At 41.1% G+C, this 144,179-nt stretch overlaps 4 protein-coding genes across 7 annotated transcripts; all 4 read right to left on the bottom strand.

Annotated features, from left to right (window-relative positions):
- On the bottom strand, positions 40,664–55,146 carry ASB9 (ankyrin repeat and SOCS box containing 9). 3 transcript variants are annotated; one of them, XR_002442644.1, is made up of 9 exons: positions 54,780–55,146; positions 49,570–49,649; positions 48,317–48,424; positions 47,896–48,046; positions 47,198–47,332; positions 45,684–45,875; positions 42,811–42,975; positions 40,934–40,999; positions 40,664–40,802 (listed from the first exon to the last, which is right to left on the bottom strand). XR_002442644.1 is itself a non-coding variant. In XM_021409882.1 (8 exons), the coding sequence occupies exons 1-7, from the start codon at positions 54,871–54,873 to the stop codon at positions 42,851–42,853; spliced, it is 885 nt and encodes a 294-aa protein (XP_021265557.1). In that variant the 5' UTR covers positions 54,874–55,146; the 3' UTR covers positions 40,826–40,999; positions 42,811–42,850. The 3 variants fall into 3 exon arrangements, 2 of the variants coding, with proteins under 2 accessions (XP_021265557.1, XP_021265548.1); XM_021409882.1 differs by lacking the exon at positions 40,664–40,802 and having other exon boundaries at positions 40,826–40,999; XM_021409873.1 differs by lacking the exons at positions 40,664–40,802; positions 40,934–40,999 and having other exon boundaries at positions 41,358–42,975.
- On the bottom strand, positions 68,839–83,966 carry ASB11 (ankyrin repeat and SOCS box containing 11). The gene is made up of 7 exons (XM_021409858.1): positions 80,314–83,966; positions 77,140–77,219; positions 74,370–74,477; positions 72,655–72,805; positions 72,312–72,446; positions 71,077–71,268; positions 68,839–69,225 (listed from the first exon to the last, which is right to left on the bottom strand). Exons 1-7 carry the CDS (start codon positions 80,489–80,491, stop codon positions 69,101–69,103), a joined length of 969 nt encoding a protein of 322 aa, XP_021265533.1. The 5' UTR covers positions 80,492–83,966; the 3' UTR covers positions 68,839–69,100.
- Positions 84,332–94,929, bottom strand: PIGA (phosphatidylinositol glycan anchor biosynthesis class A). Of its 2 annotated transcripts, XM_021409850.1 has the most exons (6): positions 94,826–94,929; positions 93,967–94,610; positions 93,142–93,274; positions 91,312–91,444; positions 89,028–89,234; positions 84,332–87,539 (listed from the first exon to the last, which is right to left on the bottom strand). In XM_021409850.1, exons 2-6 carry the CDS (start codon positions 94,604–94,606, stop codon positions 87,219–87,221), a joined length of 1,434 nt encoding a protein of 477 aa, XP_021265525.1. In that variant the 5' UTR covers positions 94,607–94,610; positions 94,826–94,929; the 3' UTR covers positions 84,332–87,218. The 2 variants fall into 2 exon arrangements, with proteins under 2 accessions (XP_021265525.1, XP_021265523.1); XM_021409848.1 differs by lacking the exon at positions 94,826–94,929 and having other exon boundaries at positions 93,967–94,725.
- VEGFD (vascular endothelial growth factor D) lies at positions 105,433–138,651 on the bottom strand. The gene is made up of 7 exons (XM_021409836.1): positions 138,005–138,651; positions 119,243–119,453; positions 113,296–113,486; positions 110,990–111,138; positions 109,944–110,041; positions 107,449–107,644; positions 105,433–106,100 (listed from the first exon to the last, which is right to left on the bottom strand). Exons 1-7 carry the CDS (start codon positions 138,092–138,094, stop codon positions 105,974–105,976), a joined length of 1,062 nt encoding a protein of 353 aa, XP_021265511.1. The 5' UTR covers positions 138,095–138,651; the 3' UTR covers positions 105,433–105,973.

Here is a 144,179-nt window from a genome sequence, read left to right as displayed (position 1 = left end):
GATACATGCTTGGTAAACTGAACAAGTAGGCAATATAAAATGTTTTCCAGATTTCTAGTCACATAAGCTGAGACTGTAAACCATTTCCTCAAATGCCTATCCTTGATCTTTGTTGTAAGAAAAGAAGACACTGAGCTCTTCAGGCAAAGGACTCTGCAGGTCTGTGTGCAGGGGTGCAGTAACCTCTTGCAGCTCATGCAGCCTGAAGCTTCAGAACAAGGAGAAAATCACAGCAGGACCTGAGCATGGGAAGTACTGGGAGTGTTCACTGTATTGTGCTAATAATGTAATTTATTAAATTCCTCACAGAAAGTACACGGAAGAGACAAAAGAGTATCCTCTTATCGGTTGTTCACATCTCATTCTAATTAGTAGCTGCTGCTGTTTCCCCTTATGTTGTACTTGATCTTGGTGGATTGATTTATTTGTTAGTGCTTGCACCTACTTTCTTTTGTCTTCCACTTTCTCACTGAAAGGTTCAGTTCATATGGAAACTTTTGACTTAGAGCTGGTGTTTGAAGTAGAATTAAAACAATTCATGCTTCTTCACAGATTGCATTAAGGAAAAATTCCTCTACAAGGACAAGTGGAGAGAGCTGCAGCTGTTGAGCCTGGAGAAGAGAAGGCTCCCAGAAGACCTGATAGTGGCCTTTCAGTAATGGGGGGCTGTAAGAAGGAAGGGCACAGGCTCTTTATCAGGGTCTGCTGTGATAGGAAAAGGGGAAATGTTTTCAAACTAAAAGAGGGAAAATTTAGGCTGGACATAAGGAAGAAGTTTTTTACAGTGAGGTTGATGACGTGCTGGAACAACTTGTCTAGAGAGGTTGTGGAAGCTCCATCCCTAGAGACACTCAAGGTCAGGTCGGACAGGGCTCTGAGCACCTGATCTAGCTGTAGGTGTCCCTGTTCACTGCAGGGAAGTTGGACGAGATAGCTCTTAAAGGTCCCTCCCAACTCAAACCATTCAAAGATTCTATAAAATTGCCACAAACAGGAGTGAAAAAAAACGTATATAGATACTCACTGGCTCTTTAGTTGTACTGTAAAAGAAAATATATAAATCTATATATATCTTTGTACATCTCATAGTCTGAGGCAAGGAAAAAGCTTTGCCTTTTTCTGCCTACATCTCCAAAAATTCTTGCTGAAGAAGAAACTGCATGATGGATGAACAGAAAAAAACTAAACAAAGGGATGTGTGTGTGTGCGTATTTATATGTGCTTAGTCTTACACTCTTGGTGCTTGGTCAGTGACCCTGTAAAATTGAACTTGCCCATTTGTGTAGATACAGCAGGAGCACTGCATGTGCCCTGCTCATGTGATACCACAATGCTCTGCAAGGATTTTTATCTCAGCCAGTCTTCTGCCATGCGCTGCTCCTGCTGTCACCTCATCCATACTAGAAGAAAGGGATTGAAGAGAGTCTTGGCTTCTGTTTTCTCTCTGAAAAGTTTGGCAGGAGTTTAGTTCCTCAAGCTCAAACACTGCAGAAAGGACACAGCCTGACTGCACACACAAGAGAAGCAAGAATATTAGACTATGTAAGTACTATGCACACAGATGAAGGAATACTTTTAGTTGACCCTGATGGGCTTGCTGATGGCAGCTACCCCAAGATGCTCTAAACATTCAGCTTTAAAATGCGTATTTTGACACTCAGATTCACTACCTTTTTTGGAGGCTTAGAAGTGAGTATTGATTTTGCCAGTGCAGGTGTAGGAAAGGACCAGCCAACCTGGAGACATGACACATCATTGGGCCTAATCATAATATGCAGAAATGAGGCTTATGGGGCTATCCAATACTCAAGCAGCTGAGAGTGAAGGGAAAACTTGGAACCAGTCCTGGAAGAGCTGTGAAAACAGTCAGGGCTGCAGGCTGAGTCCAAGCCTGTGCCCAATGTAGTAAACCACAGATTTGTTTGGAAAAGGACACCTGAAGATGGAATTTGTTATTGAAGCTGAGCTAGAAGGAATCAGTGAAATGATGGGACCCAGAACCTATCTGCAAAGCCACATAGTGTGGAAAAAACAGTTCTCTGAGAGGACCACCCTTGGCTGAGTGTGCTGAGCTGCCGAAACCCTGAAGTAAAGGTAGAAAGTGTCTTCCTTCTGCATTACTAATAGATGATAGGGTTGGAGAAGAAGCCTCTGTGACATTCTGCCCTAGGTCCCAAAATGCCAAAGAAGCGCTCAACCTGCACATTTCCATATGTCTCTAGTACACCATGAAACTCAACATTGCAGAGACTCCCTGTACACATGTTGAATTGAATTCATACTCTGCAAGAGAGCCAGATACCTGCTGTTTTTGAGAGGGGGCACAAGGTGCAATAAGACCTGAAAGTCTTTTCAAATTTAAATCCTGCTTTGCTGTAAACGTAAGGGGCAGCATGGTGTTTTGTTGTTTAGGGCGCTATCATGTAATTCACTGCTACATACATTTGGTTCTGCCCCATTGTGTTCTACCTGTGGGCTGCCATTGGTGGTGACATGGGTGGGAGCTGCTGGAAGCTCCATTCACCGCAGATCTCATGTTATGAATGCTTCCACTGTGGCCATAGTAACCTCTTTAAAATCAAGCATTAAATGATCTGATAACAAGTATTTCACTGTTTGTAAAATACACTAATGGCAGTGGGACTACCACTGACTGCACTGAAAAATTCTGAATATCCTCATAGCTGGAGATGAGGTCATCTTCTTGGAGAAAGCAACGGAAAATGCTTCAAGAATAATGAACATGTCATTGCTGCCTTAAAAGATGTTTCTCAGGTAATAGGTTTTAGAAGTGGAAATGCCAAATACCTCTCTGCCACAACAGCTGAAACACAAAGAGAATCAATGCTGATTGCTGCAGGTTTAAAGACTCAGTAATTAAATATAGCCTCAGAACATAGCTTTTTTAGAAGTGAATAAGAGCTCTCTTGAATCTCAATGTTTTGACTTACCCCAAATAATCGGCCATATTTGCATACGTTTCAGTGAGGTGGGTACAACACATCAATCTTCAGAGATAATTTTTCAGAAAACAAAATAAAAAATGAAAAAAGCCTAATCATCCTCTAGGCTGGTTAAACTAAACCCATACAATGAGACACAAGCATCTTCACTGCCCTTCCCTGTCCAGACAGAGCACAGGACAAATATGTTCCATTTGCTTGCTGTACAGTTAGCAGAAAACCATCAATTTTATTAGCAGTGGTTTATAAGTTGTTTAAGCTAAAGACCGTGTGTCAGAGAGGCAGCTGAAAGATCTTGGATGAAAGCTAAGTAAATGCCAAGCCTGCTCAACAGATGTGAAATTGCTCCATTGCTTTCAAATTATTTTATCTGCAGATAGTTCTAATATTTTTGAAATGTAGTTATTTGCAAAGAAGTGGTATTTTGTGTCATAGAGCAGAGCCTGGAGTTTAACTGTAAAAGATGGAAACAGCTCAACAAAGCTCTTTCCTTCTCGCTTTTACACTTTTTATTGAGAATGAAAAAGTCCAGAATCTCCTAGAAATATTATTGGTCATGCAGAAAACAGCTTTTCCTTTGTTTCTTTCTACTGACTTGTCCCCTAATTGTGACACAAGAGAGAGGAAGATAAAAGTTTTGGAAAGCACTTTATTCCTGCAGTAGCCTGCAGATGTGCTATATTTCGGGAGCTTGCACCCCATTGCTGCCTCCTAACAACTGACTGCCCAGCAGCTGAGCTGTGATAAGGCACAGTGGTGGAAGAGGCAAGATGATGGCTTGTGGTGTAGAAAGCACACGCTGCCCCAGATGGTGCTTAAGGAGAGCTATAAAAGTCCCTCTGAATAGTTGCAATTTTGCTTTTACTGAATACATATGGGTGCCTGGCTCTTTTTTTCTGAAGAAAAAAAACCAAAAACACATTCAGTGAAAATGGGATAAGCAATTGCATTTTTTCCAGCAGTCATGGTGTGTTAAAATTAAGCCCAGGAGCCATTACTTTAGATCTGCTGAGGGATGGTTCTCATTAAAATAGGCTATTCATAAAATGCGTTATTATATGACAATATAGTATATTATATATGGCAGGTAAGTTATCCCATTCCTAGTCAATACTCCATTCCATAGTTCATCAATCAGTTTATCACAACAAATGTTTACAGCACTGTCAGCAGAGGTCTCCATTATCAAGCCATGGGGACTTTGCTTCTTCTTCAGACTGCTTGAGCTCTTGTAGTGCAAGAGTGGTTCAGTTGTCCTCTCTGGGTAGTGTTGCTTACCAACTGTTTTCTGAGGTATGCTTAAGCCTCTGGGAGTGTTAGTTGACTGCTGGCTGATCATGATCCAGCCGTGTGCCCACGTGGCCAAGGTCAGTGGCATCCTGGCTTGTATCAGAAATAGGGCAGCCAGCAGGAGCAGGGAGGTTATCATCCCTCTGTACTCAGGTCTGGTGAGGCTGCACCTCAAGTGCTGTGTTCAGTTTTGGGCCCCTCATTACAAGAAATACATTGAGGCCCTGGAGCGTGTCCAGAGAAGGGCAGCTAAACTGATGAGGTGTCTGGAGCACAAGTCTTATGGGGAGCAGCTGAGGGAACTGGGATTGTTCAGTCTGGTGAAGAGGAGGCTCAGAGGAGAGCTTATTGCTCTCTACAGCTGCCTGAAAGGAGGTTGTGATGAGGAAGGGGTCGGCCTCTTCTCAAAGGTAACAGCAATAGGACGAGAGGTAATGTCTTTAAATTGCAACAAGGGAGGTTCAAGCTGGCTATTAGGAAAAAAAATATTCTCAGAAAGAGTGGTGAGGCAGTGGCACAGGCTGCCCAGGGAGGTGGTGGAGTCACCGTCCCTGGAGGTGTTCAAGAATTGTGTAGATGTGGCACTGAGGAACATGGTTAGTTGGTATGGTGTGATGGGTTGGTGGTTGGACTAGATGATCTTACAGTTCTTTTCCAACCTTAATGATGCTATGATTCTATGAGAAAGTTATGTTTGATCTGAAACATCCTGAATGTTTGGAGTGTCCAGCTGTTGGTGACCTGAGCCCGGGCAGCTAGACTCTGAGGAGCGGGGATATTTTCAGTTTTCAAGCATATATTGTCTGTCTGCAGCATTGCAGCAGAAAGAGTCATAAAGACTGCTTGTATCAACGTGGCAGCTGGCAAAAAGTAGGAAGAGCTTTCCCACAGCATTCCATTTGTTTTGTTAGCTGCTTATTTATTTGTGCTTTTTCTTCCCCACTGTTGTTTTGATTTGCTTTTCTGTGAAAAAGCAAAAATTACCAAACCAGGTGAGAAGGGGTAGGTAGGGAGTGGGTGGACTAGGGTAAAACACGTGTGAATTGGTAATAGGTAATTTTTTTCTGTTTTCAACCATGATTCTTATATTGCTTGGATGTTTTCTATTTCTAGCTTTCATTATGTATTAGTCAGATGATCCTATATTTTGATGTATTGTTTACAAATAGATGTTATCTGTGAACTATATGTTGTATTTGTTGTACAATGTGTAAGCATCTAATGTAGCTGAAGCCATTTGGGCTTAGAGAGGAAATTTTTTAGAGCCATCTTTCACATATATACTTCAGAGGCTTTTAGAAAGTAACCTTCAAATGTAAGGTCGCTTACACTTTAAGATTTTACTCTCTAAGCAGTGATATAAAGTCTGAGATAAATGCAGCGGTGAGTTTGGGGGATTATTACAAATGTAGGCCTCTAAAATTGTTTGGGTAATGGATGAGCAGTTTCAGGAAGACCTTCCATAGGCAGACCTTGATTTGCAAAAGAATTGGTTGCAGTGATTTTGAAAAGAAGCTTGAAAAGGACTCGGTGATTGTATGGAAATAGACTTCATCTAGCTGTAATGCATGAAATATTCAAGAAGTGCAGGTAGGAATTTTTATTAGTGTGTCTTCATTCCTGGCTTCTTGCTTCTGTGAAAGGGCCCAGCTGTGTGAGCTGGTGGGGAAAGAATATGTTAATCTTGCCAGCTTTCATAATTAGGAGAACCATGGCTGACATAGCATCAGGTAAACACTTGGAAAGAGGGGATTTCAAAGAAAGGACGTGTCGTTTCAAGGGATTATTAATTATTCCTAAACTAGGGCTCAAATAATCAACAGTATTTTGATCAGTTTCTGTTTAGATGTCTAAATGTCTTTGAAGGTATTAAACTTCTGTAATTCCAAGATCACAGCATCGAGTTGTTCAGCTGAAAATGGTAGTGCCTTGCCAGGGAACTGAATGAGATGCTGAGGAATGCTAACAATCATAGAATCATAGAATCATAGAATCATAGAATTAGCTAGGTTGGAAAAGACCTACAAGATCACCTAGTCCAACCATCCACCTACCACCAATAACCCCACTAAACCATGTCTCTCAACGCTATATCTAAACGTTTCTTAAACACCTCCAGGGACGGTGACTCAACCACCTCCCTGGGCAGCCCATTCCAGCACCTGACCACTCTTTCAGAAAAGTAGTGTTTCCTAATGTCCAGCCTAAATCTCCCCCGGCGCAACTTGAAGCCATTCCCCCTCATCCTGTCACTAGTTACAAGAGAGAAGCGGCCGACACCCAGCTCACTACAACCTCCCTTCAGGTAGTTATAGAGAGCGATAAGGTCTCCCCTGAGCCTCCTGTTCTCCAGACCGAACAATCCCAGCTCCCTCAGCCGCTCCTCATAAGGCCTGTGCTCCAGACCCCTCACCAGCTTCGTCGCCCTCCTCTGAACACGCTCCAGGGCCTCAATGTCTTTCTTGCAGTGAGGGGCCCAAAACTGGACACAGTACTCGAGGTGGGGCCTCACCAGGGCTGAGTAGAGAGGGAGAATGACTTCCCTACTCCTACTGGCAAAACTATTTCTGATACAAGCCAGGATGCCATTGGCCTTCTTGGCCACCTGGGCACACTGCTGGCTCATGCTCAGTCGAGCATCGACCAATACTCCCAGGTCCATTTCCTCCACACAACCTTCCAGCCACTCTGCCCCAAGCCTGTAGCATTGCCTGGGGTTGTTGCGGCCAAAGTGCAGGACCCAGCACTTGGTCTTGTTGAACCTCATCCCATTGGCTTCAGCCCAGAGATCCAGCCTGTCCAGATCTCTCTGTAGGGCCTCTCTACCCCCAGGCAGATCGACACTTCCTGCCAGCTTGGTGTCGTCTGCAAACTTACTGAGGGTGCTCTTAATGCCCTCATCCAGGTCATCAATAAAGATACTGAAGAGGACAGGCCCCAGCACAAACCCCTGGGGAACACCACTTGTGACCAGTCACCAGCTGGATTTAACTCCATTCACCACCACTCTCTGGTGCTACAATGCTAACAGCCATTTCTTTTAATAGAAAGCTCTTACCATGAGAGTTAAATCAATGAAGGTGAGGAACCATATCTTTATGCTAGTTGTGTAGTTTCATTTGTTTGAGTGTTGCCTTCTTCAAATAAACCTCCAAACATGAAAAACCTTAGAAGCACCTTTGTGGTGGATCAGTGTTATTCTACAAGCATAACTGGATAGCAGCAGAGGTCCAGCTCTGTTCCAGAAAGGGAGTGGGCCATGTCTTACGTCTCGGTATTAAGGCTGGAGAAAGACTGCAGAGGGATATGAAGATGCTCACCTGTCCTTCAGAGAAAGGGAACACCTTTCACCTCCTCTTGCCTTTTACTGGCCAAAACCTACAATGCTTCTCTGCACGATCTCCAGACACTTCATGTCTTCCTACCTGGAAGCAATTTGGGCAAAGTGTGAATTTCAGACTTGGTTTGAATCCCTTTCATTTTTATTTTAAATCTTTGCTCCCCACAATGGCCACATATTATTTCTGAAACAGCAGCAAAGTAGAAAATCCAAGTGAGCTTTAATATCATTTTTCTATTAATATCTAACTTTTCTATTTTCTGACAGACATGAACAATCATACATAATCTCAGATTTGCAAGCATAATTGATGTAGGGATATGAGCAAACTATTCCAAAACTTGCCTTGTTATTTTAAAGACACTGAGTTAATTAGAGAGATATTCTAGTTAGTGGTGGTTCATGAAAAGATCCTTTATGCAACCGAAATGTTAATTTTAGTAGAAATTAACTAAGGGACTCAAATTTGTAATAACACATGTTTAATAGGTTGGTGTTTTTTTTGTTTGTTTGTTTTTAAGTTAGATGCTTTTTTAAGCAGAAATAATACCAAAGCTGCAATGATTTCTGCTAAACTTTTAAGGGTTTTACCACAGAAAGTTAGATTCCATGATGCCATTACTACTGCCATCATATTGCCATTCCCAAGATGCATTTGCTCTTGCTCAAATTAAACAGCTACCTTTTAAAGGGCATTTTTATTTATTTATTTTTTTTGCAGCCTGTGATTATCAAGGCAAGGTGCTCCATAAGAAATACTGGGGAGTAAATCAGGAACAGAGATGAGCAAGTCAGTGGCCACAGAGGCAAGGAACTGTTAATTGAATTTTTCGCAAGGCTTATGTGGTTTATGGATACAGAGAGAGAAGGTGAGAAGGCTGGGTCTGCACAGCCTTAAGAATTGAATGCTCAGGGGAGATCTTGCAGCATCCTGATGGGAAAGCATGAGAAAGACTGGGTCAGACTCTCCTTAGAGGTGGACAATAATGGGATGAGAGATGATGCTATAGCCCCTGCCTGTCTCTGTCAGTGTTTAAATATATGATTCCTAAATGTGAAGTCAACAAGGCTGACAACCATGTCAGCCCAATGGCAAATCCTGCAAAATAACAGCAAAAGGCAATGAACTTTTCTTTATTAAGACTCACAAATTCAGGAGCAATTATACCGTTTTGGTCCCTGTGGCTTTGGAAAAAGATAGGCAAAGCCTAAGAAAGCACTCTTTTAATGCAGTATCAAATGTGATGTCTGCTACAGTGGGGTTCAATTGTACTTCAAGCATATTCCTAGTGGCTTACATCTCTGCTGCTGAATAAGAAAAATCAAACCACAAAAGCCATGGATTCGGCATCTGTCTTTAAGGATTGCCTTATTTTCAGCTTTCTTCTGAAATACACATTAAAACATGAGTTTATTAACAGAAAAAAAAAGAAAGAAAAAAAATCAAATAGTTTGTCAGTGTTATATCACTCAGCTTTTTTGATGTATATTACCACCATCCTCTGTTACAGGATGGAGCATCAGCAGACATTGCATATTACTGTGTTAAGAATAGGTAGGGGCAAAGAGTAGGTCCAGCTTCTATCTTTTATGGATGTTTTTAATAGTTTCAGAGCCTAAAGAGAGAATACTTTAACTAACAATTTTATATCACTTAACAGGATACAAGGCTGAAGGACAGGAAATTGCCCCAAAGGAAAGACTTGTATCCCGATGGAATATTTCCCCTTCCATTGGAAAAACTGATCTAATGAAGTAACAGATACAGAATGAACCCAGGATCTGCAATTGGCAAAGGAGAATTTATGTTCGTTTCCAAATTGAAACAAATTGGATTTTGTTTGTTTTGTTGTTTTGTTTTTGTTTCCTTTTCTTTTCTTTTACTCCTGTTTCCTTCTGTAATGCTTGCCTTCCACTCTTGCTTACCTGGGAAGACTTTCTCAGACAAGCTGAACAAGATGTCTTAGGGGATCATGGTGAGGGGAGGACACATCCCTGGATGATGAACTCAGATGGGGCTTCCCTGGTAGTTCTGAAAGCTCTCAATACTTCAGCACACGCTGTTGCTTGAGTTCAGGGGGAAAATTCCTGGCAGGGCAGTGTAAGAGGCCCACCCCCATCTTCCCTCCTGAGTCTTAGCACTAGCCTGCCCCCGCCAGTGAGATGAGAACAGCAAAAGCTAGGCTTTCGTTGCAGATTTGCAGTGCTCAGCCCCCAAACAGAAGGGCATATGACTGCAGGTGTCTGTGTGTTGCTGTTGCTGGCTCTGCCCTGGGGCCGCTACAAGTGTTTGCGTGGTCCTTGGGTTGTGCTGGTGAGGATGCTCAAGGCTAGCACAGCCCTGGTATTGCTCTTTCTTTTCTGTCTTATTCATTGCCGAAAGTGCTTTTCCCCAGGTCCCCAAATGCCGTGTTTACCTGTGGGCAAGAGTTTGGCTCGTGCACTCTCTGAGTGCCTTATCTTCTGCTGTGACAGCCCTACCTGGATGCACTCCCTGTAATGGCCCGATAACACAACCAACATGGGGATTAGTTGGTTAAATCCCACTAAGCCCTGGGTAATGGTGCACAGGGGAATCAGACAACGTAAACTTCTACTTAACCGTTATCGCTCTCTGTGTGCCTTATGTGGCAGCCCAAGGATTACATTTTGCTTTTATCTGCGAGAATATTTTTGCAAGAGCCAACCTTGGGCATTGAACTGAAACTAGCAACTGAGGAAATTATTTGCCAATAGAGAAAAAAGCTATTTCTACACCACTTGTTAGCAAAGGAATTGATTCAGCCAGACTGGAAAAAGTTTTCACACGCTGGCATCAGAAGGTAAAGCTTCAGCCTCCTCTAGTATTTTTCCACTAAGACTTCTGAACTCAGAGAATTCCATTTGCTGATCATTTTACCAGAAAATTATCACTTCTGAAGGAAAGTTATTTACTCTGAGTGCTGTATTAGCAGCAGCAGTAGGTACCAGGTGTGCACAAGAGCTATGACAGAGTGCCATCTCCTGGGCCCTGCTCTGCCCAGGGACATCTCTGCGCATTTTGGTATGCACGCAAGCACACAGAGCAGCTGTGCTAAAGCTATTGTGCAATTAGTGGATAATGCTGATTCCAGGAGTGGAAACGGGAAAATTTGTTAATGCCACCATTTAGTAGCATGTTAGCTGGGCAGATAAGCTCTAAGACTGTTTAATTTAGAAAATACGAAACAGGGTGTTAATACTGCATAAGCTTGAAGAATTGCATCAGCTATAATGTTCATACAGCTGCTACACAGGGGAGCTATGTTGAACTGCAGGTGTGAGGGGTGGTGTTCACATAATCCAGCAACCCACAAACTGTGTGAAATGCCCTCAGCACCAACACAGAGAAGCCAAATGACTTCAGCTTCCTCTGGGGCTTTTGGTTTGAGATTTTTTTGGAACAATACTCCTTTCACTGCTACTAGTTGATGACTCCAGCTAGTGGATCTTCTGTCCTGTGCATTTGCCCACATGGCTGTACTGGTGTCAGACAGCTGAAACTGTGACCCCAGCCTGGAAAGAAAAAGAACTGAAATATATTTATTGAGTCACAGTTCTAGTTTGTGAGGTACCCAATATCCAGGAGAGCTAAGCTATATTTTACCTTGACTCTAGCTCATCCACTTTAGCTTGATGGGAGTGAGCTGCTTCCTGCCCCAGTCATTCCTAAATGATAGCGAGCTTCCCCTCATTGGAATTAGTTAAGTCATTATGACAAACTACCATTACCTGCCTAAACAGCATCAGTTGTCCAGTTAAGCACAGTTACCTTTGTTTTATGACTCAAAATCCATTTCCATCACAGTTGGAACAGCTGTTTTTTTTTATTATTTCCTTGGATTAGATTCAATTTTCTCTTTCCTCTTCTTTATCTGCCTTTACAACTGAAAAAGTATGCAGGGGATTTCAGTTTTGCTTTCTTCTGTCTTTGAATTTTCCAAGAGGTACCCTTTACAAATGATAAAAGACCTTTATTTATTTGTCTTTGCTTTCTCTTTTCTTCTGCCTCTGTTTGTTCCCTTTCTCATACTTTTCCTATCCTTTAAGATGAACGAAGTAGAAAATAATCTGATAGAGTTGTGTATGTGATAGGTTTGATAGCATGTTTCTTCCATGTTTCTAAAGTTATTCTTTCTCTCAATTAGAGCTCATTTCTACGCTTATCATTCGGTTCATGTACTCAGTGCTGAAGATTCTTTAAATTTGGAACTCGCTTCACTGTATCAGGCTGCCCAGGGCCCCATCCAACCTGGCCTTGAGCGCCTCCAGGGATGGGGCATCCATGACTTCTCTGGGCAACCTGTTCCAGTGCCTCACCATCCTCTTTGTAAAGAATTTTTTGCTAACATCTAATCTAAATTTCCCCTTTTTTAGTTTAAAGCCATCCTGCTTGTCCTATCACTATTAAATCGTGTAAAAAGTTGCTCCTCTTCCTGCTCGTAAGCTCCCTTTAAGTACTGGAAGGCCTTCTCTTCTCCAAGCTAAACAAGCTGACAAATGACTGGATGAAATAATACAGGGAATTATCTAATCCTGATGAAGCACATCAGAGATAAGTTCCTATGAAGACTTGATGTATGGTGTTTTATAATGTACCATCTCTCTCTTAATTTATCTCTAAAATACATTCCTCTGTAGAGATGTTAGTCATCTTCATTAATGACTTTTTAGAGGTTAGTAACAAATACATTAAGATTGCTGTGAAATTGAAAAGTTTTGCGTTTAGACAGTAGAAGAACAAGATTTTACAAGAAGTCCTGTGAATGAGTAGGCAATCTAGAAGCACTGAGGTTTCCAGAAGCCATCAACCTTCCAGTTTCCTTGCCACATACCTCCTTGAGGTCTTCAGCTTTTTTCCTCTATGACCAAGTTTGTTTCAAAAGTAAACACTTTCTCAGAATTAATTTCTATACTCTTCTAATGTCACATTCCTAAAAAGAGAATGTTTTCCACTTCAGAACAAAGTGTCAACAAAAGGTCTGCCTTTTAACTATCTCCAGCTAGAGATGTCAAGCAGCCTAACCACATTCACATGCTAGCAGTGCCTGACAGAATGTTTTGTTATTGTCATATCATGATACTGTTGATGTAAGTGGGAACAAAGGGTTAGTTCTCATTAATTTTTCATTAAGGTAGTTACTTTTTATTGTATCCTTGTGCTCTGTCCCCACAGAGTTGTCCTATTCATTCCTTTCTGTGATTCATTCTCACTCTCTACGAAGACCAATATGTTGGCAGTATTAGCTACTTTGTCTAAAACAAAGTTGTTTCCTTTGAACACAAAATTAATTTTATTTTTTTTATAGTGGGCACATGGAACACTTAGGAAAGTTGATTCAAATTAATAGTGATTATAAAATTAAGCTGAAATTTAAGTTGGCTGAGTGTAATCAGCCAGTCTCATACTGGGGTGATGCCCTCATTCCCCACTATGGAAATGAAGCAATTACTGTGAAGAAGCAAATCTTCAGAGCTTGAGGACTGCAGAGCTAAACTTCATTAAACACCAGTTGAGACTCTTTCTTAAAATAAAGAGGGTACATCTCTCTCTGCTCGAAGTAATGCCACACAGAGTGCTTCAGCTGGGCTCATAAATCAGAAGCTATATTGCTACACTCCTACAGCTTTTTGTCTGTGCTAAGGGATGCTGTTTCTCAGTGAAGCTACCTTTGGGGCAGAACACCATATGATATGATTACACATCCTCCAGCACTCAAGTTAGCTTGGATACCCTGTGTTGCCTACGGTGCTGGCAGACCTAAAGTAGAATTAATTTAGTTTAGTAAAATACATTTTGAAAGTGACTTAACTAAGTCCATTGTGACCACTTTCATCATGAAAGAATAATATTTGCATAGAGATTTACTGAAACTAAACTGAATTTCCTTGAACTTCTGAAAAAAAGTCTTAGGTGAGATCTGCTAAAGAATAATACATCTCCTTTTCTTCTGAATGAAGAAAATGGAAAAATATGATGTAAAATGTACAGCCTCTACCTGTCTGTCTGCTTCTAACTCCCAAGTCCCTCCACAGCCAGAGAAACAAATTGAGAGACTTTCTAAGATGAAAACAAGTCTGGTGCAATGAAGGAGCAAAATGTTCAGGGCTCTCAGGTTTAGCAGTTCATGCCTTTGACAAGAATGTTACTTCTGCTGTTCAGCTTGCACATTATATATATTGCTTTCTTTTGCATCTGGGAACAAAGGACGCAGTAGACATTGATGACTGAGGAAGGCAGAAGGTGGGAATTTATAGACATGACCAAGAGAGCAGCTGCTGATCCCCACAGAGTGCTGGATGTGTTCCTTCTAGTCCTCCTCCTCCATTTAAGTAACTATCCCAGGCACCAAGCTTCGTATAGGGATTTGAAACAAATGCAAATGGCTGTGTTGTGGGGAAGAAGGAAGGAAAGGCTCTTGGAGCTCAAACTGCCACCTGGAAGACTGGAGCCATTTTACAAACCCTCACAATTACACAGCAAGTGCTTAAGGAAGAAACGNGGGGGAGAGGGGGAGAACTACTGAAGCACCTAGGCAAGAATTTCAGACTTGCACAAAAGCAGTTCCGTAAACAATATTTTTTCTCTATAGTTTGCCTTTCAGTTTTGGCAAATGAATCCTCACTTTTTCTTTACTGTTAAGACTTCCTGTGTTGAGGGGAGAGCAAGAGAAGAGGCAAGAGGGATCAGCATGAGACTAATAAAGGTGGAACTCATTGTGTGAGCAGTGAATAAAAATAAAGATGCTCTCCTGGTAGGAGCTAGAGGCCACTTCCTGCCTGTCTACAAAGGACTGGGGTGGAGGGTTAGTGATGCTGAGTATTGACCTGTGGGGAAAAAAGTCCCCTCCAGATATCGCAAACTTACATTTCTCCTGCAAGGAGCAGATAACAGGAAAAATGCAGTGCTCCAGTAACCCCTGAAATGATACCACTTATAATCCCTTTTGCCCTTTTACTGTCACCAATGGAACAAGTTGTTTGGAATTTTGGTGATAAAAATGTTCCAACTAGATTGAGTTCTCCATAAAAGTTCACAATACGATTTACAACTAACTTCAGCTGCAAAGTGAAAACACACCTCTCTTTTGTCTTGCATCCTTTTTTCCTCTTCCTCTCTCTGCCTCTCTGGACATACTGGTGGGATATCTAGAGGGAATTTGTATACCCTCGAGCTCAACCGCATCCATTGGCTGATCAGGACCAGGCCAGAAATTCAAATCGTACAAAAATAACTGGTGATTTATGGAGGAGTGATGTGAAACTCAGTAAAGATGCAGAATCAGGTGATGTAATTAGTATGAACATTGAATGAAGAAAGGAGATTAAAGGCTTAATATACTGAAAGATGAAGCTAGGACATGGAAATATGAATGATTTTTTTTTTCTTTTTCGGTTTCTACACTGTTCGATGTACATGAAAAAGAGGAAGCTGGATTGCTTTCATTAAAGGATTTGCCTCCAAAAAGGAGTTACATTTCAAACAGGAAGTGTGCAGTATGCAAACTTGGTGAAGGGTTTTGCTGGAATGTTTTCTCATCAGGGAACATTTGGATTTTGCTAATAAGTTAACGTTTGAATTAAAAAGCTACATCAAAGTAAACTTTCACTGAGAAACTAGTTGGGATCCAGCTTTAAGAGAAGAGATTCCCTCTGATCAGTTTCCTGATCAGAGAGAAGACCTATGTTATAATACCTGGTAGTGTTTTGTGCTCTGCCATCCTCCGGCACCTTAAGGGAGAGCCCCTTCCTCTAACTCTCTTTTGGGTAGAATTCCTCTGTTGTTTGTTGTTGGTTTTCTTTTTTTCTCTGAACAGTTACCTCATTGCCTAAGGCACAGATGTAAAGAATCTCACAAACTCTAGATTGAAATTGAATCACAAGCAATTGTGTCTTCTTTTTTTTTAATTGTAATAGCTGCAATAACTTAATATAGCCTAAGAGCTAATTGAAACACTTGCTCCCGATTTGGATCATGCTAGCTGAAGAATTAGAAACCTGTTCCATGAAGATTCAAGGGTTTCTATCCCTCTTTTCAAATCGGAGGGTTTGCTCCTCTCATTTTAATGCAGCAAGGCTAGCTCTTGGCTATTTCAAGGCTACTGCACATTCCTCTCCTCTCTTTTTAAAACCTGACCATAATCTGTGTACTTACTGAATAGCACCATCAAGAGTGATATGTAGGGCATGGCAGTCTCTTCCTATATAGACAAGCCTTATTCACCCATCACTGAATTCCATCTCCTGAATCATTCAGCCAAAGGTTGCAATATAAATGAGCTCCCTCATCCATGAAAAACTCTGCCTGTACATATTGTGTTGTGCTATGCACCATAATCATATCTCCCACTGACAACCAGTGTTTTCATAACCTGATAAAACATTTTGCATTTGTTCTGACAGTGTGCCCTGGCCATAACAAAGTGTTGCCAGCCTTGCCAGCTCCCGTGACCAGACAAAACAAGTATTAGATCAGGACTCTGGGAACACTCCTTGTGCTTCCTACACCAGAGGGGATGAAGTTAGTGATCCAGATTGGAAATGGAAGCTGGAATAACCTGTCAAATGCTTATCCTCCAGCAGAAAGATCTCTCCCATCTAATTAGATGAACAAGTTGCTGCTTTCTGAATGTGATTCTAGAAAGATGATCTCTCAGGTAAGTGCAAAATTTCTCTTTGCTGGTTTCTGCTGAAGAAAAAAACGTGTACAGAGAAGCTGTGGATGCCCCATCCCTGGAGGTGCTCAAGGCCATGTTGTTTGGGCCCTGGGCAGCCTGATACAGTGGGTGGCATCCAGCCCATCACAGGGGGAGAGAACTATATAGTCTTTAATGTCCCTTCTAACCTAAGCCATTCTATGATTCTGTGATATATATACAAAATTCTGTACTCTGCCCTTTTACTGACTCCCCAGCCTCTTCTTCTCCCTGATGACTATGGAGAAACATCTCATAGATAAATATATATAAGCTTGCGTTCTCTGTGCCAGACTCTATAGCCAGTGAGCAGTACGTTGCTGAGATAAGGAAGCTTAGACTGAAGTCTTTATGGTGAACCCCATAATTCATAGCTTTTGATTCATTCTCTGCAAGCTCACAGGAATCAGATGTAACCTTTCTCCCTCAGTAGACCAAGTGATAGTATTTAACATCAGATAATGAAAGAAATCACATATAAGAACTATTATTCAATAGCAGTATGAGTAAATTAACTGTTTTCTTTTACCTACGAAATGAAAGCATCAACCTAGCTTCACTACACTGAAGATGGTTAGAAGGTAACTATATTATTAAGAAGTAATACATCAATTCAAACACATTATTTATGAGCAATAGATTACAAGGAATATTCTGAATGCCAAATAGTCAGCAAGAATGATTTTTACCTTTTCAGATGAAGGGAAAATATGTTGATCGTATCTCACTGTCTTATAAAAATGTTGTCTGAAAAAATGGGAGAACCAAAACCAAATTTCTGAAACCTTGAACCTATTTTCATGCAGAGGTTCTCATCTACAGATACCAGTACCCATCTTGAAAGTTATTCTCTGAAGTTGTGTAGGTCACTCCAAAATTAATGCCTCCTATTTATTTCCATGGAAACTGCAACAGATACAAAGAGCACAATAACACTATTTTGTAGAGCATATTCTCAGCTACAAAACACTGTTTTTCAACATAGTCGCCACCATTAGCCAATTTGTGCAGATGAGCTGATGGAGGCACTCTTCATTTCATGGTGTGACAGCCATGCATGGCTTATATTTCGCATCACTGTCACCACTGCTGAAACACATCACCCATCGCCTCACTGTGCTCACATCCACTCTTTGGTATCCATAAATGTTCAGCAAGTGTTGATGAATGTCACTGAGTTCTGTCTTTTCCTCATGGAAAAATTCAATGACAAACCTTGGTTTCATCCACACTTCCATGTCAGATGCCATTTTGTCAGACTGCGCCTCCACTGCCATCTGTCACACGGCAGCAACATGTCATGTGATATTGGTGGGAAGGTTCAAGCTTTACATCCATATCACCAACATCCTCCTCTGATTGTGTGGACCATCATCATAAAATAGGAGGCATTAATTTCAGAGCAGCACATGTAAATAAGAGGCATAATATTTCTGTCCTAACAGATATTTTCTTCCTTTGCATTTCTTCAAAATGTGTATCTTTGATTTTGTATATTTACATTTGTCCCTTTAGAATAACTTTCTATACTTTAGATGCATCACTACTGTTTTCAAAACATTTTCTGTGTATCATTGTAGAATTCCCCAAATCATACCATTGTTGTGTTATTTCTCATTACCCTTCGAATTGCAAGACTAGATTGCAAAATTATTTTGACATGAAGGCTAGTCTTTGTGGCGCGTGCCAATTCCTCAATTAGCATTTGGAGGTCAGCACAGAACTAGTGATTCCAAAAATCTGAAAATTATACAGGTGACAAAATGATTTGTTTTCTAGTACCAGCTGTAATTACTAGTAATTTAATCTCCTGATTTTCACTACATACATAAAAGTCTTCTAATCCAAGCAAGATATCAATAATATGGCTTGAGTGCAGACCTCAGGAGAAGGAGTTGGGGGTGATGGTTGATGAAAGGCTCAACATGAGCCAGCAATGTGCACTAGAAGCCCAGAAGGCCAACCATATCCTGGGTTGCATCAAGAGAAGCATGACCGGCAGGTCGAGGGAGGTGATTCTGTCCCTCTGCTTCACTCCCATGAGACTCCACCTGGAGTACTACGTCTAGTTCTTGGGCACCCGACGCAAGAAGGACATGGAGCTATTGGAGCAGGGCCAGAGGAGGGCCACAAAGATGATTAGAGGGCTGGAGCACCTCCCCTACAAGGACAGGCTGAAAGAGCTGGGGCTCTTCAGCCTTGCGAAGAGAAAACTCCAGGGGAATCTTATAGCAGCCTTCCAGTACCTGAAGGAGGCCTACAGAAAAGTTGGGGAGATACTTTTTATAAAGGCACATAGTGACAGAATGAGGAGAAATGGCTTTAAACTAGAAGAGAGTAGATTTAGGCTAGATATTAGGAAGAAATTCTTTACTGTGAGGGGGGTGAGACATTGAAACAGGTTGCCCAGTGAGGTTGTGGATGCACCCTGGAGGTGTTCAAGGCCAGGCTGGATGGGGCTTTGAGCAACCTGTTATAGAGGGAGATGTCCCTGCCTATAGCAGGGTGTTGAAACTAGATGATCTTAAAGGTCCCTTCCAACCCAAACCATTCTATAATTCTATGAATATGGAAAATGAATTTGTAATTCCACCATGGAGTCATGAGTCAGAAAGACATGTCATGTGTGTTCTTCCAGGTGAGGTTGCTCTGGTTACACATTTTATTACTTTCCAATGAACCTGAACCACTATTTGGAACAATTATTATGTCATTACTCAAGATTTATTTCATACCTGAAGTGGGAACACAACTAATAAGTTTAAAAAATTCCTTTCTAAGACTATACTTCCTACTTTAACACATGAGCGTGATCACTAGAACTGTTCAGAGCTGAATGAATAGAAACACATATGAGAAGAGTGAAGAAAAATCAGAACAGAAAGGCATAAACTAATTTTAAAAAATTCCATTAGGAAAGCAATCCAGGAAAAGCCAGAGGCTTTAGTTGGCATTGATGAGAGGAAATAAGTATATTGAAAACAAGACAGATTATATAGTGGAAGGCAGACAGGAAGCTTGAGGGTTAGGAAACTCATTTATTCAATAACAAGTGTGCAATGATTATAAAATATGAGCATGATTATTTTTCAAACAAACTACATTATCAGCAGTACATAACTTTACGTGAATCCCAGGTCATTAAAATATCACACCACTTCAATTCACAAAAGCTCAAATATTTCCCAATTTTCACTAGTGCTCTTGTAAGTCAACATTCATGACAGCTGCAAAATAGGCTTTAGCTAAGATGAGAAGAGTATGTCACTGATGCACACACGCGCATGTACTCATGAACTCAGGTACACACTTATCACTATGGCAAGCATTTACAGCAGCCCTGGCTTTTAATTATGAATGAAGAACACTTGAGAGATTGGGTCACAATCTGCCTGTCACATCAATTTCTTAACCTGATTGTCAACAAACCAGATATTAGCCAGAAGTACTAAGGAGGCAAAACCTGACTCCTCACGCTATCTGTGCTGAATTTTCAATGGGATACAAAATAAGAACAATATAAAAACTGTTTTCAGCTGCCTCCCAGGATGAAATTACAATTTAGAAAAATAATCAAGAGTTGGCTCTCATAAACTCAGCAGTGACTTGGTACCCCTTAAAAATGATCAGCACAGGATGGACTTTTCTTCTTCTGGTCAACCTGCTACCACTGGTAGTCATTGTCACAACACATTCATTAGCTAGAAAGTATGAAAGCTAGAGGGGAACATGAAGAAACCATTTATCAGCAGAGTCATGTACATTCCTCCAAATCAGAAAGAGTAAGTTTGTTTATATGATGGCCACTCCAAAAGTAATGACTCCTATTTTATTCTGTTGGCCCACAATGTCAGAGGCAGATGTTGGTGACATGGCAGTAGAGGTTGAACCTTCCCACCATTATTCCATTACTTTCTGTTGCCATACAACAGATGGCAGCAGAGGGGCAAACTGACAAAATGGCGTCTGAAATGGAAGTGTGGATGAAGTAAAGGGGTGCCATTGAACTCCTCCACGTGGAAAAAATTTCACAGAATCATAGAATTATAGAATGGCCTGGGTTGAATAGGACCTCAAAGATCATCGAGTTTCAACCCCCCTGCTGAGTGCAGCGTCACCAACCACTAGACCAGGCTGCCCAGAAGTTGTAGTGAAGTAAGTAACATGCAGTTTAATCAAATACTTACCCGCTTACTTTTCTGGAGTAAGTAGGCCTAGTGATAAGTATCATGTTGAAATTAAGAATAAGGGTTTTTAAACGATTTAAATGGCTTTATGATCATTTGTTCCTGGGGAAGGAAGTATCTATTTCCAGAAAACTGCGGACATTTTCATTATGCGCATGCTTCACCACACTGCAGTGGTCAAGAAGTGGGAACGTCATGTCAGGTCATGGGAGACAAATCTCTCTTTGCTCTTCAGTGGCACCAGGTTTTGAGTGGACATCTTACAAATCTGGTTACACCTACACACTGACACAAGCATTGTGTTACAATGTATGGGAAAGGCTGCAATTTCAAGGAAAACTTGTTCAAACCTTCCACTATGACTTATGGAAACCAGGGGAAATGTCACTTTTTGCTAAGAATTTCACAAGGAAATGATGAAAAGGAGAGTTGAAGCTATCAGAAGAAAGGACTCAGTTTTGTTTTTAAATGGTTTGTCTTTTAAAAGTTGTTACAGATTCACTGTAGCAAAAACATTAACTTTAAACTTGAACCGCTTTGAAATATTTATCACAAAATGTTTATTCAGTGGCGATATATTTTTCATTTTTGCTGACCTAGGCAAAGACATTTGCATATGCACTAAAGTTTGTTTGAGTCCAGAGCTTCACGGTGTCTCCCATTGATCTCCCACATAAAATAACTTCAGGTGCATGGGAGGTAGAACTAGAGTCATTTACAGCCAGTTTTTTTCAGTCATGAATTTAGCTGTTTCCAGGAGAACTCTTATTAATTCTGGAGGTGTTTTAGCTTTTGTGAAACTTAGAAAGCCTTTCTTAAAAGTCCTTTTAACTGAAGTAAGATCATAATGTAATTAATGGCATTTTGAGGCAGTTATTTGAAAGTGATGGTGTTAAAAGATCTGCAAGCAATTATTACATCTGAAGGAGTATCACACTGTAAATCAGAATGAGATGAGTATTATAGTAAAATCATTTAAATAACAGATTCAGTGACTGGTATTTTCTTCCGTCTTAATCTAGAAGCCTATAAAAACTGTATGCTCTTCAGTATGTAATGAGTTTTTACTGCATCATAACACTTTCTAATCAATAGAGGCTGCATGATTTATCTATTTGATATGCCTTGCATTGTTTAAATATAGAGTAGTCTCTTAAAATAACCTGAAACAATGTAAACTACCTATCTACTTTTATTATATTTAGGAATTTTATTTCTTTGTGTTGCCCTCCCCATCCCTCACTCCCTTGCATTCAAAATCTAGAAGAAATTGTTTACTGGAGCTTGTTGAAGGGTGGGCTTTGAAAGATATTTTGTTACGTTTATTTTATGCTCTTAAAAAATAGCAGTCTTACTTGCACAGGAATTTTTGTATTAAAATTCATTTCTACAGATGATTTGTGTACAAAGCTCCATGTGTCTACGCTATATGATATCCTATGCATCTATAGTGGGCAATGAATATACCACAATCACCTGGCAATAACATCTATATTTAAAAATGCAGGGGACTTCCCCTCAGATGTGGTCCCAGGAAAATTCTTAAAGTGCAGTAGAGGCCAAGACACACTGCAGACAAGATTAGCTTTCAAGGAAATGAAGGCAGAGGATGGTGCTTAGTTCTTCTTAGATCTACAAACCATACTGAGAATGATTAATGGGAAACCATGCTGACCTTCTATATATATTCCCTTCTGATCTTCATTTCACTGGAGAATTTCTCCAAATGACTTGGGAATAGAGACACAAAAGGCTTTTAGAACTTAAATCTTAGTCTAAAAGTCTGAAGTTGTGATCCTTGAAACCCTGTATCAACTGATGCTTAGAGCCTGGAAGCACTTACACATGTTTAGTGCATTGTCCAGATGAGTACAAGTTAGACTCAAGTGTTCCAGGTAGAAATAATGTTTCCAAGCCTTCAATATACACATCCCCCCTCACCTGGCCTACAACTACATCCTCTTATCACTCCTGTTCTAGATATTATCCGTGCTGGTAGAAAGGCCCAGTCTTCCAGATACCCATATCCTTGTCACACAGGATGGTCATGCACAATGCAGTCATGATCAAACAGTGACCACAGACGGCAGAGCCTACATGCAGACCCTGTGTTCATCTGCCCCAGCCTAGTCCTTCCTCTCCAAAAACAGTGTTCTCCCACTGTTGGTATGGCTCTACCACAGTGCTCTACCACAGACTGAGGTATGGCTGCTCAATCTGAAAATGAAACAATTTCAATGAGTGTGTGTCTCCTCACATTCAAAGCAGGTCTCACTTTGTAAAATAGCCTATAGCTTTGTGATAAGGACACTCTGGTAGGAAAAAAAAAAAAAAAAGAAAGAAAGGAAAGGAAAAAGAAAAAGGAGAAAAAAGCACACCTCTGAATTCCTTTAGTCTTGTTGCCTTGAGAAAAAAAAAAAAAAAAAAGTCTTGATGGTCCCAAGTGAGCTCTTATGGCAAATCTTGGCTAAGCATGTATTTGGGGAGAGGAATGGAGGAGTGGGTTCATTGTGCCAACTGGGGGCTTGTTGCCAAGGCACCTACACCCACACTGCGGTAGGGCTTAAGACCTGTTTCTGTTCTCTTTACTTCCAAGTGGCGATATTAAACATCTAATTGTTTGAGAAGCTAGTTCCTGAATATCCCTTTCTGAGACCCTTCATTATCTGCTCTGTTTTGTACAGAAGTAGAACCCATTCTGGCATCTAAAAATTCAGATACCAGGACATGCTGCCCCATAGCATCCTCATTTTCTCATTATTTTCTTTTCTGGCACTTTCACTTGGAAAGGGAACTGAGATGGAGACATAAGCTGCATTCACCCATGACCTTGGTGGCAATGTGAATGTTATCTAATAAAACATAATCTCTAATGAACACAGACTTACAAAGCATTAGCCTACTGCAATTGTTTAAATGGATGAGGAAGATTGAGGAATGCACATTTTTGAATTTCAGCAAAGTTAGGGAAACAAACAAACAACAAACAGAAAGGTTATCTTTTATGGTGGTTCAAAAAAAAAAAAAAGATAGAGACCAAATTCACTTAATCATTAAGTTGACAACATAAAAATAGAAACCTTCTTTCAAATTCAGTACACATTTCTATGTGCTTCTGAATATCTTGTATGGCTTTGTGTGCTCATAGCCACAGGAACCATTGAGGCAGAATACAAAACAGATGGTATGGGAGGACAGAGAAGGGAGATGGCACTATGTGGTGGCATCTGCTGAATTATCCACAGGTAAATTACCTGCTGTCTGCCCAGAGATCTCTGATCCTTTTGAACAAAAAGCCCAGGAGTAACTACTCATAATAAACATAGAGCAGCTCTTACCATGAGAAAACCTTTGCTAAAACACTCCAGAGCATCTGCCAGGTGCTGACAGCACACATGCAAACACCAAGGACAACTCCCTGAACTGGAAATTGGGTCTTCATGTGTCCCCCCTCAGGACAGCGTGTGCAATGAGAGCAAGGCACTTGCCTTACATGATGTGGCATGGCTGGTGTCACAAGGCACTCATTGCCCTGGAGACTGGAAAGCCATGTTTTGCTCTGTGAGCAGCAATTGCTCCACATTGTCTGTTACCATATAATGCTCTTCGGTGGTGGGAAAGAGGAGAGCATCACAGAGTCAACCAAAATAAAATGGAAGAGGCTCAAACAGCTCCAAGTGCAGCACCTTCTGCCAAGATTTTCCAACTGATACGCAGCTGAATTAATTCACACATGGATTCATCCTCTTAATAAAGCAAACAGCTCTTCGTGCTCTTTCACTGGGGGTTACTGAAGGGCAGATTGTCATTGATAATGAAGACAGGGTAATGAGGCGAGTGAGAGGCTCGCAGTGATTCGGATTGAAAATCCCGTCCCCAGATCAAAAGAAAAGAGTTTTTTTTTCTAGTCTGACTGCAAGTCAGCCCTTGATGTATCTGAAATACAGACATCCCTGCTGGGAGCTGTGCTGCAGAGAGGACCGAATTTGGCCTCCAGTGCAAACATTTTAGTGCTGACACAAGAAGCTGCCCACAGATAGCCTGGTCTAGACATGTCACATCTGGAGCTCCCACACTGCTGTGAGGCACTAAGGCCTTACAAGACTGTTTGGGGCAATCCCAGATATGAGTATAGACTGGGAGAAGAACTCCTTGAAAGCAGCCCTGAGAAGAAGGGGGTCCTGATGAATGAAAACCTGGGCACGAGCCAGCAGTGTGCTGTTGCAGCCCAGGCCAACTATGTTCTGGGGTGCATCAGAAGATGGGTGCCCAGCAAGGAGCATGAGGGGATTGTCCCCCTCTACTCTGCCCTTGTGAAGCTCCACGTGTAGTACTGCATCCAGGTCTGGGGCCCTCAGTACAACATGATGTGGAGCCGTTGGAGCAGGTGCCTTAGTGATGCTCACCTGTAAAGGCAAGGCTGGGCAGAGCAGCAAAAACTTAGAGCTGCAATTCACAAAATGGTTTTAGTATAGTTGTCCTGAGAAGGTCTTGGAGCTGAGGCTGCAGTTTGGTGTGGCAACCCTGAGGTCAGAGGTTGTTTCCCTTCCTAGCACATGCTGCTGATTGCCCCTTACCCCCATCATTTCCAGCATCTTAAATAAGTGTTTTGCATCAGTTACTGAAAAAAGTAATTGGTAGTTTCTGAAAAAGGGTGGGTTGCCTAAGGAAAACATTATTCTGGAAGCAGAAACTAGGCAAATTCAACTTGAAACTGACATGCAATTAATCATCAGTGAGGCATTGTAGCAACTCAGCTAGAGATGTGGCAAATTCCCTGATGTCTGAGACCTTTTTCCTTCCAGGGATTTTTGAGCAAATGTTTGATATTATTTATAAAGGCAAATTACCATAGAATTTCATTTATTAACTTAAAAACAATTCGTTTTTTGAAAACAGTGCATGACATGCCTCCTAAAATTCTCTTTTCAAATCAGAGGAGCATGTTAGTAAGGGGATATTTTTCCACCAGTGCTGAGTACGATGTGTATGCAGTCAATGAGTTCAAAATTGCAACCATGTGTGTGTTTAAAGAATCTTAGGCACTTGTGCACTCTTGCTTCACTTTTTATCCCATGCTAAATGTGGTTTCCAGCCTTTATTGATTTGCTGACCTCCAAATACTTTTGAGTAAGCCTCTATCTTGTGTACCTCTGCTTTCTGAGAAATTGTTTGATGTTTTTTAATTGCCATTTCTGTATGCTATGGAAATAGACCTGGTAATGTATTTATGGATCTGAGAGTCCTAAAAACACTGCACTGAATGGCTTTTTCCTGATCCCATGGCTGTTCTGAGTTCATGCACTTTTATCCTTTTGCCACCATCTTTAGTCTTCAGCACACATCCACCTACCTACTACAAATTTCATCCAAATCCTGTTTGTTTCTCTGAAGTCCCAAAGCATTACTCACATCACATAGAATGGTTTGCACAGAGAGAAAAAATAAGGTGTTCAGACTAATCAAAAGAAACAAAGACCAGTTCATTTTACCCAAGGTGGAGGAGAAATGCATCCTGTCAGCTCTGCTTGTCACATTCCATACACCTCACTCCCTAACTCTCTGAAAGCCCTAGTGGATGCTTAATTGTTACCTTGTCCGACGCAAACAAAAATACACTCACTAATGACTTTTCAGGTTTAGTGTAAACGCTGCCAGGAGCACCAGGCTGTCCCACTGTCCTCTGCCTTATGACTGATTATTTATATCTGTGCGAGTAGCTGGTATTCAGGATGGCTAAGATGCGGTAAGAGCATAAAGCAATTAAAACAAATGTATCGTGTCTCTCTCCTAGGTTTGTCCACATAGCCAATATTTAATGAAGCTTAGTGTTATCTGACAGCGCTTCAACTTTCTGCTAATTAACTTGCAGCACTTTGAATAAACCCTTTGAACATTGCAGTGCTGTCTGTGAATGCAGTGCTTTGCATGCCACTTCAGAAGACATTGACCTTCTCGGTGTGGCTGTGAGGCCAGTTCTTTAGTTACTTTCTCCATTAATTGCTCTTTCCCTTGGGAGTAGCATCGATACTTTTCCCTAACAGCAATTTGATCATACTTTTATGAGAAGACATAGCAGTATAATTTATATTTTCCAGAATTAAGAATATTAACGTGTGGTTCCTTGTTTTCACCAGCTATGAGTCACATTCTACCATACAAAGAATGGCCCAAATAATGTGGAATATCTTCAAAACCAAGGAGTCTCTGAGAGCCTCTATTTTCCCAAATATGTGCTCCTCTCCCTCCAACTAGAGCTGAATGACAAAGCTTTGGATGATTCTTTGTGAGAGACATGACCGAAAAACATTAGTTCCTTCTGTCAAGGGCAAGCTCACTAATTATTGACCAAAATGCCAAATGTCATATTTTTAAATCCTGCTTCAGCTCATACAGCTTTAACACTGTGTCCATGTGACAATGGGCAAATACGAAGCAAGTTCTGATCTCCTTCCACCTTTCACTCCTCTTTTTCTGTTGTGGATAGCTGATACAGCCAAAGAGATAAAGCTGAAGGATTTGCATCCACTGAGATGGGAGAGTGATCCCAGGTCAACTTCATCCTCAAAGATGGCTGTAAGAGCATGTTGTGCCAGACAAAATGGAAGAGCATTTATCCCTGCTTCAGTGTATTCTATATGCAAAAAGGCTCCCCCTTAATGGAAGGATCATTTAGATGAAACTACACCCAAAAAGTGTCCTCTGCAGAGAAATCATTTTTCTTCTCCTTTTCAGTACACTTTTCTTTTTGAACTTTGAATATGGAATAGAGAGAATAAAAGCAAACATGGTGAGGAGATGCAATGTTATGATTTTCACCAGCTGAAGACTGCTGATTCTTAGCAATTAATTATTTTTGAAGTAAAAAATGATTATCTTTGTGTACATAACCGAGAAAATGTAGGTGCCCAAGAAGCTACATACTCTCCCAGTATGTGCTACTTGCTGTAGTGACAAGATGAGGCTGACTGTAAAAAGGCTGTTTGATTCATTACTTGTTAACTATCAGTTATCATCTATGACTGTCTTCAGTAAAGCTTAAAAAATAGCCTCAAAGCAAGCAATAATGTAGCATTAGAGGAACCGTGGTGATAGTTCCTGCATAGTTGCCTGAAATCACATTGACAACACAATTACCGTTTTAACAATATTCTAGCGTTTTATCAGTCCACGACCCATTAATGTTCAGGATAGCCCTGTAGCTTGTTACTCATGCACTGTAAAAACCCTTCACAAACCTTTGCATGTTCTTACAGCAGTTCTTCCTGTCTCTTTTTAGGACATTAGTTAATAACCCAAGCTTGTACAGCTTTGCCTAAGGTATGCTTCAGAGCAATCCATCCTACCCGGTAAACTCAATTTGGCGCTGGAAGACTCAAATTCAGTTCTTGATGATATAGCTTATAGCTGCTCTTTGTAAGACTTCTCACAGCCTTCTGTACTGTTAATATGTTTCTTATCAGCTCTTCAGAGTATGCCCTTCCAGAAAAAACAGTACTTTATTTGTCATTCAGTATCTATAATGGCTATTAGTATTCCCATTCAATATATTGTCAAGCTTCAGATGTTTCTTTTTCTCCTAGAAATTATTTTCCCACACAGTAGCCTCCTTTCTCTTTGCCCGACTTCATTTCTTTTTGTGAGTGGACATTGTCTCACAACTTTTCTGGAATCCATTTTGCTGGAGGTTATACTTTCTGCTCCGACTTCACAGATGAAGTTTCACATACAGAGTGAGAGGGCCAAGAAGCACATCTGGGACTTCCTGAAAAGAGAAACAGATTTGATAAGAAAGAAGGTTTCCTAATACTGAAGTCTATAGACTCAGAGATAGTCTCTGAAGAACAAGAAAAAAGCTCTGATAAATGATGCATTAAAAAAAAAAATTAGGAATAGATCTTGCTCAGTTTTTTTCTGATGAAAGTTAAAATGTGAACCACTTGAAGACAGGATTTTTCACAGAAGTGCAGCAGCTATATTTTATAGGTTGGAGTTCCTATTCAAACAAGGGTGGAGAAAATGTACTGTCAAAAAGAGAAATTTGGAGTCAAGAAGCAGCAGCCAGATAGGAAAACAGAAGGAGGTGGTATAACATCTTATAGACACCTTTAGCAAGAGCCTTTACAGCATTTTCAAACCCCATATATCCTCTGCTCTTTCAGGGAAAAACACTGGTGTGATAAAACCTTTGAGAGAAGAACACAAAATATAAGCTCCCCTACAGAGCCATTAAATATACCTGCATACATACTCCAAATATGATTAACAAAATAGAGAAGGAGAAACATGTTGAGGTGGTTGCCCTGTGGGAAACCCTAAAACAAGAACTGAGGAAAACATGGGTATCTTGTCATCAGCGCTAAACGTCCAGTTCTTTGGAATTTTGAGCAAAAAGAAAATGAGCACTGGGAAGAATATGTTGTTAAGAAAGAACTTGAGCTTAAAGGTCTTAGTGAATAAGCTCTGATCAACTGAGAAATGTATAATGGTCTGGTTTTCCCGAAAGTGGAAAATCCAGAAGAAAAAAAACCCAGCATATGCAGGCAGTCCAGAGGGGCCTATACCACAAGACACTTATAGGCCTCACAGTGTTTAGATTATTTCTTGACAGCTTGCTAAACAATCCTTTGGGGACTGCTATTAGTACGTGTCAAGTTTTGGAGATAAATTCCATCCTGCCTTTGCCTTAGTAGGCATTACCCACTGTACACCTCACAAGAAAGAAACAGAAAAGAAACCTTGTCCTCTTTTGGAACAACACCTATGCATGACACTTGCCTAATAAAACAGATCACATCTTCAGAGCTTCTTGTACTAGCAGAGGAACTTGTGTGTCTCATAATCTGTCCATAATCTCTGTCCCAAGATCATTACCATCCAAGATCATCTAGTCCAATCATCCATGTACCACCAATAATTGCCCACTAAACCATGTCCCTTAGTACAACATCTAAACATTTCTTGAACATCGCCAGGGACAGTGACTCAACTACCAGTGCCTGACCACTACTTCGGAGAAGAAACTTTTCCTAGTATCAAACCTGAACCTCCCCTTCAACTAGTTTTCAGTCTATTTCATTCCCTTTTATCTTATGCCCATACTATGTCCATACTTCAACAGCTTGATATAAGGTTGTTAAAGGAGTGTCAAAAGCCTTGGTAATGTTGAGATAAACAGCATATACGTCTCTCTTTTCAACCATTAAGCCAGTAATCTTTTTATAAAGGTCTGTCAGGTTGGTCAAGCAAGATTTGCCATTCATAAATCCAGCTGACTACTCTCAATCATCTTCTTGTCCTTCTAGACGCTGCTAGCATCTAGAAAATAGAAACTAAATGTAAGGCTTTCATTAACTTCAATTTCAGTTTTGAATGATGAGGAACTTATTTTCAGTTGTTTTTCTTAAGTGTTCATGTCCGTGGCGTGCTGGCCATTAGAGCAAGGAGCAGAAAGCACCATTCCTTTTGTCCACACTGTTAGTTTCTAAGTTTGGTACAACAGAGACCCACCTTGTTTAAATGAGGACAAGACTTCTGAGGCTGGGGAGTGGGAATGACTGCAAAAAGAGATCAGGTGGTATAAGATAAATCAGAGATGATGCTTGGACTCAAATTAGGACTGGAACTGGGAGCATGAAGGGATCAGAGGGGACTTAAAAAAAAAACTAGGGAGAGAAAGATTAAGTTTGTACAATGATAGAGGCTGAAAACGGGAAATCTGGGTAGACAGGAGGGAAATTATGGAGAGAGAAGAGACAGGGATGAGTTTGGTGATACGGTCAAAGAAAGGAGGGCTCTGGAAGCACACTAGACCACCAGGGAGAAGCCCCTGAGATACTTCAACAATGAAAACGTGGCACAGCCCAAAACACTGAAGTCTGCTGGGATTACTATTTGGCATTTTGAAACTGGTTTGCATTTCTCTGGTCATTGCTAACTGCAGAGGGAAAAGAGAAGCAGAGAGAGAAGAAAAGGAGCAAGAAAGAGAAGAGATGTGACAGAATCATAATCACAGAATCACCAAGGTTGGAAAAGACCTCTAAAATCATCCAGTCCAACTGTCCAGCTATCACCAGTATTTCCCACTAAACCATGTCCCTTAGTACAACATCTAAACATTCCTTGAAAGTCTCCAGGGCCAGTGACTCCACCACCTCCCTGTGCAGCCTGTTCCAGTGCCTCATCACTCTCAGATAAGAAGCATTTCATAACATCCAAACAGAATCTCCTCTGGCACAACTTGAGGCCATTCCCTCTAATCCTATTGCTAGTTACGTGGGAGAAGAGGCCGACCCCCACCTCACCACAACTTTTCAGGCAATTGTAGAGAGCAATAAGGACTCCTCTGAGCCTCCTCTTCTCCAGACTGAACAATCCCAGTTCCCTCAGCCATTCCTCATAAGACTTGTGCTCCAGACCCCTCACCATCTTCATTGCCCTTCTCTGAACATGCTCCAGGGCCTCAATGTCTTTCTCATAGCGAGGGCACCAAAAGCAAATGCAGTATCCTAGGTGTGGCCTCATCAGGGCTGAGTACAGAGAGATGATCGCTTCCTGGCTCCTGCTGGCAGTACCATTTCTGATATAACCCAGGATGCCATTGGCCTTCTTGGAGGACACATAGAAGTAGCAGTGGGGAAGGATGAGAAAGAGGAAGCAGTACTGATGCTTACATGTTGAGACCTCAATGGCCATGGTAGGAGAACAGCTCCAGCAGGATGAGGAGCAGAGCTCAGCATCTTCCAGCATCAGAAGCAGCAGCTACATCTCTAGCATTCACTGTTTGTCCCTCTGTTTCTCTGAAGCGCATTGGAACTGCTAGTCCTGTTAGACTTATTTCTCACAGGAGATGGAGGGAAAGCTAAGGTTCTTGTGCAGAATGTGGTATTCTGTCCTGGAGATGTAGCTTTTTCTTTGCCTTTATAGACTAGTCCATATATAGAACCAGGCAGGATACATGAACGCGGTATTTAAACAGAAGAAGCCAAGCTGCATAGTTTCTCTGAATCTATCTTGATTACCAATAACTTTACCACAGCTGCAACTTAAATCAACAACAGCTGTGCATTAAGTATTTACAATGTTTAATACTAAACAGCTGAGGAAAAAGTAGTGCTAGAAATCTCAAATGGGCATCTAGAATTTGGGGGTTGGGTTGTTTTAACTGGAATCCCATTGTGACTCCACTCCTTACTTGCACAACAGGGACACCTTTCTGAGGAACTGCAACAATACATTAACTAATGCTTGTGAGGAAAGTGGTCACAGCAGTGATCAGCCCTCGGGAAGAGTGTTGGAGGTAATGAATAACTTGCATCAGGACATGGCTCAAGGAGCCTGCAATGAATGAGGATGGGAGCAAGCACAAAGAGAAAGAACCATGTTACAGCACCTTTCTCTGCAGTGAGGACAGTTTCTTGGTGAAGAACAGCTATAAAATTCTTGAAGACTACAGCAAGATTCACCGGTCTGGGGTCAGAGGAGCAGTGTTACTTCTAGCACTACTCAGCTTTTCAGGGACTCATTCTGAAGCCTTAGTTCTACTGATTATAATGACTTCATACAGGTGAGTAAAAGTGCATTAGGAGAAGCTGATGATTTTAGAGCCAGCCACATAGAGGCCAGGAGTTGCTCAGACATAGAAAAAGCTTTTGTGTTGTGTTTTTTGCTTTTTTTTTTTTCCTAAAGCAGAGGTCTTACGATAGGTGTTTTCCAAGAGCTGCAGCTATTTTCTCAAGTGGGGAAGAGAAAAATGGTGAACAAAGCATTTTGGAGGCTTTTTTGCTTTATAAATATTAATGCACTTACAGATAGGAAAAGGAGAGAAACTCTAGGACTACTGTATAATACAAGTATATCATAAAGAGAACTTTCCAGAAATCCAGACTCAAAATCACCTCCCATACTGATAAGCTGCTAGAAAAGCAGCCTTCTCCAAAAAGATAGGTTTGAGAGCTAGCACAGGCCAGGAGGGACCAGTTCAAATTCCTCAGAGGAGCAGGCTGCTTTCTAGCCACTGTTAGACAGCATAGAACCCACCTCAGAGAGGTCAGCGTGTATTCTCTAGAAGGGTGAGTAGAAACTCCAGCTGGGGTCCCTGCACTGTTAGACCCTTGTGTTATGGACTGTTGTCTTGTGGAGCCTCAGGTGCCTGAAAAGGAGAGAGTTTATATGAAGGATTGACATTATTTCCCATTAAAGATGTAGTTCACCACATACAAAGAAGAGCAGCCTCTAATCAGTCTCCTTTTATTGAATTTCTGTGGATTACTCCCAGCAACGCGACTGTGCGACAAAGCCATGTGGTATCAGCTCTGCAGGACCACGTTTCACAGAGTTCTTAGTGACCCTAAACAACTAACGCTAGTGGGAACAGACACACTTTGCAGTTGGGGCCTCAGCACCTAATGATTCAAACATCAAAGTCAGTGTCCTGAACTGCAATTGGAAATAAGGTGAAGCCAAACCTGTCCCAAAAGTAATGCCTTTGTGTTCTCCCAATGTCTAATTTTTTTTCTGAACAACCAGAGAACTGTATTTTGGAGCAGCTGTTGCCTGAGAACTCTCCAAACACAGCGGGCTGTGCTATGCAGTTCATTAATCCAATCACCTTGAAGTTAGTGATATGTTAGTTAAATACATGCATTTTGGAGAAACAGTTAAAGCTTTTGTGCAGAGCACAAATGACTAGCCAAGCCTCCAGTGGCTTCCTTTATAAACACAGAGGATGGGTGGGAGGATGCATCGTGTCACGATCATTGTCCTGTTGACATTTTTCCTTCTCAAGAAAGCTATGGAAAATGTTTTTAGTTTGTTTTGTTTTTATTTTCTTTTTAATTTCTCCACCAACATTTTTGTCAAGTTTTCCCCATCTTTTCTCTGGGGGAAGCATAGCATCCAGTACTTCTATGCTGCAACTCTTCTTCATGAAACAAACCAGCCAAATTTCTTGGATTCCGTTAGCAATTTGGCCCTCTTTTCTTGACCACCTATAGTATAAATACGACTGTAAAAACTCTGGACTCTTCATGTATGTAAGGGCTCTTTATATTAAGGCCTTTTAACAACACCCTAAGATTCTCAGCTGTACAGAGAAAAACATCTGTAATCCAGCTGAACTGGTACTTTTCAGCTCTAGATACACATGAACCATCATTCTGCCTCTGTGGTGGGTGAAATTCAGACAGACCTTGCCTCTGCTTTGGTCCCTCCTTCCTCTTCATGGGCAAGACGTCCAGTCACGGTGCTCTGAAGAAAGCAAAAGGACTTTAGTCTGTTGGTAATAGGTAGAGGAGGAATCAGAATGGTTCAAGTAAAATTTGAATGCCCTGGCATCTAAGCAGCTTTGAGGATCTGAATGTCGAGGGAAGTTGTGTGACTATGTTGTTTGGAATGTAATAATTACCAAAACTACACAAGTCTATTTTCTATTTTTAATCTTGATTGGATTTGGATGCAAATGTGGCTTTGAGCCAATATAATATTCTAATCAGTTCTCTTTTAATCTGCCTTTTGGACTCTCGGAAATACTTTCCAAATCCCTCAGAAGTGTTCACATTCATGCCTCATACTTGTAGCACTTTAAAAATACTAATGTTAATGGTCACCTTTCATGAGTCTAAGGGAAAAGAAATGTCTCTTAAGTAACTTACAAAATGATGCAAGCAAAGTTTTCCCTCAAAAGAATATTTCTTTGGAGATTCAAGAGCTGATATTCTACTGAACTTTTTTTGCCCGTGGGCAATCATAATAGCTCTCAAAAAAGGTTTGAGCTATAAAGCAGAAAGCTGGGGGAAATTAGGTTTATTTTGCTGTTAATGAAAAGAGGTAAAATCCTACAGTAACTTAACTGGTTTTCATTTTTAAATGATTGAAAGAGATTAATAAAACTTAAGATACTGAATGATCTTGCTTTTGCTGTGAGCATGAAAGGGCACTGCATACTAACAGTACATTTCTGGGATAACCATAAGACAGAATTTAATGAAATTTCTTCAGAGAAATGCAGCAATAAATACATGTAATGAGCCAGCAAAAGGAGCCAGGAGGCAAGGTGCACCCATAGATATGAGTCAATGAGTGCATTCATGAAAGGAAAAATGGGATCTTAGAGAGAAAATTGTTTACAGTCATCAGAAAAGAGAACAGAAATCATTTTCAAAAAATTAGACCAAGGGATCTTTTTCTCCCTATCTGTATTAGAATATCTGCACTTCTATAGGGGCCAAAAATGGTAGCTAAAACACTGTGCCCTTACTTTCAGATGAAGGAGCTGCGAAAGCTGATGTATGTTATGAAATGAGGATGTTCACCTGCATGTACTGCATTATCAACCAGCACACAATGATCAGTGCTGCTTAGGGGACAGCAGCTTCAGAATGGCTGTAACTGCAGCTTAATGTTAAAATATGCATCACTTCAGATGAAGCCCGTACTGAATGAACCAGAAACTCCTCTGTGCTTACATTTGTGTGGTGCACAGTTTCCACCCAGATGGTTACAACTCTCCTCCTCTCATGGGCTCAGGTTGCAAGGGTGATTTCTAATAAAGCAAACTCAGAGGCATGAGGTGATAAAGAGCAGAGCGGGGCTCCTGCCTCTTTTCCCTTTTGGCTTTTGTGGAGACAAAATGAACTGGTGACAGAGCCGTACCTCCTATATGCTCTAGCCAGCTGCAGTCTGTAGAAACACACCGTGTTGGCGGCGCCTTTCCTGCCCCCTGCATCTTTTTCTCACCAATATTTGCAATATTCTTGGCAGCTCCTGTATGTGATTCAGGAAAATGAGGGAGCTATTTAACTGCCTCGATTTGCACAAGGCAAATTAATGTCTTAGGCAGTCACTTGTATGTCCTGCTAAACTGCCTTGTCTGGAAGGATGAGTGAAGATCTGCCATGGTAACTCACATCGTACATTTAAAAAGCTCAGCCTACATGTAGTCAGTATGTGAAGGCATTTATTTCTAAGATGTGAATCTAATCTAGATCCTCATCTGCAATGTACACACCTCCTGGGCAGTAAACTGTGGAAAACAGTGCAAATTAAGCTCTGTAGAGAGAGCATGGGAAGAAGACATTCCCCTGAAATCAGCCACTGCATGGCATGGAGCATGGATGAGTCCTGCCTGTGACAACAAATGGCCTTGGACTGCGTGTGTTTTAGGAGCAGACTCCGAGGAGCACTCTTGCAGAAAATAAACGAGAAGAAAGACTCTTGCCTAGAGCTGCTGTCTAGGAAGCTTTAGCAGGCAGGCTATGAAATTAGGAAGCTGGCAACTGGAATTATTTCCTTGGAGCAGAGAAGAGGCTCTGAAGGATATTGTACTTTTATAAGTACTCATTCTGAACCCTGAGACAGATTTGAGTGTCTAATTGCTTAATTACATGTAATTTCAGTAGGAAAGGATGCTCCATTTTAGACTTCTCTGGCTCTTACATTTTTCTGCCAATGGATTTTGGTGGAAAAATATCTTTAGCAAACCGCTACATTAAAAATGCAATAATTGAGTGGACCTTTCAAGGACTGGGAGTGCTGCAGGCTGCTTCGAATTGCCAGATCTTTGACCATGCCAGACCATCCGCCTGCATTTTTTTCCAGAGCTGCCTGTTTTTTCCCTCACATCATCTGTGAATATTAGAAGCACTAGTCTTCACCATACAGTAAATATGAAGCAGAGTTAATTTATCAGCTCAGGAGTTGTATGCATGATGCTGAATCTCACTTCAATCGGTGTAGAAGAGCTGGGAAATGATAGGAAAGTTAGAAGGTAGATAGGTAGGTAGGTAGGTAGATTAGATAGATAGATAGATAGATAGATAGATAGATAGATAGATTAAAAAAATGCCGTGTGCCAGCATTGCCACCTACTGGCTCAAGCTGAGCAGCTGGCAGCAGCCAGCAAAGGCCATCAGTTCATGTCTCAGCTGCAGAGAAATATCTGAGAAACAGTACAGGGCATGCAAGGAAAGCAACCAGCAGACAGCGCTGGCCATTTCTGGGGAGAGTGTTGGGAGGATACTTTATTTACTGTTATGATCACAGTATTTTTGTCACACAGCTTCTGGGTGGCTAAAGAGGTTGAGAGTCTTTGGCCTGTGGGAAGAAGGAGGACATCTGAGCAGGATGACAGAGAACAATCAAGGGAGTACCAAAGAGAGAACACTGAACAATTTTTTCCTTGTACAGTACAGGAGTTAGTGGCTATCAGATAAAATTAGCTGGAAACTCCTGCAGAACAAATGGGAGGAATTAGGTGTACATAGAACATGTGGCAGAGCTACAGCTCTCTTTTAAAAAGTCCAGCAGATACTGAAAATTTACATGGCTACCAAGGTGTCTGGGCAAAAGCCCTCCCTTGTCACCCCCAGAGCCATCAGACTCTGAGTCACAAAGGCCCTGCTCTGAACACCTCTGCTCTTACATATAAATGCACTATCAGTGAGAAACTATCAGTGAACTCAAGCCAGTCTTGCTGGATAAGCTGGGGGAGAGAGATGTTTGGATTAACAAAAAATGAGAAGGATCTATTTCACCTGAGTGAGCAAAGACAGATATTGAATGCATTATTTCCTGTGAGGGAATTTGAATTTGCCTCTATCACCACTAAAAACATTATGTATCAATATCCAGGAATAGCCGTGTCCCAATATTTTCCCCAGAATATGTCCCAAGAGTAGTCCAACTGGAATATAATATTTTGCACATTTTGCACTGTTTCTGCAGGAAAAAAAATAGTGATTATCTTAACTTGGATTGAACAGTTTGGGGTTGTTTTAATTTACTTTCTAGTTTCAGAATTAGTAAAATTAATTGTAGCTTAGAAGAGAGAAAATTTGTTTTCTCATCTTTGCTTTCTCAGAAAGAGGTTTAGGATAGAATGTCTGGCTGGCTAAAAACTGTCTGGGAGCTAGGAGCACAGAAACCGTCTGCTGCTCTCCCCATCCAGTAGTCGGTGAGCAAAGAGCAGGATGCTCTTAGGGTCTGAGGAGTGCTTTGCCTTCTCTATGGGATGAATTAATAGACTTAAATCCAAGGAAGCTGGGATACACTTGCACCTTGCTTTCACTATGACTAATTAGCTCAGGAGCAGAAATACATTCATTGCCCATTCCAAAACCACGAAACTGAAAGCAATTATTACTGAAGGGGAAGCCTGTAGTTTTCCTTGAAGAAACTCAGGAAGACAGATGTGCCACCCCACAGCTAATAGAAGAAGTATGTACAAACAGTTGGAAGGAATAAAAGGTTTGCCAGCCTCAGTCTTGGCACTCATTGGAGCAGCACCTAAGGGGTCATGCACAACGGCAACTCATTACAGCAGCTCTAGAGGCAGCAAATGGGAGTTGGAGAATTTAATCCCAGCACAACCTCACAGCACAGACAGTTCTTGTGTGGGACAATTAGATCATCAGAGACAAAACAACAGGACTCCCATTCCCCGAAGTAAGTTAATAAAATGCTCACTGCAATCCTATATTTATGTTTATAATATTTTACAGGGTCTGTATGAACCCTCGGGATTCAGTCAGTGTGCTTTCATGAGACAAAGAGCTACTCTATGGCTGCTGCATTTTTCAGGCCTTAGAAAGGAAAGCTCTAGGGATTTCAAAAACCCCAGAGCCAGCAGATATTCCACAGCTGAATTTGCGAAGTGAGACAGCTGACCGAATATAAACTCAATTTTACTTCACAAATGAGAAAGCCATGAGTCTAGGCTTGTTTTTCTCATTGGTGATGATTAATGATTTTCAAGCGCTTTAAAAACACAAATAGAGCTAGATCAGAAAATAAAGGCTTCATCTGACCTAGAAAAGAAACAGAATCTTGCTGCTCGGTTACACAGCCCAGGTGTGGTCTGGCTGTGCTATCCAAACGCTCACTGAGAATTATAGTAAGGGTTACCCTGCCAAGTGGGGATACGTGGAACATTTGTCTTTGCAGCAATAGTTCACTGCTGTCTTTTCAAAGAAAAGTGGACTCCCCAAAGCATCTTTTTGCATCAAATGTTGCCTGCGCGCGTGAAAGTGCTCCATCCCTTGGAGCAATGAGATGAGCAATGTATCAAAGAATGACAAATAGTCACACAATTTGCAGAGAAATAGCTCCCAGGAACATTTATTCAAAGCCAGCAGGGTATTGGCTGTGACCGCAGGGCAAAGCAGTCTCTATTTTGACAGAGACATTGTATGAATTAATCAAGAAAAAATGGCTTTAGCAGCATCCAGTCCCAGACTTGGGGTGCTCAGGGACATGAGTGCTGAGGGGAATTCAGTACATCCCATGTTTAAGGATAAAAGCTTTTTCTTTTGTCTCTATTCTAGCACTGCTAATCTGCTGTTTTGCAGTGAGTCAGTCCTATTTTGCTGAACTAGTAAATTAAAATGTCATCTTGAAAAGACTTAATGTCAGTAGAGACTCGAAAGGACAGAATCACAGAACCACAGAATGGTTAAGAGACAGGACCAGGGGGAATGGTTTTAAGCTAAAAATAAGTTCTTCCTACTTCTGATCTAAATCTAACCTCTTTTAGTTTAAAAACATTCCCCCTAGTCCTGTCACTATCAGACTGCGTAAAATGTTGTTCTCCATCTTTTTTATGTCTTTAAATATCTAAAAGCTGTAATGTGGCCTTCACAGAATCACAAAATCATAGAGATTGGAAGGGACCTCTGGAGATCATCTAGTCCAATCATCCTGCTAAAGCAGATTCCCTAGAGCGTTGTGTAAGTCACGATTTTACTAGAGGTGCACTCTACTTCATTGTTCAGATTGTTAACGAAGATGGTAAACAGGAGTAGAACCAATATTGGCCCCTGTGTTACAGGCCTCCAACTAAACTTTGCACCACTGACCACTACCCTCTGGGTCCAACTGTTAGCCAGCTCTTGATCCACTTCACTGTCTGCTCATGCAGCACATACTTCAACAGCTTTTCTAGGAGGATCTTTTTGGGCAATAGTGTCAAAGGCCTAAGTGAAGTCCAGGAAGACGATATCTACTGCTCTTCACCAATCCATCAGGCTGGTGATTTCATTATAGAAGCTTATCAAGATGGTCAGACATGACTTCCCCTTGGTGAAAGTATGCTAGCTAATCCAGATGATTTTTTTCTCTTCCATGTGCCTAGGAATGGTTTCCATGATGAACTGTTCCATCACCTACTCAGGGATCAAGGTGAGGCTGTCTGACCTGTAGTTCCCTGGATCCTCCCTCTTATTGTTCAAGATAGGAGTGACCTTGCTTTTCTCCAGTCTTCTGGTAAAGATTGTAGAGTGACCTTGCAATCACATCTGCCAGCCTCCTTGGGACTCATGGGTGCATCCCATCACAGCCCATAGACTTGTGAATGTCTTAAGTATGTCTCAATGTTGCTCAAGTATTCCCTGACCTGCTCTTTTCTTCCAAAGGCACTTCTTCCCTGTTACAGCCATTCAGCCTGGGCTCTGGGATTCCAGAAGGCCAGTCTTACTGGTAAAGGCTGGGGTAAAGATAGTATTCACTTCCTACACCTTTCTACTTTCTTGGGTAACTAAGTCTCCCCTTTTCTTCAGGAGAGGGCCCACATTTTTTGTAGTCTCCATTCTGTAATTGAGGTGCTTTTAGAAGCCCTTTTTGATGTCCATTATAACCTTGAACATACTAAATTCTATCTGGGCTCTAGTTTGATAACTTAATCCCTGGCTGCTAGGACAATGTCTCTGTATTCCTCCTATGTTACTCATCCTTGCTTCCACCCTCTGCTTCCTTCTTGTGTTCCTTCTTGTGTTTGAGTTTGGCCAGAAGTTCCTTGTTTGTCTGTGCAGGCCTTCTGGCATTTATGCCTGACTTCTTTTTTTGCTGGGATGCATAACTCCTGAGCTAGAAGGAGGTGATCCTTGCATACTGACAGGCTTTCTTGGGCCCCTCTTCCCTCTAGGGCTTTTCCCCATGACATTCTCTGCATACACTCCAAAGTTTTACATTACATTTACAAGATTAAGATGTCTGCAGTTTCCAGTTAAGAGAAAAAAATGAAAGAGCTAAAAATGAGCAGGAAAACTGTGGGCCTTTTTGCACAACTGCAGAACAAAATATATGTGTGATATGTGGCCGGTCCACCTAGTGACTGCTGGAGAACCAAAGCAATGTTACAACTAGTATCAACCACCTTTAAATAAATCAAAGTAGGTGTTTCTTGTTTTAATTAGTTTTCTTATTTTATGAAGTTGTTTATTTGGTTCAACAATTTTCATAAGAAGATGAAACAGCATCCTGTAAAGCAAATTGCTGGCATTGTCATCTCTCGTTAAGCTGGTCTCTGTGGGCATACCTGGAGACACATTGAAAGAAGAGGAAATTACTGTCCTCCCATCCCTCTCCAGCTCCATAACGTACACAGTCAATGCTGGCAGACATCTCTTGGATGTCAGGCTGTAGAGGGATTTCCACATGCTTACTTACAGTAAATAATTCTTCTGTTGTGTAGGCAAACACAAGGGCACCCTGATCATTACACGTGCCTCTTGCCTAGGAGACAGAAGAAACAATCTGATGTAAGTCACTAAAAAAATGTGAACTGAAGATTGTGACCATCTTAAGTTACATCTTTTCCTGCTCTAGGAAATCTTGTGCTGCTATTCACTAACCCTCAGATGAGTAGAAGAATAATTACAAGAGTCAAATTCTACCTTCAAACATTAGCAAAGGGCAAGATGTGAAAAGTGCCTGCATCTTAGTCTCATTTGCATGTCTATTTAGAAGAAAAACACTCTCTATGCTACTACCCCATAGACAGCATCACAAACAATCAGAGTTCAGCTCAAAGATCCATAGACTCAGGAAGTATTCAATCTATCATTTAAAAAAAAAAAAGAAAGAAAGAAAATCAAAAGAGAATATAAACCATTTATTTTTAACTAATGTCCTATACAATTGTGTGTTGATAGCCATTTAACTGCCAGCAAAATAATAGCAAAAAAACTGATAAAATATATTCATGACAGTCTTTCAAATCCTACATTATATTTGGTTTCAAATACAGAAGAATATCCAAACTTCCCCTGCATTTAGCTTATTTGGTTTGCATCTTATACAGCTTTTACAGTTTATAACTAGATGTTGATACATGAAGATGTAATTCACCAGTGTTTATCACAATTTATATTAAAATAAATAAGCAAATATACTGAGATGATACAAACTGAGCAAACAGAATTCATCCTAATCATTCATGGTCTGAGGGATTCAAGGAAGCAAAATTAAGGTATGAAATCTCCAGATGAAAAGCAATCTAGAAACAATGCTTTCACCACCTTCTCTGATCAATTTTATCCCGGTATTAACATTACTCTGATAATATAACAAATAAGATGTTTAATGGTAAATGACAAAAGTAGTGGGTAAAAAAAAAAAATAGTTCTTGATCTAAAATATAACAAGATGGATTTTCAACTTTCAGATGCGTCACCAAAACAGGGATTCTTCACACTTAACATTAATCTTCAAAAAGTTAAGCACTAGGTTAACTGTCTCTTCCCTCCCTGTTCAGTGGAGATTCAGCTTATGCAAGATACTGATTTTAGAAGGATCCATCTGTAATAGATTCTTTTTTTTCAGAATACAAAGACAAATGTCTATTTTTCTCCTTCAGTAGGAGGGAAAGAGTAGAGATGGACATCTTAAAGCAGCCAGTGAATGTTTATATACCTCAGATAACATGTGATGAACTGAGATCTCTAGGGGTCCGTATCCCATAACAAGGGAACTTAAGGACCTATCTGTATTTGTCATTTTGTCCCATCAAGGTACAATTTAGTGTCACACAGACCAACAGAACTGCTCTTTCTGTGTCTGATCAGCACAAAAATTAACGTCTCGTACCAGACACCTGCATCCAGCAGTTGTGTTGTCCGGCTTTGCAAGTAGGTTGAGTTCCCTTTCCTTAGTCTTATGGTGGTGTGGACAGCCCTCACAGATGTTACTAAAAGCGCTGTTCATGCTGCTCTGGGATACGTGCTTTCTTTGTAAGGTTCTGTCAGCCATGAGCCCTCTGAAACGGTGCTGGGATTCAGAGAATCAAGAGGTCTATCTCAAAAGATTGTGCTCATTTCCTGCCTTTCTAGGAGGGTGGTGAGACACATTTCTATGCTCTACAGTACAGCAATGCAGACTAGCTCCTTTTCAAGTCACTGTTTGGCTGGGGGTGGTGCTGAGGACTCAGCAAGTTGGTTGTTTCCATGTTTCTCAGACCCAGGGCCTTACCAGAGACCAATAGCTATCACAGCTTAACATTGCAGGTGTTGGCAACACTACTAGTGAGAAATTTTTCTTCAACAGACCTTGCTGTGCTATTAAGGCACCATTTTGTACTTGAAAGGCTTAAACATGAAGAAGGAAATGTTTCAGCTCTTCGGGCAGGAGAAGGCCAGTTATTTTCTGATGCTGCTTGTGTCCAAAGCACCTCCTGATGCACAAGCGACAGAGCTGCATCAAGGACAGGGGCCCTGGAGAGAGACAGGAGACATGTTACGCACATGGCTTTATCGCCCCAAGGCCCACCATGGATGTGCAGCTCCCAGCACATCTGGCAGTGGAAAGCCAGGTGTACATCTACCATTCAGTTCAAGCCTCATCGCTCTCTGTCATTACAGAGACATAATTAGCACCCTTTTAACTTGCACAAGTGTTAAGCAGCTTGTGTTGTTTGTGAAGAGATGACTTCCTTCAAAGCCCTTCCCCCACAGACCTTCACTGAGATCCAGGATTGCAGCCCACTGCTTTAGACTTATTTCATAACAGTGACAAATGCATAGCAAAAGAAATACTACAGAATCATTTATTTAAATCTTCCTGATTAACTAGTCCCATGCTGATAAATACAAGCCACGCTGAAGAATCTAGTGCTATTTCCCTCCCCCCTTTATTTAAGTATAACGACATTAAGGGCTTATTTGGCAGGCTCATCTTTTTCATGAAAGGGTAGATGCTGTGCAGTGCTTTTAATGGCAGCGCCTGTCACTGTTCAGACCCCAACCTACCACCTGCACAGCACTGTGCCACATATGGGGTTGACCAGCACTGAGGGCAGTGAGGGGCTTCCAGGGAAAGGAGAGATGAGAAGGGCAGATCATAGAATCATAGAACAGCTTTGGTTGGAAAGGACTTTAAAGAGCATTGAGCTCCAACCACCCTGACATGGGCAGGGCTGCAAATGCAAGCAAGTAGTAAACACAAAGGGTTGGATGCCATGCATGTGGAGGAGATAAGAAGAGAGTGTAGAAGGCAAAAGGGAGATGGGAGAGGACAGTGTTGGTACCAGCAGCCATGAGTGAGTAGATAAGATAGTGGTGAGCAGAGAAGCTGAGGTGGAGAAATGAAGCGTGGTCAGGAGAGAACGCAGGCTGCAGCGTAAAAAGCAGGTGCAAGCTAGCTCTTCAAAACCATTCAAATCCATATTTGGGTTGTTAGCTAGCCCTGTGCTGCACATGTTGGACCATGCTGCAATGCCAGCATGGCATGTGCACAGGGAGAGGGGCACAAGATGTATGTGCCAGACCTATGAGGCCTGTAATGAGCTATTGGGCCTGCGAGGAGCTATGGGGCCTGCGAGGAGCTATGGGGCCTGCGAGGAGCTATGGGGCCTGCGAGGAGCTATGGGGCCTGCGAGGAGATTCTGAGCCTTCTGAAACCAGAGGATGCAGTGTGCACACCCCCCTCCCAGGCTGCAGCCATTCAGCAGTCACAGGAGTCAGACATCAGCTGCCCATCAGATATTACCCTACTCAGGAAAAGACATGTTGAAGAACATCAGAAAAACACCAGTCAGCTGCAAAATACCCTTCAGCCATTCATCATTTCTAATTTCAATTGCTGAATTTTGCTTAGAAAGATACTTTTTGCCCAAGCTTTTAGCTCAGCCATGGCAGTTTCTCATGCCAGCTCCACAGGGTGTGCCTGGGATGTTTTTTTAATCTCAAATAAACAGGACACATGTGGTGCCTCAGGAGTCACGAGGCTCATGCAGCAGGGATTTAAGCTTGAAAAGATCACCACTCTGTGCACCATAGATTAGGCTGGAAAACCAAATGTCTGCTGCACGTACATAATACGCACAGTGCAGTTGTTTCCATGTTATTATTTTTATATTACAATTCCACAAAGGGCCTGATTCATCACTTTATTATTAAAACTGTTTGTGACAACACTACCAAATCTTTACATAGTAGAATTGCAGGTCAGTAATTTGTTTAAAATAAAGTAAATCCAGATTAATTATTAGTTTGTGTAATTTTCTGTCTGAATGAGAACACCTAAAGAAGAGCACAAGAACTCCAACGCTAAAGAACTTATTCTAATTTCCCTCAAGAACAGTAAGTAAAATGCATCTCCCTCTTTCATTAAAGCATTCGTAACCAATCAAACAACATAGACCTGGAACAATTCCATTTACGTGTGCTAAATAAGCACTTCCTAAGGGTTAACCCTACAGCTTGATACTTTTGGATTATACAGCACATAACTTTGGCCTTCAGGAAAATCTAGTGTGTATATATATATATATATTCATATATATATTCATATATATATATATATATGATATATATTCATTATATCATTCTTGTGTAGTTTTCCTTAATTCCCACAAAACAATGAATATAGTCTTATTTTAAAGATACTTTTGCATCTACACAAGGTTTTGTCCCCAGAATAAAAGTAAATACTAATCAACTAGAAGATCAGTGTTGTAATTTTTAACTTATGCAGTATTTGGCATGTGTCTAAAAGTTGCCACACTCTAAAAATTGAGGGTCCTAGTCCTAGTGTTCACCAGATAAACACAACTCTCATCAGAGGTGATTTTCTGTTCACATTTGTCGGCATGTTCCAGACAACACTTCTGGCTTTATTCTGATCCCAGACTCGGGAAATTTTTTTACCCCAAGCTCTGTGTTGCATCACATTGAAAGCTCAATATGCTTTCTCCCTGATGCAATATTCACAGACCCATAGGTTAAAAGATGAGTAGTCGTCACTGTTAGCACCACTATATTCTGACACAGAAGGAGACAGTGTCCAAATAATTGAGGTAAACTTAGTTATTCTCTGTGTTGTACAACTAAGAGCATGGAATACTATGGCCTTGTGCAGCACTTTGTATGGTTTTTCCCTACAGCGTCCCAAGTGAAGGAATAAAAGAAGTGCTAAGAGACACCTTCTTTCTGCAGGAACAGTTGACTCAAAGGGCTGCCAGGTGGAACCAGCTCCATCGGCCTTTTGCTTTCAGCATTCTTTGCCCAAATGTCTGCTCCGAAGTCAATCAGCAGCATCACGAGCTCTGCACTGCAACTCCTGGCAGCCACGTGCAGTGGGGACTCCAGACCCTTGCCACTGTTCACGTTTGCTCCTGAATATGAAGAGATGACAAGGAATAATGACTACACCAGAGCTTATTTCCACTTCCTGTACGAGCTGCTCTTTCTCTGAACAATCCATAAACACTGTAGTATTCACCTAAAAGTGAATTCCTGTCCTTTAGGGCTTGGTCCCACAATCTGTGTATGCACTCCTTGTACTGGCTGTGAAGCAGTGGAGTTGTGAAAATGATCCCAAAGGATCATTTGCACAACCAAGTCTTTTACCCACAGCCCAGCCCACAGACATTTTGAAGCCTGACAAAAGTGTAGTTCCACGTACAACTGTCTTTTGCTCTCCATCCCAACTCACCATTCCTTTAAAGTGCGTGCAAGGTTTCAGCCTGCTCCATACTAGAGGCTTAAGGTGATTTCCAGGTGCTGAGTTACCCAGTCTGCTCAGGAAAAAATGTGAGGATGGAAGAGTTTTGAGGCCCGTAACAGTGGACAATGTAAGCACTCCCTGATCCCCAAGTGCTCCTCAGACTGTTATCCTGAGCTGATGTCTCAGAAAACACAAAATTTGTAAGCTGCAGAACCAATTCAAAACTATTTATAACATTTTAAACTACACATTCCTATACACAGAAGATAGCAAAGAAAAAAGGCAGAAAACAGAAAATAATAGGCAAAAATGAATTCTTAGAGTAATTTGTATTTGATTTATTTAGACAAGATCATTGTGCTAACTCGTGCTTAATGTCATCTAAATGTGCCTTTTTTTCAAAGGAGTTTGGTTGGCCCACCATTTTTGTATGAGCTATGTGGCTACACTTTGTTATGCAGCCCCTTTCATTATAAGAGATGCACTGCCATAGATAAAAAATGGCCTTGTGTAGTTATCCAAGTGGTCAGATTTGTAGCTGGATTATGTTTTTACTCCATGTTGGAAATGTTTCAGACGTTTTATGAACTAAGTAAGAATTAAAACATTTGCAGAAAAAGCATGTAAAGATTATTTAGTCATTTATTTTGAGCAAAGAGGGTGGAAGAAAAAAGGAAGTTTCTTGCTACTCTCTTCAAATAGCTACAGCAGCACGTATACATGGATGCTGGAGAGGATGGTGTTGTTCTAGGCACTACTGGCAGTATGAAGACGAGGAGGACCCATCATTTTGTTGAGAGTTGTAAAGCTCATTTCCAGGTCAAGAAGACTCTGTTTACCCTGCTACCCTCTTTAACACAGGACTGTCATTGAGAGAAAAACCCCTCCAGGTCCCAGAGCAGGAATTCCTCTAAATCTTTGGTGCAAAGAAAATCCAAAGACAGACATTACAAGGAAGGAGAATACACCATCCTTCATTTTTCTTTTTACCTGACTCAAGTAGCTTCCTGGCACAGTCCACTTTCTGGTTCTCACAAGCTACATACAGCGGAGTACCCAGATGCCTGATGTTGTGATCTATATTCACCCCATGGGATGTGAGGAGCTCAACACATTGCACATGACCTTAAAAGGGATAAAGGCAGAGTCAATTTTTAGAGATCAGGCATTTTGCAACAGTCCAAATTCTCTGATGCAGAAGTGTAATTTGGCAAAGATTCGTTGTTTTGTCAAGAGGTGATAGTGTAATACTTTGATCCACTCTCCTTACTCCAGTGTTTTCAATCAGAAGACCAGGAACTGCAAATCCAGTCTGAAAATATGCTAAAGCCCCTGCATTATATCTGACTCATTACAGATATCTATTGAAGATGAGATGAATCATGCTGTATTTCTCTCCTGCTTTTGAAGATGTCCAGACAACTCTCTCAGATCTCTACATAACAGGCAGCTGATTTGGACAACGCATCCCCTTCCAGGTGTCACCACATGAACCCAGAGGCCCTGAGAGCAGCAGTAAGTGGCCCTTGGTGAGCACCAGGAGTGGGAGCAACTGCAACACTTGTGATGAAAGCAAGTAGGAAGGTACAACTCCTAGCCTAAAACATAAAAAAGATCTTCTTTACCTTTTTTCCACTTCCCCAAACTTCTAGCAAGACATAAAACAGTGCTGACACCCATGAGGTTACCTCTCTTAGCAGCTTCATGGATGGGGGATGCCAAGTCACAGGGCGGGTGCAGGTTGGCCCCATGTTGCAGCAGTAAATTCAAACAAGCCACACTGCCACTGACACAAGCACTGAACAAAGGAGTGTGCCAGTCAACAGTAACCCCATTCACCTGGGGGAAGAATAAAAACAACACTGGAACAGGTTGCCCAGAGAAGCTGTGGATGCCCCACTACTGGAGGTGTTCAAGGACAGGTTGGATGAGGCTTTTGGCAACCTGGTCTGGTGGAAAGTGTCCCAGCCCACAGCAGGGGGTTGGAAGTGGATGGGCTTTAAGGTCCCTTCCAACCCAAACCATTCTATGATTCTATAATCTAGCATTAAACTGTCATAATAAAACATGTTAACATTGGAAACAATAACCTGTCCATGATGCACTTACCTTAGCACCATGCTTTAATAGGAAACTGGCACAAGCCACATGACCACCTAGGCAGGCTTCATGGAGAGGAGACACATGGTCTGCAGTAACAAGATTAACATCACTCCCCTGATGAAAGAAAATATCATTACAGCCAACTACAAAACAAACAAACAACAACAATTGCAAAAACCCACCACGCTTCTATAATGATCCTTAAAGATTTATTTAATCACAACTTTCTCAACTGCTTGGAGTTACTTGGCAAGCAAGGAAGGAGGCTGTGGTGCTTCAGCTGGAACAGATACAGGCACAGCGTACCAGAGGTCATGCCTTCTACCCATCACTAATCAATACAGAAAGCTGTGGGCAGTGAACTGTCCAATGCAACAATAGACATCCTTCCAGGCATTTTGCTTCATTTTACTTCTACTACATCACAGCTAACAAACTCAGAAATAAAAAAGATTAAAAAATGTTTTTAGTATTCTCAGCAGGGTCGTGACTGCCTCTTGTTTACATGTCTGCTCATGCCTTTTGACCTCCAGTCTGTGACTGTTTGAATGGAACATACCCAGAAGTGCTTTTGATATATACATTTGATGTATCTATTATTATATTTGATATATATATTATTATCTATATTATATATTTTCTTTGGAGCATGGCACTTTTTGAAGAAAAATTGGCCCCTTCATCAGAAACCACTGGATTGATTCTACCACAGGATCTTTTCTTTCTATCAGTCTTCATGATCCAGAAGTTTAAGCTGGAAGAGTTTCCAATAGCTATTCTCTTTGCTCCACAGGCTAAATCAAATAATTTTGAGGGAAGGGAGCAGTGAGGTTCCTAAATTTCTTCTCCCCAGCTGTGCCCTTCTTTGGGAGGAGCAAGGCCTTCAAGCACTTCAGTGGACACCAGAAACTGATGTCTGACTTGAAGCCTCAACTGGAGTCTTATCTGTGTCTGGAGCTGCCCCCACCAAAGGCACCAAGTACTGGTCATGAGCACAGGAGCTGCAGAAAGAGCCCTGCAGCTGCTCAGAGGAGTAGCAACTGGGGTCTTGTTACCTGCAACCCAAGATACAGGTCTTCAGCTGAGTGCTCAGAGTTTGTGTGAGGCAAAGAACTGTAGAAAAAATATGTTATGCATAGACTTCGCTGCATTTTGGTCAACATGATTTCCTAACCATGGCTGTTTCAGAGTAAAAGACAGACTGCATTCAGGAGCTGAACAAAACCAGTGGAGATCATAATGACTTGGCAAAGGGATACCTGGTTGATGAGTTTCTTCAGAGCAAGCAGACGCCCATGGATAGAGGCATCGTGTAAAGGAGACCAGTCTGAAACGAAGTCTGTGTAAAGAGAAAGACAGGAAAATGTCTAACATGGACTGTTTCATCAGTGTACTTTACTTCAACTGTGTGACCCCAGTAATCCTCTCTTCTAATTTATTACTTGAACCGCCAAGCTTTCCTTGGAGCAGCCACAGGGAGGGAGTGAAAAAACAGGATGGGTTCACTCTGGGTGTGTTTTTAATTCATCCCATGTTAGTGCTGAGCAGCTGTGTTCCCATTCAGAGGACAAGAGAATGATTTACAGAACACCACCTTGTTCTGACTGAGCTTGTCTCTTGGTTTGAATCATTTCCAGTGCCTTTGTTTTCACAAGCTCATTACGTTTTAACAATTAGCTCAAAAGGAGCTTGTTTTGGAAAGGGTACAGCTGCTCAGTCATTCACCCCTGCTCAGAGATGGGCTAGAGTCAACAATATGTAACTACAGACAGTACCAAAGTACAGGGAGGCAAATTGTGTTACCTGTTGATTTTGTTTCTTGGTTTTCAGTCTAGCGTTAACCTCTGCAGTGGTGCATTTTAAATAATAGCTGTATTCTCAGCACTTTGGAAACCATAAAAAGTAAATATAGAGGGAAGCTTAAAGAAAGAGTCTGCCTTAGATTTTAGTTTTCATGCCTGAACATTTAGTGGAGGAAAGAAAGCACTCAGCTTTAGGTGAAGCAGACTTGGTGAAAAACACTGTATTTCCTTAAAAGGTGGGGGTTTTTTTGTTTGTTTGTTTTTTAAACAAAAGAGACATGATTTCACCCTAGGGACATGCAGACTGTATGATCTCTTGCTGCTCTGCCTCACCGGGTCAAGGCAAAGAGCAAGAGCAAGAGGACTTGCAGTGACCAGCTCTCTGATGCTGAAGAAAATGAGATTCCTCAGCAGTATGGGAACACCTACCAGGACCCTGAGATCTTCTTGTGTCTCAGCACATGATCTCTCCATTTCTCCAAGGGACAGTGCAGGGGAGGGGATACCCAGTGAATGGTATTAAGGACACAAGCCCAAGTCATGAAGGGAGTAATTTTACTTAAGTATAACATAAGGAAAGTATTCCTACAACTGTGATAAAAAAAACTAATATTCTAAGTGTATAAAACAAAAAGATTCATATTTGCTCTCATCTCAAAAGACTGACATAAGGTCACTTTGGCAGATGGTTTAGGAAGCAAAAAAAAGGTTTGCAGCAGAAACAGAATTCTAACTACTATTTTGAGGTAATCTTGATATTTCAAAAGTGATGTTCAGAAAAATACCACATGCCAAAAATAATTTCTGGAAATGAGTCAGCATAGTTCTGGTTGAATGAAGGAGGTATGGGAGGGAACCTTTATGATTAAATTTGTTAACAAACCTGTCAAGTCACGTAGCGTGCTTTTTTGAAAGATTTATTTGACAGGCAAAAACATCATTTGATGAATTTTACAGGACATACCTTTCCTCAGTTTGCAGCTTAATATAAAGGTCTGAGGAAACAGCTTCATTTCCATAGTTGCTATATCTGTTCTTTGTTTTAACACAGTGAAACAAGCTAATGCAGTACTGAGGGCCGTCCAAATATTAACAGAGGGGCCCTTCAGCATTAAAAGTTTATGGCTCATGGCCACCAGTGAACACTAATCCCTCTGGGAGGGATTTACCTCCTTCAGTATTCATTGCCTCAAAACTCAATGTCTGGTCTGTGTTAACAGCCCAGGTACTCCTGGGAAGGAAAATAAGCATTTCCAGAGGGCATTTCACCCACCTTCTGCCTGCCTCCTCCTGAGTTCCATGGGCTGTGTACCACAACATAAACTTGCAGTAAGTTTGTAATCATTCTTTGGCCTTAGCAAGTGGACAGCAATTTCCAGAAGCTATGGTTCTAGTCTCGTAAGGGTATGTCATCTAATAACAATAGCAAAACCATGGTACAGTTATTAAAGCACAGTATGAATTGACTAAAATAGCTGTGCTTTATAAGTGATGTGCATCAAATGGTGCTTGTTAAATTACCTTCACCTGCATAAAGTTAAATATCTCATTTTCCAAGGTGCAAAGCTAAAAACATCTCTGCTTGTTCGCATTAAACACCTCAGGAATGACAGGCACAGTGCACTGTGTGTACTGAGGCTACTGTCTTACATTTTCCTATGCTTTTTCAGTGACCCTCATCGTGCCGTTTTGAGTAGTCCTGTGAGAAGGCCCACATCACCAGTGACAAGAGCAAGGAAAAAACAAACCCCACTAACATCACTAAGTAAAGACCCCTGATTTTGTGAAGCTTTTTATAATGAGGACAGTAGTATACTGAGAGACAAATCTTTATCTCTCTCCTCATACCTTGAACTAAGTTCACCTCTACCAGGCATGCTCTCCAGTGGCTACAGCATGCTCCTCCATGCTGTCTTTCTTACCCATCCTGCCAGGGATGGCTCTGGTCATGTATCCAGTGTCATGGTGTAACCAATGCTGCTGTCAGATCGTAATGAGTTGCAGGGAAACATTTTTACAAGGATTCTAAAGATCTAGATAGAAGAACAAGTTTTCTGAGCAGTGCTTGATCTCTTTTTGGTCAAATAAATACATGTAGCATTTGGTACAAACTACTATGACGTTAGATCAGCATGTCATCATTTTGGTGACAAAGAGGGAGGTGCATGGTCATGCTGCTATATCCACATGCAGCCCTTATCCAACTCAGTGCTTTCTTGAGAAAAAACAAGTTTCCATTAAGACTCCAAACCAGATCATAGTTGTGTGTGGAATGGCATTAACTCCTCGTTTCATAAATACTTAATAGTGAATTAGAAGGCTAATCAGAAAAAAATGTCAAAGATAAGTGCCAGTGGAAAATAAAAGGCGTATAGGCACAGATGTCCTAACCCAGTTGGGCATCCTGTACTAAGCAGGACTGGGTCCTTTATCCTAAATGGAAGTGGAGACCTAAAGTAGCTTTAAGCTCATCTCGGGTACATTGTGAACAGAGCGTTAAAGGTTCTGTTGACTGCACGGCAAGTAGATACAGTATCACTATTATTACCATATACAGGCATCTGATTAAAGCCTAAGTAAGTGCCAATGCTAACTAGCCCTAGACTTCTTAAATTCTCAAATAGTGACATTTGAGAAAGACCTTAAAATACTTTGCCCACCAGAGCAGTCCATGGAGGAGAAAGGCCAGTGTACAAAGTTGGCACTGTTGCATTCACTGCACGTACCGCCACAGAAATGCAGATTTCTGGTTCCCACAAATATGTACAATCGCTCTCTCATGGAGAAATGAGCCTGTTAATCCAAATATGAAAACTTGCCTGCACCTTGATCCACAAGCAAGCTCTGTCAGGCCTCATCGCTTTCAGCATCTAAAACCCGCTGGCTTTTTGTGGCATGGGGCCATCCCGCTCCCCTTTCACTGCTCTAAACTGCAGCCAACCCAGAGGTTACATGAAACCTCTGGTCCTACTTGATTGCACTGCATCCACCTGGGCACTTGAATGCTGGCAGGGTGGGTACAGAGGGAGCCTTATACCAGTAACTGCATAAACAGCCAAGCTCTCACTGCTGCCTGTGGATGTGCTTGCAGCACATTTCTAGAAGAGCATTCACTTTGTGGTGGTGGCTGAAAGCATCTTTTTCCAGCCTCTGATCATGAGGAGCACGTCACACACTCAGTGCGTGTCCCTAGGCTGCCTTCCTCTCATGGTGACTGCACACAGTGCAGCTCACAAGGGGCTCTGAAATCCTTTCAGCTGAGGCATGCTCTTGTGAACACATTTACATACACATAAGCCTATGGCATTATGTATAGAAATACTATGAATGGTATTTTTCATATTTAAAGGCTTTCACCTAACACCCGTGATATATGTAGCCAAATACATTCCTGTTGCAAGCCACCAGCAGAGCTTATTGACTTTGCTAAGAGCCAGGCAGGCTCAAGAGGAACACACTAAGCTCCAGCACCCAGCAGACCAAGCCACCCATGGCTTGCATGGAGGCTGGTCCCACACAGGGCTGCCTGGAGGCTTCCTCCCTTGCAGATTCCATTTTGGCAGAGATTGTCTCCCATGTGAACTGGGTTTGGTTCACACTGTGTAATGACATCGCCGTCCCTTCCCTCCCACCCTAGCCTCAGTGCATGCATACACATGCACACACACGAGGAGCAGCAGACAACACAGCCAGCATACTGATCATCTTTACACTGTAGTTTGTCTCTGTTTATTTTTCAGTGTCCCATTTTTCTATTTGGTAAGAATAGAAAATAGCCCCAGAAAAGAGGAAGGACACTGTGAAGTCATATTATCTTAATTTTCCTCCGTAATCCCACTTCACTGACCATGAACTGAAGAAACAGTGTCTCAGAAAATGGGGGTGCAGGGAACATAACTAGCTAAGCTGCTATGTGAAGATAAATTCCTTGTCCTTGGTCGGTCACCATGTCATATTTTCAATGGCTCTGGGCCAGCCAGCAGAGCAACAATCGGAGTGAAGCCATTTATTTGAATAACTTCACCACTGACCACAACAGCGTTGGTCACAGCTGATCATAGTGCCCTAGCCATTGTGGAAGAATCTGCATGGGCGAGTGGCTGGGCCTGGCAAGGGGACTTGCGCCTGCTGATTGGAAAGAATAAGAAACTTAAAAAAAAAGAAAAAAATGGGAAAATAGAAGGAAAAACAAAAAGCAAAAGCAGGTAAAAGAAAAAAAAAGAGAAATAAACAGAAGATAAAGAACAGAGGAAGTAAAGGAGGGAAGGAAGGAGGAAGGAAATGGAAAAAAAAAGGAAGGAAAGAAAGAAAAAGAAAAGAGGAACTGAGCCAGTGCTGTACTGGCACAAATCTAAGTTCAACATGCCACACTGCAATCTCTTTTTCAATTTGCTGTAGTTCAGTTACTGCATTTGTTTCTGCTTGCATGAACTGCACTACAGAATCTGGCACTTTTCTGTGATGCACCAGAAAAAAAAAAAAACACAACAGAAATCAGTATCAAGTATGAATAGTTCATTAAAATCCCTTCTGAAGTGCAAGAGCACGGGGACGTGGCTGCAGATCTGCACTGAAGTGTAACTTCGCTAGGAGCGTGGCTTTGCAGCCTGACCCTGCCCGCTCCTGCTGCCGGCAGACGCAAGGGCAGAGGCAGGAGCCTTACTCACCCCTCATCAGCACCTCTGATGGAGACGTTGCAGGCACCTGGCCTCCTGCTCCTTGCGACTTGCTGCCGTTTTGATTCATTCCCTCCTCATCCATCTCAGCCCCGTCTGTTCAGTTTGTTTTCTCACTTCACGGTCACTCTAAGGAGTTCAAATTCCATCGTTCACGGCGAGGTGCGGGAGCGATCTGCCGAGCAGATGAGCGGAACAGAGCCCGCCGCCGGCTGGGACTCGGGGCTGCACCGCTTTGTGCAGAAACTTAAGTACCTGGGCTGGGAGTTAGGGAAACACCTCCCTGGCCGTGCTGGTAAGCAGCCAGTGATCAGGCAGACCACACTGCACGAAGCGAGAGATGTGCCTGATGTCATATCCTCCCCAACCCCGCGCCCAATCGGGGAGCCGGCCGGCTGTTTTTATCAGGAAGGAAATTCTTGGTTTGCCAAAAAAACAAGAGAGAAAGAGCCAGTTCAACTAGTTGAGCGAACTTTGCCTGCGGGGGATTTGCAAAGAAAACCCAGGGAGACACCGGTGCGATCCGCACCACTCCCAGGCGAGCGGTTTGCAGGGCACCGCGCTGTGCTCTCTCCTCTCCCGGCGCTGCCCCGTGTGAGCCCACAGCCCCATGCGAGCAGCTGGGACCCCAGCAAGGAGTGGGCGCTGAATTCCTGCCACGCGGCGGGGGTCACCGCGTGCCGTGCGGATATTGCAACCACATGTTCACCGCGCCGCGCTCTCGGCTGGAAAGCTCCTTGTTGTCTCCATGGCGTGGAAAGCGCAGTGCTGAGCGGGCTGATTTCCTTCTCCCCGCTTGCAGACTGTCTCCCTGTCACAGTCGCACAAGGGGTTTCTTATCCGATCACTGTCCTTTTATTTTAAATCAATTTCTTTGTCTAAAGCCAGAGTCGCAAAGCTACCCATGAACAAATGGCAACTGATTTTCCAGAGGACCTCCATTTAATTTCTCTGGGTCTGTGTGCATAAATCCTGATCTCATGGATCATCTCTGTTTGCACAGTTTTCTTGCCCAAATGAGTACAGTTTATAATCACAGAATCACAGAATGCCTTGGGTTGGAAGGGGACCCAAGGATCATCAAGTTCCAGCCTCCCTGCCACAGGCAAGGCCACCAACCTCCAGATCTGGTACTAGACCAGGTTGCCCAGGACACCCATCCAACTTGGATAATGTAAGTGACAATTCCTTTTGCCGTCTCTGAGTATATGTTCATTTGTGCACAGGTGAAAGTAGGCAGAACTTCCACATGAAAATCTCACTCATGTTGATAAAATTTGTCTAGGAGAGCAGAGTTTGCATGTGTGTGTCTGAAGATCCAAACTGCCAGGGATAGGAAAAGGGGGAACAGTTGTAAATTAAAGGAGGAGAGATTTAGGTTAGATGTCAGAAGGAAATCCTTTACCCAGAGGGCAGTGAGGCGCTGGCCCAGCTGCACAGAGAAGCTGTGGTGCCCCATCCCTGGAGACGCTCAAGGCCAGGTTGGATGGGGCCCTGGGCAGCCTGAGCTGGTGGGGGGCAGCCCTGCCCACGGAAGGGGGTGGGGCTGGGTGGGCTCTAAGGTCCCTTCCTTCCAATCCAAAACATTCTGTGATACTTTGATAAACAAAATTCTAACTGGGCTAATCCCAAGAAACAGGGTTTCATTTTTAGCACGTGCAAGAGATTTGGAATAACTTTGAGGTTTTTCCTCCTATCTTCAAAAAAAGAAGAAGAAGAAAAGCATTTCTATTTGAAGACATGAACAGTATGAGTATCACCTACAAGCGCTACCAAGGGGGAGCCTGTGAAGGCAACCAGGGCACATGCCGATTCACAACTGCCAATGAAACATGGATAAGGAGAAGGCCTGTCCCTTCCCAATGCTCTCCTGGCTTCTGAGTCTGGCCCCACTGGCTTATAAGTGAAGAAGCATAATCTGCAACCTTTAAGTTCAACACTAGTAAGGAGCCTACAAGACAGAAATATTTTAGTCCCCAGTAATACATGGACAGGGAGACTTGGGTCATTTGATCTTCTGATCTGCTGAGTTATAGGGTAATCATCTGAATAATGTGATATTAGTTGCACATATTTGGTCATGATTTGTGATATTAACCTCTGCCTTGAAGGAGGAGCTGCAGCCTGCTCTTTCTTGAAGCTGATGGGACCCCAGATAGCACCTAGCAGGCCTGATGAGCCTGTAACACTCTCCATGGTTGCAGGAAGCCTCTACCTGCTCATCCCTCCATCATCCTTTGTGAAAGAGGCCTCTGAGGTCCCCACAAAAGGCTGGTAGTCCACAGACATATGCTTTCCTAGTTTGTTGGTGTCCTGATCCATATGTATTGGTGTCTCATGATGCAAGTCTCACAAAAGAAGCTTCTAGTTTGATCATGCTTGTCTTCTGACAGCATCAAAGAGGCAGAGGCCTGGACAAAGCCATACTGCAGGATCCATCTACAGTGCCCATTCCTCAGAAATGGGGCTCCCTTCAGGGCTACAGGACTACACTCTGAAATGTCACCTTATGGGCAAGATTTCTCCTTTGGTTCATAGTATATTCTCACACAACCAGACTTCTGTTCCCTGGGCTGCCCTGAAGCCTTTGCTTAGACAAAGCATCTTAAGTTCCTGTGATGAATCTCCCTGTCTTTGTTCCAGCCTGGAGATACCTTACATTACATAGCACTGCTTGCTACAGAGTTTGATGTCCTGTGAGCCCTGCCTGACCACTCCACAGTTACTGTCTTGTGCAGCAGTCTTAGTGGGGTTAGGGCAGTGCAAGGAAAGTCCAGCAAAAGTCCATAAATATTCTTTTTTTTGATCATGAAAATGCAGATTCCTGACTCTTCCCTCCTTGTCCTGTGTGGTGTCTCACCACAGGCTCTCTCCAGTGCATGCACACCTCAAATAATTCATTTCTGTGTGGCCAGATCTCACCTGAGGAGATTTTCTGTGTCATGTACGGTAACAAGTTTGGTACTTTTTATGGTTATGAAGAGTCTAGCTTTAAATTCTGCCACTTGATTTTATAGTAGAGACACAATGACTAAAAGGCTGAATTAGCAATACAGAGAACAGAGAGAAAGACAAAGAATCTATGCTTCTCTTCACAAGTGCAAAACTGCATTCTTTTCTCTTTGTTGCAGTGTTTCCCTCTACTGTATGGTCAGCCAGGAGATCAGCATGTGAGGTCCATGGAAATAAGTGGGAGGCATTACTTTTGGAGCAAGCTACTAAAATATCTCCAAATTAGGGAGTTTCTGTAGGGTCTATAGAGTCTTGCTGGGCACCAAGACTATGTAAGAAAGCTTTGACTCGTTTAACTACCTCAGTCTCAAATCTTTTTGAGATATAAGCATAAAATTCTCCACCAACAAAGAAACATGTCAACCTGAATCTCAAGAAAAACAGCGCACAGCTTCAAATACAGACCTGAAACAGCTTACACAACACAGAGCTTTTAGTCATTACAATGCTATTTTCCATTTAAATAGCTCTACACTCCAAGTTCTACATAAAAAGCTAGCTACAGAAATCACTTCATCATAATTCAAATGTAACATTCCCGGATGGATAAAAGTGCATAGTAACGTTGAGGATATGACACTCAATATTACTTTTTATGTTTACAGAGTATCTTGTAAACTTGAGTCTTTTTTTTTTTCTCCTTCAAAGATGCAAATTGCTGACAGCAAGTCATTCAACTATGACTATGTTCTACTATCCTTCTTTCTTCTCCCACTTGTTAATCAGTTTTTAAATTTTGCACATTAATCATTACAGAAAATACTTTATTATTGTTTACTATTCTGGGCATGTACAGTGAGTTTTTTGTATCATTAAAGCTAATATTTGCTACAAGAGTGAAAATGCACTGCTGGTAGATCTGTCTTGGCATGCAAATTCAGTGTTGGTTTCTGAGGATACAAACCATAGAAATACAGAAAATATTTGGAAAACTGGACACAAAGCAAGGTATTTGTTCAATTTATCTTCAGAATCCAAGTCAGATATCCTAGCTTTGCTTTAGAGCTAATGAGGATAAATATGCATTTTAAGATCATGATTCATCTGACCTATTTTAGATCTCTGCTTTGAAAGGACATGAACAGAATCTTGAGAATCAGCCTTCACTGACTCTGAACAAGAAGCTGAGGTGTGTACATGTGATTAGCCGAAACCCACCATAGAAGCATGGTTGAATTCACAGTCAGTGACAGTCCAGTGCTGTGCAATGCCTGAGGCACCAAACCTTGCCTTCTGGGTTCCTACACTTCAGAGGGGAGGATTCTGATCCTCCCCTGGCAGATATAGCTGCAGAGACTTGATCTGTTGCTGCCTGCCTCATTCCCCACTTTCAGCATAGGTTACCCACACCCTTAGAAGGGATGGAAGCCCTGGCCACAAACTGAGGCCTCAGTTGTTCTGTATATGGTCTATTATATTAGCTCAAATCCCAATAAAATCAGTTTTCTACTCCAGCCTGTAAACTTGAGCTCAGAGACAATAGCATATGTTTCATTCTGCTGCCTCTCCTTCAAGGCATTAATTTCCAGCCAGTGAGCAAGGCATACATCTGAGGCAGTCATGTTTTAGATCACAGTAGTTAAATTTGTCCTCAGGGGTACTAAATCACCAATGCCATATCCAGCGGCACTTGAGTTTTCTTTGCAAAGCTGCCGTAAAATCTCCAAGTGGGCTCAAGGGTGAAGAGGTCCTCCCTTGATGAAATTCATAACATCATCCAGTTCTTGCATCCCTCCTTTTCTTTCCTCTTGCAGGCGCTTTCCTTTTTTCACATTTGTTCTGAGCATGTCAAGTTTTCATGTTTCCTTCCTCTCACCCTCACAGAAACTTCCCTTGGCAAATATCCCATCAGCCTGGTTGGGGACCACACAGAATTCTGCAAGCAATTTTTCTATTACACAGGCTTGTAGTTTTACTTAGAAGTCTCACAAATTACCATCTAAATCAAAGCCAGCAAACCCTGAAAGAAGCAGCAAATATGTCCTGGTATCACGAGCACCTGGATTTGTGTTTTAATTCATCGCAGGTGTTCGGAAGCACCACAGTATCCCAGAGAGCAGGGCAAACTTAGCATGAGTTTGTTGTATCTTTTTTTGTGGCAAGGAGGGGATTAGAGCATCTTCCCCACAGAGAGGCAAGTGGGAACACTCCATTTTTCACCATCTGGTGCCAAACATCTCTCAGTGAACACCTACGTAAGTTTTTGTATGCTGCAAAATAAATCTTGGCACTGTTTTCTGAACTGGCTTTAAAACCAGTGCACTACAGACCATGCAAAAAGAATCCAAACCCTGAAAGCTTTTTCTTTTTTTTTTTTTTTTCCCAAGTCATAGTGGTTCCAAGCCATTTTCAGGATTTTGTTTTGCTTGTCTTGTGGGTTATAGCTATAGATTATCAATCATACCAGGTTATTAATGTGATGAAATGTTCTCATGTGGCAAGTACATACCAGTAAGCAGACGGTAAGTGTAATTAGAGCAAAAACCTCAACCTAGTGCTTGAGAGCTGTGCTGGTGTTTTAACACAGTCTACTAGAATTTCACCAACTGCAAGCTGGTCTTGTCCAGTACTAAATTTAAGTGAAATCCAAATCCAGGCTTAAAGCAGAATTCAGTTTCTTTCTGCTCCTCTTTTCTAGCATCTCATAATTAATTTTGAAAAACAATGGCAATTCTGTGACTTGCCATCAAACATTTTACATTCACAAACTTTCTAGTGAACAATAACCATTCCTGATGAAAGCAAAATCATTCCCAAATACATTTGTTTTCTCAGAACAACAATTTCCATTTAAAAAATAATGATGACATGACAGTTTTCCACCACTTCCACTGATAAGATTAACAGATGATCATGCTGAAGAAAACCCAAATATAATAAAAGCAAGTTCAGTGCCACAGAAGTCAGCTAAGTTGGTCCTATTAAGTGGCGCTTGTGGTGTCAGGTCCCATTCAGATCCACCCAGGAATATTTCCCAATACAAAGGCTGCCAGCCAATATCTCATCTTTCCAAGCCCAGAGGCCCACAGTGGGTCTCATCAAGCCAAGCCAATTTCTACGCCTCCCTCCAGTTTCTCTCTTTCCTCACTACCTATGCAGTACCAGCACACAATGGCAGTAACAGCTGAGGAGTGTCAGCAAGGCAGATGGGAAGGTGACAAGAGCTCATGGGTTGGAGTATCCAACTCAGTTGCTCCTCTGCTCTACTGCTTCTCTTCTCCAGCCTTACTGGGGTTAGATGCTCATTGCTCATTAACACATTATACTGCAATAAGCTCTTCCACCCACAGACACAGAAAGGCTGCTTTCCAGGCCTTGTTGGAGGTTACCTCTAGAAATTTCTCTGAGTGACATATCTTCCCATACTTCTGGGAAGAGAAATCACCTCTGGAGACTGATGTGCAGGGTGCAAAGCTTACCAAAGCTGAAGTTCAAAGACCAAGGTGTGTGGTAGGACCAGCTGGCCTTCCCTTTCCCCATCTCCCATGCACAGCAAGCTCCAACTGACCTCTCCCAAAGCTGCACCTAACCTGGCATTCCACACCAGGTCTTGGAGTTGTCCCCTTTATCCCACATCAAGGCTGGTGGTGCTTCCCCTTAGGACCCTGGCTGCCCTTGGCTGGTGGCAGGGTGAAAAAGGGTTGTACCCAGCTTCCACCTTGATAGTGATGCAGAGGGTGGAGGCCAGACCCATGTGCTCCTGGATTTCTTCACACCACTTTTGCGGGCCAGATCTCCACGCCTCCCGCCTCTTCAGTGCAGACCTGCAAGTTATCTTCTTCCGCAGATGACAAAATGATAGTTGTCTGAATCCTTTTCCATTTTGAAATGGTGAGGACATTGTAGCCAGATTTTATTTTCTCATTTCCTCTCCACTGGGGCAGACATCTGAAAATCTGGAGTAAACTCTTCGTTACCTCCTCACTCACCTTACTGTTTCTTGCAATGATGAAGTTTGCTAGAGATTTGCACTAGCAAAAGAGAATTATCTGTTAAAATATCTCAAGGTTAGCATAAGGCTTTTTAGCTGTTATACCTGAGTCATATCCAAAAATAATAATAATAATCCCTAATGAGATTTCATGGCCACTGGTAAAAACATATTTGTTCCCAAGCTGCTACAAGCATGAAAAGCCTAGGTATTTATCTTCCATGTACAATGACTGAGGAGCAGACAGGGAAAGTTTCTGCAGAGAATGAGTCACATCAGCTCAAAGGCTTTAATAAATGTCAGACAAGCTGCTGTCTGTGGACACTCGGTAGAGCAGCTGTTTGCCTTGCTACCAAGCCTGCCCGTAGTGGGTGGATGGGAAGTGCTTCGGGGGTAGAACTGGAAAGCTCTAACTCCTAGCCAAAAAAACAACACCAGGTTCATAATGGAATTTCTCCTATCTAAACCAACAGCCCGTGGGAAACTGCTTTTGGAAACAAATTGGTGTTTCTTGGCATTGTTTCTGTGGAAACTTTTCACTGAAGCCTTTGCAAACTTTGACCCAAAAATCTGTTCCTTAGTAAATGTATTTATTCAGAACCCTGTTCCACATAAATATGCCTTGCTGTAGATCTGTAGTAACACTGAAAGCACTAGTAGCAAATTAAAATTATCTTACTCATTAATTTTAGCTTGCTTGGATATTTGAGGTTGACTGGTCCTTGACAGGGATTCAGTGACAAAAGGCACAAAGCGCACGGGACAAAGCCAGAGTCTTTACACACATCTCAGGCTTATAATCATTTGTTCATTCTTTTTGGAGTAAAGCATCTGCTGTAAGCAAAGTGTAAAACGCAAAGATTTTTAGCATCTTAGCCCTTAGATAGCTTTCTCTGGGGCTTAGGAAGTTCATACATTACCCCTTTCCAAATACAAAGTATAATGCAAGTTCCTCACCACCCTAGGAAAAAAAAAGATTGGGATTAATGTTAGTGAAGTTGGTAGAGAATGCTATGGGCATCATAAAGTTAGTAAGTCATAAGGCCTGTGGAACCTTAAATTCTTCTCTTCCTAGGAGAAAAAGAAAACACAACACATTTTACTCACAAATACTCCTAGACCAGACTGCAGAAGTTATAACAAGTTTTCTCTGGAATTCTCTAAATCTCCTTCCCTTCCCATCCTGTCTAATTTCAATGTTGTTACAGCACGTTAACTCTATAGCTATCAGCTGGCAGAAGAATGAATCATCTGCCGCAACAACGTACTCTTAGCAAACTATAGGTAATACATGGCTGAATATCTGTAGGATGTGGCAGAATTCACCTCCTACATGCCAAAAAAACAGGACTTAGTATAGAAATCTTTGTCATTACTCATCTAACGTATCCTCTTATCTTTTAAAAGTTTGGATTTCCAGAATCTGAGACATGGAACACCGCTAGCCTTGGCCACGCACTAGTCGCTTGGTCACACTGGCAGCTCCAGGCTCTGGACAAGAATGAATGTAAAGGAGGAGATGGCCTCCCATCCTCATCCTCTCCTGGCCTGTGGTGGCGGCAGCAGTGGAGGGGTGAGGTGGGAAGCTCACTGTGCCTCCAGGTTTTGTAAAGTGCGCCCTAGCCCAGGGCACAGTCTGGGTTAGCGCAATTGCTGGGTGAGGTTCTGCGGCTTGCGTTACGGAGGAGTTCAGATGAAATAGCCATGGCCTCCGGGCCTGAAAAGATATTAAAGGATGGAACACTTCTTCTTCTCTGTCTTCAGATCTTTTCCGCTGATTGTCTACACATGGGAGAAAGGATGAAACTATAGAAACCTGTTTATTAGTCAGTTGGATTGTTTCAGTAAAATATAGGTTTAAACCCAGTCCAAACACTCCCTTGCCCTCAAGGACTGGCTTGGGAGTCTCATTTTTATCCTATTCCTAGTCACTACAAGGTCTGGTACATCTTACAATTAAAAGTATTAAATCTCTTGTTACTATAAATACCAAATTCACTTTAATTGTTTTCTTCATTTTTACATGGCTGGAACATAATTTTATTTCTCAGACCTTGATTTTGTGCTTGAATGGGAGTGAGCCATGTTAGTGCTTGTGATTCTGGGAAGCTATTTTTGCAGAATATCACAGACTGGGCATGTAATGACAAAAATTGCTATACTGACTGTGTGATGGGTTTTGGCATTTATAATAGTTTTCCTCAAATTGCCATGAAGAAAAGTTCTTCATACATAAGTTTAATTTCCTTAAAAGTAAGATAAAAAGCGAATCCCCCACATATGTGAGACTTTATCTTTTGCTGGGTAGTATGCAACCATTAGTTGCAGTGGTTTGCTGATAATGTGTTACTTGTTAAACAAAATCCTAGAATGCCATGATCTGCCAGTTCATCTTACTCCCACCTCCCAGATGTTATTCTCAGCTGAATATGTAAATTGTGTTTTCTTACACAATTCCTGATACCTCATATTGAACATTTTTCAATTCCAGAACTGGTACAGTTTTCCCTTCACTTGCAGTGTGCATCATGAGTTTCTGCAAATGGTATGAAATCTAAGGATAAAGGAATTTTCAAGAAATAGAAATCAAATTGGGCAGAAGTTCTTTGTGGAATAATCTGTATTTGACAATAACAAAGTATACACCTCTTGAAGAAAATTAAAAAAAAAAAAGAAACAACATCAAAAAAAAAAAAACAACAAAAAAGAGGAGCAATTGGCTTGTACAAAATATTAATATCTTGGGAAAAAAAATATACAACAACATCATAAACTGTCAGCCCAGCATATAGGTCAGCCTGATTTTTTCACAAAGTCCGTGAATATGTTTCATTTCATTAGTATCAGGCCAAATAGCCAGACTTGCCCTGATGATCTGCTGGGTCATCAGTGGTTTTTGCCCAATAAAGACCAGAGGGCTACTAAGTGCCAACAGCAGAGTTGTGCTGCAGGAGATAGAGGTCAGAATTGGAACTGAAAATGTTGGGCAGTTTTCACAAGGATTTGCATATGGTCAGAATAATATTAACATCTAACATAAGTGGTGAGCAGAAGTCCAAAAGCAGAATGCTCCAAGATGGATGTTGACCAGGCTGCAGTTCCTTGGTGAAAGATGGAGTTGGGAAGAGATGATCTCCAGTACCACCATCCAAAGAGGCACAAGCATGTCCCATCACAAGAAGAAGGATGAACAGCCAACCTCTAAGCCTGCATCTGCCTGGGCAGAGAAGATATCCACACCTCAAGGCTGATTTGGGGAGGTGCAGCTCCTACAATATGACCACTGTTGGAGCAGCTTAGCATTTCCCTCACTTTTTAATTTCATTTTAAGTGTGGGAGATTCAGTTGGACAGAAGAAAATCAGGAATGGCCACAAATGATATGGAAATCTGAGACCTAGAGAGGCTTTCTTGGAAGCTACTTGAACCCCACAGGCTGGTCAGGAGACAAAAATGTGGACCGTTTAGGGGCCAAGTTAGAATGTGACATGTGCAGAGAACATCCAGCATGGCAAAATGCTCTGTCTCTGCTTGAACAGGGTAACCAGCGCGGGCATATTCTTGCAAGGACGTGGCAGCTGAAGAGTCTGCAAGCCTCCCTGCAGGGTGCAGGTGCTGAGAGGTGATGTCTCTACAAACACCAGTGCCATCCTCCAGAGCAAGAGACCACTGAAGTGTGCGGATGTGGAGTGCAGGACCCAAACACAGCAGCCTGGTGAGTTAGAGAAAACACATCAGACAAAGTGACAGGTTCACTAAAATGGCTGCTTTTGAAGAGGTATACTGCTCAAGGAGGAAAGTAAAAATCATATTCTTAGGTCAGAAAACAGATACATGAATTCAGAATAAAGTTGATGAGGAAAGATGCTTATGAACAAGAGCTTAGTGGTGTTAGAAAAGATAAAGACAAAAAGGACTGTAAAAATGTTTGGAGTCATGGAAATGCACCCTTTACCAGACAGAACATAGATATGAAGACTGCTTATTTTGGAGTACAAATAAAGATAGGACTGATGCAAACCTGTATTAACATTGTTTTGCTTTGGATCATAATAACAGGCATACTAAGTAATGAATGATAGCTTGAAGTCAACATCTAATTAGTTTGATGTCTGTTGGTCTCAGTGATCCTCATGGGTGCTTTCTGCCTCAGGGTATGCTATGATTCTGTGAGGTCCATATCACCAACATTTCTGAGTCCACATTTCTGGCTTTCATAACATATGGATAATAAAATTGAAAAGTGGCCCAACAGATTGGGAACAATTGAAGGAAATCTTTTGGGTTTACACTGATCATCAGTAACTTTTTCAAGACATTTCTGCAAAATACACATGGGACAAAGGTTTATGGTTTGTGAGCATCCATAGCTGGAGATCCTGCTTTAAAGCTGAAAGTTAGAGTACTTAGAAGGGCTGTGTCTTGAAGAAAAAAAAAAAAAAAACCCACTTTTCGACTAGCCAGGATATTGTGAAATTATTCCTGTTGAGATATGCTTCACTTTTCTCTGAAGCAGACAGTACTGGAAGTTTTTTGGGAGTAAAGTCATACAGCTGTGGTATAGCAGTGGACGTTGCAACACAGAAAAACTTCTGCGTTCTCAGGAAAGTTGTATTTCACCTAAATAACAGGTTTCTGTACATGATCATAGAATGGCATGGAAGACGCCACCCATTTTGAAGAAAATAATCTTTGTAAGATTAGTTAGCTGTCTCCTGCCCAGGGAAAAAGAAGCTCTGTCAACATCTGACAGATATTTTTCAAACTCATTTGGAAAAATCACCAATAAGATTTAGTAAACACCTAGCACAATAGCTAGTGTTTCCCTATCTTCATGAGATGGCACATTTACAAAAAAAAAATTAAAAAAATCAAATACAGCTTCCGGCTACTTCCTTGGTAATATTTCCATGCATAGTTGTAACACAAAGCACAGTCAATGAAAATTAAATGGGTAATTTTCAGTCTGAACCATGCTTGTGATAAGAACAAAAAAGTCTAGGTGAAATTTTAATGAGATTGCTTAACATCAGGACTTCTGAACTTCTCTTCTGATTTATTAAAACTCTGTTCCACTTGAATCTCTGATATATGGAATTTCAAGAAGAATGATGTCTCTGGGAGGATGCAAAGGTGAGGTGATTTTTTGATGGGAAGCTAATATCAGCAATAAAATAGGGCAGCTTCTGCTGCTTCATAACATAAACCTTCCTGAGACGCTGAGTAGGCTTTGCATCTCCTTAATGAAGATACATTTTTTCAATTTAAAATCCTATGCAAGTGAAATACTGCTTTCACTGATGATTGCAGAAGGAAATCAATTCAGTATTACATGTTCTGAAATAGATCCCATAAATTGTCTTCACTCCTTGATTGCAATAAAAGCCTGACAACCCACACAGCTGAGGCTCTGTCTCTCTGTTTGGACAGCAGATGGTATTCTGACTACCACCTTATAAATAGAGTAGGTGAGCTGGAAGTAAGGATAAGCCTGAGAGAGATCTACTGACATCAGACTAATATAGACATTTCTTTCTTTATAGTATTTGATTTTCAGAAGCTCTTGAGAATTTAGAGTTCAAATCTCTGAGATCCATGATATACTATACTATACAAGGTCATTCCTGTCACAGAAAACTTTATGGGCAATAGTTCTCACTGTCAGAGGGCATTCAATATGTGCAAACACAGGGTACTTCACAGGCTGAAAACTACATTTGTTTTTGGCTGTAACACTGCAGGCCTAGTCTCACGAACTGCTGGGAGCACAATTTATCTTCCTTGTGCGGAGTGATTCATTGGAAAGTACAGGAAAGGTGAGTCCTCTGTCTCAGAGAGGGAAACTGGTGTGATGAAATTAAGGGGTTAGCACTGGACCAGAGGGTGATTCTGCTGGAGTGGTGACAGCAGCTCAGTGGCTGCTGGAGAAGTGTCCACCACACTATACCCTGCAAGGCTCATTTCCCCTGACTGAACCAGCCTCTTGGGCCCTCAAGCTGGGCTATGCGTAGGCAGACTGTCCTTTAATCTCTATGTCTTACTGTACTAGTGATACACCATTGCCCATTTTGTGGTTGAAGTTTATCAACTTTCAGGTCTGAAGAAATGTTTCTGCCCTCAGAACAGCCTCCACAGGAAAAATAAACATATCCGCATTGCACCAGTTACTGGATAGCAAGTTTCTCAGCTCAGGGAGGTCTACAGTTGTAACTCTGCTGTGTCCATGCTACAAAACCTGACAAGATTTAAACTACTATCACAGTGGCCAGAATCTCCTTTAAAATTCCCTTCTCCAAAAGAGGTGATGAAAGACTCTAGAGTAGGTGATGAGGAAGCAGATGCCCTGCCAACTTCTTCTCCTAGTGGACGATAGCCAACAAGGAGAAGGTTTGAGTGATGCACAACCATCCTTAGGGACCTTGACCTTCTCTTGCTCTACTGTCCAAGGACTTATCTTGAGAAAGACCAAAGTGTTCAAAGACAATTAGGAGAGATGCAACACATTCCTCTGCTTATTATTAAGCTTTGCAAAGGACAGACACTGAAAGCTGACCTACTATATGCCTACGAAAACATTTGCTGTTCTCTCCTCAAATTAAGCTAACAAAAATTATTCATATAGCAAACAGAGCCAGATCTCAGGTAAGATAGGATTTTTTTTTTCAGAAGAGACAAGGGGTTTTTTTTAAGACTTACTCCAAGCCCCCACACCTGATTTGGTAACATCACTCTCATCTTGGAGGAGAATATGGATTAGTGTTGAGGGCAGCTGGGCTCAGGTGATGGGACATCTGGACAGCCAGAGCCTGCTGAAAGTCACTGCTACTCTACTAGAGCACGGGAAAGAGCTGTCAGGAAGCAAAGTCAAAGAGGACAAAAGATGTGCAGTATATAAATACGCCTAACATTGATTGTTGAAGGTTTTCACTCCCACACTAGTGGAGGAATAACAGCCTTGATTTTGATAGTGAGCTTTTTAGAAGTAAGAGGAAGAAGCTGCACAGATATTAAAAGACACCTATCATCATTAGACAACAGTAGATGCAGGGGAAGTCTTGTGTGTGTGTGTCTGTGGGTGGATGTATGCATGTCTATCTACAAACATATGTTGATTGAGTTGTACATGTATTACAAATTCTCAGTTTAGTAAAAATAGATATGGCAATAAACTGTGGGGGAGCTGTACCAACACCATTCAGTGTCTGTGAAAAGGTGTTTTCCATTGGCTTCAATTTACACAATCAGTAGCAATGTTTGGTACCCAGAGTAGACAGTAAATGATGTCGTTGATTTTTTTCTTTGATATAATAATTTTGGAGTACACAACCATTTGTTCCTCTTTCTTTTCCAGTGTAAAGATAGCCACAGGCTTATCGGTGTAGGAGAAAGTTCTCAAGTGGCTCAGGCAGGTGCAGCTTATGTACTGCATAGAGGCACGACCGACCCAGATGCTTTCTGATACACAATCGGCACAGCTGGGCAAGGCTGGCAGGGCCTGGAAGAAAAGAAATAAAAGCAAGATCAAGCACCCTTATCCCCGGTATAAGTCAGAAGGTAACAAACAGCAGCAAGATTTGAAAATCAAATTGAGTACTACACACGACTTTCTCAAGTTAAGGAGGGCAACATACATTGCTGGCTTATCTTGTCAAAATTGATTAAGTGGCTTGAAACCTATGAACGCTAAAAACATTTTTATGCGTGCACAGCTAGGCTTTTCTGAATCTTTTCTTGAGCAAATACTGAAAATGCCATACAGGAGTCCACTGGAGGCAGAGTGCCAGGACGCATAGCTCTAGTGGGGTTTGGCCCTTCCGAAGCCCTGAAGGAAATGCTGCATCCTGTGACAATCTCTTATTAGATGTTGGAGAGCCCACTGGTGGGAAAGTTATACGAGGACTCGTTTGGTGGGTGCTTGCATTTTTCCCATCAGTAACTGAAGAACCCTATGGCCCACCTGACTGTGAGGGAGGATGGGGGTACAACTTGAGAGTGAAAGTCAAGCAGAAGTTCGGGAAGGGATGAGATTTTTAATACTGGCATATTTATTCATCTACAGAAGCTCTCAATCACACAAGGCAACTGTGTGAGACACCTGCTTCTGCTCAGGCCTGAACACCTCAGACACGGGGACAGAAGTCACAAGAAGTGAGAAGCATTCAAGCAAAAGTCCTCCAGGAAGTTTTTAGACATGACAATGATAGAACCTGAGGGAATGTCATGGAGCCGCATCAGGGGAGGGTCAGCTGGGGGTTAGGGAAAGGTTCTGCACCGAAGTGTAGTGGGCATTGAATGGGCTGCCCAGGGCAGTGGGCATGGCCGCAGGTGCCAGAGGTCGAGAGTTTGGACAACGCTCTCATACACAGGGTTTGAATTTTGGGTGGTTCTGTGTGGAGCTAGGAGTTGGATTTGATGATCCTTGTGGGTCTCTTCCAACTCATGTAATTCTACAACCTTTCTATGACATTCTATGACAAACTAAAGCACTACATGAAATGTCACGGAGAAAGAGGGTGAGGCAGAAGAATATTAAACCTATGTTTCACTTCCTCCATAGAACTCAACTGCATGCAGAGGCCAATGCAAAGCTTATGCAGCCAACTGACATTAAGTACCATCCAAGAGCTCTTGGGATCTCTATGCACAAAGCATGTCCCTTCTCCAGGGACTTTCCTGTTGGATGCACAATGTTTTGGCTACATGTGGCACAGGTGAAAATGGCACAAGAAGTGTTAGATTTATTTCTGCTCAGAAGTTTACTCAAGTAGATTGGAAAGATAACTAGAAATATCAGAGAGCCTGCATGTAAGCTGCAAAGGACATTGCTGTTTTGTGCTTGGATTGCAGTCTCACAAACATGTATTTGTTTAATTTTTTTTTCAGGAAGAAAGTCATTGAGCCACAGTGCTTGACTGAACACAAGATGATGCTACTAAAATAGCTATGATAATATCATGGCAGTTTTCAATCCTCAGTCCTTAGAGTCTTGATTCATAAATAAGGATGATTTACCTTTGATAAATGGAAAAGAAAGGCACAGAATAACTAGCCAACTTGCTCACTAAAACTCTAATACCTGGCAGCAGATCTAGCAACAAAACAGAGATTGCTTGCTCATTTCTGTGTAGCATGATACAGGCTTGAAATCAATAGAGAACTTACATAGAGGATTAAATCAATTAAGGAAAAGGTTTTGGGTGAAAGAAATAAATACCAATCTACTTCAAAAAGGCAAAGGGGAAAAGGCAAAGGGGAAAAGGCAAAGGGGAAAAGGCAAAGGGGAAAAGGCAAAGGGGAAAAGGCAAAGGGGAAAAGGCAAAGGGGAAAAGGCAAAAGGAACCTTTACCTTCCAGAAGTAAAAGTGCCTGCTCCACTTTGCTGTTGGGTATGGCAAGGTCCAGGGCACATTTGAATTCAGCATTTCTGCATTTCAGGTTAGCACCATAGTCTGCCAACAAGACAACTATCTCTGCACTGGATTTCCTTGCTGCTGCATGGAGTGGAGTATCTAGTCGCTTCCCCGCATTAACATTGGCTCCTTGGGAGAAGAAGAGTGCAGGGTTGGCCGCAGGAAAAAGCAAGAAATGTCTGACCTTGCACCACACAAGTTGTGTATCCACTGGTAGCCTCAATAAATGAAGGGGATGGGTAGCACCCAGGCCTCTGTCACCACTCTGTGGCATCAGTGCAAAACTCAGATCAAATACTTTCTGTATAAGCATCTACTGAGCCAATGAATCCTGTCTACAACAGGCAAAGCTGGTCAACCACTAAAATTCTTAGACTGTCAACCCAATAGATGATCAAAACCTATCACAAATTTGTTAGTATCATACAATCTATCTTAGATTATGTTAATTTAATTACATAAGGAAAACACCCTTTAAGTATCTGTAGTAACTATGGGAGCACAGCAAGCAAAATGCTTGCCCTCAGCTTGCTGTGCACAACAGGGCCATACTTACAGCAAGTGTCATTAGCAGAAATTTACACTAACTTATAAATTGTAACTGGGCCTACAGAGATTATTCTTTCAATCATCTTTACTACTGTTTCCATCATAAGCTGAGAAGAAAATGAGGTTAATGCTTAGCATGGCAATCTAATTTTTCATAATCAAAAGACTTGATTTTGGTCATCAATGATATTTTCTGGTTCCTGCCATTGCTTTAGAAAACTAAAACTCTGGTTTACTTTCACATTCAAATGGTCTCAGATAGATCCCTGTAATTACAATTTTCCAGTAAGGAGATTCTAATTTCACAGAATCATAAAGTTTGGAAAAATCCACTAAGATATCAAGTCCAACTGTCAGCCCAATCCCATCATGCCCACTAACCATGTCCCTCAGCGCCACATCTATACGGTTCTTGAGCATCTCCAGGGATGGTGATTCCACCACCTCCCTGGGCACGTATTCTTCATGAATACAAGTGAAATTTTAATTATCTCACAGATTCAGGCTGTCCAAACATCTCTTGCAGAAATACTTCAAAATGTTTATGGCAGAGATGTAACTTGGACGGAACTGGGGTGGCTTACACTACCCCAGCTCTCCCCCAGCTCTTTCTCTGGGCGTACCAAGTTCCAACAGCTTCTTGACACACTCTGTCCTCTGGTACATGCAAGCAACATACAGAAGGGTCCCATACTGCAGATCTTCTTGGTCAATGTCAACCCCATGAGCCAGAAGGACCTCCATGCACTCCCGGTGTCCTGCGCAGCAAAAGAGAACTATCACTTAATTTTAGTGACACAGAGCAGAATACACCTGGGTACAATCAATGAGGCATAAGAGCTGGGAATAAGCCAAACATATTTATCTGCGCTGTGTAAGTTTTTATGGGGGGAAATGTTTTGAAGTCAATAAGAGATACGTTGCTCACTTAGTTGCTGTTAGCTTCACTCACAGACTGAATGTTACCTCTCTTGACTGCCTCATGAATGGGCGAAGCAAGGTGGTTCCCAACCTGTGGCTTGGCTCCAAATTCGAGCAGCATGTTGACACAAGCCACAGAGCCACTGCAGCAGGCATTAAACAGAGGAGTGATCCCATCAATGGTGACTGCATTGACCTGAAACAGCAGGACATGTTCAGAACAATCCAGTATAAGAGAAATGCCCTTGCAGCATGTGTCATGTGCTCAACTAAAGAGCATTAGAATGCTTGTCGTTTAATGTCAGAGTTGATTTGGCTTGCAACTTTCAAAGTGTGGGACAACTCATATAACATTCTCCTTTGAGCTCTGCGCTCTTTCCTAGGCACTTAGTGCCACAAGGCAGCATCATTGCTTGTTATAAATGATCTTCCTAGGGCTGCTCAGAAAACACAGATTATTTCCTCTTAACACGGAGAACCTGTTTCCATGTCTATTTTGCACCAGTCCAAATCCATTACATGCTCAGACAACTCTGATTTTTAAATGAAAATATAGTTCATGTTTAATACATTCATTTGAAAACACATTTCCAGCAAAAGACATATTCACAGAAACACTGTCATAATCCCAAAAAGAAAAGGAGGTCAAAAGGGTTTGCGTTCATACATATATGTATGTGTGCAAGGGAGAAAGCATTTCCTTCCCTGACCTCCGACACAGATACCTGGCAAGAACCATCATCTGTCATTCTCCACTGGGAGAGCACAGTCCTGCACTGTGCAGTGCTGCAGCAGCTGCAAGGTCTGACTGCCTAGCAAGCCCTCAGAGGCAATTTATGCAGCAAATCCACAGGCTTTAATTTTTTTTTAATTTTTTTTTAATTTTTTTTTGCAAGATGGAAAAGAACAATGGGTTCTGCAAGCATACAGCACTTCATGTGGTTTCCAAATCAAGAAGAGGAAACAGACAGGAGATTAAGGGCTAGAGCTAGGCTGTACCCCAAGCCTGTAGTGTTCCCTGGGGTTGTTGTGGCAAAAGTGCAGGACCTGGCACTTGGTCTTGCTGAACTTAAAGATGAGTATCAAAGCAGAACACTTTCTCCCAGAAGTTAGAAAACATCTTGTTGACTTTATTTATGAATGAGTTGTTATTTATTTATGAATGAGTGGGGAAAAGAAAAAAAGAAAAAAAAAGAAAAATAAAGATGAAAATGAAGGGGTTTTATATACCAGGAACAGGTTGCTTTCATAGGTCAGCAACAGGTAGTCCAGAGATGATTCTCCTAAACAAAAAAAAGTAATGCCACTTGTACAGCAAAATCAACAAAAGCTGAGCAGAAAAGGTTTCTCCTCCATCTTTCAAAGAGACTGAAATTTGGCGTACAGTATAGGAAGTTAATAAATGTATTTTCTTCTCCAAGAGATAGCCTGATTTCCTGTTTGGGTGTTGCTCACTTTCTTGCCACGTAAACAGTGCTTAAAAAGTCTGTAACCCAGCTGAATGAAACATGTTCTCATATATCTCATCCTATTTGTGTATCTCCATTTTTAACATGTATCCTACCTGAGGTCTAGCTGGGGAAATCATTTTAATAACAGATAAACTGCCTCATTTCTTTAACTACATCTATTTTTACTTACACAACATTCCCAAAATATTCCTCAGAAAACCAGAGGCAATTCTAATGATGGCTATGGAAAAAAAACAACAAAACATAAATAATTTTCCTCGGGGTGATAACCACCAGCCCAGGACTCACGTGTGCACCGTTCTCCAGCAGCAGCTTTGCACAGGCCACATGGCCTCCCAGACAGGCTTCGTGAAGAGCTGAGACTCGATCTGTTGTCACCAGGTTCACATTGAAACCCTGCAAGGCAGAGCGTGGGGCATGAGAAGAGAGACTGGCTCAGCCCAGTGACAATCCTGGCGCACCAGCAGTGGTTAGGCCCTGGGCAGAGAGCTAGGCAGGGGCTAGGGATGCACGTGGGTCCTGTTACTGCTGTCTGGTTCTTGTCCCCAGGCACGGTAGCTGGTAATGGTTATGGTTCCGAGTTTAGTTGGACCCTTGGGCTCCATCAGTGGGGGGGAAACAGGCACCCTTAGGATCTGATTCTGCTTATCTCAAAGTAGCTGTAGGTCACATGAGTTCCATCCTAAAAATACACCCACTGACTATATGGAGTACTCGGTGTAGTTCATAGACTCATAGAATAATGGTAGAATCGTAGATTGCTTGGGTTGGAAGGGATTTTACACTGGAAGAAGAAAGAATTGGAGTCACAGTGATTCATTGCTGGCATTTTCCTAAATGACAGCTCTTACACCTCTTCCCGCAGAAACAGACACCTAATTTATTCACAAGAAAGAAAGAAACTGCGATGTGTGCTGTCCCCAAAACGCAGCTGAATCTCCTCATAAGTAAGATTTCACAGCCACATGTGACAACACGCCTCGAAGTAGGCCTGAGTGTCTTCCGAAGCACCATTCTCCCTCTGTTCAATGTGCTATACACCAGGCAGCTCACGAGATGGCAGCAACGCACTGTTTAGTACGCAGCTACAAAGGCTTTCAGTAGACATTAATATCAGCGAGCAACATAACACTGTAAAAGTCACCAATCCTGCTTAAATAAGCATTAAAAACAGCCACTGTCATTACTTTATAGAAATTCAATGATAGGAAAACAATCATTTTTCAGCAATGTGAAAGCATTGTGGGTTTAGAGTTAGGGTAGTATGGTTAGGTTGCGGTTGTACTTGATGCTCTTGAAGGTATTTTCCAACCTGAGAAATTCTATGATTCTATGCAAAGGCTGCAGCTAAAATTTTCCTTCACATTACATCAGTGCATGGGAACAGATAAAATATTTCTAAAAATGTTGAGACTATATTTTATCATTGAATAGATGTTTCATATTTACTGATGAGTACACTCCTTCAAGAGGAATGTCTTCTAGAGGCTCCTGATAAGAAGAGAGCTATTCTTATTCATTATTCAGACATAAATTTAACAAATTAAAATAATTCCTTGCAAATGAATGAATAAGCACTGATATCTTGAATAAAACAGCAGGTCTCCATTTAGTAATGGAGGGGACAAGTTATAGATCTTACTATAGCCGTTTGCAAAGTAACATTGGCACTAAGCCTTGTTCTCATACGATTATACATTCTTCCTAGTACATCTGAAAAATGAGGTGCTTCTTTCGGTGCTGGACCAGGCCTTGCTGAGTCCCTGAGCTCTTTTAAAACTTCAGTGCCCCATCTCCACACAGGCACAAACAGCTCCTAATGTTAAGGCATCCATAAGGGAGCAGAAGCCTTTCTATCTAAAGAGCTGTAATCCAAAGGTAGAGACTTTTGAGTGTCTCATACATACCCTGAAGTATAGCTCTGCATTTCATTTTAGGCTAACAGTGTGCCTATAGAAGAAATGAGCAACATCTATGGTACTCCACAAAGAGCTTTATCCCACGTTTATTAATAAAACTGCTGTGACTCATCTCCGTTTCAGTCTCTGCAGACTTTACTGCCTCAGTCTCTTTCCATCAGCAAGGACCCTTATTCTTCACTCCTGAAATTAATGTCCTCAGGTGCAGGAAAAAGGGTAGATTAACTAAAAAACATAGCCCCAACACCAGGTGCTTCTCCTGTGTATAACCACAACTGGTGAAGAACAAAGGCCTCCACTGTTCAGCCACAACACCAGGTGCCCCCCACAAACAGGATGGTGTAAAGATAGCACAGATGAAGATAGAGGGGATCAGAAAGACAGTAATACTCTGAATGATTGAGCTCTCTTCCTTATTACCCATATTCTCCACCACTTCCTTTTCCACAAAGTGGCTTTGCAGAGGGAACTAGATGGGTGAGCACATTGGGAAATCAGCAACAGCTGGGGGAGATTACTCACTTTTGCCAGATTGGGGAGCTGGGTTTGAAGAAAGGTGATAAGGAGAATGGATGGCAAAGCACAATTTTGACCTCTTTACAGCTGTTTATATTCATACCCAACTTCTTGTCCTTTCTCATAAGTTCTTTCCTCCTCTCTTCCTTTTGTTTTAACTCATGGTTGCTGTTGGAATGGAGTTTGAGGCTGACAGATCTCCCTTTAGGTAGAATACGCTTATGTTTGCTGTTTTATAAAGCAAGACATGTTTTTACAGATTTCTATTGCTGGTTTGTTGGAGTTGTTTTTTTTTTTTTTTTCCCTCTCAGACAGTTGATGTATGTATTATCCCTATTCTCCCCAAGCCCAGTCTGCATAATTTACCATTGAAAAAAGAGCACAAGGATCATTGTTTATCATACAGCAAGCTACAGGCAATAGCAGTCTTTGTCCTGGACTTGTCCTCAGCATCTTAACTAGGCAGCCAATCCATGTCCAAGGGCATGCATGTGGATATATTATTTATATGACTGTATTTCTTATTCCTGCTGCAGTCTATTACCAGCTCACTGACTCAGATACAATTCAAGAGAAACCACACCGCTTCCCAACCCTGTCTTTCTTTACCTGCAGGCTTTTACCTGTGCAATCAAGGTTTTCAAAGACAGGAGGCGTCCTTGGAAAGCAGCATCATGCAGAGGGGATCTGTCTGCCCAGCTGCCTGAAACAGCAATTTCATAAAAGTTAATTCAGGTATGCAACATGTATTTCCCCTGGGAGGATAGGGAAAGTGCAGTTGCATGGAAATGCAGAATGGGCTTCAAATCAATGCAGTATCAGCAGTGAAAGTGTTGATAAATTGATTTCAGTGAAGCAGCTGAGTGCTCAGCACTCCGGAGAAAGTTGGCCGCTCGGTAAGGTGCCTTAACACCAGCCTGGTGGCAGAACTTTGAAAAATAGCGAAGAACACACTTCAGCAAAGATCACAGGTTTAATGCTGCTGAGACTCACCCAGAGACTTCAGAGCCCTGCAGGACTCATATCGTAAAAGTATCAGCTTCTGTCTGTTCTAGGGAGCTTTTGTCACAAGTCATATTCCAGCTGCCCTTCACTTTATTAAGGGTCTCATAGCAGAGAGACACTGGAACGCTCTGTCCATCAAATGAATTCTAGCATGACTCTGTCTGCTTTATTTCCCAAACTGACAATTTCACGAATGACTTCTCCAGCTCAGACAGGCAGGTAACAGGTTTCATCCCCCTCTTCAGTGGAATTTTTCAGAATAGACGTGAAACAAACAGATCCTGCCTGAGGTTTCACTTTCTTTCCTTAATCATTTTAAGCTGTTGAACTGTGCAGACTTCTTCTTGCAGGTCTGTTCTTTTCCTTACTCTAATCTATTTATGTGCCATGAAATAAGTCCTTAGCCTAGCTGCCACCTACACTTATAGCCAGCTCAGGTGGAGTTCATTTACCATGCCAGAGGACAGAAGCAATATCAGTGTTTGCATTTGTGCTCCATTGTACAACAGCCCCATAAGCATAGTGCTTGAAACCCATGTCCTATTAAGTATTTTCACAGCACAGCACAACAGAGAGAAAGGAAAAGGTGATATATCTCCATTTCAGGTGTTGCCTGAGGCAAAGAAATCTCAATGAGAGACACAGGAACATCCCTGGGAAATTTCAGGCCAAGGACACAGCAGAGGTTTCAGCTTTGGCCAAGGGAGCCCTCATCACAAGCCTTCCTCACTGTGCCCATGAAGTCCAACCATCCCAAGGGCACTCAGTGGGCCATTATGATCATATACAAGTGGCTGCCCACAGAGCCGCAGGAGGAGGAGAGAAGATGGACCTAAGGAGCCCGTCTCACTCTCTAGTTTAAAGCCAGCATTGCTTTACAGGGTTTTTTGGCAGCCCTTAGCATTCTTGCAGTGTGTTTTCATTACCTTAGCACTTCACCTTGTGGTGGGGTTACAGTTTTAAATAGTGCTTTCACTTTTCTCTCTGTTTACTTAAGGAGCTGTCCCTGGGCTCTAGGAGCAGGAAGATGGTGTAGAATGACAGCCAACACAATGTGCAACCAGGCTCCTAAGGGCCAAGGAGGGCTCACCAAAAAAAAGTGTTGGAGAAAGATTTTCAAGAAAACATCAAAAAATCCCACCTCCCTCCTCGTCCTGCTTATTCAAATAGGCAAGCTCAGTTGAGAAAGTTAGAAGACTGATAAGACTGCAAAGGACAAAAGGTAGGGGCCTTGTCCACCAGGAGAGTTCAGAGGTAACAGAGCTACAGTGCCTTATGAAAACTCCTATGCATATTGTAGAGTAGGTGTAAGCGGTTTTCACATGCATTGTAAAGGCATGTGTATGCAAACACATGCTTCATGAAAACATGCTGCTGCATACTTCCATGCTAGCTGCAGCAACCTACCTCCCTGAAATGTGTGGCAAATATAGTTCCCATACAGGGCACTTCTTCCCTCCATGGCTGTAAGCGACATGTCAGAAAACACTGTCTTTTCTAAGTTAAGGATAAGTTAACTTAAAGATAAGTTAAGGAGCACTGCTGTTGCGCTACACTGCAAAGAGAAGAGGCTGTGAAACTCTGCCTGTAACCCAATCCAGTGCCCCAGCAACAGTGTCACATGGTTCTATATTTTGAAAGATTATCCTTAATGGCTTTCTGCAAATGGCAACTTGCAGATAAAAATATGTTGTAGTCCCCTAAATTTCAAGACACTTTGCTAAGAACCTGTACAAAGGAAAACCTGGTGTTTGTCACACGTCTGACTGCAACTGTATGAATGCACCAGGAAAAAAATGGCAGAAATGAATAATTGGACTTATACTCTAGAGAACAACGCGAAAGCTAATAACCCAGAGACAGACATTCCTGTGTATAAATGTCCTGTAAGAAATGTTTTGCTACCATATTTCTCTTGGACAGATCTTAATAGCAGTGCTTTGGGTGACCATCTCGCAGTACAAACAGTCCCACTCGCTTTGCTGTACCTGTTCACGGCAGCTCAGTTCATCAGGAAGCAAGTGTCCAAAACCGAGTCACATAAAAACCTGTAATGTTACAATGCTGAAAGAAATCTTTAGGCAGGAAAACATCCTTTCATTAGCAGTATATTTAAAATACTGTGTCATTTTAATCAGGTGTTTGTACATCCAGTAATTCCACTATCTGTACATTATTTTGTATAGGCATATGCATAAGCAGTAATGCAAAGGAGGTAAAACCACTTGGAAAAAGAGAAACCAAAGAAAGCGAAATGACCGACTAAGTGGCCCAGTAAAGACAACATATTCCTGCACCATATATTTTTCAGAACAGTTTCAGATGTATTCATTTTTATGGCCTGACTTAACAAAACAGGGATCTCTGACGTAGATTCACAAAGTAATTAATTATAACTTCCTAGTATTTCCTCTCAGGAAATCAACACAATAAAACTTTTCCATGAATATTATCTGTCAGTAAAGCTAGCAAAGCCATCTGTAACCCCCACTGAAGAATGCCGTGCTTCCTAGAACAATCTTTTTATCTACAGTAGTGCCTTGAGCAAATGTCGTCCTCATTCGAGCTGGGTAGCTGTTGCAGTCTCAAATTTTGCACACCTAACGCATGCCAACACATACTGACACCGCAAAGACCTCAGAAGTGGAAGGCACGTCAGGTTAAAATATTCACCCTATGCACTTAGCAACAAACTCTTTGTTTTATGGAAACTCAATGATTTAAATCCCAAAGTTATACATATGTAGCAAATAGACAACTGAATGTTAAGAGTGTCTACATTTTTACTTTACCTGGGACTATTCCATAGATCTCTTCTGCTATCCTGGCAGCCTCTTTTCTGTTGCCTTTAACAATATAGAAATGAGTCAGCAGAGCCAAGGAAATCTTAATTAAAAGTTTGAAGCAAAACAAAGCAAAAATGGCAAAATAAATGTTAGTGAAAGCCTGGAGTATAGAACTGCCCTCCATTTTGCTTTGAATAGTTTCTCAGGTCTGCTAAGTTGCACCGGGCTATTATTGGTATCATATGTCATCTATTTTAAACCCTTCAGAACTTGCTGTTCCTCCGTTACCAAAAATACATTTGTTTTTATTTGGTGCAGCTATTTGATACTAAATAACAATACCAAGTATAAAATAGTCCGAAAATCCCACACCGCACACAAAACAAATGGAAAAATCTTTCCCAAACCCACATGGATTTTAGAAGACGTTTTCAGATAGAAGCTCTCCATACCACTGAAAGCTTACACATCCACATTATATTTATTCTTTGACTTAAGAGTTGGATTAACAAAGGCTGCACAGGCAAAGTTGCAGTAGTAGTTCAGAAGACACTGCAAGAAGACTACTTCTCTGTCTTTCTCATTTGGGTAATAGGCCTTGCTGGTACTCACATGTGGAACAAAGGCAAGCGTATCAAAGAAAAGCATTACCATGAAAGAGTCTGAAATAAAACCATGTATTTTCAAAGCTGGGACTGAGAAGTCAAAGTTATTCTATGAGTGAAAAAAATATATTAAGTGTGAAATCAGAAACACATAATAACAGACTGGTATTTTCTATCATTCGGATAAAGAATGGTGTTCATTAATATCCCTTGCAACCAGCATCTTAGTCTTTCAAAAGAACAGGAATATTTTTACATTATCCGTCACTGATTCCAAGGTATATTATTTGAAATTTAAGATGCACCCTTTAATTTCCTTCTTTTATTTCTGAGAACAAATGGCTTCCACAGAGAACAGTATCTTTTTCTGCATGTAATTGACTGAATCTCTGTGGAATAGCCCATTTCCTTTTCATTTAAATATTTCTTTATCACTATTTTCCTATAGGTGCAGTTAGAGGGAGAATTTTTTTTTTTTTTGTATCCTCTCTTTTCTCAGGTTCTTCCACCCTTAAACTCACACACCTCTGAAGGGAAAGAGCCAGACATCCCAAAGAGTTGGTGGATATGCAGAATGAAATTCTACAGCAAATTATTTCCCTGGACACTTAGGATTCAATTTGTTTAGTAGCAAAATTGCTGACCTTGTACTTAGTACTACAGCACTCTACCCTCTAGGTGCACCAGAATTTGCTGTAAATATGCATGGACAGATTGGAAAAAACACAGCAAAGTGTTGATTTTTTTGTTTTTCATTTTTTCAACTGAAACTATTTTTCTAAGATTCTAAATTAAACTAAGATATTACATTTTTACCAGTATCTTAACACTTCACATAAATATTAAGCAAAACATTCCTTTCACAGCAATATAATGTGCTGGTAGAAACAATGACATGTATGAATCCAAGAAAGGAAAATCACCAATTTTTTAAATCCTGTTTGCCACGTGACAAGATAGCTGAATATAATGATTACATGGGACAAGTTCAGCCAAGCAACTAAAGAGAAACACAGTTAAGTTTACTCAACTCAGAAGCAAAAAAAAAAAAAAAAAAAAAAGATTATCAGAGAAGCCAGAGGGATGGGATAATAGGATATACAGAGAAAGAAGTAAATAGAAGAAAACAAACAAACAAAAGAATACAAGGCAGGGGTGAAAAAAAAAAGTAGCAAAAAATAACATAATTACAAAGAAAAGGTCAGCCTAAATAACAGAGAAATCTTTCTCATGAGAGAGCCACAAAACTGCCTTTCAGTAGAATGTAAACAAGAAGGAATAGCATACTTTAAATGGATGACCACAAAACTGACATTTGGTTGCAAAGGAGATCCATTATGTGCCTTCACAGTCATCTGGCTAGATAATAGGCAAACTTGGACAAGTCCACAACCTTCAGAAAAATACAAGAAACTGGAGATCAGATAATTTCCACAGAAATTCTCCTAATCCTAAAGGAGTATGAAGCCCCAGTAATTATGACAAGCTTTTCTGGTGGTCTAAAACAACATGACCACTTTGGAAGTAGTCACAGAAAAAATGACTATCCCAGAAAGACAAGTATTGCAGCAAATCCTGGCTTCAGAACAGCACATCTTAAAGACTTCAGTTAAATGAAGGAGTCATTTGAGAAAAACTCATGTAATCTCTTGTGTATAAGAACACTACTGGATTGAATTCAAGAAGTCATCAGTAAGAAGGCAGCTGAACAGCCCAATGGGAAGTACTGATACAGATGAAGGTGGTAGTCAGATAAGCAATAGCAAGATCTGGCATGATCACTCAGAAACATCTGGCATTTCTAAAACTAAAGGAAGGTGAGCAACAAAAGATGGGAATTGCAAGAGATGTTACACAAAGGAAGAGCAAGCACAACACAGAAACAGGAATTATCTCCTTCACTGCTTTGGGCAGCGTCACTGGGTTGTGTTTTGAATACGATGGATTATGCAACTTGCCGATAAGCTGCAGGACTGAACTGAACAAGTCAGCACTTGGTAGAAAAAAACATGCCTCAATGAGAACTTCAGCACGATGCCTAACCAACAGCAGTCTTCTGTTAGAGTGATTACCAAATTGTCAAATCAAAATATCCAGAAGATATGTCAATCCTTCAATATAACTGTCATGACGTGGTGAGTGAATAGTTTAGCTAGATCCCTTGAAGAACTGGTAAGTTAATTTTTATGTATCTTTAATGTAAAAGCCTGCAAGGAAAGAGCACAAATGAAAAAACAGTCTGACTTAGAAAAAAAAAAACATTTTCATTATGGGTCACCTTAACTTTAGCTGTAAGAAATATGTCAGATGTGACCTGAAGAATTTGGCAAGGAAATAAAGATTAGAGAGGAACATCCTCTTGAAAAACTTAAAAGAGGGGTTAGTCTATTCTTATGCTTGGCAGTTTTTGAATTACAGGAGTGTATTTCTAATGTATTTAATTGAGTTTGAGTAACATTTTCAATTAAATAATTGGGGAAAAAAAAAGGACACAGACAGATACATTAAGGGAATTGAACAGAACAAGAATACATGCTAGAGATCCCAGCTATTTCTTTTCTATCGGTTTGATCTAATAAATGATATTATTTCCCATGCAACCCTTGCCTTATTTGCATCCTTAGATAGCACAGTTACAACACTCTAACTTTTAAAAAGGGTTGTATGTAGTTTGCTCTCATCAAGTAGATGTAGGATTCATCTCACCTACCCATAACCCATTGCACCACATCCATTCTGGTTATCTAAACTTCTACTGTCTGGGCAGGATGACAAGGAATTCCAGCCGGTAATTAATATCCTTCTATCTGTCTCCAACACCTATACTAGCAGAAGATGACTCACCCTCTAGATGCATTCCACAAGTCATTCTTGTTTAAACGAGCTTAAATAACCAGTGTGTACTAGACAACCAGTTTATACATGGTAATGTTCAATAAATCCCACACAAACATCACCTCCAGAGTTATGCCAGTGTTGAAACAAATCAGAACATGAAAATAATCCTGCTTGGTTCACAAGAAAAATGCGTAATTTCAGTAGAAAGATAGGTTCCGGTGCAAAACAGCATCTTGCTCTCAGTTGTATTCTTCAACAAAAAATATATGCCTTTCATCCAAGTGACTGCATCAGTGCAAGAATAATTAGAAAAACTATACAAGTCAATGTACTACCGGATGTCATGAAAGATACAGAGCAAATATGACAAGAGTAGTTTAATGATAGCAAGTCAAGCAATATATTACAAATATTTAAAATTGATCTTTAAAAAAAAAGTTTGTGAAATCCTTTTAAGATGGGTTGTTCTTATATTTGTTTACAGTGAGTTTGTATTTAACTGAAGCGTCATAAAAAGATGGAGTTTTACAATTTCTGAGCCTAAATACCTATGAGTAAAAGGACTAGCAAAACAAAAGAAATATCAAAAGGAGAGAAAATAAGTTTATTTGTTAAAGATGCAGAAAAGCTCGATCACAAAAAATAAGTTCATTACAGTGCAGCTATCTTCTTACAGATCTATCCATATCCTCTAAAACACAGTCCAAAAGGCAAATCTTACATTCACACTTCACTTGATACTTGCTCTGGTTTAACATACAATTTTCAACTATCAACATGCAGTCTATACTTCACAGTGCCTGCATATAATGTATTGGAAACACAATTTCTCCTTGTATCTGTGGGATAGAATTTTAATACGGGCCAATGCAAAGTTTTCATCACTAAAACAAAGCAGTTTAAAACGCTTCTGGGCACACTATGTAGTCCCTTCTACGAAGGGGGCAATTAAGCTTCTACATAGAAGGGTTTGGGGTGTTCCCTCCTCCTCCACACAGGAGGCTTCGCTCTATGCAAGATGTTAGTCAGTATCACTCCCTATTTGGTAACATCTTCTTAGTATTTCACAATGCTCAAATGTTACCCACAACCACAATCAAAACATTATAGTTTCATTAAATTGTATTTTAGGAATATGTGTTTAGAAATGAATAAAATAACTATCGCTGTTCAATTTCTTATTATTGTGATTACTTTGTTTAAAGTTTTCCCTTTCACTCACTGCTGCTTTTTAAAAGCGTAAATGGTTGAGTGACATCATCCCTTGCTCTACTGCACAAGATAGGTAAGTGAATCAGTCCTCCAAAGAGTTGCATGCAATTGGGAAACAGCATATGCGTAGTAAATCCAGTTATGGCTTAAATATTTTTGCTTGTGCAAAATGTTTTTTAGTCATCATTGTAAGTCCATCCACCAGTGATGGAAAGCAGCAGTATATTTCTGTACTTTCTAATTGTATGTCTCCACATACTAATGAAAAATACCCATTCTTTATTGAAAGAAATTGATGAAATTTTTTTTGATGAAAGAAATTGATGAAAATTTAGATGAACTGTTTTATTATATTATTTGTAAGTACACAATGTTCCACGGAAGAAAAAAATAATTATTTTGAATAGATTCTCATAATCCTATTGAAAATTACATCTGCTTTTGTAGCTGTTGTGGAAAACTAAAAGAAATAAACCAGAATCAATAAAATATTAAAAAAATAAGATAACATCTTCCTGGAATGATAATCAGTATTTTTAAAAAGTTGCTATAAACTAGAATGTTGTTATAAAAAAAAAAAAGTAACTTTTATAAGTAAAACATTACCTTATCTCCACCCATTTATCCCTAATGTGTGGCACCATTTTAGCCAAACTCTGTTAATGTAGAGTTTGAAAGATTCAAGTTGTAAGACAATGCATATTTTACATTACGTATCAAAAGCTAAAAATTCTATTAAAAAATGCTTTGTATATAGCACGTATTTCACATAACCTTTCCATGTTTTGTTAAAATATGGTCAATGAAATTATCAAATGTCAGTTAAGGGTATGTTATCACTACAGAAACGAGATGACACTGACAAAAGCTGTGTTTCGAATACTACCCTTCAAGGGTTTAAAAACAGTATTTTCGTATTGCACAATTTTAAAACTAATACAGTGTCCAACACTACGTAATACTGAGGGTCAAAAAATCATTTTTTCAGTTGAAAAAGAAATGAGGCCGGTGCGTTAGGCAGGGGGTAGCTTGATGGTTGTCTGACATCAATGAGAGGTTTGCCTCCTCTCACATCTGCACGTTCTGCTGTGCCAGTTAAAACTTACTTACAGCTAACAGGTGCAAGGAACAATTATTTTTTTTTTTTTTGCAAGAAAAGCTTGTCTGTTGGTTACTCCCATTGAAGAGATGCCTTCTCTAGATTTAACTTGCAGAACCTGTCTGACAGTGCCTGCCGTGTGGTCTCCATGAAATCACACACACTAACACTGTCCCTCCCAGAGATGGACTGCAATGCCATTTACATAAAAAGCAGAAGAACAAAGGGGGGGGGGGGGGGGGGGGAAAAAAAAAAAAAAAAAAAGAAGGATGGTGCTTGTTAAGGCTTGTTAAGCTCTCACAGATTTCTCCCTCTCTCATTCACACAGACACACACACACACACACACACAGACATTAATTTATGCTTTGGCATAGTCTGCTGGAGGTGTTTTCAGGCCTAAGCTGGTTCTGAAGGCTATACTATATTATGCTAATCTCTAAACAACATCATTCCTTCACCTTTGTATTTTATAAAAAGCCACCTATGTACTTTAAGAAAAAAAAAAAAGGGGGGGGGGGTTGAACTTTACCTCACTTTCACATACTTAAGTTAAGAGGACAAATTCAGCAATTCTGAAAATATCAAAAACTCATTATGGAGTTTTGATTTAACAACAGGACAATTGATGAAAGAACTTCAAAATTATAAGGCCACGCAGGCAAAACACTGTCACTGGGACACAGCTGCTAGAACTAAGTCTCTGAAATTTCCATGGTAATAATGAATTCAAAGTAATAAGAAATTCCAGAGTAATAATGAGTTTATGAGGAATTTCAAGTGCCATTTTCATCTTAGGAAAGAAAAGGTATGTTTTGTTTAGATAGGTCTCAAAAATCACAGTAATTATAAGGAATTTATGGAGATTACTACAGACTAATAATTTCTGTGTTTTGCTTTTTGAAATGCCACAAAAGCTTACACTCATTGTAATATTCAATTTCTAAAGAAAAAAAAATATATTTTTGTCTCAAAGGCTCTTGACACATAAAAATCCATGTTCTCCCTCAGCTTTAAGTGCAAAAGTGATGTTCACATACTTGCAAGAACTCAAAACTAAATTAAAAAACGATCCTAAATTGAGGTAGCACATTTTAACCAAGTTTCTTCCAAAGAACTCCAGAAAAAAACTGAAGAACTTAAGAAGTAACATCGCTATCAGTAAGCTTTAAAACCTTTAGACACTGGTGTATTTTTTCTTTCCATCTGAGCACTGTCGGAGCATGGAGGCTCTTCTTTAACTCTTTCTCTTTTCCCAAAAAAATACTGTTTAGTCCATGCACCATTAGGACCTGTGGCATCTATTGCAACATCAATAATGGAATCTGGAGTCATCCACCTCAGAAACAACAAGAAAAGGAAGTTCAGAACAGCTAGAAGAGCAAAAATATACCCAGTCACTGGGCCACAGTGAGATATTAGTCTGTCAAGTCTCTCATCCATTGGTAAAACCACTTCATCTGCAACCCTCTCATACACCTAAGAAGAGAAAAGACAGAGAGTCTCTGTAAGTAAACCAGAACAGAACAGTAATTTTTAATTAAAGAAACACTACTATGATAAAGTTCAATGAATGTGAAAAGTAAATACATGCTATTAATGACAATATATATATTAAGTCATATATGATATGGTTAGTCCTGTGTTTCATAGAATCATAGAATGGTTTGAGTTGGAAGGGACCCTTAAAGGCCATCTAGTCCACTTCCCCTGCAACGTACAGGGATACCTACAGCTAGATCAAGGTGCTCAGAGCCCTGTCCAACCCAACCCTGAATGTCTCCAGGGACGAGATATCCACCACCTCTTTGGACAACCAGTTCCAGTGCTTCACTACAATTATTGTAAATAAATAAATAAATAATTTGTATAAATATATATATATATGTATGTATTTTTTTTTTACATCTAATATAATTTCATAGACCAGAAAAATGTTTTCATGGTCCTACCATACACAACTCGAGTCTTAAATCACACAAAAGAGCTTTGTCCTTGAGAACATTGCAGGTTTCATCCTACAGATACATTAGCAATGAGCTAACAAACAACTGTCCTTTGTACAACTTAAGCTCTGTGCGTCCTTCATCCAGTTATGCTAACATTTCCAATCACTGAGTTTGGTTTCATTTCTTAAGGAAGGACTACAAAAGTAGCTGAAACTTAGGGCTGACTTCTATAAAAAAATTCGCAATTGAAATGTTGTTTGCAGTTACAAAATCTTGAGATAACTTGTACTGACAGAATTTGAAAAAGATCAGATAAAGACATCGTATTTGACACTTCTTCAAGGAGGCTTATAAGAGAGAGATTTATCTAAGTAACAGTACAAAGTAATTAAGACGTATGTGTTCCAGCTACTCTGTTGTCCAAAACATAGGGGCTGAAGTCAGAAGTGACAGATCTTCACAGGAGTTAATAAATTATTGCAGTTAATATTCTTCACTAATGACTGAGTTTTCCCACTGAAGCACAATTCTAATCCTGAAATATGATTTCAAAAGCATGGTAATTTATTTTCATTACACCCATAGCTCATGTATATTCAGATATGTCTGCTGACATTAAGCTACCTCTCCTCATTTTAAACCACTCGTTAGCATATCACAGACAAAACTGTGTCATGAACTCTTTTCATAAATCTTATGCAGCATGTTTGCTAGTTATGCCAGAAGAGTTACTTATTGTGAGGACTCTGGAAAAAAAAATATGAGAAGAAATGCAACTAAAGAACTAGGTTATTCTTCAGAATATTTATTAGCATTATGTCATAGAAAAAAAAATGCAAATATAAAGAAAAAAAATCCTATCTTTAAAAGAGAAGTATTTTCTGAACCTTTATAAACCACCTGAGTTTGATGGAAAAAAAAACATTGGGAAATTAAACTGAGAGATGCACATAATAAAGTTTCAAAGAAGTCACTATTCAGAAACGTACTTCAAGAGAATTAAAGTGGTTATACATACTTTTTCAGTTCTCTCTGCTACATTCCTCCATGTATAAAATGTCTTTACTTTATTATGAATGTTTTCTGCAGATGGTAGGTTTCCTGATCTGAGCTGGGCAATTGCCTTTTCTAGTCCATCACACAAAGACTTCACGGAAGGTTCACATAAAATAATGAGATTTTCTGGAAGCACCTCAGGAATCCCGCCAACTCTTGTACTCACAACCTTTGAAAGAAACAAAAGAATTACTACATATGCTGCAGAACAATAAAATACAGTGACAATAGTGTTGTTTCACTGTTTAGATGCAACATTTAACATGAAGAGAGAAAAAAAAAAACAACACAATGACTGGTTGCCACAAAGGCAAAGACTGATGCCTTATTTTGGGAGTTTTGCCTGCATGAGAACTAAAGGTATAGGCCCTAGAAAAGACCTAGCGTGGCAACTTACCTTTAATGATGTTTAGAATGATTATTTGATAACATGGTAAGACAGAAGATGTTCCAGAGAACGTTTAAGGAGACATTTTTCCTAAAGGTATTTCTCACAGTACAAAACTAGGTCTGTGCAACTAGATTTTGGACCTTTTCTCCATAGACCCTCACAAAAACTATTGCCTCTACTTGTAGATAATAGTTTTACCACATCTACCCTCAGTTTATGGTTTCTAGGCTGAACATTCACAAGAATTTCTTCAGAAGTTCAGTAATCTGAATTATTATCTTTAAAGGAAAATCAGGAAGTACTAAGACTTGTGTTCTCTAATCATCTCTAGCAGGCAACTGTAAGAAAACCAGAGAACAGAGAAGGCTCTGGGGAGACCTCATTGTGGCCTTCCAATATTTAAAGGGAGTGTATAAACAAGAGGGGGTATGACTATTTACGAGGGTAGATAGTGACAGGACAAGGGGGAATGGTTTTAAACTAAGACAGAGGAGGTTTAGGTTGGATATTAGGAGGAAGTTTTTCACACAGAGGGTGGTGACACACTGGAACAGGTTGCCCAAGGAGGTTGTGGATGCCCCGTCCCTGGAGGCATTCAAGGCCAGGCTGGACGTGGCTCTGGGCAGCCTGGTCTAGTGGTTGGTGACACTGCCCACAGCAGGGGGGTTGAAACTAGATGATCATTGTGGTCCTTTTCAAGGACCAGGCCATTCTATGATTCTAACTTTCCCACCCCATGACTGGGGAATGAATGCCATAAGTTAGTACTATTACTATCATATTTGCTGCACTTTTTGTATACTACTGTCCTGGTATCACTTGGGATAGAGTTAATTTTTCTGCTAGTCCCTGGTATGGTGCCATGCTTGGAATTAGAAGAAAAAATAACACTGATAACACACAAGTTGTTTCTGAGCAGTGTTTACACTAAGCCAAGGGCTTCTCAGCTTCTCATGCTGCCCTACCAGCGAGGAGGGGGGTGTACACAAGAAGTAGGAGAGGATGAAACCAAGACAGCTGGCCCAAAATGGCCAAATATATTTGATATTCCATACCATATGGCATCATCCTGAACAATAAAACATGGGGGAGTTGGTGGAGGGGGCAACCATTGCTACAGGACTGGCTAGTCAGTCCGTCGGTGGTAAGCACTTGCATTGTACATGATTTGTGTTATTTTTTCCCCCTTTTTTTTCCCTGTTCAACAATGTTTATCTTCACTCCGGAGTTTTGCTTCCGCGCACCCCCCACCCATTTTCTCCCCCATCCCATTGGGGCTTAGCTGCACGCTGGGTTACACCATTAGGTACTTCATCAGTCTATCTTTAAAGAAGTTTCTTCAGGTTTTAATGTGAGAACCTCAGTTCTTTATAGCTGTTGATTAACTTTTTTTCTTTTAGCTGTCAATCTGTAAATTGAGTTGTCTATTAGCCAGAAAGGGCTTTTAATGTGATTCCTCCAGTGTCTTCTCTGTCCTCCTCTTATAGTGAATCCCTGAATTCAGCTAAGTAAGACACTGTATGTCAGATCTTGGTTCAGAAGGAAAATAGTCATCAAACTATGGTTTAGTTTAGTAATTTAATATAGCCAACTGACCAGTCACCTATGGTCATAAGACATTTTTCAGGAGCTCCTCATTAAGCAGAGTCAAAGTAAGTCTTTGTGAACATCAACTACCCTTCAATCTGTAAAGCAGTACATACACAGTAACATCGTGGAGAGATAGTCTGGTTAGTTCGAACTGAAAATTAGCAGATCTACCTGTATTCCCAACTCTACAAGTTTCATGAACTTTGATTAAAATGGACACATGCACTCTAGATAGTTGAAGTTTTTGTTTGCTTGTTTGTTTTACCTGTAAACCACAGCTTGCTGCTTCCACAATTGCCATACAAAAGGCTTCAGTGAGGGAAGTGTTGAGAAAAATGTGACCCTGGACTAGAACATCTCTAACATCCTGGTGCTCCAGGGCTCCTAGGAGACGTACCCTGTATATAAGAGAAAATACAAGATAAACACTAGATTTGTTCTGTAATAATGCTGTATAACATTAAACATTGTTATGGTTTAACCTGGCAGGTGCCTGAGTACCACACAGTCATTTGCTCACTCTCCCAAATCTCAGTGGGATGGGGGAGAGAACTGAAAAGCAAACAAACAAAAAAAAAACAAAACAAAGTAGAACTCTTGGGTTGAGATAGAACTATTTACTAAGATACAGAAAAGAAAAAGGATAATAGTTATGACTATATGTATAAATATATATGAATGTATATAGCAAGTGATGCACAAGCAATTGCTCACCACCCCTGACCAATGCCCAGCTAGTCCCCAGGCAGTAGAAGAGAGCAAGATGAACTCCCACTCCCTTCAAAACTCCATCCACATGATGCCATATGGTATGGAATCCCTTTGGCCAGTTTAAGTCAGCTGTCCTAATTCTCTTCCTTCGCAGCTCCTTGGGCCCTTCGCTGAGAGTGGCCTTGGCTCAGTACAACACTGCTCAGACGCACCTACAAACACTGGTCTGTTATCAACATTGTTTTTCTCCTAGAACCAAAACATAGCATCATACCAGACACTCTGAAGAAAACAATTCCATCCCAGCTGAAACTAAGACACATACATACTGAAAAATGAGTTCCAGTGGTACACACATATACAGAGAGATGCAACACAGACACCTTTGTTCCATTTTCTCTAAATCTTGATCAACAATAAAGAAATACAAGACTCTCTTCCTTTTCTTCCAGACAAAAAAAAAAAAGTTGGTGGAGGAGGAGTTGCCTCATTTTGTTTTAAGAGCAACCACCTTCAAAACACTACTGCTGATCCTTCTAGTTCTGTAAAAGAACACCATTTCACAGAATTAATAATAAAGGTTTGTTCCACTTTCTCTGTTTAGATGCACTGCCTGAATTTTCAGGGTGAAGCGTGATCAGTGTCAAAGTCCAAGGTAAAAAAAATATATATATTTGGAATATCAAAGATCAGAGCCTATCACTTTGGAGAGATACCGGGAAACCAGAAGAAAGAAAAACAGCACTAACAAACAAACAGAAAAGTACCTTTCATACCAGCAAGGGGCAGATGGAAGAATTACTGACTGAAGTACAGGACAGGCACTGGAAAATTAAGAACCTAGTACTTGCAGTATAAAAAACTATCTTTGAACAACAACAAAGAAATATTCACAGGCATCACAGAAACATTTGGTAACACAGTGATCCAAGGAACATGTCTGTAGCACCACAAGAAGACATACTAAGGAAGTCCTGGCCCGAAGAGTTTCATATAGAAATTAAAAGAGTTAAACAAAATAAAGTGGAGCAATGGCAAGGAGGAAGCTTCCAGAATTACTAGCAGTCATCCTCACAGGCAATAGCAACATAAAGTAGCTGTCTAACAGTTCATGCCACGTAGTGATACTGCAGGTACGTTAATAGTGTGATAAATTCAGATTTTCTCTGACTCAAGCAAAGGTTCACACCAGGTCGAGTTGCGAGATCACAGTCCAACTCTGGAAGTTCTCAGTTAGCGCTTGGTCTTCCTGCCTTGCCTTCAGTGGTTCTCATCTTCTCCAGCCTCATGTTTTTGAGGGAAGGAGGCAGGGAACAAGAGTGTTACTGCTATCTTTCCTGCCTCTTAAGTACAGTGAAGGATTATAAATATGCACAGAACAAACCTGTCATGTAGCTGGTACCTTTCCCGGACTTCTTCAAGTACAATTCGTTTTGGTCCTTCTCCTCCAACTAGGAAATGTAACTCTGGATACTTCTGGCAGAGCTCAGGAATTATACCACTGAGCAAATCTATACCTAAGAACATAAAATTTAAGGCAAGCTGTTATTGTATTGGATATTAGAAATTATACCACTTAGCAAATCTACACCTAAGAGCACAAAATGTAGGACAAGCCATTACTGCATTTGGTATTAGCACTTATCATGATGTAGCCTACTGCAACATTTCCCCTTGTCTCATCACTATTTGCCCATGCAAAAAGATGCTCTCCTTCCTGTTTATAATCTCCCCTGAAGTATTGGAAGGCCGCAGTGAGGTCTCCCCAGAGCCTTCTCTTCTCCAGGTTGAACAAGCCCAACTCCCTCAGCCATTCTTCATAGGAGAGGTGCTCCAGCCCTCTGAGCATCCTCGTGGCCTCCCCTGGACCCAGTCCAAAAGATCCACATCTTTCCAGTGCTGGGGGCCCCAGGCCTGGATGCAGTAAGGTAGTAAAGTAATACAAGCCACGCTTTCCACTTTACAAATTTCACTGTACAAATCTTCAATATCACAAAAGAAATATACCCCTCAATCCATCATGCGCAAATGGTAGTGTACATTTCTTCTCGAATGCAGACACAAAAGCCCAAAACTGTCACTGTACGAAACTCCCATTTCAAATCTGATCCACTCCATAACCAAAATGTGACTGCTAGCTAACCAAGATCTCTCTTACCATATCCTAAAGAGAAAGACGACCAAAATAAACATTTTTTGCTACTGTTACCTTTTCTGTAAACAAGCCTGCTGACCACCACGATCGTTACGGTGCTGTCATCCCTCCTAGACGGGTCTGGAGTGAAGTCAGTGGGATCCACCGCATTGGGGATGACGGAGACGATGCGCGGGTCCAACGCCGCTCGCAGCACCGTGTTCTCCTTACTGGTGTAGGAGACGCAGATGATGTGGTTCGTATCGCACAGGGACACGGTCAGAAGTTTGTTGGTGAGCACCGAGCTGACGTCCGCAAAGCCAAAGAGCGAGTGGTCCGTGAACACCGTGCGCAGCCCCATGGTCTTGGCGTGGAAGAGCGCGTCGTGCGCCATGGCCGAGAAGGAGCTGTGGGCGTGGACGATGGTGACGCGCTCCCGCACGAAGATGTACCTGAGCAGAGGCAGGCTATGGAAGAGCGTGGTGGCGGTGGACTGGTTGTACATCACCCTGAGGGGCAGGTAGTACACCTTCAGCCCGTTGGTCAGATAGCGGACGCCCTTACGGCTGCCGTAGGCGTGGGTGACCACCAACACCTTGTGGCCGCGCTCGATGAGGCACTGCGACAGCTGGTAGATGTGGCTCTCCACACCACCCATGTTGGGGTAGAAGAAGTCCGACACCATGCAGACGCTCTGCGCTCTCCCTGCCGCCATTCTCCTGCCGGGGCAACGACGAGGCGCCATCACTCCCTGCCGGCCGCCCGCCGGGCCCTCGCGGGCCCCCCGCCGTCGCTGGGCCCGGCCATCTCTCCCGCGCAGGCCGGGCCGCGCCGCCCGCTCTCCCGGCGGGGCAGGCGGCCGCCGCGGGCCCTTTAACAGCGCGCTCACGTCGAGCAGCCGGCACCCGCCACGCAGGGGGGCGCGCGCACGTACCTGCCGCCCGCCGCCGCTCCACGGGAGCTGCCCGCCGCCTTCCCATTTCCGGGCACGGCCGCGTCACCACGGTAACCGCGCGGCTGTCCCGCCCAGCCCCCGCCGCCGAGCCTCGGCCAATCGCCGCCCGCCGCAGCGTCACGCGGGAAAAGAAGCGGCCAATCGGAGCGGGCTCCGAACGTCAAGGGGCGGTGGAGGGAAGGGCTCTGCCATAGAGGCTGTGCCGGTTTCGTTTACTCCTCTTTGACAGTTGGTCACGTTCTGTGTGATAAGTTACCGCCCCGCAGTTTTCGTGCTCCGCTCTGGAGCCCCCTACGCATTCGTCCCTCGTACCTAGACTGGGCCTCGAGGTGCCCTGCGGCAGAGAGATGCTCCTCCTCTGTGGAGGAGCTGCAGGCCTTGCCTCAGCTGTTCTCATGGTAGATGGGCAATGGGATGCTGCATCTACTCTCCTAAAACAACAACATTAGTTGCTGCGGTGGGAAGTCTGCCTTAGTGACTGTTAAAAAAAACTTGTGCGCTATAAGGCGAGCTGATGGAAAAAGAAGTGAACTGCAGGCTGTAAAATGAAGAGCTGCCGTAAAGCTCCAAAGGCCTTACCTCATCCCCAAATGGGGAAGCTCTTCTGATTCACTTTTGGTCTTTGACAGTCACAGCAGGAACTCCTGAAATGTTCTCAAGTCTTGCTGCTGGTGCTATTTGTAAATGAAAATAAAAACCTTGTTAGAAACAGTCCAGTTTGGGAAACATCTGAGTAGCATGACATGATCAATCGCTCTGAGCTGGCGTCACTTGGCTGAGCCCGTCTGATCTTCTCAATGAGCTTTGGAATCAGCAGTTACCAGTTGCAGCTTGTCCATTGCTGGCTGCCAGGACTGGATGTTATCACAGCAATCTACAGTTGTTCGTGACTTTGTTGTATATTCCCAATATTTTGTTTGGCAGCTGCTTCTCCTTGCAAAGATTTCTGGTATGAATTTGGTCGGATTCAATTCTATCATCACTCCTATGCAAATATCTATGGCATGTGCTGACCTAGGCCACAGTGCTGGTTGGATTTCAGGTTGGGTTAAAGCTTGGGCAGACATAGTTTGGAGGTGCTGATCGCAGCAAAGAACAAGGAAGAAATCAGGTGCTTTATTCTGAGACTGGCAGGGCTGAAAGGCGTTTGTGCATTGAGTAAGAAAACCATTGCTCATTGTTTGAGTTTTTTCCAGTGTTGAGAAAGGTGAGGCTGGTATTGGTACATCTGACCTCATCATCAAGTGCTCCTCCTGGGTGGAACGCCCGGTGGGAACCTGAATTTCAAGATATCATTGTACCGTGAAAAGAGCCAGGGGAGCTGGAGGCCATGGGGATCTTAGTTCTCAGCAGAAACTGGAGCCTGGATTTAAGAAGTTTGCCTTAAATTAAGTCTAGGAAAAAAAAAACAAAGTCTTGCCGGAACAAGGAGGAAAGCACTTTGAGGTTCTCAGGAGCAGCACCCTATGATGTGATCCCTGGTAAATTATGGTAGTAACCTGCTTTGGGGTCAGGCTGCCCTGAAGAATCAAGCTGTACTGCTCACTGCCATTCTAGTTAGAAAAACAATACTTTTTTTTTTTTTTTGATTACTTGGAAAGCAACCTTTTTTTGCTTCGTATACTAGCTATTGCTAATATCAGACTCCTTGTATGCTGTTTAAATAAATTGTACTTCTTGATATGCAGCTTAGAAAATCGAAAGATGAATTGTAACTGGATTGCAACACAGCAGCCCCTCTCATCAGCAGAAGCAGAGTCTGATGTGGCCCACAAGCCGATGTTGACCATTGTGCAAATCAAGAATGCTGACACTGACCTGCAAAACCTTCCACAGGTTACACCCACTTCTTCTCAGAAACTTCATTTTATGCCATAGCAGCTATTATTTTTTTTGGCCCTCTGTTTATCTGAAATTTGGAGAGGATTCAGTGCTTTCTCAGCAACTGGCCATGAACTCTGGAATGTCTTTCTGAAGGAGGTCAGGAAGAGTATTATGGTGAAGCTTCCCCTGCCTCTGACCTTGCATGTCAACTCTGATGTTCTGACATCTGCGTTCTGCGTTAAACATATAGTTATGTTTAGTGTCATATCTTCAGTTCTGTCACCCTGTACCAGCAAGGTCCTCCCATTGTCATGCTCAAACAATCCTGAAAAAAACTGTCTACCAGCAAGCCTGGGAAAAAGAACATAATGGAAAGAAAAAACACCATTGATAAAAATACTGCTAAATTTTATGTCCACAACTGTTTCTTGAGGACATGGCACCACATTCTTTTCAGTGGCATGGTTGCAGCATTGATTATTCATAAAATTGTCGCTGACCCTGGGCAGATCCAGAGTCCAACGTGCTTTGATTTGACGTGGAGGGGCCAGCAGCTGACGAGGGAATCACATTTCCTTCTTTTCTGAATGCCTGAACTTGATGCATACACACTGTTATTGAAAGTACATACAAGGTCAGAGTAAGACTGTGGAACATGTAGAGAGTAAAGGCAGTGACAGCAGACAGTAAAAAACAGTGACAGCAGAGTAATTACTGCTTACAAACCTGGTCCTTGAATGTTCCCTGAAGTACCTTTATAAGTTGAGTTAATGAAGAGAAAAGATGGAGGAGACTTAAAGTGACTCCTGTGGTATTGTTCTGGCAGCAGATGTCATTGTGCCTCAAGGAGATCACTTCAGTGTTCTTGAAAATGCAGGAGAACTTTTTTCCAGGTATTGTGCTTCTTCATCTCCCTCTCAGCTTCCTCTCATGCTGAGTCTGTTGCTCTGCCCCTAGCCTGATGTACATTTCTTCTATCAAAAGTGTTTCTTGAGAGCAAAATAGTCATTTGGTGGAGGGCCTTTGCTGTGTGTAATAAGCTGGTGTATTAAATTAACACATTTGTTAATAGTTCATGAGTCTAAAGCATGCAGCTTTATTCTTACAAAGCATCAGTAATTGGCAAGAGCAGAGGATCAGTTGTTCACAGAGTAGTACACCAAAGAACTGTGCTGTTCCAGACCCTGATACTAATGCAAGGGAGAGCTAGTGCTCCTGGAAAAGAAAACCCGGGACAGGGAATAGTGCTCTGAGAGCACACAGCTGGATCCTAGCACAGGAGTATTTCTTTTCTTGGATTCAGGAAAGCAGAAACTACTTGAAGACCCAAATGGAGAACATTAGTGAAAAATAATACTGCCAAATGGTAGTCATGTGTCTTTGGAGCATGTGTGGAGCAAAACTGATGAGGGAAACCAAGTAAGAAGCAGCCCAACACTCTGAAAAAAAACAAACAAAACAGAGTGCTTTGGTCTCTGACCTTGTTGGAATTACATGTGCTCCAAAATGAGGAGGAAAGCAATATATGGAATCTTTGTCTTGAAGGAGAGGATGGACTCTCCCTCTGTTTTCTTTGTTTTTATATGGTAAATGGGAGGAGCCTGTCGCTTCTCCTAAGTCTCCTGTGGAGGGAGGGCCCAGCTGTTTACCTCAGCAGTTATTTTCTGTCATTGGAATTTGAAAAGGATGTAGCAGGTTTCTATATTACCTTAAAAAACTTGGTTGTGCGTGGTTTCTACTGTATCTAGCCAATCCCCTGCCTGACTACAGTACCACCCACAAAACAGGCAAGAAAATACATGGCTTTCTCATACAAGCACCAGTGTATTCTTGCAGTCCCATATTCTTGAAACTCTGCTGCAGCTAGATGAGGTGTCACACTGATGCACTTCTTAAAGTAAAAGTTTCAAGTCAAAAGGTTAGCAAGCTGCAGTGTAGTTCATGAAGGAAATGGCCATGGACTGCAAACTGTAAAACAAGGACTTCTTTTCTAAGCCAGATTTCTCTTAGATGTCAGAAAGTACTTTTGTTTTCCATTTGGCAGGCACATCTCCCTTCCAAGCAGCACATCTAAGAAGGCGAAGGAATTTGCTAATAGAAATGAGAAGTTGATCAGCAGCTCTATGTCTGTTGGGTCTCACATCTATGCTCCTAAAACACGTCCCGAAGTCTTGATTTCTCAGTAGCTTTCTGTGTGCTTCAGTTCCCTCCCATCCAAGAGCCCAGGTCCCCTTCCTGCTCAAATCAGGACAATGCAGATGGGGAAGGGAAGGAGGGCTTGGGAGCAGTTGGGGTATATTTGCCCTGGAGTAGCTTTCAGTCCCCCAAGCTTACACACAGGTCATGTCTCCATCCTTACCAGCACAGGACAGTTGCTCACAGTGTTGACAGTTGCTGTGGATAATCCTTTTTTACCCAATCAAAGTCCTTCACCACTTCCATTTCAGGACCATTTCAGTGCCCAAACCATTGGAAGCAGAGCCAGGTTGCTGGCTGCTTTCTGCCTTTTCAGCTGAGCCAATGACCAGCTTAAGGGTTTACGGTACGAGACAGAAAAATTCCTGGACTAACAGTGTAAGTGATGACTGGGCTCTCTGTGACTGTTCAAATTAGTAAGAAATACGGGTTAGCTTTGTGCCAGCAGACCTTATAGATGTCTCCTGCAGCCAGCATACAACCAGCATCAGCTTTCTTGACAAGTAATCTGACTAATGTGACAGAAATGCAGTCATGTGACAGTGTCTGATCTGGATCTATCTGAACTTAATTGTTATAAAGCCACAACCTGTTGACTAGACTAGACTTGGTTTTCCTTTTTTTATTAGTTTTGCTAAACATGAAAGTCTATATAATTGCAGATCTGAATTACCCTTCCTGCAGCCTTGAGGCCACTTCCAAGTGCTTTAACATTTGCACATCAGGTGTTTAAGAAGGCCTGTCTTCTGTTTGTACCTTTAAGTTAGGACTTGACAACCCAATTAAAAAAATGCTGGGAACGTATCATCAAATAGTCAATAAAAAACAAAGTGCCAGAACTTTTACATGGTTCCAGTATTAAAATGCTAACAAGATGGTTTTAATTGAAAGGTAAATAAGTCTAAGGAGTTAGTGGAGGAAAAATAGTGCAGTAACAACAGCAGGTGGAGCTATTGGAAACTTAAAATATTGGTGCTGGTGGAGGTGCAAAGTATTCTCTGTGCAAAGTTGAAGACCCCACGCATGGTATGTTTTATTTTCTACTGCTAATGCTCCTGCCACACATATGTTCCAGAATGTTATCAGCACTGTTCTTTGTGTTTATGGTGCCCATTATTGTAGTACCTGCCTGCTTTTTACATAGTTTGAAATAAAAGAAATCTAACTTTCTTCCTTAAAAAAAAAAAAAAACACAATATTTTTATAGTCTATATCTGGATTTAAACTATAAAGCAACTGTAATTTGTTGTATGTATACTTTAAAATCTACCAAATTAAACAAACTTTTCTTTAACTTGATAGGATTAGTGTAGTCTTGAATATCTAAAGATAAAAATAAAACAAACGCTCTGGAGAAAGCAGTAATTTTTATTTGACCATTAGAATTGGCAAAATTCGGAGAAGTTTTCAGGCACACAAACTCTTCATGAGGCCACAGGCTTCAAGCTTTGTGCAGGCTGGAAACAACTGCTGTGAGTGTAATTTAATTAATGTGGAGCAGAGCAAGGTGATAAGGTGATTGGCCTCCAGGGGACAGGTAGGGAGGATAATCAATTATTAGCTGTGAAAGCTTTAGGAGCGAGCTGTGGGTGGTTTTCAAATAGTGTGCACAGTAAAATGCTAGAAGAGAGAGAAATGAGATGACTTTAAAGAGATTTTCATGATATGCCTTTGTAATTGAGTTACAGGAATATATTGCGGTATGTTATGGGGTCAGTATTGATAAGAAGTTTTGTATAGTTCTTGTGAATATGTAGAGGTTTTCCTTGTGTTTCGTGACTTCTATTGTTTTATTCTGAACAGTGAAGCTAAATTAGGGTAATGCAACCACATTTCAGCATTTAGACATGAATCTGAACAGTTAGCCCATTCATTGAGAGTAAGAAAAGCTTTCCCAAGAAAGAAAGAAGAACAAAGGAGGCACATGAGTCTGCTCAGACAGCCGGATCAGGGATCAAGGAGGAGTTCTGGATAAATACTTTACCACTGAGTCACTTAGCAGAGTGTGATAGGTTAGTCTGGTTATCCTGCATCAGTTTCAGCCAAACTGGTGAAATTAAGCCACATGCTAGCAATACAGTTCTCACCAATTAAAAATACAGTTTTGCAAACAAGTGGGGGCAGTAGACTAGGTGATATGCTTCCTAATTTGTTACCGTTTGGTCACTTAATTTGTTATTATACTTAATCTGATGTTTTTGATATTATAATTCTCATATTTTTAAATACATAGCGTATGCCAATGGGGACTGGAATAATGGGGACTAGCATAAAATTCTTCAGCCATAAATATGCTAAAGGTAGCCTTTGATGTTCAGGATATGAAAGAGTTCACCCTAAGTCGTGATTTGTCAATGCTCTCAACCTGGGAGAACCTTTCACTTTGAATTGTATTGTAAATTAAGATAAAATTGAAAATAAAAAAGACTGCTAATGGATTGGAAGTCAACATACAGACCAAGCCACAACAGAATCTTTTTATGTACTCATTTTGCTTTATTGGCTAAAGCAGCCATTTCCTTTTAAGTTAATTTAAAACAGACTTTCTACCCCCTAGAGTAAAAAGATTTTATTGAAGTTTTGAGTAAATGCTGATGTTGGAGTCTGTCAGAAATAAAACGAATGGCAGTACATCATTTATAACCCCTGACTTGTTTCTTTTTTAATGAATAGTGTAATAAAGGAGAACACAGATTCACTTGTTCTGGTAACCACCTTGTACTTCCCCAGAGGCTGATTCATTCAATGAGTCCAAAATTAGAAGGTGACAGTGTTTTTCATATTTTAAAGTTGAAGAGCATTTATCAGTTACTTAGAAAAATATAACTGGAACTGGCAGCTAAGGGAGCTTCCTCAAACTTTTTTTTTGTTGTTTGTTTTCCTTTTTTTACACTACTGTAAACCAAAGTAACTATTGATATAAATAGCCTAAGTCCTGGCTTGAAGTTGTACATGAAAACAAAAAACAGATTCTTTTTAGGTCTTCTTCTGCACAAAATGTGCAGACGGGGGAAACGCTAGAGAGCCGCATGATGAGTAAAGGCACTCATGTGGGAAGAATGGCTGGAAAACAGGAAGGGACTTTAAGAGTCAGCTGGACCCGATGCCCAAAGGATACTTATAAATGTATCTGTTTGCAATGTCTATGAGTGTGATGGGATTTATATATATGGCCTGTCAAACTTCCTATGAATAATGCTTGTTAGAAGCAATGTCACAGTATATGACATATAACAAATTCCGAAGTAAATGGGGGCAGTGCTTTCAGATTTTCTTGAGATTCTTCAGTATCACCAGCATTTTGTGTGATCACATGTACCTTTGTCCTTGTAGAGGTCAAGTAGTGTTTTTACGAGTACGTAAAGTTCTCCTGACTCTTTCAAATACAGTGAGAATATTTTACTCATTCATTCTTTTCCTCTGTCCCCTCCCAACAAAAATCATATGCAAGTTTGAAAGCTAGCTACTCATAAAAACTTATGTTTTTAGAAACTTCATACACATTTGATTCAGAATTAACCATCGTTATTTAAGTATTCCCATTTCTATTATACAAATGGGTAGTGGCCATGTGGCCATAATACAAATGTTGCATTAAAGGCATCCCTCATTATGTAAAAATTAAGACACAACATAACAGGAAAATTGAGCTTTGTTGTTCTGGCTATGAAACCTGTAAATCATGTCCATATGTTTAAAAAGCAAGTCATGCTGAACACAGTAATAAAAGGCATTTCAAACTTCAAACAGAAGTTTTCTGTTCAATAACCTTCCCTCTGAGAAGGTCATTTAGTCATAAGTTAAAAGCTAATGACATCAGTCAAAAACCAGATCTGCCACGAATTTTACATACCCCATTTAGGCCATCTGAATTGTTACATTAAATCTCTGCTGTTAAATTCTGATGTATTGGTATGGGAGATAACATAAAGCATTTTTATTTTGAAGTTTATTGAATATTTTGAAATGGTTTGACTCCAGAAATTCTCAAATGAAATAACACTATGAGTTTTTCTAAATCCTCATCAAATTCTGATTATCTCCTTGTGTATCCATCTTCACACAGAGCCTCCTTTTAGTCATCGCTTTCCATGTAAAGATTTACACCCTTTAAATGTGCCGTGGTATTAATAACACACAGATGCTCTTTGGTCTGTGACAGTGATGACCATCACACAACATAGGCATTCACAGCATTGTGCTTAAACTTTTGAGATTTTCATCATATTTGTGTGAAAGTTATAAGTAGCCAGTACATGCTCCAACTGTGGTCATTTTCTCATCGTACAGGAGAGCAAGATGGATAAATGTGGCACCCAGCAAAGCAGAGACTGACAAGGCCTTACAAGCAGGTGATCTGCCAGGATGAAAATTTGTTGTAAAAGAAAGAAGCTGTAGGATCCCAGTGCTGCCAACACAGTAGTGCACTAGTGCAAAAGTAGGTGAATCAAGGTTTTGGAAGACAGAAGGGCCTTTCTAAATCCTTCCTTCTGCAGAAGGCCATAGGAGGGGAAGGATGGCCAGTGCTCATATTCCAAGGCATTAACTTGTAGGATTAGTGAAAGGTATTTTCATGTTCTAAGCATGAATCTGGCTAGTTCAGAGCACTTGGATGCATCTGCTTTGCCACCCAGCATAGCGCCGTATGTTAGATGAAGTGAGAGGGGTTGCATCCGTCCTGGTGATTTTCAAGGGAAGGCTGTGGGGCTTTTGAATATCGTTTCTAGCTCCTTAGTGATTACTTTATTTAAGGGCCTCCTGGAATTGGAGCAGACTTATTTGTCGCTCAGGTTGAAGCAGTTCTGTTTTGTTAAAAAAAAAAAAAAAAAGTATTCACTGGGCAGATCAGCAAGCTGAGGAAGCTCTACAGATCAGTATTGACAAGATTCAGGCATAATTAATACAGGTTTCCAACTGCTAAATTTCTCTCACTCTTTCCAGATGTCCCTTAAAGTCAGAGCCCTGCACACCCAGAGGGCATCTTCTCATCCCATCTTTTTACGTCAATACAGCTCTACCGACTGCAGGAATAATTCATTTGTAAGTCTAGTAACTCAGATCTAGCCTGTGGAAAAGCATTCATTTTCCAATTGCTGTGTTGTTAAATGACACTATAAACTACTGCCCATGGGCAATGGGGCTGTAGTAGAGGAATATATGTTAGCTTTCCTGACATTTAAGAATTCAGCTTGATGTATAGTTTTGGACAAAGGAGTATTGTTGCTCTATATGCCGCTAGTGCCATCAATTAAGTGTCTGTGTCTGGTTGAGCATGAGGTGCCTGGGCTTGCAAAGCATCATGCCTCTGCAGCTCTGTCTTTTTGAGGAATGTGCTAATGCTGCAGCCAACCACAGGGTCAGTACCTTCAACTGTGAGTGAGGTGAAAAGTGATGGGGTGGTTTGTTCCTTCTAAACACCTTTGCATTGCTTAGCGGCTTCACCCACCATGAGTATGTGTCTGAATGTAGAGCCTCCCAGACAAGCAAAGGAAATATAAGAGTGAGCTTCAACTGCCCGACTAGTCCTGTTCTTGTCTGTGCGCAGTGCAGATCAGTTGCACATGGCCTATGCTGTGGGACTCCTCAGTGAAGAGTCTACCGCAGATGAGGAGGTGACCCTGCTGCAGGGCTTCACCTGGTGCAGTCACAGGTCAGACCACATTGTTTGATCAGAGGATCCCAAGCCACTTCCCAGTGTGGTTAACAAAACCAGCCTGCCAGTATATTTGTACAGAACTAGATCACAAGATAAATTGGTGGGCACTTGAAGCAGTCGTCCAGTGTCCCACTTTAAATGCCTTACTCAGAGAAAAAATAGATTACATTGTAGTGCTTTCTCCCATGATTCAGTCCACCTTACACAGCTGGGCTCTGATTTTATTTTAAAGAAATCTATTTTTCCCTATATAAATAAAAAAAAAAGACACATCAAAAGCCATTTTCCTTTCCACATATTGTGTCAACATTTCCAACTCTGTTGCAGTTGTTTCATTTCCTCTCTTCCCTCTGTTCAAACTGCAGTATAGAATTGGAGAATTCAGCAAAGGGGAAAAAAGGGTTTGGTCATCAAGACCATCACTTGCAGTTCAGGACTGCTGCTTACAATATTTCGTCTCAAACCAGATTTCAGTGGTCCAGAAAACAATACTGTCCTTATACTTGATTTAGTTAAAACACTTATTCAGGCCTCAAGCTGCTGAAAATAATTTCGGTGCAAAGGACTTACTTTCATACCATGGTAAGCTAAAGGAAAAAAACATCTTTTCCTTCAGAAAATTGCTGAACAGTTAGTACTAGTGTGGCTGTTATCCCCTTAGGGAGATTAACACGCTACAACAGGAACAAATAAATAAATCACACGCGGCTGTCAGGCAGACGTGGGAAAAAATGATTCTTCTTTACTGAAATTATTGGACTTAGTGACCTTGTGTCTACCAGCGTTTGGGCAGGAGCCAGTCCCAGTGGGACAAACATAGAAAGGCTGTACTTGAGGTGGCTTTTGGTTTTGCTTAATTTCTTTTTGTTTGGCAGAGTTCTAAAATAACAGAGGAAAAAAACGAAACCACTTGAATAACTGATGTATTTATTTTCTTATATACAATTAAATATGGCACATCTGACAGTAGTTGTACAATAAATTCAAAATGATAATTAAAGCTGGACAGTAGATCAAATAACTCAGTGCTGACCCTATTAGAAGCCAAATCCTGCACACTGAATTTCTGAAGAAAGTTTTACCCGAGAGCTGCATTAGCTAAGGATTCAGAGGCTAAGATTATCTAGTCTCAGTTTCTGAAAGGCTAGTTGTTGACTGTGACACTGTTACCGATATACCAGCTTCATCTTCCGTAGCATGACATTGATCTGGCTCTTTCTGCTCTTTCTTCCACATAGACAGAATTTCATCAGTTGTTTTTACCTCTTAGAGAACAATTATCAATGCCCCAGAGGACTGACCTGCAGTTAATGATTACTCTAATAAATAAATGCAGACTGGATTCATTCTTCTGCTGTTAATGTGGAAGATGTTTGTGTTTACTACCGTTTGAAAGTCAGTGACAGCTACTTTGCAAAGCAGTGGATTTCTGGAGAACTGGGGAAGCTGAGTCAAGGATTTTCTTTGCTTTGAGACCCATGAGAATTTCTCTTCTCCTTTGGACATCGACAGTGCCTGGGACATGTTGGCTTTGCAGTTGGGCATGTTCTGGGTTGGGATGGACATTTGTCCTCACAGCTGTTTGATAAAGGAGAAAAAAAGCAAAAAAGAGAGAAGCATTTTAATATGATAATTCTTCACTGTTACATTCCTCAGCTGTTTCATCATTGGACACTACAGTGTTCTCACATAGAATACACTTGGTAAAGTGCTGACACCCTAGGATACAGGAAGAAAAGACTTTGCTGCTGGATAGTGCTGTCCTCAAGTTTTATGAAGTACCTTAGCTCATGGATGCCTCAGCTTTTGTTCTCCAGGACTAACAGGCATACAAATCTGGCATAAAAGTTCTGTGTCCAGAATACAGTCATTTCTAGAATCTAAACTCATGTAAACAAATGGTAGCATTGATATCCTCCTGCATCCAAAACTCTAAAATGACCATGTCTATGATGATGTTTCAACTCTGCTGATTCTTATAGTTATTGCCAACTATTTTATGCTTGTCTTCATTTTCAGAGCTCAATCTAAAGATGCAGATGTTACTTCTTCCACAACTTCCTCTCCACAAATGAATCTAAGAGGTCTGTGAGAATGGACTGTATGGGTGATCATTCAGCAAACTGCAGTTCTCCTCAAGTAACCAGTGAAACTCAATTCTTGAGTTTGTATATATAAGCTTTCAGACTGCGTACTTGCATGCTCTTGGATCTGTACGTGTGACAAGGGCTCTCTGTGAAAAAAAAATTTAAACTATTCCATGAAAAAAGAGTACTTTAAAAGTATATTTTCTATTTCTGTTTTGCCAAAGAATCCTCAAAACTAGTTACTCAGAAGGATTAGGGAAATGCATGGAATGTAACAGCCCCAGCACAATTTTCCTGCTTCCCCGTGCTGTCAGAGTCAATTAAATGGCTTTGTATGTGTACAAAATTTCATTAGCTCTAGTAAATCATTTGAGGACCAACACAGTGAATAATGAGCTACATGGCATGGGTGTTAATTTTGGGTTCCTTTGTTCTTAGAAGTCCGTGAGACTACATTGGGCTGTCACAAAAAAACACAGATTGGGTTTGGACTCCCTGGAAATGCAAGACTCAGTATCTCAATGTAAAACAACTTTGTAGCACAGTAACTTCAAGTGTAGCACAGTTTTAGCAGCCATCCCCTTAAAATTAGGGGGAAAAAAATAATAAACACAGGTAGTTGAATAGCATCCTTGTTCCTATTTCTCAAAACATGTTAATTAAATATACCTTGGACTCCTTCTATCTCCTATCTCTGTTATAATTATTATATCCATAATTGCAGCAAGTGATTCCTTACTGGATGGCAATCCTAGCTAATTCAGCACTTGGACCTCCAGCATCTACGCAGGCTAATTCAGACCTTGCAGTATAGCCACTGAATGATAAGGAACACTTACCTACAGGTTTCAGCCTGAAATATCTTGTGTTTCTGAGCACAGCTTTCCTGGCTCTCCCTACACAAATAGCAGCTGCAGTTCTCTTTACTTTGAAAGAAGTCTGTGGGACACTTCTGCCTACAGATGCATTCACAATTTTCTTCATCAAATTCCATATATTGTCCACACATAGCCAGCTCAGCAAGAGGAGGGAGACCTGCAATAGCAAGTACAACTTTTAGCAATAAGCTTTACACGGTTAAATAAAGCTTTACATGGAAGAGATTGGCTCTTTCACTGCAGTCTAAAGGACTCGTGTACTCTGTTTTATTTTGGTCCTTAGAATTTCTGTTGTAACTTACAGTGCAGAGAAGGACTTTTCAGCTTTTTCAACACAGGAGTGGGCTGATTGTTTCACTTGATTCTAATACTGTTATTTCTTGTGGGTTGAACCCTGCATAAAAGTAGTTTGTTTTGGGGCTGTATATTAGAAGTGCCAATGTTAGGTTTTGGAACACATGAATCTTTTGAAGACAGCAGATTTCAGAAAGAAAAATCTTGGAATTTAGCTTATACCCTTCACAAAGCTGCATATCCGCACCAACTAGCATACTCGCTGTTCGATGTACTTCACTAACCCTACACTGTGGAAATTTTTGCAGAAGTGATACTATGTCTAGTAAGATGTAATCCAGTCTAGCACTTCAATAAGCAACACGTGTACACTTGTCAGTTAAAGGAAGGATAAAATACTTTGTTTCAGAAACAAACCTCAGCCAAGCAAACACACTGTCTAATACCTCATCTGCCTTCCTTCAAAATACACATCTGGACTACAATATGAGGTTAATCCTAGAAAAAAGGGAACATATTTTCTGAAAGCCACATTAAAATCCTGGCAGCACATCCCTGGTTAAAGGTCATGACTTATAATGTGTCACTGGAAAGATAATTTCCTGTAATTTTACAATTAACTATTGGATTTAACCTATGGAATGTGGAATGTAACCTGTGTCCATGACCTCTGCAACCTGAGTTCTGATCTTAGTGACCAGAACGGGCATGTACACTACTTGAAAGAAACCTTCATTATTATTAGCTTAATGCTGGAAAACTAATATCCAAAAAATTAAGAAGAAAGAAGAGGAAAAGGAATCTGACACAAATTCTTGGAAAACAAACCACTTCCTTGGGGTGATAAAGCTTGGCATGTACAAGTTTTTCAGCCTTGCTTCATTTCAACATCAAAGGCAGATTTTAAGTTATTTTGTCCCAGCCACGGCCAAACCCAGTGTGCTTCATAGACTGATATTTTATCTAAGGAAATATTGAGTTTATGTCAACAAAAGCTATAATTTAACAAGCCACAAATTCTCATCTCCAAGGTGACCTTACAAAAGGCTAAGAGTAAAGAGGACTCTGGCTATTTAGTGTCCTTTGGACATAGTCTGATAGATGGAGTACTAATTCTTTCTTATGTGGAAAGCCAAACTTGAGCTTAACTACATTACTTGATGGCCAAATGATCTGATTCAGAATGAGAACAGACCCTACAGAGAAAAAAAAAAAAGCAACATGAAACTGATCTATTAGCCTCAGGACATCTTAATCAACAGAGCAGTTCATAAATTATTAGATTCCACTTTAGCTTTCTTGCCAGCTTGTTTTTACTGTTGCCTTGGTTGTTTTATTCTTTTGCTTGCTGCATGTAGGTTAAACCAGAGAGGCAAGGCTTCCTTCTGTGTCCATCTGCTCTACTGCTGTCATAGTTTTTTTATGACCAGTACAATTTCCTCAGAAAATCATGTGTTGTTTTTTTTTTTGTTGTTTTGTTTGTTTGTTTTTAATCTTATATAGGCCTTGGGGAAATTTTAACTTTATTCTTAAAACTTACTGCCAGTAGGTGTCTTTAGACTTACACAGTTCCCTCACAGAGCATTTCCTGCAAATTTATTTGACAGAGTAAAGTTTTCCAGGAAAAGCAGAGAGAAGTACTGAACACTTGTATTAATTTTACCCTCTTCCAATTACTTCTGCAGACTTGAAAGGGTATACTTGCATACTCCTGAGTGGAGGGATTGATTTTACCCATCTTATTCCTGATATATCTGTTCTTGAGAATGTCCCATAATGAAGATTCAAGACTTTCCCCACAATATATTCGAGGAGATAAATCTTTCTACAGTTAAAATGTTTTTCATAATGTCTGTCATACAATTTAAGGTTAATATAAGATAAAAAGAAATGCCTACTTCATTACATGTTTTCAATACATTCCTGTTTCTTATTCAGGTTGCTACTGTAGGTGAATTAAAATGTCCAAGGAAAAAATATGAGATAGGGATAAAAACACCAATGTTTATTTTCAGGTGAGTTCTTACACTGTAAGCAAGACCTGTCTAAGGATGTAGAATCAAAACTGTAGCCCTCACAAACAGAAGTGGAACAAAGCCTAAATGCAACACAAACATCCTGAAAATAATAAGCAGAAGTGTCCATTGTTAATTTAATTTTACCTTCCCGTCTGTTTGGATGCTGTACATCTGCAACACATTCACATTTGTCACTATCCCAGACCCATCCATTATGGCAAAGTTTGTTCGTAAAGGGACAACTAGAAGGAAAAAAAAAAAAAAAAGGAAATTAAAAAAAGTAAATATAAAGACCAGCAGCATAGTTATTTGGTGGAATGCCACTTTTACTATTTGAAGCTGTGGCATCTGTGTGCATTACTGCTGCAAACAGAAAACCTTGACATTGGATGATTTTGCTGACAAGGGCTGGACCTCAGCAACTAAAAGAAGTAGATGCAGTGTATATTTCAGTCTACATGCCTGGTGAGGAAATGGCTACAGTTTTGCAGCTCCACTTTTTTTTTTTCAGCTCTGCTTCACCGAGGGTAGTCTTAGTCTTGGTATTCATGCCATTTATGTCTATATTTACATAAAAGGCTAGACAGAGACATCGGAGCTAACATTAAATAACCCTCTAGATGTGTTTCTAGAGTGTTTGTTAATATAGCCAGTTCCCATCAGGATTACAGCTGTGCTATACCATACTTCGGAGTAAGATGTGAAATCACATTTGCCCAAGCACTGAACCTGGCAGATGCAAACCAGGACTGGATGAGAATTGCAAAGCCATGGTTTGCATCACTTCTGACCCAAGGTGCCATGAGGTAGAGTGCTTTATGTTGACCTCAGCATTCTTTGTATGCCTTGGCTGGCTAATGTGCGCACAGAGCTGCTTGTGTCAAGTTGAAAAATCTATGCACATATACCCAAGTAGCTCCAGTGGAGTGTAGTGATAATATTTGCACTTTGAGTCCCCTCTCAAGCATCTTCATATCTTAGTAATGACTGCAGATCCTGATTCCAGTTTCCATTCAGTATTATTTACCGGATTCAGTCAAAGCTTTATGGCCCTGAGTGACAATCAAGATAAATGGAAAAACGTTTGGGATGAAAGAAAGTGAAGGCACCTTTACAATGACGAAATCAGAGCAAAGCAATTTTCTCACTTCAGACTGCATAGGTATTAATTTGTAAATGAGTTAACTTACCCATCTTCTTCTGGGTACTGGACAGATCTTCGTATGATGGTGTACTGGTGACGCTGGGTATTTGACAAACACTTACAACCGGTGTGATTAGCAATTTTGATTGGCACGGGCTCTGGAACACTTGTCAAAGGAACCGAGATCTCAAAGAGCTAGGTGGGTGAAATAACCAATTTTTTTTTCAGTTTCCATTTTACAGTTAATCTGTGAAGTCTTAAATAAAAACTTTTTATCCTTTGCCACCATTTGCCTCACCATTGCTCTTTTCTATCAATAGTTACCACAGGTATAAATGAGCAGGTGGCCACTGAGTGTTTTGAAGTAAGGGATTAACTATGTCCTCCAAAGTAGAAACTTGCCAAAATGATAATTCTGGTGCTATATACCCAAGATTGTCCCAGATTCTTCACGTGGACACTCAAATGCCTCTTGTGTATTGCTAGGGCAAGATGAAAAATATACAGGCATTGGGAACTTTATTCTCATTTATATAATCAGCTGAATTTTAACCACTTGTGGAGACCTTAACTATCCTAGGGTATGCACACCTTGCATCTTTAGATCCCTAACTTAATCCCCACGGCCTCCTCAGAGAAGGAAGAAACAGGAGTAAATAAAGGACACTTTAACTGGGTTCCTACAGGGAATTATCCTGGGAACGTCTCTCTTTATTGGAGTGCCTAAAGAAACAAGAAGCCTAACTTCAGCGCATGCAAATTAATGTGATCTCAGAGTGAAACCCCTGGTTCCTTGGGTAGCAATGTGTAGGAGGTGTTGAAATTATACACGCCCCCTCTGCCCTGACAGGCCAGCATCCTTCAAGTGGAAAGTAAGGCACAGGGTACTTCTCTGCATTCCAGCTTAGTGCTGCATCCATATTCAGCATCTGAGAAATATTCTTAGATCTTACTGTTTAGATTTTTAAATTTTAGTATCACTAAACTTCAGGTGGTAGGAATATCCTTCAGTGGATATTTTACACAAGGAAAAAAAATAATCTCACTTATATTTTAGAGAAGTAATACTGAGCTGATGGTTGTGTATCCAGGAGTGGAATTTAGGTGAGCGCTTTTGAGGGAATGGTTATTCTGAAGGGCACTAAAGGAATGCAGAATTGCAGCTTTTCATCAAACTTAGGAACTGCTGCTCAAAAACCAAATAAGTAAATACTTTTTAACCTAGCTCCCTGAGCTGATCAAATGTCTTCTGTGTGTAGCCAACAGCCCATAAGCGTTTTCTCTTTCTGGTATGGAATTAAAGCAATTAACGAATATTGGCACAAGAAAGATAGGCCCTGATTTATTTTACTCTAACTATATTTCAGTGCAACCAAACACAAAGAAATTACATTCCAAAAAAGCTGAAACAATATGTAAGTGAATCAGGCCTGCTGCCATCAAATATTTTCCCATAAGGACTTAAATCTTCTTTTTAAAACAGCTGCCCCAATCTTGGCTCTGACTTAAAGAAAAGCCTTTTTGATGACCAGAATTTAATATATTATTCCAAGTGCAAAAGGTTTTAAAAGTAGGGATGCCCAAGATGAAGATTAACCTTGGAAAACCAGTCCCATGGTCTTCATATGGTTTCAAATGTCGAGCTTGGAACTGTGCTCAGTCACCCACTGGAGCAAGATATCTCTGTACATAGATGCTAAAGGTAGTCTGCTGAAAGATGCTCTCTGGATACTCTTCATGCTCACATTTTGGCAATGGTCATTAAAACTCAGACATTTGTTGCTACTGATTTAAGCCTTTATTTTCCAGAGTGACTTGTGATTTGTGATATTCAGATCCCAAGGCATTCATATGGAGAGCATCTGGCCTCTTCTGCTGAAAATGTCTCTTTTTTAGACTCACAAATCCAAAACTATCAGCCAGCCTTGTGGAATTGATGTCAGTTTTAAAAATACAGCTCTCAGACTCATGGCCCCACACAAAAATATTTCCCAATCTCTCCTAATCCTTTGGATTCTCACAAGCCAATGTTCTCAAGAGTCCCAGATCCGAGTAACAATATGTTAAATAAGGATTAAACCCCTTAATGTCACATGAGCCTGCAGTCACTTTCTCAGGGCCTGGTTTTCCATCTCTCCACATACACAGACATTTTTAGTAATGCAACATGAGTGTGAAATGTTATTGCACATGCCTGCATTCACTCCACATGGATAAAAAATTAATTCTTCTGTTTGTTACAATAGTGCAGACAGATCTTTCATAACAGGATTTCAGAAACCAAACATCCTCTTTCCCCTCCATTTTCTGAGAGCCAGGTCAGAAAGAGAGCAGATAAATAGATTAATTTACCGTTTTTGACACATAAGTTGTACTCGTGTTCATGCAGCTCAGACTCTCCTCATTGCAGCAGCCTCCACATCTGAACACATTCACGCAGGGTGGCTTGAAGAACTTATTGGTTGTCGTACCTAGCTCTTTGGCAACTTCCACACAGGTTTCCCTTGGCACACATTGAGTCTTCTGCCATTCTTCATCTATGACTAAAAAGAGCACCATTTTTATTGAGCAATTGTGGCAAAGTAAACCTCCGATTAGTGAGGTATTATATAAATAAAAATGAAGTGCTGACAGGCTATCTGCACTTACTTGGATCAATTTAAGGGCCAGAGAGAGGCAGAGTACAAAATTATCCCAGTAAGTTACTCCAGCTCCCCTGGCAAAGAGGTTGCTACATTTATCTGCCTTCAGTTTTCAACAGGGGTGACCAAAATGTCCCTTAATGTCTATGGGCTAAGTAGGGCTGATTTGTAGTCAACGGATCTATGTCCAAGTGGAGGCTAGTCAGGAGTGGTGTCCCTCAGGGGTAACTCTTGGGACCAGTGCTCTTCAACGTCTTTATAAATGACATAGGTGGTGGTACCCTCAGCAAGTTTGCTGATGACACCAAGCTGAGTGGTGCAGCTGACACAATAGAAGGAAGGTATGCCATCCCAAGGGACCTGGGCAAACTTGAGAAGTGGGCTCACATGAACCTAATGAAGTTCAGCAAGGCCAAGTGCAAGGTGCTACTTTTGGGTTGCAGCAATCCCATATATATTTACAGAATGGGAGAAGAACTCTCTGAGAGCAGCCCTGTGGGGAAAGACTTGTGGGTTCTGGTGGATGAAAAGCTGAAAATGAGCCAGCTATGACAGACTTCCTGGGCTGCATCAAAAGAGAATGGCCAGCAAGGACAGGGAGGTCATTGCCCCCATCTGCTCTGCCCTTGTAAGGCCCCCTCTGAAGTACTACATCCAGGTCTGAGGCCTCCAACACATGAAAGATGGGGAGCTGTTGGAGAGGGTCCAGAGGGCTGGAGCACCTCTCCTGTAAAGACAGGCTGAAGGAGTTGGGCTTGTTTAGCTTGGAAAAGAGAAGGCTCTGGGGAGACCTCATTGCAGCCTTCCAGTACTTGAGGGAAGCTCATAAACAGAAGGGAGACCAACTTTTTACACAATCTGATAGTGATAGGACAAGGGGGAATAGTTTTAAACTCAAAGGTGGAGGTTTAGGTTAAACGTTAAGAAGACATTCTTTTCTCAGAGGGTGGTGAGGCACTGGCAGTGGCTGCCCAGATAAGCTATGGATGCCCCATCCCAGGAGGCCGTGGATGGGGCTCTGGGCAGCTTGTTCTGATGAGTGGCAACTGTGCCCACGGCAGGAGATTGAAAGTGGGTGGGCTTTAAGATCCCTTCCAACCTAAGCCATTCTATGATTCTGTGATCCCTGCTGGCAGAGGATGAGATCCCAGTGCCACCAGCATGGGCAGGCCCCAACTCCTTCTCCTATCCTGCAGAACCATCTCCTTCTGCAATCCTAGCATCTCACCTGCCCTACCCCTCAGTAGGTATGCAGAGCCCGGACCTGACTGGAAAAGCGTATTAATGATTAACAGACTCTGGTCAGAGAGTATTAGTGCTCCCACTGGATGACAGCCAGCCAGCCAGTGCTGTCTCTGAGCTGATGAGTGAAATACAAGACAAACACTCTCACAACTAAGTACCCTCAGGATATTCAAGTTGGAATATCAGGAATACGAATTCAAGCATGTTTTATCTATTCAAAACACCGTGGCATCTTTCAAATACTGAACTGGTGTAGGCTAATAATTCATTTCAGACACATCTATCAAATACTGACTGTGAGAAGGAATAATGCATTCACTGGCTGAAGCAGTGAGAGAAAATCTTAACATTAACATAATACCACCTCGGTGCTTCTTAGAAGTGGCCATTCTTTTTTCTGCTCTTTTGTTTTCCAGATTCCTGTTATGGAATTAGTTGACAGTCATCAGTGCTTATGCTTTAAGTCTTTCTTAAAGTTAAGGACATTTTTTTCCTGTCTGCCCCCTTCCATCACATTTGTGAAGGACAAGGAGCAACGTCTATCAAGAAAATTGCTTTCACTTCCATTGCAGTCCATCTTCCTGCTATTATGCCAGCAGTGTATGCATTTGCAGAGAAGTTCTAAAGAAAAAAAAATTCTGAAAGACTTTTAATCTAAATGCTATGCTTTTCTTCAGATGAGTCTTTATTTCTCCCTTTCCTAGCCGACTTTCCTTTTCTTACTTTTTATTTCTTCAACTGACTGTGTTCATTTAAATCATTTTGTTTATTCCTGCAAAGTCTTTCCTCAGAGTTGATTCATACCACTTTCCAGTCATGCAAAAAGTACAAGAAATAAGAGTTTGGGATCCAGATTCTGATTTTACTTCCTACGGTATAAATTAAGAGCAGAATCACTAAAATCAATAGAATTCTCTGGAGTAATTGAGTCAATCAAAACAGCAATCTAAACCTAAGCCTTAAAGTAGAAAATAACGTGTATGCCAAACTTATTACAGTACATACATATAATCACTTCAGATGTCATTTCAGTGAGGGTAAGCAGTGACCTTTCCTTCTGTACATATCCTCCCTTTATTAACAGCGTTTTTAACAGAAGGGATGTTCTAGAAAGGTCTGGTCAAAGAACTGGATGTCACATTTTGTTGTGAAACACAGCGATCACTGATCTTTTCTGCTGCAACATTTGGATGCAATGAGATGCACTCAAGCCTGAAAGTGCTTCTGCTGTAGGTGAGCTGAGCTGCTTTGAGGAGACTGTGGTGGCATGGGGTGAGGCAAGCTTTCAGTGGGTTCATCACTAAAGCTCTAGAAAGGAGGAACAAAGTCCTTGAATTCACAGAATCACAGAACCACAGAACTGTGGGGGTCAGAAGGTACCTCTGGAGATCATCTAGTCCGCCTCCCCTCTCTGGGCAGCCTGCTCCAGTGCTGTCACCTTCAAAGTAAAGAAGTTTTTCCTCACACTCCTATGAAACTTTCTATGTTCCAGTTTGTGCCCATTTCCCCTATTCCTGTCACTGGGCACCCCATCCATTTGACTTCCACCCTTTAGATATTTATAAGCATTGATGAGATCCCCCCTCAGCCTTCTCTTCTCCAGGCTGAACATCTCAGGTCTCTCAGCACTCCTCATACTCTCCAGAAGTTCCCTGTCTATCTTGAACTGAGGAGCCCAGAACTGGGCACAGCACTCCAGATGTGGCCTCACCAGGGCAGGGTAGGAGGATCACCTCCTTCAACCTGGTGGCGATGTTCTTTTTAATGCACCCCAGGATAGCACTGGCTTTCTTGGCCATGAGGGCACACTGCTGGCTCATGGTCATCCTGTTGTCCAACAGGACACCCAGATCCCTCTCTGCAGAGCTCCTTTCCAGCAGGTCAGCCCCTAACCTGTACTGATGTGTGCGTATTCCTCCCCAGGTGAACATGCACTTCCCATGTTCAGCTTCATAAAGTTCCTCTCTGCCCAACTCTCCAGCCAGTGCATGTTTTGCTGAATGGCAGCACAGCCTTCTGGTGTGTCATATGTCAGCCACTCCTTCCAGCTTCGTATCATCAGCAAACTTGCTGAGAGTGCAGTCTAACCCTTCATGTGAGTCACTGATGAATAAGTTGAACAAGACTGAACCCAGTACCAATCCCTGGGGAACACTGCTAGCTACAGGCCCCCAACCAGACTGCATTGCTGATCACAACCCTCTGAGTTTTGCCAGTCAGCCAGTTCTCAATCCATCTAACTGTCCACTCATCTATCCCACACTTCCTAAGGTTGAGAGAGCAGCTTGGCAGTCACTTCTGCCAGCTCCCTTAGCACTCATGGGTGCATTCCATTGGGGCCCATGGATTTGTGCACATAGAGTTTGATCTCTGAGCAGAAACTCCTTGACCAGGAGTCAGGGTCTTCCTTTCCGCAGACTCACTAATGTCCTGGGTCTGAGATTCCTGAGGAGCAGTCTTAGCAGTAAAGACCAAAAGAAATAAACTATTCAGTAACTCAGTCTTCTCAGTGTCCTCCATTTCCAGGGCTCCCACCTCATTCAGCAGCAGGTCCACATTCTCCCCAGTCTTCTTTTTGCTGTTGACATACTTAAGGAAGCCTTTCTTGTTGTCCTTGACCTACCTCACCCGGCTTGAGTCTGGGGTGCTGTGGGAGATGATAGTCTAATAATGAAGCAGTGAATAGCCTCGACCCAGACTTCTCATCATAACACTTTACTAAAACAAAACAGATGCCCTTGGCAAAAGGGTCAGTGCTTACTGACTGGAAAGAGTGTGGGAAAGAAATACATGTTTATAGGCTTGTTTTTTTTTTTAAAAGGAGCTTTAGTACCTTGAATGTATTAAGATATTAGAACAAAGACGTGTCTGTCCTGGAATAATTCCACTTTGGATGGGGGAATGGAGAAGATGACCCAATAGGCTGACATCTTTGTGTCTAAAGTTAGATATTTAAAAAGAAAGTAGGAAGTGACCTAACAGCTATGCCACGTAGTTATAAAAGAGTTATATCTGTACGCCTACAGGCATCTGCCATTACCTAAACATTTATATTATTCTGCCACTGAAAAAATCTTACAACAAAATCCTTTGTTTTTTCACTGTATTGACAAAATGAATATTTTATTTATTTTTTTTAGAAATACTGATGCTCACTAAATGAGCAACAGTGATTAGAGAAAAACTGCATTTGACCATTGGTACTACTTCTAACAACAACTACATGGGCTCCTAATGTTTCTGTATAGACTTGTATAGGTGTTAAAATGAAAAGTCTGTCATTAATTAAAGTCCTCTTAATTGGTCATCTTTTGTGTATTGGAAGTCGTTTTGGTCTGTTGTGGTGTTTTTGGATTTTTTGTGTTTGTGTATATTTTTTTTCAGTACAAATGCTCTGTGAGAAGTTTAAAGCCATGCCTGTCATATGAAAACCATTTTCAGGCTAGCATTCATCTCTGTATTTCTGTGCCATGTCTCAGAGAAGCAAATTAAGGCCTTTGCTTGGTCATAAATTAACTGAAATGTAGAAGTAATAGATATGAAAGTGAGAGTAACGGTGTGCAAACGTGGCTGTGGTTATTGTAAAAGCAATGCTGGAACAGAATCAGCAGTATCTGATTTCCCCAAAGGAAAGTGATATGGTCATATCACTTCAGATTCAAAACTGAACAAAAAAATAGCTTTGTCAGTACTTGGCCAGGCTACAGTGTAGCTTTGCAGTAGGATGTCTACCTCCTTGATCGAAGCATAGCAACTAACCCTTTATTTTACATCAGTGATCATATACTGGCCATCATGTCTCTCACTTAGAGGGAACAGCATTCGTTTTTGCTCCAGGAGAGGGAACAGATTGTGATTCTCTGTACTTAGGTGCAGGCTGGCAGTTTCAAAGCCTACTTCTTTCCAGAGAGATTTCCTCAAACAGAGCAAGAATATTAGGACAATACCTCCTTCCTGCAGTTCCCACCCAGACACTGGTGCGGATGCAGTGCCTTAGATCAGAATGCACCTCATAAAAAAATGAAATTTCAATGCCTGTTGTAAAGCTCATTTGCTTCTGCCTGCAAGCAAATTTCTGGATCTGGCACAACGCTGCTGGCAAGCCCCTCAGCCTGTCATTCCAGACCACTCTTTGCATATTTACTTCCTGTCTGTCTTTGGACTGACAGATCCATACATAATAGAACTTTCCTTTGGACGGTACACAGTACAACAAGCCTGATTTGGCCATAAAAAGGGAGATGTACTCAGGCTGTTGCCTGACATTTTTTCATACAGTGTCATTTTCCATGAATACCCTGCTGTTTCCAGTGCAGGTGTCTTCTAGGAAACCCCTGGTACTTAACCCATTACTGCATAAGAAACAGCAGTTCTGAAGCTGCAGCTAGACTCAGATGCAGTCCTGCACCTACCTTTCAGTGTATCGATATCATAGAAAGCAGCAGCAAATCGAGTGGAGCGATGTGATGCAGAGCGGGAGTCTAAATTGGCCAGGCTTTTGAGTTTTAGCCTGCATTTCCACAGCTTCCAGTCCTCAGCATGAGTGATTCGAAGGAGCTCTTCCAGGCTGGATGCTCTCCGGATCTGCTGCTCTGATCGCTCCAGTGCTGACAGAGATGTCCTCTGGAAGGAAAGGAGGAAATCAAAACCTTTACAGAGCTTCTGCATGCTCTTGCACATGAGGCAGCATTGCTGAGAACAGCTGAGAGTAGCTGGGAAAACAGCTACCTGTTTCTGATGATACCTGAAGTCAGACTGACTTGAGAGATTTGTGCCCATACAACTTGGGAAGGGGAGATGCTCACTCCCCAGCCCTTTCTGTCCCAGCCATTGGAGCTGATTGACCAATGCAGGCCATACTGTCTGTGTTCCTGCTCCCCAGGAAACCCGGCACCCATCACATCACTTCTGTGTCCACACTGGCTTGTCACAGCAGCACTGGATCTCCTTCACAATCTGCGTGACTTCAGCTGGTGTGGACAACCCACTCAGCTTTGCAGCAAGTCATATCAGGTGCCAAAACTGGTGTCTATCAGGAAACATCACTGCAAGAGAAGGTGATAGAGCCAGAACCTGCCCTAAGTGCAAGGGCTTATCTGCCTGGTGGGCAAACACAATATTCAACATATTGCAGAGTGCAAGGTGCATATTCCATTTCCCACCCTACCATTTGGCTCATGCGCAAAGCAGTCAAGATAGCCTCAGTTCCAGTCTCCACGTTTGGCTGTGCAGCATTGTTAGCTCAATCACTGCATTTTCCACCCTCTTGATGTATGTGACCATTCTCCACTCCTATGGTAGAACGCTCCCTGCAGAGGCCTACTCCATTAGTTTAAAGTTGTTAATCATTACCTTTTCAACATAAACTTAATGCACAGCATCCCACAGCAGTACTTGTTTATTTGGCTGCTGCCTTCCAGCATCTGTGTTTACGTCCTTACCAAGACACTGTGTATTTATTTCCACTGACTCACTGGGTCTGCTGAAAACTATTGCCTCCAAACCAAGTGAAAGGTTATCACTGTACATGACTGTGTTGCACTGCAGCCCGGCTGGTGCTCTTGGTTATGCTCTCTGGTCATGCAGTTGACTGTACTTTTTGACTTGCAAATTAAGGGCTTCTCTGCCAGCTCTCATAAATAATGCACCACATCTTAAAGGCAAAGCTGAAAGATAGGAGCTGGTGATGAGGGCGGCAGCAGCGTGCAGTCCCAACCAGTAACCAGCTAGTGCTCTGCATAAGTCTGGAGAAAAGGTGAGGGGAAGAATTACCTACAAGAGGGAGATTTTTAGATGAGATTTAAAACTTAGGCACTAATCACATCTGCTATTTGTTATTAAAACATCTGTGGCATTTATTTTGCAATGATACAGATGTTAACTTGTACATACTGGCCAAGTTCATTTTTGCATAATTACCTTCCACTGACCTGAAAATCCCTAAGCAGTTAACTCAGAATAAATTATTTGCTCTTCTTTTATGCCCATATGGAACGCTGTATTGTGCTCTAGCAAGTTGCTGTGTTTCGTTATAAAGATGGCTGTTCTTCATATGATTTCTCATACATTTCGTATGTGATGAAAACTGGAAAGCCCATCTCAATACATATGGACAATAAGTCAAAAGGAATTTGAATAATTAGCATCAGTAACGGAACTGCAAGACAGTTTTACAAACAAGATACCTAGAATTTTGCTGATCTAGGAAGGCTGAAATTCAGCTTGAAGTCAACGTGTTATTTGTTCTAAGAACCACAGCTTATATTCTTTCCCACCTGCATATTGTTTCTTTGACTTTACAAAAGATGAGTGTAGAACCTGATGTGGTGTGGTACTGGGACCAAAGATATTAAAATTGAACTCTACTAAGCATTAACAAGATTTCTTTGTCTACAGTAAAAGATTTTCTATCTGGATCAGTATCTGAAACTTTTAAACTTGAACAAAATTACAGAGAACCAGTAAAACATGATGATGGCATCCTGTAAATGAAAATACCTATCTCTGCATTCCTTGTGGAAGTCAATAGTTTAAACTTGAGTTTCCGTTTCTTTTACTTAAAGATCAAGTATTTTTATTAAGGATTGTTAATAATTTTAAACCTAAGATCATAGAATATAGAAAAAAATATACATGCTACATGGTACAGAAAGATCTCTGGCCTTATCTAATGCAATAATTTGTACTACTTTAAGTATTTTTATATTTCTAAAGCTACACAAGCTCATTGATGTGTAAATTAACTGACTTAATGCCTGCTAAATAATTATTGTATGGAAAAGTTTTATTAATAGCATTTGATTTCATACTCCAAATGCATATCCAATAGGTTTTTATGTGTGGTAATTACAAAACAGTACTTCTGATATTGATGCATTATAGTGGTGTTGACAAAGCCTGCCTATGTATGCAGTTTTGTTCCTTCTTTTTCCGTTATTGGAAATTGGAGAAGTACAGTTAAGGGAAGTGGAAAGAACAGTATACATTACAGAATTCTCTTGGAGTCATTAGAGATCAATCCTAATCAAGTACATCGTGTTCATCCAAAACTCACCTAGAATCCATGGAACTGAGTTATTGTTTCTCTGTCAACTCAAATCTTTCTCAGTGTCACCAGGGCTGTTCAACCCTGAAGTGGATCAGCTGCCTTTACCCTTTGTATTTCCTAACAAGCACCCAAGCTCTTTGGTTAATGGGATAGCCAATTGCCTCCCAGCACAATGCCGTAAGAGTTGTGTTCCTTCTTCTTATATTTGACTTCTTACTGGAGGGAACAGAATTTACAGGTGATTTTATAACTTTCACAGGAACCCAATACAGAATTTGCTGATGTCCTTTCCCATAATGACAGCAGTATTGAGATAAGGTGCTGTCTATCACTCCGAGCACTAGAGACACTAGGCATGATGGTGAATGGAAGACACAGATAGATTTTAAGAGAGCACTGAATCTCAAGGAATTGTAGATTTTTACAGTGTGGGCATCTATGGAGTCTGTGCCTAGTTGCTCTCAGCTCCCTCTACAGCCAATACAGAACAACAGAAATACTTGTAGAGCATGACTCATTTGAAATTGCACTTAAACTGGCCAGCAAGCAAAGGCTCACCAGACCACAAGAATTATCTGTGTTGTGGATCTTTGATCAAACAAGTACCATTGCAACTATCTGGGATATAAAACATTTGAAAAGAAACATCTCATTTTGTTCCAGTATACCTAGATGCCAAAACAGGAGCAATAAATACTGCCTTACATATTTGTTTTGACTTCATTAAGACTATTACAATACATTCATCTCATTTATTCTTTTAAGCTCATGCTAGAGCATGGACAGACTTCTTTATCTAGAATGTCTCCCATCCTTATACACTTTGACTTACAGAGGTAGCTATCCACACCAGCAGGACATGGCACTATAGCCTCAGATGGAACATTCTATTGTCATGGCACAGTGGCAATCAGTACTGTGTGGTCACAAAATATTTCCCAAGCAAACATTTATAGTCAACCTGTTTTGAAAAGGACAGCATCAAAAGGAAAACAGAATATTTCATGACCTCAGGTAGTACGATAGATGGTGTACAGTGTGTTTGCTAATATCACACAGATGTGAACACTTCTTTCATGTATAACAGTTTGAAATCAAGCCCTGTTTAGTTATAGACAAACATACTCAGGCTGTGTGAAAACAACCAAACAAAAACACACTTTGAAGAGCACGGCTTTGCATGTAGATGAGTAAGTGTTTTAAAATAGGAAATATTGTTGAAAATATAAAATATGCTAAATCTACCACAAGTGTGATGATTAAGGACTTTATCCCCTCTCACAGTGATCTTGAATGGGTACCATGCAAAAAGCCAAATCTCTACTGACATTTTTTGGAGGTCCAGATCCTGAGAAATAGCAAGAGGAACAGCGCCACTTTTTGTCTGCTTCTCATGACTGCAGCCACCTGCACATGCTATTTCAAACTTTTCGGAGAACCCTACCTCCCTTTTTTATGCTTTCTTTGACAATTACAGCTCTTTCTTCCAGATTCCTCTCCCTGTCATGGTACCACCTGCCTCACCTCTGCCCTCCTCAGTTACTTTCCACCTCCAACTTTTGCCACTCTTATCATCTTGTACTGCTTGCATGCTACTGTCCTTTGATTTTGTTTATTTTCACTTTCTTTTCCTGTAGCCTTAAGAAATGAGTCAGGTGCAAGTTTAATGAGATCAAACTCACACTGAGTTGTTCAGCCTTTTGGTGTAAAGGGACACCTGTTTTTCTCCCTGCCATGCCCTCACTCCCCTTCTCTTAGGTCACAGAAATTGGTAGTTAGCTGAGATGAGCCATCACCATCATCATGGTTATTGGTTGTGATGGCTGAAATCTAGTTGTAGAACAGCACTTCACTGCACTTGGCATTGCTCATATAGCTAGAAAAATGATAATCTCTGGCCATAAAAATGTGAAAATTTCCATTAAGACTTGGGAGAGAGAGAAAGTAGAGAAGGAAACATCGATAAAAGGCCAAGACAATGTAAGTTACATGATCCCAAGAAGAAAAAAAAATCTTTGGAGCCATGTCATTGGAAATCTTCAAATGTCATGAACTTTTAGTACCGATAAATGTATATCTTGTAGTCGATCAATGAACTATTAGGGTTGCTCTGAAAGTAATACCTCCTATTTTATGATACTGGCCCACAACAACACAGGAGGGTGTTGGTGGTACAGCAGTAGAGGCTGAACCTTCTCACCAATACCCTGTTATATTTTGTTGCTATGTGACAGATGGCAGCAGAGGGACTATCTGACAAAATGACATCTTACATGGAAGTGTGGATGAAGCAAAGGAGTGGAATTGAATTCCTCCATATGGAAAGAATTGCACCCACTGACGTTCATCGACACTTGCTGAATGTTTATGGAGGCCAAACAGTGGATGTGAGCACAGGGAGGCAGTGAGCGATATGTTTTACCTGTGGCTTCCCCATCGAAGTAATGTTCAAGATGCAGTCCTCAGTGTGTAAAGTGATGTGCACTGTCTTTTGGGACAGGAAAGGGTTGATCCTTCTGGATTTCATACATCTTGGACAAACCATCAACTCTGACCACTACATGGTGACTCAGAGTAAGCCGAAGGCTCAAACTGCCAGTCAGAACAGAAGAGAAGAAAACCTTTGTCTTGCAACATGGTAGTGCCAGGTCCCAAACCAGTTTGAAGATCGTGAAACTCGTTGCTAATCTTGGCTGGACTGTTCTACCACACTCATTGTACAGTCTGGATTTGGCGCCTTCTGACTTCCATCTGTTCAGGTCAATGAAAGATAAACTGGGCAACATTTTCCTAGCAAAAATGCCATCATAGCAGCTGTGAAACAATGGGTCACTTCCACTGGTGTAGATTTGTATGAGCTTGGCATACTGTCTCTTTCTGATTGCTGGCAAAAATCCAGAGCTAATGGTGGTGACTGTGTTGAAAAATAGTGTTTGTAGCTGAGAATTTGCTCTATCAAGTAGTGTTATTGTGCTTTTTGTATCTGTTGTAGTTCCCATGGAAATAAATAGGAAGCATTACTTTCGGAGTGACTTATGTACATAATGTTATTGCCTATAATAAATTTTTGCTACAAGCTCATCAATATGAAATATAAAATTAAAGTAGAAGTAGTAGGTTTAAGTATTTCATTCTTATCTCTAGAGCTCATCAGTAAGAAATATCAAATTAAAGTGAAAGTACTAGATTTTCAAAGCATCAGAATTGATCTCATACCCAGAGCTAAAGGTCTGATTTGTACTCAAATGAAGTTTTCTGGCTTTCATAACAGTAACCTCCCATATATTCCAAAACTTTGTTCAACTCATGAAGGAATATCTGTTTTCCTGTATTTGGGCAATGAGCAATGTCATTGACATCAGGAAATGATAACTTGGGTTAGTATTGTGATTTTTGGATAATTACAACTTCTGCTCTTCCAAAAGAAACTATAATGGGCTATCTATCTTCTTCCTAGCAATCTCAGATGCCAGAAAAACCCTAAAAGTAGTTAGTGTTGGAAAGAAACAAAAGGGCACTGATGTATTCAGTGGCCTTTACCACTTTGGAAGCTAGCTTAAATCAGATGCCGAGTTCATTAACCCTTTGATTTATGACAGTCAGATGTTTGTTTTTTGTGTTATGTTGTACACGTGCAGAATTTCATAGTATGCACTGCTCATACAGTGCCTTTTCTCCAGAATTAGTATTGAAAGTCTCCTATCAGATGGTGTAAATCAGCAGTTTGCACCATGCTTTTCTCCACTCTTGGCAAGATCCTAGGTTTCTTGCCTAAGAAAATGCACCCTAGCCTTTTCAAACTGATGTCTGAGTGAGCCAGCAGAATACAAGTAATACATTTTTACATGTTCCACCCTTTCTGGCATGTCACAGATAATCTTTGCATTAATGATGTGTTTGGCCCATTCAGGATCTCCTGGAGGTATTTTGAACTAAGGAGGAAAGATGTGTTGAATGCAATAATAAAAGAAAGGCCCACTAAAGCCCTAAATTTCTTGAGGACCTATAACCCAAACACATGCTTAGGACCCAAAATTCATTCTTTTCAAGTCCAGTAACTATCGATATTTTTATTTAAGGAAACAGATGCACGGTGAATAATATTTTGTATGTGTGAACAGACAAAAATAAAGGCTATCAAAATCCATGAATAGACCCAAGAAGGACATCCCAAATGCTCACACGATGTCAAAACTACTTTCTTTAAACCCCCACCTCAGCACTCCTTATCCACAGTAGAACATAAACCTCTCCTCAAAGCTATAATTGTGTGTAACATTTCTTCTGAAAAGGAATTTTTTTTTCTGATTTATGGTCACAGATTCTATTGTGTCAAGCGCTGCACAAATACCAACGGAAAGCTCCAACATTATCACTGCATCTGGAGCCAGGACAAATGATTGAGGAACCTCTCAATAACCTTGCACTGTTTTATGATCCATCTTCTCAGCAGTTAAACAATAAAAAGAAGGTAACAGCTTTATCTTGCCAAGGAAAGCAGATTTTAGCTGCGTAGCAGGGTCATGGTTCTCTTAATGCTATTGTATTACAAACATGGCCAAACATGGTTAAGCTAAGTTTGAACTAAATCTTTCAAAATTAGCCAGTTTGGTCAGGAGGTTTCATCACAAACTGAGGGCACTTGGACACTGACAAAGAGTACTGGCAGCAAGTGAGAACCTTTCAAAGTGTATGTGGGTGTGGTGTACTTGATGCAGCAGTAGCAGCCACATTCAGGTCAAGAGAAGTCACGTAGAAGACAAACACAGAAGTGTTTTTTGAGAACTAATGCTCTCCCCATTACAATGCTGCCTGGAGGCTATTCTCAGAACTAGACCCAATCAAGTTTAAATACAAGATATATGATTCATCACCAAAGAAAAACACAAAGGAACTTTGCCGTTATGCATGCTATACCATAAAATAACTTCTGTTTTTTTTTCCTCTGATGCATTCCCCGAAGTGTTTTCATGACAGTATACGATTTCATCAATGTTATGGGCTCATCTTGCAGAGATGTATTTCCTACTGCTCCCTGCCAACCGAGCCAACCCACTATAACTGAAAAAATATGATCTTATGGGTGTCATTCACCTGACTGAATCCATGCACTTGTTATCTGAGGTTCCTACTGTAGTGAAGGGAGACAAATAGGTGCTTTGGTTGCACATTCATCTCATTCTAAGGTGTGCAAACTGCCCTTTTCTCTCCATTCACTCTCTAGGAGTCAGTTACTAGCTCAGCAGTCATTCGAGATGAAGTCCCCTCTCCTTACCCAAAGCATAGCTGCTGTATGAGGGACAGTGGCCACTTTTTCTTAAGGACACAAATATAAACAACCAGGACCTGAAACTGCAACGAAGCCTGAAAGATCTGGAAATGGCTGAAGACAAGAACTGGCAGTTGCCTGGGTGAAGGAATGCACTTAATTCCCTACCTCAAAGCCACGGGGTAATTTCTCAGTTGTGCTGTAGCTCATAGTATCATCTGTGATGTGGCCAGGGAACCTCTACATTGCAAGAGAATTCTTGTGGAGAAGTTTTGATCTCTCTTTGCAGGAAAACAGGCCAGCTCCTGCCATTGTGGAGTCAACACAAAGATCTGTGTGATGCCTGAAGGTATTGTACAGCCATTTGCATGGTGAAGATGTTAAGCTTCCATGGAATCTCTGCAGTAAGAGGAACTCCTTCTGATGATTTGCATCATTACTATTATTTCTAGCATTACTGTGGCTCCTCGGAGTAAGTGGTCAGCTTCAAAAATGAAATAATTAGACAATCCCAAATCTAGCGTCTACAAGTGTAGAAGACAAAGAGAAAACAGAAGATGGCATTCATCCAAAGGGAGTACCAAGAAAACACAGAAAATATTGCTTAGAGCAATAGGCTTTGATTTTGAGATAGCAGGGGTTCAACCAGTGTTAAGTTTTATCATTATAAATATTGCCTTTGTCATGGCATCTTGTATCCTTTGGGTGTTGCATAATGGATAATAAAATTGTGAGAGTCTTCTGCACCTGGAAAGCATCAGACTTTCAGGAGTAACTTACAACCTTATAAACAAGAAACTTCATAAGCTTTTAAATATCTAGCACGAGGACCCTAACATTACCATGTCCAACACTTACTAGCTTGCACTCATTTTATCATCTCTGTTTGATTTCATTTCTGAAGAGAAAAATACATCTTAATTTTCAACAGCTCCACTAAAATCAGAATTTTGATTCTCTACCATCTATGAATTTTTTATCTATCTTGTCCCATCCCTGACTCCATTCTCTCTGGGCACATGATTATCTACGTATTACTAGTACACAAAGAAGCTATTTTTACTCATAATAATTGTGACCTCAGAGAGACAAAACAATGAGATATTTTGACTTCCTACTAATATTCTTCTCTGCCCTCTCAAAGAATTTTTTTAGCATGGATGAGTCTTCAAGAGCTTGTCCTTTTAGATTGTGACTGTTTAAAGAAAAAATTTATTCTATGCTCAGAAAAAAAAAATCGATCTCTCTCAGTGCACTGACTTATCCAAAATGGACATCACTTGGGCCATCATCACAATCACAGTATTGATAGTCAGGACATTCTCTTGGTAGACTGTGGGTCCAGTGAGGCAGACCCCTAGCATTCACTTTTTAAAAAGGGTCTCTGATGCTTTCTCCAGTTAAAATTGTAACAAAAGAGTATAGCTGTACTGACTGAGTAGACTGCAAAAAATATGCAACTGGACTGAATATCTTCTTTAAGATGCTGGAAATGGCCTCATAAGTCTTTACCCAAATATAAAATTAGTGGGGACTGAATTACAGTTGAGAAACCCTAGGGTTGCATCAGATGTAGTTATATGGTAGTCAAAGAAGTTGTTTGGGGGGGAAAGTAGCAGGGCAACACTTATTCTTCTCCACAGTCCTCTCAGAAAATTGAAGCCTCGATTTGCCTACTAATTCTTTCAGCTTTTCAGATGTATCCACTGCCATAGCATTTTTTCCATCAGAGAGGGACTACATACAACTTCCACAAATGAAAATATAAATGCATCAGAGATGTACATTCTGGCTGCAAAGCTCAGACAGCTGAGGAGCAGTAAACTGCACTCTGGGTGGAAAGCCTGAAAGTCACTTCTCCACCCCCATCAGTCCCTACTAGAGCTCAAAGTTTGAAGAGCAGGCACAGGAACAAAACTTGTGCTTTCCCCACCCAAAGCCTAGGGGAGACCTCTCTGCTGTCTGCCTCCAAAGTTAAAGAGTATTTTCCTTGCTTCCTCTCAGGGAAGGGTGAATGTGTTGATAGAATCACTCATCCTGTGTGTCAATGCTGCTGAAAGAGAAATGGCACAGTGCCCTGTAAGAAGAGCAGCAGCAAATGGCCAGGGCACATAAGGAAGGACAGACACATTATGTATGTTTTTGAGAGGAATGTGGAGTGAGAAAACAAATAGTTTCACCTGATGTCGTATGAGGGTGCAGAGACCGATGGAAGCACACATCTGAGAGGTTCATATTTCTCACTGATAGAGACATGAGGTTTGAGAGTCTCTTTTGATAAAACTTTGTCAGCATATCATTTGACCAAGACCCAAAACTGGAGAAGAAGCAACTTCTAGACTGCTTCATCTTTGCTATTCAGCATAGTAAATGTTCCCTCCGGACTCTTCTCTTCCAGGCTCCAGCCTTGTTCCTAGTGAAGGCAAGAGACTGAATTGCCTGTTTCTTAAGATTAGTAGTCAAGGTAGTGACAGTTTCTAATTTAGCTGAAGATCATATTAGATACCCGATGTCTTCAGGAAAAGAGCTGTTTTGTATTTTGAATGTTTTTTTTTTCAACTAGAATAGATCTTTTGTGGTCCTTTAGCAAACAAACCAGACTTCTTGCACTTTAGTAGCATGGTTACATTATCAAAATCCTCAGAGATGAGACATTTTGGTTGTTCTCTGAACATTTGGTTTGAATGAATCAAAATATCAAAGCAAAGAAGTGAAAACAGCAGAATGTTACATGATTTGGAAATAAAAGCATGATTATTTCATTTACTTTTAACATGTCTAAAGCAATTAGAGACAGATACAATTCTATCAAAATATCTCTCACTTTCAGCCAGCTAAATCTTTTTACCAAAATGAGGTGTTTTTTTTTTTTTTTCCAGCCAGTAAATATTTTGAGAATCAACTACAACTCTAATAAATAAACCTCTCTCCCCACAGCCAGATCTTTTACTCTCATGGGAAACATCCTCACAGCAGCTCAAGTGTGCTTTTGAAGGGAACAGCACTCACTGTGCCTCATTTTGGGGGCAGTGATGGAAAACTGAGATGGATAGATGGAATAAAAGAATATGTCTACCACGGTGTGGAGTTTCTCCTTTTCAAGCCTAGTCATTTATGCACAGAATTTGCCTTTAGGCCACTCCTGTCATAGACATGCAAAGTACATTTGTGTAGTCAATGAAAGGATAGATATAGATTGCCAGAAATGTCCATGGCAGTAACCTGCTTGTATGTCCCAAATACTACTGACAGCGATGGGAATCCAACAGTATGTTTTCTCAAGCTCTCCTTCTGTCTTTGGTCTGGCACAGCAGCAATGTGTTCAGGCAGACATGATGCTCAGCTCAGAATACAACTGGAGACATTATGCAGCACTTGCTTCATTGTACACAATGCTAGATGCTAACAATATGACAGAATACACATGTTAAACATAGCATATTACATGTTTTTACAAAGAACATATCCAGAACGTAGTCACTTTGTTTTGATATTTGTCCATTCTTCGGAAATCACTGAGGTTTGGATAAAGATTTTGGAATGTTTCAGTAATAGAAAATTGAATAAAATCAGATAATTTTATGTTCTTTCAATATTTGAAAATATTTTTAATGTGATGAAGGTTCCTTCAGTTACTGCTTCCATAGGTCCTGTTTTTGCCCCAAGACACTTGACAAATGTTTTGGAAGAGTGATTAGCCAATTGAACTGCCGGATTTCCAAATGTCACTTCACAAAGCAGAGCCACTGCCAATGCCGAGTGAACTTATGTTACCTCAATCACATGCACACATTTTCCTGGAACTGTAATTTTTCTTAAGTAATATTTCCCTAGCAGTTCAGGAAAATATCCTGACATGGTTTCTGAGTCACACTGCCAATTGAAGTGAAGAGTTTTGCCTGTTTGTATGGCATATTCTCTACATGCAATGTAACATATGATAGAATCATAGAATCATAGAACGGTTTGGGTTGGAAGGGATGTTTAAGATCATGTAGGTCCAACCCCTAGCTATAGGCAGGGACACCTCCCACTAGACCAGGCTGCTTGCTAGACCAGGTTGATATAGCAACATGATGCAACTTTTTTTTTGCAATTTCACACCACTCAGATATGATTCCCTCACCAACCGCATGCACATGGTGACTGCTCTGTATTCAGCGACAAGTTCTCAAAACTAAACCAGCATGCTTTTGATCTAAAAACATGGTATCAGGAAAAACTTCTTTACAGAAAGGGTTTTTAAGCACTGGAACAGGCTCCCCAGGGAGGTGGTTGAGTCACCATCCCTGAATGTGTTTAAAAACCGTCTGGATGTGGTGCTTGGGGACGTGATTTAGTGGTGGGTTGTTAGACTTAGAGTAGTATGGTTAGGTTGCGGTTGGACTTGATGATCTTGAAGGTCCTTTCCAACGTGAGAAATTCTATGATTCTATGATTCAATTCTATGATTCTATCTGACAAAGCCATCCTGACCCAATAACAAGCAGAACAATCACTGCTATCTAAACCCGTGTGGTGCCCACACTGGATCATCATATCTCATGTGTTCAAATACGTATCCCAGTTTTTCTAAGTGCCATTCTGCCAAGACAGTAAGGACCCTAAAATGTGTTCTCCCACTAGCTGAATGGTCATATCCTTTAGGTCATATGTGGGGAAAACAGAAAAAAAAATGCAGATATCCTTCAGGAAGGACATCTGCTTTTTACTTAATTTGAGCAAACTAAAATACTGTGCTCAGTTGTTCCACTATTCATTGATACAGAAGCCCATATACACCTCTTTCATGACGACATCAAAGAAAAGAACAGATTCTGCTTGGTCTTCCCATGAGCAAATGGAGTCTCTGCAGCTGTCTCAGGGGCACAAAGAGTTTTGTTCCCATTCCTCAAGTCCCAACAAGAATTATGAAGATTTGCAAAATGTCCTGTGAAGGTAAGGAGCAGGTGGAAAGTTACACAAGAGACTGGCAAATAGTGGGAGGGATAAGGGTTTCCTCCTTGCAGCAAAATATCTTGAGTCACTTTTTCCCCAGGTAATGTAGTAAGTTTGGGTTTACATCTCAAAGTGAAGCCCAGAAAACAGTAGTGGCCAGTTTTGTAATTGGACTTGCCCTGTGAGAAAGATCTAAAAGAAACACAGATCCCAATCATGTAATGATAATTGTAAAAACAACCGTACAAGATTTTTAATGGATAGAGATAAATGAGTTCTCACCTACAACAACTGTATCTATTTTTCCCAAGCAGACACACAGGAGACAAAACACCAGCAAACCTTACTCAGATCTGGAGTGGGGACAGCAGTGACCAGAGCAAAACTTGCAGCCACCACAGCAGAGGTCTCACAAGCCAGATTCTGCACCACTTTTTTTCATTTTCAGGCACACTGTTCCTTTCCTAGCTCTGTTTGCCTCCTCTGGAAGCTGCATCAAAACCACCACATCAGTGGATAGAAACAAACAAATCCCTCTAGGGCAGAAAGTGCAAGCAGGCTGCAGCAACCCACCCTCAGACAAGCAACCCTTGCTGAGCCTGAGCTGATTGCTTGTTTTGGTTGCCCTGTGATCATGAATTAACTGGAAGTTGCTCCACTGCCCTCTTCCCTGCTTCCCCTTGGCTCTACAGAGCTCCAGAAGTGATCCATGACTGATGTCAAATTTTAATTAGCGCTGTCCTCATTTCAAACAGCTGAATAGTGGAGTAAATTTCTCATTCTCATCTGATCAATCTTAACAGCATGATGCACTTTTCAGCACTCTGCTATGTACTCATGCATTACAATCCCAGCTGAGATGGAGCAGACTGGAAGGCCAGCTGAGAGGGATTTATTTTTGCTATTTCTCCTGGGCGTGAACTGCTCTCAATAAAGCAGCAGTGTGTTAGTAGTTTCCTTTCTGAACCAATAAGAGCCAAGGACGGATGCCGTGTGGCACGGCAACAATGCAAGATTGTTCTCTTATCCCTCACTGTAGCATCGAAAGTCAGCAGCAGATAAATCAGAACAAAATGGTTTACTTCACAACCTCTAAGATAGCCCCCCACTCCTGAAGGAAAAGCACAGCCAAATGTTTCTGCAGGAGTGCTGCAAGTACATTTCTACACATTTTTGGTTTGTTGGACATCCTATCATAGTTCGTAATCACAGAGAATCAAGAGCAGCAATGACAAAACAGAGATAATAAAACAGTTCTGAAAACCACGATTTCATAATCTTTACTCCAAAGAGTCTTTTAACTTTGAAAGGAAGCTGAGTGTAAGAAAGAAAAGTCTAGTTTGAAGAGAGAAAGTGTTTCCAGCACCCTTCAGGTTTTTTTTTTCCCTAGCTATTGAGCAGTTGGCTGTACTTCCAGGAGCTGCCTTTCAGGAAGAGGACCTATGAAACAGAAAATCTGTTAAATTATCTCTTTTCTAAAAAATCAGCAACATTTGCAAACAGTTACCGGAATGCTATGAAGATCTGACTATCTGAAAAACAGCATCAGTGATAATCAGAGAGATGGAAGCTTACTTCCAGCTCTGCTAAGACTTGCTGATGTTTCTTTGCAGAGTCCTGTTTTGGTTGCACAGATAAAATGCAGCTGACTCCAGGAAGAGAGAAATGCAAAGAACTTTGTAACTCTTTCAGCTCATGGTGTGATGGCTCACCAGCATCTCCACGCCTACCCAAGGGCATGGCATTCATCACTTAGGTGCTGAGGACCATGGGTAAGTGCTCTTTCACTCCCACCTTAAGCAAAGCATGCCAGTGGACAACTGTGTTTGGCAGCTGGTTTCTACCTCTGTCCTGCTAACAGTGTCAATATGAGATTGTTGAATCTAAGACCTGCTGGAGGGAAAATGGCCACTCAAGCCTGTATCAGTATGTTTTGAGAGAATGGCAAGGAGCTGAATCAGGGGACGGTCAGGTGGGGGTTAGGAAAAGATTCTGCACCAGAAGGCAGTGGGCATGGAACAGGCTGCACAGGGCAGTGGGCACGGCCCCTAGTGTGGAGTTCAAGGAGCGGTTGGACTTGATGATCTCTGTGGGTTCCTTCCAACTTGGGACGTTCTATGATTCTATAAACATTTGGTGCTGAAGTTAAAAAAAAGAGTTTAGCTGGGGAAAAGATGTACCAGAGAATTGCCATGTTCACCTCCAGGTCTCACCTTATCTAATCCACTGTCTTTTCTTCAGGCGTACTAACCATAGAAATCTCTCTAATAAAACAAAAGAAAGTTTACAATAGTGAGAAGACCTCCAAAAGAGAAAGAAAGCTTTCAGTATGTTATAACTTGGGCATTACTTTCTCTTGCCTTCTCCTCAATACATAGAATAAGGGGCAGAACAGGGCAGGGAGCCTTGAGATTCAGACTCTCAGAGATCAGGACCTGGATCCTCATTAGAGAGGCAGTTTTTGTGTGGGAAGACAGAAGTAGCTCTGACAGACCATTAGCATTTACTGGCAAAAGTCACCTCATCTTTGATGAATATAGGACATACCGCTGTATCTAATTTTAAAATTCTGGAAAAAGAAGCTTATGTCTGTCACTGATCTAGGGGAGGAAAAATGGTGAGGGGGCAGTAGAGACAGGAAAGAGACAGTAAAGTTTGTGGTTCTCAAGCTGAGGTATTTGAAAATGTAAGAGGTTGTCAGGACAACACTTTGACAGGGAATTTTTTAAGCATTTCCTTATGAAAAACATTAATGTTCAGTCTTCAGAAAACCCATGTGGAAATCTAATTGTTCACTGAGGAATTAGAATGTCAGACTGGTACTGTGAAACCAATAACTGGAGTGTGAAATAGAGGGATTACCGCCAACCTTGACATGAGTTCAGTTGAGGAGGTGTGTCGGATACCTGCCCCAGACTGAGGTTGCCTACCACTTCCCATCTTGAGATTGTTTCCAGTTGTTTATAACATTGCCAGATGTTCGATGTTCAGGCTGAAACTTTTCATGCCAGATGTCTGCTTCTAAATGATTTTAATAACTTTTGATTTAGTGGAACATGTCCCTGCCCATGGCAGGGGGGTTGGAACTAGCTGTTTTTTATGGTCCTTTCCAATCTAAACCATTCTCTGATTCTATGACTATATGATGTGTTGTCTCAGTCAAAATAGTTTGACCGCAGTTGAGGATGAATCTCCTTTATCCATACAAAAGCCTTTTTTGTCAAGCTCATCTTTGTAAATGTCTAGCATTACCTTGTGGCCGACCACAAATGTGAAGTTTTGACACCTGAGGAACATTTGTTGGCATGGATATGCTACCTGATATCTCTGTAAAAATCCACCCAAATGTAAAAGCAGCAGCTCACAGATGCTCAGCAGTGGCTTGACAGGATTTAGCAGTTAAAATCTCTGCAGATTTGGCTTGTGCTGACCACACTGCAGCCTGGAGCTGAGCAGGAGCACACCCTTCCTCTCCTTCAGGCTCTTTCAGGGGTCAGTCAGCATGAAAAAGGGAGGTGTCAGGTCTGAGTGTGGAAGCGAAAGAAGTTGAACATTGGTAGAGGTGTGCAAGACCTAGCCAAGGAGACTGAGAGTGTCTGGGGAGACCTGAACTAGGAAATGGGGTAAGGAGAAAGGTAAGCTTGTGAATGGTGAGCAGGCAAAGACAAAGCTAGAGGCTTAGGATGGAGATGCAGACTATGTTCAGACATGACTGGAAAACAGAGAGATTCAGCAAGGCATTGAGACTACCACTGAGAAATTGAGGCCACCTCCTGACGGTCAGAGAGAGGAGTGGGGTATCCCAGTCCCTCTTGTGTGGGGAGGAGGGTGGCACATGGAGAGGATCATGGGGGGGGAAAAAGGATCATGGTGGGGGAACCTATCCAAAGCCTGAGAGGCAAAAGAGCACAGGTCGGGGAGCCAGTGGTGCTGGGATAGGGACAGGACAGAAATGGGGACAGAAGGAACTGGGACTGGCAGGCAGGGAATTACTGGGTTGGGTGTGCAGATGGGGAACAAAAGAGAATCCAGTATGCAGAAGAGGATGGGGTCAGGAAAAGTCAAGCACAACAGAGATGCTTGAGCAGCTTGTAAGTAAGGTTTTCAACTTTCATGGTATTACTTAGGATCTTTGTGGAAGGGGGTAAATACAGTAGTTAAATACTTAGTCCCTGAAACTCTGTCACATGATACCACACTGACACCAGCTGATGGTTAAGACCATCAACAGATATAAAGCTTGAAGCGACCTGGGCTGAGCTCGGTTACTTGAACTGCTGTAATAGTGGGTAAAGGGAGGAGGCTGCCCATCTGCAACCCTTCCTGTGTCCCATTAATTGTGTGTTACCTACAGCCCGACCTCATGGTTTATATCCAGGCAGTATTGCTGTTGATCTGAAAGAACTTTTAGAAAATGTTATAGGTGACTATAATACATTATTTCTTGCTCTACAAGTAAAATCTGAGGTGCAATTGGTAAGAATATGCCATTAAACAGTGTACCATTAAACACTGTAACATGAAGGACTTTCTGTGGGATATGAACACATATGCACACACACAAAAGTCCACAACATAAATGCCAAAGCAACCCAGAAATCCAATACACCATGTAAAACATTAAAAGAAAATTAATAAATGGCTTAGCTCAAAATCTTTGTCTATACAGAAAGAACCAGAACAAGCCATGTGAAAAAAAAACACAGTCTTTTCCTTTTGTTAATCAGCAGCCAACACATGTGAAACACAGCCCTTTAAAGTGTGATCTATACCGTATCTTCTGATAATCTTGGAAACTTAACAGTGACTTGTCAGGCAATGCAACATATAGAAGAATGAAGGCAATGTGTATAGGAATGATTACAATGGTCTTACTGCCTCCAAAGACCTGATTGTTAAGGTTGTAAATTAAAAGCCTGTGAATAATGAGCAGGCAAAGGGGCAAGCCATTAGTCTTCCTGAAAGCACATCACTCACCACTGCTAACTTCTGCTGGCAACAGAAATCTGCAATTAAGCACATAACTGAGCCTTTCTTTTTGAAACCACAGGTCAACATGCAGTGCAGTTCACAGGCTGGTGTGTGGTCACCCCTTGCAAGCAGGAGGTTTTTTGAAGTGAAAACAGAAGTATTAGCTTGTTTTGCTTTGTCAGTGAGAAACAGATAATTTGTTCTGGACCACACACTGAATTAATCATTTTTGGACACACTACACATTCAGAATCCTGTTCCAGTTTTTGTTCTCGTTTTTCTACATGATTGTCCTGGCTGTTCTCACATTGTCTCAGAAAATCGGATCTGAAAAATCCTGCTATCAAGGTGAGACTTTGGCTTAAATTTTGTTGTATGTATTACATTCAGAAGAAAGATTCCTTCCCAGTCAATGTTTCCTATTGTTTCTGGTTGTAGCTTATTGTAAAGTCTTGGACAACATCACCTACTAAAACAAAAGAAGAATGTTTCTGGCAAACAAGTGAGCAACTGATGAACAAGTGCTTGTAGAGGAAGATTTTCAACACTGGGATGCTTATTCCTGAAATTATAAATAGCTGAAATAAAAATAAGTGCATTTGGAAAGTATTCTAAGTACTCTGACTAGCGTTTTGGTTTGTATTTTGCTTTTATCTTGCATGAGTGATACAAGGAGTTCAATTAAAGAACAAAATATATAGCGAATAAGTAAGAATAACTAATAAAAGTAGATAAAATACTGAACAGTGAATACGAATTTAACTTCTTTATAGATTCTCTTTCCTCTATGGCTGTTAAACATCTATGCAACAATCACCAAAACAAAACAAAACAAACACAAACAAGCCCCTCACCAAAACAGCTAGAAACCCACCACCCCGCACGTGAGGTTTATGTAATTCTGGCAATGTGGATTATTAACTTTATCGATAAATAAAAATCACCTACCTTTACAGATCCATTCTCATAGTCAGATCCTTGCAGCAAATGCAGAAAAGAAATCATGAAAATATTCACAGTCACCCACAGTTTGTACATTCTGATGTTTAAATCCGCAGGTTACTATGCAGTTGTTGTCATACAGCTGGAGGCGTCTCTTTTGAAATGCATTTCTCTATCACCACAACAGACAAGAAAAGCTTCCAGATTTCTGTTATAAATTTGCAAAGGATTCCAACGTGCAAGAGAAAATATCTAGCTCTTCACTCTTCTAAGCAATTATTTTGAACAATTCACCTAGAGAATGTAATTTCTTAGGGCATATTTTAGATACATTTGAAAAAAAATCATGATAAGGCTTTAAATAGATTTGTATCTGTATGTACGCAGCTACACTCTCACAAGTGATCAGGTATGGATCCCAGTTAATGAAGTTAATATATCTTCCATCAGGGCACAAAGAGGTATTCAAAATCCATCTGTGGTCCAGAAGATTTAAGCAATCTGCTCTGCTCTGTGCTCCGTGTTACAGCAGCCTCTTCAGATGGTAGCGTAATGGCCAATGTTTTGAGCTAGAGAGCTGTAATCCAACTCTGTATTAAAACTTTTTTTCACAACCTTCGTGGAAGCTTGCAGAAGCATGTGTCTTAAATCTGATACAGACTTTGGCAGCAACGCAGTCAAATTTTGGCTCTAATCCCATTTTGTCCCTACCAATAGCATAGCAGTTTTTAAACTAACTGATGCAATCTAGACTCCCATTATTTTAAAGAAGATTACCTGAAACATGAAACTTCAGCACACGTTCTTACACAGCACACATATTTTAAGTTATTTCTTTCGAAAAAGAGAGGGAGAGGACAGAAAAGAGAGAAAGAAGACTATTTTCTTTTATGTGCTCTTATGTGGGATAGGGTTTTCTGGATAGATTTTAAAAAGTAAAGTTAAAAATGATCTTTAGCAACAAACAGAATTTTGATTTTTTAATGAAAGTTCATGAAGTCATAGATATAAAAGGGATACCTCTCTTTTTTCTTGCAGCAAAATTGTTATTTCTGTCCCAAGATATAATAAAGATCTGCATGCATTTCCTCTGTATATTTTCACTGTTTAACACCAAAGTGGAGACCTAACATTTCAATTTATAACGTAGACAAAGGCCCTGATAATTTTGCATGTTAAACTCACATTGCTATACTCTTGCATAATATTTTATATCCACGAGACTTTTCTCCACTCTCACATGGCTTAAGGTTTGTGGAATCAGATCCTACAGTTGTTACCATAAAACAATCCTTTAACTAAGATTTCAGAGCACTCATTTCCTACCTCTGACTTCCAAGCAGTAGCTCTCTTAAACACAAGCCATGTCTTTGTAACAACAACTGGCTTGCATAATTTCTTTCTAAGTATTCTTCAAAAATTGAGATTGAAGAGAAAATTATTTGAATCCATTTCTTCCAGCTGTTACCAGTTAACTGAGCTATTATATTTTAAAAACATGGATGTAACTGCATTACTTTCAGCCTTGTCTTTTGCTATTTGTTTTTTGAAAGCTATCTATTCCCCCTGTTTTCTAGCCGGTGGCTTCCCCCACCCACTGCCGTGGTTCGTGTAAGGACAGCAGGAGTTTCCCTGTCTAAGCTGGGTGAGCTCCCCTGCCCTGAGTACCTGCTTCTCCCTTTCTGCTTTGCCCACAGCCACACTGCCAGCCGTGTTCACACTCCTTCACTGGCCCCACACAAACAGGGACATTCTGTGTAAATGCTCATTGAAACACATCAACTATTTAATTCATCATTTTAAATGAACGTATTATCTCATGCTTACGTACGGTCACTTTGAGATCATTTCGTTTCTGCATTTCCCTTCTGATGCTGGTAACCATCTGCTTGAAGGAACTGAAACCCTGTGGAGCTAAAGTGATGCTTCTTAGCCTCAGGGGCACTGTTTCAGCAGAAGGAACCAAGAGAAATAATAGCCACTACATCCTCAGGACTGCATGATAATCATCTATTGACCTGCAATTAACTGGAGAGGATACCTGGCCATCAGCATCTCTCATTTATGGGGATTATTAATTGCACACAGACTCATTCCCAAGACAGGCAGGAAGCAATATTTCCCTCGTGCCCTGAAGCCTGGTCACTGGGCGTTACTTACACAACCCGTCTCCAGCACAGTTCAGGGATGAGCCTCTTGGTTCCCTTGGGAGGATCGGTGCAAAATCTCACCTTTCTTCAGCCAGCACGGGTCCTGGAGCAAGCCTTTCCTCCAGGCCGCAGCCAGGCTGCTGCTTCCCTCACAGGCATCACCACCCCTCTGCCTAAGTGGGCAGATGGAAGGGATGACCCAGGCACAGCACAGAGGATTTTGAATACCAGCTATGGAATTCCTCCTGCATCCCAGAGGGTGTTTAACTGTTTTCATGATGCCAGACAGCTTGTGGGGATAGTGAGTGAAAAGCCCTTCTGGTGGTGTGCTCAGCAAACCAATGAGGAGGGCACGTCTGAGAACAAGAACATAGCTCAGCTCTCTGCTCTAAATTAGGTTGAAAAGAGATGCAAATCCAAGGGCTCTTACACCCTCAGCCTTGTGGTGAGAGCTGCACTGGCTTTTCCACCCCTGTGGGACCCACAGAACTTACCTCAGGGACTCTTAGCAATCTAGCATGAGAAAATCAACACTGTTTGTTTTGGAAACACTGGAGGGAAACACCTCAATAATGTTTTGTTTGTGTTTTAGTTCATCACTGCTGTTTACCAAATTAAACTCCGAATTTCTAATACATTTGGAAAGACTAAACATATCTTTCTGGAAGCAAAGTGTTTGTCAGAAAAGGCTGTCCAGCTCTGGCTCCAGTGGGCTTTTTGGCATCAATGCTAAACAGAACCTCTGGCACTCAATCAAACCCACTTACAAGAGCAAGTTAGATGCTGCAGGCAGAAGATAAAAAATACTTAATCTCTCCCTTAGGGCTCAGATGCAAAGACTAGAACAGGAGGGGGAAAAAAACCTATTCTTAACTGCAGTGGACTTCAAATCTAGCTCAAAGCTGTTAGCGAAAGCACTAACAAAACAAGAGAAGTCAATTGATAAGACAGCAAAGCAATTCTGATGATGGCCTTTTGGAAACAGCTTCCTTTCACCATCTGCACTACTGTTCCCATCCCTTTCGCTATTTCCCATCTCTTTTATACAATTCAGAGTATGAATAGGGGCTCCGTCTCCCTCCAGCACCATCTCAAGCCCACACAGCTTTCTAACACTTTTTCCTGCCTACCACTGCACTGATAATGATTTAAATAGTTTTACAATGGAGCTCAAAACTCAGAATTATTTTGAGATTGTGCTTATAGATTGCCTGCAACAGCAGAGAACAAATGTGCTGAGCAATCAAACACCTTCTAGGGCTATGCCCTGTATTTTCTTTTAATATCCAAACACAATACTGACAGCATTCCAGTTTATTTTACCTCCATTTGCTGTTGCACAACCACCTGCCCTATTCTGTGCAGGCTCTGATTGCATTTTTTTTGTTTGTTTGTTTAAATCTAGCACTATATGAAGAAGCACTGTAATAAAATTCACGTGACTATTAGCATGAATCCACTTTGGCAGATGAATTTGCAGTTCCACTGACACCAGCAATGCTAAATTGTGTTAAATGAAATAAAACTTCATACTTTGTCACTTGTGGATAAACAGCTTTGGGTCAGCTCTTTGCAGGAAGAACTTAAAAAATTGGCTTAGTCTTTTCCAACTATTGATCAGCACGGAAGACTCAAATGGATGAGCAATACAAGTAAAAACAAGTTTAAATCTCTATCTGCAAACATTACATATAATTTATAAAATATTATTGTAAGCTTTTGAGTCTTTATTCCAAAGTAACAGCCTCACATACATTGTGTAGAAACCCTGATTCACTGGTTCTTATAAACCATTTTTGTGATGGAAGATTACAGACAAACAAACCTGAAATTGGTATGAAATTGGTATACGGCTAAGAACAGATTAATCACATTTTATTTATACTTTCCTCTATTTTGTAAGATAGAACTTGTAGGTCAAGTACCTCTTATATACTAGGACTGCTTACCAAGTTGCACTGCAGTTTCTATTTTAGGGCTTCACGGTAAATAAAGAGAAAAGAGACCAATCCTGATGAACGGAACACACAAAAAATAGCACTGTATTTAACTTATACATTTCTTGCATACATACACACCCAAGGAACAGAAGAATTTCTTGACAACACTGAACAACCCATGTTCTTCAAGCTGAAATTCTTTCATCTGATAAAAATAAATTCCTTTGATTATCTGAAAATAACATATACCCACAGATAGGTCCAGACCTGTGTCTCTATTTACGAGGCAAGACTAATACAGAAACACCCAAAAAATGTCTCCACTGGAAGAAATGTAGCAAAACATAAAAGGAAGATACTTCAGACCTTTTAATACAAGAATAAGCCATAAATCAATAGGACTAGTCCAATGACATAGGGTTTGTGAGCATATGTCCTAAATAAACTCCATTAGATTTGATCAATCTCAGACTGACAAGTTAAAATTCAGCCAATAAAGAAAACACGCTTCAGTGTGTTATTCCATCAGATACTTTGTACTTCAGAACTCTGCACAATTTCAAGCCTCAGCATGGAGCAGTGTTCAGGGAACTAATGTAATTCCCAGCGAAGGTTGTCAAGTGTTTTTAAGATGATTCTACGAGTAGATCTGTGCAGTACCGCTAAATAACCACAAAAATTCCACATAGAGGAATTTTTGTTTTCTTGAAAATAGAAAAAAAAGAATTGGATCAATTATATGAAATATTATCAACAAGAATCTAACAGATTTAATACGAGACTCAAGACACAGCAATTTGAGGTCACTCAGTGCACATTACTAAATTAATTGTTAAGTAGCTATATTTTTTAATAAAGCAAAATTTAATGTAACAGCTACTGGAACCACAAATTTCTGCCAAATAATACAACATTTGGAATATCACACTAAGTGACAAGCTGGATTGACAAAACTAATGGAGAAAAACACACAAAATCTGATGGCTGGGTGTGTGGCAAAGTGCTGCAGAAGCTGTGCTGGTGTGGAGGTGGGGCACTGCCCACCAGCCTGACCCAGGACCAGCCCTGCACACCAGGTGCCTGCTGCTGCATCTCGTGAGGTTGAAAATCCCGCCTGAAACGCGGGCCAGATGCCTGGGTGTTGGGCCTCCACTGTGCTCCAGGCTGAGGTGGATGAACCGATGTCAGTAACCAGTCTAGCTAGATTAAAGATCTCGGGGGAATGCCTACCCAAGCCACAGACACACCCGTGGCTGAAGGGCAGAGGCTCTCAGCTTTAACAAAAGTGAGCCCCAGCATCCACAGGTTTGCCTCCTCAGCATGCTGTGCTGAGGCCTAGATTGGAGAAGGAATGCTGCTGCTAAATGCAAGCAGCAGGAGAGCTGTCAACACCAGGCAGATAACAAACCACAGATCTGCTGGGTTGAGTGACGGACACATCTTTGCATTGCTCTGTCTTTGAGAGGCTCTTCCCCAGTCTCACAAAGAGCACAGCTGCCCCATCACCCTTGTCTAGTTCATGTTTGTTACTCTCAGTGCCTGGAAGGATGGAAAACCATTGTGGGGAAGGCTGCTGTGATGAGCTTGGGCTTTAGCTAGCCCAAGTATGAAGAAATTGGTGTTTCTTTGGTTTCAGTGCTTCCTTGGTGTCTTTGTGTAACTCTAGCTTCTGAGGAATCTAGCCTACATTGCCCCTAACCCAGACTGCAGGACTTATCTCTGTATTCCTGCAACTGATATACCTCTAACAATGGGAGCTCTGTATCGGCTTGTCTTCACATCCTTTTTTTACACAGCCTTTTATAAGGGCACCACTGGAACAATAATCAAACTTTAATTACAAAGACATGTAATAGCATTCACAACCCTTTATTTCACCTGTGACTTTTATAAGTCATTGTTTTCATTTTCCTACAAAAAAGTGAGGAAAATTAAACAGAAAGATAAAAGAGTTTTCAAGGTTAAGGAGGAGAAAGAAAAGAGGGAGGGAGAACGGCAGGGAGAGGGAAGAAGAGAGAACTCTGACCAGGGAGCAAATGCCATGTTTCACACCTGATAAAACAAGGGCCATGACTCCAAATTGACTGTGAA

This window comes from Numida meleagris, chromosome 1 (assembly GCF_002078875.1).
Source record: "Numida meleagris isolate 19003 breed g44 Domestic line chromosome 1, NumMel1.0, whole genome shotgun sequence".
NCBI lineage: Eukaryota > Metazoa > Chordata > Aves > Galliformes > Numididae > Numida > Numida meleagris.
Note: the sequence above shows the minus strand (reverse complement) of the source record. Positions and strands in the feature narration are given on the sequence as shown.

What these genes read in the sequence shown, in the direction of transcription:
- ASB9 (XM_021409882.1), bottom strand. Translation starts at nt 54,873, where the DNA reads ATGGATGAGGAGGGAATGAATCAAAACGGCAGCAAGTCGCAAGGAGCA. An exon ending in CAGGAAGCTACTTGAGTCAG is followed by an intron (nt 45,876 to 47,197) that starts GTAAAAAGAAAA and finishes CTTCATATTCAG; the next exon opens with GAGCAAACGTGAACAGTGGC. An exon ending in ACTGTTCCTGCAGAAAGAAG is followed by an intron (nt 42,976 to 45,683) that starts GTGTCTCTTAGC and finishes GTCTCTCTCCAG; the next exon opens with GGCCCCTGTCCTTGATGCAG.
- ASB11 (XM_021409858.1), bottom strand. Translation starts at nt 80,491, where the DNA reads ATGGAGGGCAGTTCTATACTCCAGGCTTTCACTAACATTTATTTTGCC. An exon ending in TGAAAACCTTGATTGCACAG is followed by an intron (nt 74,478 to 77,139) that starts GTAAAAGCCTGC and finishes TCTGCCTTGCAG; the next exon opens with GGTTTCAATGTGAACCTGGT. An exon ending in GGCACTTTTACTTCTGGAAG is followed by an intron (nt 69,226 to 71,076) that starts GTAAAGGTTCCT and finishes CTTTTCTTCCAG; the next exon opens with GCCCTGCCAGCCTTGCCCAG.
- PIGA (XM_021409848.1), bottom strand. Translation starts at nt 94,636, where the DNA reads ATGGCGCCTCGTCGTTGCCCCGGCAGGAGAATGGCGGCAGGGAGAGCG. An exon ending in AGGTACCAGCTACATGACAG is followed by an intron (nt 91,445 to 93,141) that starts GTTTGTTCTGTG and finishes TCTTATATACAG; the next exon opens with GGTACGTCTCCTAGGAGCCC. An exon ending in CAGCAAGCTGTGGTTTACAG is followed by an intron (nt 89,235 to 91,311) that starts GTAAAACAAACA and finishes TTTCTTTCAAAG; the next exon opens with GTTGTGAGTACAAGAGTTGG.
- VEGFD (XM_021409836.1), bottom strand. Translation starts at nt 138,094, where the DNA reads ATGTACAAACTGTGGGTGACTGTGAATATTTTCATGATTTCTTTTCTG. An exon ending in TGATATCGATACACTGAAAG is followed by an intron (nt 113,487 to 119,242) that starts GTAGGTGCAGGA and finishes TGCTCTTTTTAG; the next exon opens with TCATAGATGAAGAATGGCAG. An exon ending in GCATCCAAACAGACGGGAAG is followed by an intron (nt 107,645 to 109,943) that starts GTAAAATTAAAT and finishes TTGCTATTGCAG; the next exon opens with GTCTCCCTCCTCTTGCTGAG.